General features: G+C 39.7%; 1 protein-coding gene and 1 pseudogene across 2 annotated transcripts; both read left to right on the plus strand.

Moving 5' to 3' along the window:
- The first annotated feature begins 10157 nt into the window (after positions 1 to 10157).
- On the plus strand, positions 10158 to 10681 carry LOC308616548 (large ribosomal subunit protein eL21-like; annotated as a pseudogene). The gene has a single exon. The product of its transcript is annotated as a large ribosomal subunit protein eL21-like (transcript).
- A 12566-nt stretch (positions 10682 to 23247) lies between these two features.
- Positions 23248 to 82909, plus strand: C7 (complement C7). The gene is made up of 18 exons (XM_081233000.1): positions 23248 to 23378; positions 29221 to 29276; positions 31078 to 31153; positions 34105 to 34246; positions 36133 to 36280; positions 37606 to 37744; positions 44396 to 44566; positions 45857 to 46100; positions 48383 to 48493; positions 51630 to 51796; positions 53654 to 53882; positions 56453 to 56624; positions 60568 to 60655; positions 62826 to 62958; positions 67083 to 67274; positions 71164 to 71254; positions 79599 to 79783; positions 81478 to 82909. The coding sequence occupies exons 1-18, from the start codon at positions 23373 to 23375 to the stop codon at positions 81657 to 81659; spliced, it is 2532 nt and encodes an 843-aa protein (XP_081089126.1). The 5' UTR covers positions 23248 to 23372; the 3' UTR covers positions 81660 to 82909.
- The last annotated feature ends 18024 nt before the right edge of the window (positions 82910 to 100933 follow it).

Below are 100933 nucleotides of genomic sequence, written 5' to 3' on the forward strand. Positions count from 1 at the left end.
AAGGGAGAAGACTCAAATCAATAGAATTAGAAATGAAAAAGGAGAAGTAACAACTGACACTGCAGAAATACAAAAGATTATGAGAGATTACTATAAGCAACTCTATTCCAATAAAATGGACAACCTGGAAGAAATGGACACATTCTTAGAAATGCACAACCTGCCAAGACTGACTCAGGAAGAAATAGAAAATATGAATAGACCAATCACAAGCACTGAAATTGAAACTGTGATTAAAAATCTTCCATCAAACAAAAGCCCAGGACCAGATGGCTTCACAGGTGAATTCTATCAAACATTTAGAGAAGAGCTAACACCTATCCTTCTCAAACTCTTCCAAAATATAGCAGAGGGAGGAACACTCCCAAACTCATTCTACGAGGCCGACATCACCTTGATACCAAAACCAGGCAAGGATGTCACAAAGAAAGAAAACTACAGGCCAATATCACTGATGAACATAGATGCAAAAATCCTCAACAAAATACTAGCAAACAGAATCCAACAGCACATTAAAAGGATCATACACCATGATCAAGTGGGGTTTATCCCAGGAATGCAAGGATTCTTCAATATACGCAAATCAATCAATGTAATACACCATATTAACAAGTTGAAGGAGAAAAACCATATGATCATCTCAATAGATGCAGAGAAAGCTTTCGACAAAATTCAACACCCATTTATGATAAAAACCCTGCAGAAAGTAGGTATAGAGGGATCTTTCCTCAACATAATAAAGGCCATATATGACAAACCCACAGCCAACATTGTCCTCAATGGTGAAAAACTGAAACCATTTCCACTAAGATCAGGAACAAGACAAGGCTGCCCACTCTCACCACTCTTATTCAACATAGTTTTGGAAGTTTTAGCCACAGCAATCAGAGAAGAAAAGGAAATAAAAGGAATCCAAATTGGAAAAGAAGAAGTAAAGCTGTCACTGTTTGCAGATGACATGATACTATACATAGAGAATCCTAAAGATGCTACCGAAAAACTACTAGAGCTAATCAATGAATTTGGTAAAGTAGCAGGATATAAAATTAATGTACAGAAATCTCTGGCATTCCTATACACTAATGATGAAAAATCTGAAAATGAAATCAAGAAAACACTCCCATTTACCATCGCAACAAAAAGAATAAAATATCTAGGAATAAACCTACCTAAGGAGACAAAAGACCTGTATGCAGAAAACTATAAGACACTGATGAAAGAAATTAAAGATGATACAAATAGATGGAGAGATATACCATGCTCCTGGATTGGAAGAATCAATATTGTGAAAATGACTCTACTACCGAAAGCAATCTACAGATTCAATGCAATCCCTATCAAACTACCAATGGCATTTTTCACAGAACTAGAACAAAAAATTTCAAAATTTGTTTGGAAAAACAAAAGGCCCCGAATAGCTAAAGCAATCTTGAGAACGAAAAACGGAGCTGGAGGAATCAGGCTCCCTGACTTCAGACTATACTACAAAGCTACAGTAATTAAGACAGTCTGGTACTGGCATAAAAACAGAAAGATAGATCAGTGGATCAGGATAGAAAGCCCAGAGATAAACCCACGCACATATGGCCAACTTATCTTTGATAAAGGAGGCAGGAATGTACAGTGGAGAAAGGACAGCCTCTTCAATAAGTGGTGCTGGGAAAACTGGACAGGGACATGTAAAAGTTTGAGATTAGATCATTCCCTAGCACCATACACAAAAATAAGCTCAAAATGGATTAAAGACTTAAATGTAAGGCCAGAAACTATCAAACTCTTAGAGGAAAACATAGGTAGAACACTCTATGACATAAATCACAGCAAGATCCTTTTGGACCCACCTCCTAGAGAAATGGAAATAAAAACAAAGATAAACAAATGGGACCTAATGAAACTTCAAATCTTTTGCACAGCAAAGGAAACCATAAAGAAGACCAAAAGACAACCCTCAGAATGGGAGAAAATATTTGCAAATGAAGCAACTGACAAAGGATTAATCTCCAAAATTTATAAACAGCTCATGCAGCTCAATAGCAAAAAAACAGACAACCCAATCCAAAAATGGGCAGAAGACTTAAATAGGCATTTCTCCAAAGAAGATATACAGACTGCCAACAAACACATGAAAGAATGCTCAACATCATTAATCATTAGAGAAATGCAAATCAAAACTACAATGAGATATCATCTCACACCAGTCAGAATGGCCATCATCAAGGAATCTAGAAACAATAAATGCTGGAGAGGGTGTGGAGAAAAGGGAACACTCTTGCACTGCTGGTGGGAATGTGAATTGGTACAGCCACTATGGAGAACGGTATGGAGGTTCCTTAAAAAACTACAAATAGAACTACCATATGACCCAGCAATCCCACTACTGGGCATATACCCTGAGAAAACCATAATTCCAAAAGAGACATGTACCAAAATGTTCATTGCAGCTCTATTCACAATAGCCCGGAGCTGGAAACAACCTAAGTGTCCATCATCGGATGAATGGATAAAGAAGATGTGGCACATATATACAATGGAATATTACTCAGCCATAAAAAGAAACGAAACTGAGCTATTTGTAATGAGGTGGATAGACCTAGAGTCTGTCATACAGAGTGAAGTTAGTCAGAAAGAGAAAGACAAATACCGTATGCTAACACATATATACGGAATTTAAAAAAAAAATGTCATGAAGAACCTAGGGGCAAAACGAGAATAAAGACACAGACCTACTTGAGAATGGACTTGAGGATATGGGGAGGGGGAAGGGTAAGCTGTGACAAAGCGAAAGAGAGGCATGGACATATATACACTACCAAACGTAAGGTAGATAGATAGTGGGAAGCAGCCGCAGAGCACAGGGAGATCAGCTCGGTGCTTTGTGACCGCCTGGAGGGGTGGGATGGGAAGGGTGGGAGGGAGGGAGATGCATGAGGGAAGGGATGTGGGAACAGATGTATATGTATGACTGATTCACTTTGTTATAAAGCAGAAACTAATTAAAAAAAAAAAAAAGAGAAAAAAAAAAAATATTTTGGCCTAGAACTGGAAGATACTATGCAAATTAAATACTCTTTCATATTTTTTACTAACAGATATTTATGTAGCAAAAAACTCCATTTGGATTTCTGCCTCTAAAAGACTGATAAACTCAGCTTTTAAAAAATGGAACAGGAGGCAATAAAGTCCTCAGTCTTAGCTTCATAATCAGTGGTACAATAAATAAGATAAAGATAATATGAGTGTAAGTTATATTTTGTGGTTTCTACTCAAGAAAAGTTTAAACTAACGGGGAGAAAAACTTAGTACTCCGTGAAATCCATGCCATGAAGCCGAATTTACAGTGCAATGTCTTTTTACTTACCATTATTATTTAATAATAAAAGATTGACTAGGCACAGTAATCATGACTGGTATTTGTCAAGTCTTTTCTATGTGCTAAGTGCTGTCCTAAGTGCTTAGCATGTGAGAAGTCAGTTAGTCTTCTCCATGACTTTGGAAAGACAGTATATAGATAATATTTCTATTTAATGAAATTGAGAGTGAGGAAAGTTAAGTGAGGAAAGTTAAGCACATGGTTAAATCAGGAAATGAGTCCAAATATTCTGAATTTGGATGCAGTGCTTTTTTTTTTTATTACACCCAAATGAGTCAAAAGGGGAAAACATACAGGTGTAAATGCCTATATTAGAATGCTTGGTAATACATATGAAGTACCAAGTACACTGCCTGGCATATTATATTGATAAATACTCAAAAAAGGTTGACTATAACTCTTTTTATTTTTATTATGTTGAGAGGACAATAAGGGTAGGTCTTTGACCAAGTGACAGAGGCAAGCATCCTTCCCACTCAACACTTCCACTGAAAATTCTCAATTGCATTGTAATATCTTCATACTCATATGAAGCATAAGCCCCATGAGGGCAGGAGTTTTCTCTGTTATATGTTCACTGTTATCTCCTGAGGCCTATAAGACAGCTCATATTAACTTCTCGGCAAACATTTGACACCTAGATTGAGAGACCAGAAGATTTTCTTGCTCCTTTTTTCTTCTTTTTGACTGTGCCATGTTAGCTTACTATTGTTTTGCTCTTCTGTATAATTTGTACACTTCAGAGTAGTACTTCCCAAGTTTTGGTGGTTATGAAACTTCCTGGGATCTTGCTAAACATGTAGATACCCCACAAAAAAGTAGATCCTCAGAGAGCTCCATTATGTATTTTTATACCCTCATAAATGGACCTCCACTCAAAAATTTGGTTTGGACATCAAAACTGATGATGCATTCACATATCAAGAGAGTATCAGAATACAAAATGAAGCTTTCTGGGGGAAAATGACCTGGGCAGGCTTTCCAGCTGGTCCAAAAATGGCTTGAGAGAGCAGGGAAATAGAGGCTTGGGGTTTTGTTGTGTTTAGGGAGAGGGGCTGGAATAGGTCTCTTCCAGGAAGTTGCACACACCATCTTTGCTAATATCACCTTGGCCAGAAGTTAGCAATATGGCCTCACCTAACTGCAAGGGAGATTATAACATGTAGTCTTTATTTCAAATCATAGTGTGTCCAGTTCAACATCAGAGTTCCATTGCTATATAACAAGGGGAGAACGAACATAAAGGGACCAGAAACAGTCTCTGATCCAGTTACTAAATAGACATTAGGTGGAGTAGCATCAATTATTTCAAGTCATCTGTGTATGGTTTACTACTCATAATTTCTAGTTAGTGTTCCAAAGGTTGCTATTTTTGTAACTTACTCTGGGTTTTATTATGTTCCATAGCAATGTTCGGTGAGCTGAGGAGATAAAGCTTAATGGAAAAGAGTATTTATTTCTGGCAATGTGCCAGGCACCTGATTGGATACTTTCACATATATTTTCTCATTTGGAAGAGCCAAGAGAGAAATAAGAAAGAGTTCTCTCATCCAAGGTCAACTATAGGCAAAATGGTAAGTAAAGTAGCATTTCTTTTCTTTTTTCTTTTTCTCCTTTTGCATTTAATAATATTTTATTTATTTATTGAAGTATAGTTAATTTACAATATTGTGTTAGTTTCAGGTGTACAGCAAAGTGATTCATATATATATATATACATATATATTCAGACTATTTTCCATTATAGTTATTATAAGATATTGAATATAGTTTTCTGTGTTATACAGTAAATCCTTGTAGCTTATCTATTATATGTACAGTAGTTTGTATCTGTTAATACCATACTCCTAATTCATCCCTCTTTCCTCCCCTTTGGTAACCATAAGTTTGTTTCCTATGTCTGTGAGTCTGTTTTTGTTTCGTATATAGATTCATTTGTACTATTTTTTAGATTCCACATATAAGTGATATCTGATATCATGTAATGTTCGTCTTTCTCTGTCTGACTTACTTCGCTTAGTATGATCTTCTCTAAGTCCATCCATGTTGCTGCATATGGCAATACTTCATTTTTTTTTTTTTTTTTTTGCGGTATGTGGGCCTCTCACTGCCGTGGCCTCTCCCGTTGCGGAGCACAAGCTCCGGACGCGCAGGCTCAACGGCCATGGCTCACGCGCCCAGCCGCTCCGCGGCATGTGGGATCTTCCCAGACCGGGGCACGAACCCGTGTCCCCTGCATCGGCAGGCAGACTCTCAACCACTGCGCCACCAGGGGAGCCCCCAATACTTCATTTTTTATAGTTGAGTAATATTCCATTGTATATATATATATACACACCACATCTTCTTTATCCATTCATCTGTTGGTGGGCACTTAGGTTACATGTCTTGGCTATTGCAAATACTGCTGTTATGAACACTGGGGTGAATGTACCTTTTCGAATTAGAGTTTTCATCTTTTCTGGATATATGCCTAGGAGTGGGATTTCTGGATCACAAGGTAGCTCTATTTTTAGTTTTTGAAGTAATTTTCCATACTGTTCTTCATAGTGGCTGCACCAATTTTTTCCACATCCTCACCAGCACCTGTTATTTCTTGTCTTTTTGAGAATAGCCATTCTGACCAGTGTGAGGTGATAAGTAAGGTAGCTTTTCTTTCATAACTTGTGCTTTCCTTTTCAATAGATCTTTTCTAAAATGTGTTCTGTGTATTTATTTTTCTACAACAGAATGTCCAATGTAGAGCATAACTGAAAATATTCAATTGTGCAAAATGGTATGTAGGACTTAAGTTCAAATAGAAAACATAATTTGTCAAGATAAATACTTGAACATAATTTGACATCTTACAGAATAGTATTTCAGTTAAATGATCTTTAAATCCAATTGGCTGAGCTGCCTTATCTCTAGACCCCAAATTACAATTATTCTTTCCCTGCCCAAACTGAAATAGTCAGTATGTGGAAGCATCAGAGCCAGTGGTTGGGTGTGATCATAATTGATTCTTGTTTCTAGAGCTTTCCCTAGCAACCTGCAAATATAACCTGCCTTGTATAAAAAGACACCAGAAATTTCTCAAAGGCCAGTGGTTCATATGGTAAGTATGATGAGTACTCTACATGATTCCCTTGGTTTCCATTTCTAGTTAAACAGCATCTAGATGGCTTTCTTCAATTTATCATACAGGACAAACACAGGGGCTCCATGCAGCCCCTAAGAATTTTGAATAAAGCGCCTAGAAAAAGGCTTATGTGCCTGCATTTTTTATAAAGAATTTATTATTTATTTATTGGCTGCGTTGGGTCTTCGTTGCTGCATGTGGGCTGTCTGTAGTTGCAGCAAGCAGGGGCTACTCTTCGTTGCCGTGTGTGGGCTTCTCATTACGGTGGCTTCTCTTGTTGCAGAGCACAGGCTCTAGGTGCGTGGCCGTCAGTAGTTGTGGCACACGGGCTCAGTAGTTGTGGTTCACAAGCTCTAGAGCACAGGCTCAGTAGTTGTGGCGCACGGGCTTAGTTGCTCTGTGGCATGTGGGATCTTCCCGGGCCAGGGCTTGAACCCATGTCCCCTGCATTGGCAGGCATATTCTTAACCACTGCACCACCAGGGAAGTCCCTGCCTGCATTTCTGAAAATCTTCCTCCAGCATCCAAGGACCCCAGGAGACACAACATCAACTCCTTTGTGCCCACATTACAACATCAACCATTGGCTCACAGTATCACGGGGGTAGGAAAACAACAAGGCTTTTAAATTCTGCTGCCTTGGCAGATTTTCCAACATCAGATACAAATTGGGTTCAGGGAAAATCTGATGAGGGGAAGAAGAAGAGTGAAGTGGCTACAGCTGTTGCACGAAGGACCAAAATGCTTTGGTGCTGTGTGTGCTTGTATTCCTCCTAAGAACCCCTGCTTGTAGTTATCCTTAAAGCAAAGTGAAGGGCTCAAGTAAGGAAACATCTGTTGACACTTGTCATGGTGCCCTTCCAGAAGGAACATACTCCTGCTCTTTGGGAAGGTGGAATATACAATCCACTCTGCCTTTGTAGAAGGAGTTAGCAGTAACCTCTCTGTTCCCATGCTGCAGCTTCGCCCACTTGATTGGACCACTGCAGTCTTGGAGATGGAAGCGGTGATGCTGCAGTCAAGAAACCCCTTGTAAAGTAGATGACCTTTATTTTTTTCTGGCCATGCTGTGTGGCATGCGGGATCTTAGTTCTAGGTCCAGAGATCGAACCCGTGTCCCCTGCAGTGGAAGCACGGACTCTTAACCACTGAACCGCCAGGGAAGTCCCAACTTTTAACCTTTTTTTATTCCAGTTTTATTAAGACATAATTGACATAAGGCACTGTATAAGTTTAAGGTGTACAGCATAATTATTTGACTCATATACATTATGAAAAGATTATCACAAGTTTAGCAAACATCCATCATCTCCTATAGATACAAAATAAAAGAAAAAGAAAAAAACTCTTTTTTCTTGTGATGAGAACTCTTAGAATTTACTCTTTTAATGACTTTCATATATAACATACAGCAGTGTTAATTATATTAATCACATTGTACATCACATGCCTGATACTTAATTATCTTATAACATGAAGTTTGTACCTTTTGACTGCTTTCATTCAATTCCTCCTCCCCCATCCCCTGACTCTGGTAACCATAAATCTGATCTCTTTCTCTATGAGTTCTTTTGTTTGTTTGTTCTTGAAGTATAATTGACCTATAACACTATGTTAGTTCCTGGTGTACAAAGTAGTGATTCGATATTCTATACATTTCAAAATCATCACCATGATAAGTCTAGTTACCATCTGTCACTATACAAAGACAGTAGATGACCTATTTACTCATGGCAGCAGAATGGGCTGGAGGAGGATGCAAGGCCAGAGTGGGAGCTTTGAGATCCAGGAATGTTGGTATCACTGGCTCAGCCCTGACACAGATTGAAAGGCTAATATGCTTAATTTCTTTCTTATATCTTTTCCTTACCTTTCTTTTCTCTTTCCCTCTACATAGTCAGTATTCTTTCAAGTAGGACTTTTAAGTTGGCCAGCCTGGGGGAGGATGGTTTGAAGCAAAGAATAAATTGTTAAAGTTGTAATTTCAGGTGTCATGAGAGATAAATATTGGGGTTAAGTGTATCTGGAAAATATGCCTGAAAATTGACATGGGGGAATTTTTTTTGGTTGAAAGAGAAGTGAAAAAAGAGAGGGCAGATGACAGAGGCTGGGACACATGGAAAAGTTTTTGCAATGACCTAATGTTTCCACTAATTCACGAGAAATACTGCTTTAATGTCTTGAATTTATCTTAGAAGAATTAGGCTCAATAGCTCCTTTCATTACCTGGGAGCTTAAATCATCAGTGGCATTTTTTTCCCATATATTTTTGAAAGATGCTTTCATATAGAATATAAAACGTTTTAGAAATTCAATTTTATTTATGGGCAGCATCATATTTTTTATACTCTTGCTGAAGAAACTTAGGGTTTATCTTTTCTTTTTTTTTTTTTTTTTTTTTGCAGTACGCAGGCCTCTCACTGTTGTGGCCTCTCCCTTTGCGGAGCACAGGCTCCGGACGCGCAGGCCCAGCGGCCATGGCTCACGGGCCCAGCCACTCCGCAGCATGTGGGATCCTCCTGGACCAGGGCACGAACCCGTGTCCCCTGCATCGGCAGGCGGACTCTCAACCACTGAGCCACCAGGGAAGCCCTATCTTTTCTTTTTTTAACCAAAGGGGCGTATCACTCAGCAGAGTGCTTAGTTGTTATGAGAGTGAAAAAAAGTTCCTCTGGCATAAGGTGTGGGGAACCTACTGGATTTAAAAGGATAATAAGCTTTCTTCTTGAAATAGGCCTAATCAACATACTTTATTGTACTTTATTGGGGGCATTCATCAATAATGAATCAAACACTAGGCAAAACTTTTCCTGAGAGAGTTAGAAACTCTCTGGCTGGAGTTGAACGCTGGGATCTGGGGTTGTGTCTGTGAATGTTATTCATTCTGCAAAATGCTCTGAGTACCTACCTTGGGCCCAAATGCAGAAAATCATTGGGTCTTGGAAATGTACTTGTTTGGGGAAACACTTAAATATCTCTGCTGGAACAAGGGTCAAATAATCACTCCACCATGCAATGCTTAATTGTAAAAGAGTGGGGATGTGATCTCACTGAGTGCAGGACTGTTTCTAAGCAGAGTTTTTAAGGATAATGAATGCTGGCTCTGCAGGTTCTAAATGTGAGTGAACAAGATGGAATTTGGTCAACAGTTGGAGGAGTTGGCCTCAGTAACATGCAGAGTTCACCTGTGGTAACAAAGGGTAAGGCAGAGTATTTGGGCTTAGATGCTGGTAGGTGCATTGTTGCACAGTGGGAGTGTGTGGAAGTCCTTTATATTGGATTCCATTTTTTCAATTGAAATAAGAAAGCCATTGATTAAGAACAAATGTGAGATAGTAGATCTTGAAACTATGAGGGGGAAAGTAAGTATGAAATAGTTATCAACAAGTCAGTGTAAGAATTCCTGGATTTTTTCAGTCTAAGTTATACGCACCAGCTTTCCCCATTGCACCCCCTACCTTTCCCTAGCATCCCAATTATCAATATTAAGTAAACACCAGTAAAGAAAGATTCATGACAAGACAAATAAGAGAGGAATGTCATAGGACATAGACATGCAAGATAAACACTGGTTAAGCCCAGTATTGATTCTACTAAGCCTTATGTGGCTAAGAGAGAGCTCTGTTCCTGCCACTTAAAATCTTGTTAGGCTTTTCAGCCGGAACCGCCATCTTCCCGTAATTCGCCAAAATGACCAACACAGAGGGAAAGAGTAGGGGCACCCGCTACATGTTCTCTAGGCCTTTTAGAAAACATGGAGTTGTTCCTTTGGCCACATACATGCGAATCTACAAGAAAGGTGATATTGTGGATATCAAGGGAATGGGCGGTGTTCAAAAAGGAATGCCCCACAAATGTTACCATGGCAAAACTGGGAGAGTCTACAGTGTTACCCAGCATGCTGTTGGCATCATTGTAAACAATCAGGTTAAGGGCAAGATTCTTGCCAAGAGAATTAATGTGTGTATCAAGCATATTAAGCACTCTAAGAGCTGAGATAGCTTCCTGAAATGAGTGAAGGAAAATAATCAGAAAAAGAAGGAAGCCAAAGAGAAAGGTACTTGGGTTCAACTGAAACGCCAGCCTGCTTCACCCAGAGAAGCACACTTTGTTAGAACCAATGGAAAGGAGCCTGAACTGTTGGAGCCCATTCCCTATGAATTCATGGCATAATGGGTGTAAAGAAAATAAAAGACTGTATAAATGTTTATCTTAATTGAGTAGAAGTGTGTGACCCCCTTCCCCAAACAAATATTTAAAGCACACACACACACAAAAATCTTGTTAGCATCAACTCACCCATCTTCACATCCATCCCAGTGCCCCAAAAGACACCAGTTTAGTTCCAGGGCTGAGGTTGGGGCAAGGCTCCTTTCTTGTTTAGAATGCCTGTCTGAGAGTATTCTGAACCAATGTTCTCTGATAGGCATCCCAGGGATTCTAGAGATCAAAAAAGACTCAGTATGAGTCCAAAGTTATCTTTCTTCTCTTCAGGACTCTAGTAGAGAAATGTGAGGTAGAATTTCTAGCTACTGAGTTAGGAGTATAAAGAAGCAACACGCTAACCAGAGAGAAAATACATTGGTTCAGTGAGGGTATGTGGAAGCTCTCTCTTTTGGTCCAGTTTTCTCAGGGAGGTAGAGAAGAAGGTTATTACCAGAGAGTGAATTTGTGGAAAACGGTTTAGAAAAAGAAGTGTGAAATAGTCAGGATGAACAATTGAATGGACTAGGCAAAGTAGTGTGATTACCATTTAAAGGCCCACTTGAGGTTCATAATCGTCACTTTAAAGTAAGACCAATCACAGGGTACAGGAAGAGAACAGGCAGACTGAATTTAATAAGCCTTGTGGTTTTGACATATATATTAGGGATAATTGACAGGGTGGAATGGGGAGAATTGGCAAGTGTAGTTTTGACTGTAAGAATCCAAGATTTCTTACACTGAAAGACTTGTGGATAACTGTTTCATCCTTCTTCTCTCTTTTCATCCATCCAATCATAAGAACATATATTTGTATTTCTTATATTTGCATGAAAGAAACACTGGAAAGACACCCCAAACAAACACAAATGGTTACTTATACAAATGTTTACTAATAGGAGGGTAAGGTGACAGAGATGGAGTCCTTCCAATCCTTCACAAAATTTTCCCCAAAATAGAAGAGGAGGGAACATGTTCCAACTCACTCATTACTTTGACATGAAAACCAGAGAAAGATATAACAAGAAAAGAAAGCTACAGAACAATAACCCTTATTAGTATAGACACAAAGTTCCTCAAGAAAATACTAGTAAACTGAATCTGACAACATATAAAAAGGAGTACATACCATGGCCAAATGAGGGTTTATTCCAGGAATGCAAGGTTGGTTCAACATATGAACATCAGTTAAGGTAATACATCATATTAAAGCAGTAAAGGACAGAAAGCCCACAACCATCTCTGTAGATGCAGGTGAGATGCACCATTTCATGATATAAATACTTAACAAAATAGGAGTAGAAGGGAACTTCTCCAACATGATAAAGAGAATTTATGAAAAACCACAACAAACATCACATTTAATGGTAAAGGATTTTAAAAAGTTTTCCTCCTAAGATGAGGATTTTCAACAAGGATGTTGAGACAATTCAATGGGTAAATAAAAGTCTCTTTAACAAATGGTACTAGGACAACTATATATCCATAGGCAAAAGAATGAAGTTGGACTCCTACCTCAGACCATATACAAAATTAACTCAAAATGAATGAAGACCTAAAAAGAGCTATGAAACTCTTTGATAAAATATAGGGCTAAATTTTCATGACCTTGGATTTGACAGTGGATTCTTAGCTATGACACCAAAAGCAAGGGAAGAACAAAAAAATTAGATATATTGGACTTCATCTAAACTAAAAACTTTTGTCCATGAAAGGACACTATCAAGAAAGTGAAAAGACAACCTATAGAATGGGAGAAAATATTTGTAAGTTATATATCTGATAAGGGTCTAGTAACTAAAATATGTAAAGAAGTCTTACAACTCAATAACAAAAAAACAAGAAACCAAATTAAAAAAATGTGTAAAGGACATTACTCCAAAGAAGAAATACGTATGGCCAAAAGGCACATGAAAAGATGCTCAATATTATTAGTTATTAGAGAAATAAAAATCAAAGACACACTGAGATACCATTTTGTACCCTTTCAGATGGCTGTAAGTAAAAAGTTGGACAGTAAGAAGTGTTGCTGAAGTTGTGGAGAAATTAAAACTTTCATACATTGTTGGTGGGACTGTAAAATGGTGCAGCTCTTTTTGGAGACAGTTTGGTAGTTCCCCAAAATGTTAAGCAAAGAGTTACCATATAACTCAGTAATTCTGCTCTTAGGTATAGTCTCAAAAGACATGGAGACATGTGTCCATATAAAAACTTCTATATGAATGTTCATAGCAGCATTATTTATAATAGCCCCAAAGTGAAACAACTCAAATGTCCATGAACTGATGAATGCATAAACAAAATACAGTACAGCCATAGAATATTATTCATCCATAAAAAGGAATAAAGTACTGATACATGCCACAACATGGGTGAACCTCGAAAACATTGTGCTAAGTGAAGAAGTCAGACACAAAAAGCCACTTGTTATATGATTCTATTTATATAAAGTGCCTAGAAGAGGTAAATTCATGGAGACAGAAAGTAGATTAGTTGCTTCCAGGACCTAGAAGGCTGTGGAAAATAGGGAGTGACTGCTAAGGATTACAGGATTTCTGTAGATAGTGGTGATGGCTTCACACTCGTGTGAATATTTTTTAAGTCACTGAATTATACATTTTAAAAGGGTGAGTTTTATGCTATGTGAATTATATCCCAATAAGCAAATATACCAGACAGAAGATAAGGAGTAAAAGACATGGAGGGCTTGGCTCTACACTGACAGTAGAACAGAGTAAAGGGGTGTATAACTCGAAGTATGTTCTACAGAACTTGTTGACTAATTGGGTGTGGGAGGTAGTGAGAAGGAAGAAAAAGTCAAGAATGATTCTGAGGTGCTGTATTGCACTGATTCATTTATGTATGTGCCCATCCTGTTAAAATATGTGTTTCTCAACCTGCTACCTAAAAACATAGGGTCTATTCTGGGGAAGAAGTAAGTGGCAGTTTTAGACACACTTCAGAGCAGACATTAACAAGTACGTCCATTTTCATGGGTCTGTTTTATACAATTCAAGAGTGTTGCTCAATTTCCCCTGTGAACTGAGAGGTTGCTTCCTGTGTTTGGACAGTGTTGAAAGGCTACTTCCCATTTTGAGGTTTCCCCACTTTAGTCTTGATGGGAGCAGCCACTAACCTCTACTGACTCTAAGTGCTAAATGTTCTGCCAAGTTCTTCTTGATGTTTTCACAAATGAGGTGCCCTCTTCATTTCACCCTGCATTGGACCACAGGTTTTGAAAGATTTTTTCACAATAAAAGCATTTATTAACATAACTGGTTTCACTGTTTGCCTAATCAAAGTTACAGTAATGCAACTGTCAACTGGCCTTTCCCATTGCATGAACTGTACCATCACTATCGCAATGCAAGTTGATATAATTTCAGTCTAAAGAAAGGGTCCTGATACTTTGATAAGCCTGTACATTCTCATTTTAGATCATATAAACTTAGACCAGTAAAATAGCCCTAGGTTCCCCAGTAACTATCTTCACAGACTCATAAGAATCTCATGTCAGATAGTTGGTAATCTCCTTGGTAATTATTAATCAGGTTCCTTCTGGACTGAATGTTTGTAAGTTGATTTGATTTTCTCAGGAAGTCTGACACCCAAACTGTGTATCACTGGAGGAATATCTTTGGATAAACTGCTAAAAATATTTGCTAACATTTTTCTTTGGCTCATATTTGCTTATGCATATATTTAAAAAACTCACTTATTGCCCATGGGTGGGGAGGGTGTGGAAGCCTATATGTGTTCAAGATGCTGCATTGGGTATTTTATATATCTTGATTTCATCGACCCTATAAAGAAGGTTTCATTATCCTTTCAGTAAGAAAATTGAAGCTTAAGAGGATAACTCAGATAGCAAACAGTAAAGCCTACATTTGAGACAAGATTTGTCTGATGGTCTTTCTGGCAAGCCACATTTTCTCCCAAGAAGCAGGTTCATACTAGTAGAAGCTGAAGAAGGAGAAAAAAGAGAGTGAAACTAATTTCTTTAAGAGTACAAGTAACTTATTACATCTATATGTATATTTAAATACATACCATCAGTGCACTTCAGTCATATGCTCACTTTTTTTTAACATCTTTATTGGAGTATAATTACTTTACAATGGTGTGTTAGTTTCTGCTTTATAACAAAGTGATTCAGCTATACATATACATATATCCCCATCACTGTTTTTTTTTAATAAATTTACTTATTTATTTATATTTGGCTGCATTGGGTCTTCGCTGCTGCCCGCGGGCTTTCTTTAGTTGAGGTGAGCGGGGGCTACTCTTCGTTGCCGTGTGTGGGCTTCTCGTCACGGTGGCTTCTCTTGTTGTGGAGCACAGGCTCTAGGCGTGCGGGCTTCAGTAGTTGTGGCATGCAGGCTCAGTAGTTGTGGCGCACGGGCTTTGTTGCTCCGGGGCATGTGGGATCTTCCCGGACCAGGGCTCAAACCGCTATCCCCTGCATTAGCAGGTGGATTCTCAACCACTGCACCATGAGGGAAGTCCCATATGCTCACTGTTAAAGAGCATACATTGGAAACACGGTCACATAAATATCAAGGAACTATACCAGCAGTGCATTAAAGTGAAGATCTATGAATCACCAGATCTACCTTGCATCCAGACCATCCTTTTGCCCCTGGTGCCCACGAAGCATTTCAATAAGATTCCTGTTTCTATCATGGCTCTGTGTATCATCACAATATACTCCGGTTCCTTCAAACAAAAGAACCAACAAACAAGCAGACATACAAAAGACAGAGCATCTTTAGGATGCTTATCTTATTGCAGCTAACAAAATAAAATTAAATAATTTAAAATTTCTTTTGCAAATAAGTAATGCATTCATTAACATATTAAAAATATAAGCAAGTATAAGGTGTAAAGTCTTAGTTCCATCTCTTTTTCAATCTAACCTGTTTCCATCTTTTCACCTTGTGAGTGAAAAATGTTGTTGTCAGTAAACAAAGGATGTTGCAGCCACCAAGCCAGCAGCCACTGCAGCCACTCCCAACTGTGCACCCTGAGGGGATTCAGGATGGAGAAAAGCAGGATACTAAGGTGCACGACAAAGGAATGATTTCAGTGAGCCCAGACTCTTGCATCTTCCCATACACAGAACAGTGCTAAATTCAGTAACTTGAGATGTCTGGTTTTCTTCATTAACAGTAATCTTTTGATGGTCCAGCTGTCTGGTTTCTGTTGCAAAACTCCTGTATATCCTGGCTCCCCCCTGCCTCCTTGGAGCAGTGCCTGAGGGTGCTCTGGGAGGCTGTCTTCCAGGCTTAAGCCCTTAGAAGGTCCTCTGAATAAAATGTAATTCTCCACTGCTAGGTTGTGTTTGTTTTTTTTCCAGTCGACAACCTAGTCCCCTTCTCCATGTATCCCTTGTCAGATAATAATTTTTATTAGTTTCTCATGTATCCTTTCAGAGTTTCTTTGTTTTGTTTTGTTTTGTTTTTGCGGTACGCGGGCCTCTCACTGCTGTGGCCTCTCCCATTGCGGAGCACAGGCTCTGGACGCGCAGGCTCAGCGGCCATGGCTCACGGGCCCAGCCGCTCCGCGGCATGTGGGATCTTCCCGGACTGGGGCACGGACCCGTGTCCCCTGCATCGGCAGGCGGACTCTCAACCACTGAGCCACCAGGGAAGCCCCAGAGTTTCTTCATGCAAATACAAAGAAGTATGAAAGTATTCTTTTTGAATTAATTGTTTAAACTTTCTTCTTCTGTTTTATTAAGATATAATTGATACACAGCACTGTATAGGTTTGAGGTGTACAGCATAATGATTTGACTTACGTACATGATGAAATAATTATCACAATAAGTTTAGTGAACATCCCACATCTCATATAGATACAAAATTAAAGAAACAGAAAAAAATATTTTTCCTTGTGATGAGAACTCTTAGAATGGACTTTCTTAACAACTTTCATATATAACATAGAGCAGTGCTGATGCTCAAAGGGGATAACTACCCAAGGTGGATGAAAATCATCTGGGTACATAGACCAAAGTGAAGCGCAGTCCACTTCCACAGCTGGTGCAGAGCTCTGCTCCTGACTTTCCCTGGGCACTCAGTGAGCCCCACAAACCCAGAGAAGCGCCATTGCACCTGGGGATGGTGCAGAGACCCCCTCCCCCAAATGTATTCTTATTCTCCTTCATCCTTTTTTTTTTTTTTTTCGGTACACGGGCCTCTCACTGCTGTGGCCTCTCGCGTTGCGGGGCACAGGCTCCAGACGCGCAGGCTCAGCGGCCATGGCTCACGGGTCCAGCCGCTCCGCGGCATGTGGGATCTTCCCGGACCGGGGCATGAACCCGTGTCCCCTGCATCGGCAGGCGGACTCTCAACCACTGCACCACCAGGGAAGCCCCTCCTTCATCCTTTTAACTCCAAAGTAACTTATTGGTCTGTATCTTTCTTTTTCTTCTTAACAGTGTATTTTGTAGATCTTTCCATATCAGTGCATAGAAAACTTCTTCAGTTTTTTTTAATAGCTGCAAAATATTTCTTTTAATGTGTATACTGTACAAGTTACTTAACCAATCCACTGCTGATGAATATTTGGGTTGTCTCTAATCTTTTGTATGCTAGCTCACATTTATTGGACTAAGCTTATTATATTCCAGGTGCTGTCTAATTGCTTTACTCGGGTTCATTAATATAACAACCCTTTGAGTTAGATAATATTATTTCCACTTTTCAGATAAGGAAACAAGAGGATTAAAGAGGCTAAGCAACTTGCTCAAGATTTGAACAAAAACTGTCAACCTTTAGAGCACATATTTGTACTAGTGAAACAAAACTAGTACCCTTTATTGCTCTTGGGGAAAGTCCTACTTTTAAGGAAAAGTCTCTAGTTATGTGTTTATAACTGTTTTCCATTGGTTTCTAAGATTTTGTCACAAACATTTGAAAAATTTGTACAATTCAGGATTTTACTCCTTTCCACCACTCATTCTTTACTCTTTCTTGACCTGTGGAGTATGTAATGATGAATCTGATATCAAAATATATCTGTTTAAAGACAGTTTAAGGAGGTAGTGTTTAAAATTATGGGACAGACTGACATTTTCTGAAAGTGATTGATTTTTATTTTAGGGTATAATATGCTGAAGTCTTAGTCTGAGAAAAAAAAAAAACACCTTTTTTTACTTGGGCACCACAAGGTTAAAGTGAAGAGCAAATAAATGACCTTGCCCTTTGATATTCACACTTCCTCTGCAGGATTTTACCGAATACAGTTGTAGAGCCACGGAAATCTTTCGTATCTGCTTTCTCAGAGCTGTTTGACTTCATTCAAATATAAACCAAATGAAATGTTTTTTAGACTTGCAGGCTCCTGCCACGTACTGCAAAGAACTGAAAAACCCAGATGATAGCTAGAAACCCAAACAAATCCGGGTCCTCTCCTAAAGCTAGCAAGTGCCTGCCACTATTGAAAACCATCATGACAAAATGTCTTATCGCCTCCCGATTGTCATTTGATCCTTGCCATCTGCAGCCATCAGGACCACCAGGGCAAAGATGTGTCTAGTGTTGTAAAGGGCAAGGACATCTTGCCTAAAAGGGAAGTGTGAAGCCCTGTTCATACTACTTAATCTATTTAAACCTAAAACAACATTCTTATGAAGGAATTGATGCCAGCAGAGAATACTCATCTAGTGACCTCACTTTAATGCACAAGCGTAAGTTGTGACAGAGTGAGAGAGTGGCATGGACATATATACACTACCAAACGTAAGGTAGATAGCTAGTGGGAAACAGCCACATAGCACAGGGAGATCAGCTCAGTGCTTTGTGACCACGTAGAGGGGTGGGATAGGGAGGGTGGGAGGGAGGGAGACGCAAGAGGGAAGAGATATGGGAACAAATGTATATGTATACCTGATTCACTTTGTTATAAAGCAGAAACTAACACACCATTGTCAAGCAATTATACTCCAATAAAGATGTTAAAAAATAGGAAAGTAAAAATTATACAAATAATATTGGAATAAAATGTCCTATTAGAAAAAAATTAATGCACAAATCACAGTATTTAGGTGTAATGATAAAGGTGTGATGATAAAGCATTAACAATAATTATTTTGCTGCAATCTTCCTTTAGCTAAGTCATTGCCTGCCATTTTTCTTTCTCAAACTATTCACACAGTGACATTTTAATGGAAAAAGAGATACCATCTGGAGTACTTATTAGCTTAACAAACCCTTGACTGGGAGCCTAAGAAGATTCTATGTTTCTCATTCCCTCTGAGTGGTTTAACTCCAGAGCCTAACGCTATTGTTTAACTCAAGGGACTGGAGCATGCTTGCCACTAGGGGGTGCTGTTGCTTCTTTACTCCAGCCTCTGGCGGTTTCAATTCTGACCTTATCAGACTTAACAGAAAAAAGGAGTGTGTTCCTCGTAAGCCCCCAGAGCTCCTCGTATGCCCCCAGAGTAAGTGGAATCTGTTGGAACAATTCAGAACAAAACAAAATAACTAGTAAATGAAATAGACTTGTTAAAATGTTTTCTAGTATCTCTCCGAGATGGACCAGAACAGCTTCTTGATATCATCAGTGGTCTAATAGTTTCATTAGGGTCTGGGGACAGTAACAGTTTTTGAAGTGCTACTTCAGGAAGTGGGGACTAGTGGGGAACAGGGAGTGTGTCTCTGCAGGAGAAGGGGAGAGGACTGGGTCCTTGCAGACTCTTCCACAGTCTGGCCGAAATCTGCTTCCCCTTCTACTGATTCAGTGTTGGCTCAGACACAATTTGCCAAAGCCTGTCACATGTACCAGTTTTGGGGGTTGTTAAAAATAAAAGTTCTGGGACTTCCCTGGTGGTACAGTCGTTAAGAATCTGTCTGCCAATGCAGGGGATACAGGCTTGAGCCCTGATCTGGGAAGAGCCTACGTGCCACGGAGCAACTGACCCTGTGCGCCACTACTACTGAGCCTGTGCTCTAGAGCCCGTGAGCCACAACTACTGAGCCTACGTGCCACAACTACTGAGCCCACGTGTCACAACTACTGAAACCCGTGCACCTAGAGCCCATGCTCCGCAACAAGAGAAGCCACTGCAATGAGAAGCCCGCGCACCGCAACTAAGAGTAGGCCCCCCTCCCCGCAACTAGAGAAAGCCTGCGTGTGGCAACAAAGACCCAACGCAGCCAAAAATAAAAAATTATTAAAAAAAAAAAGAAAAAAATACAAGTTCTGTGGTCACATGAATTTGGGAAATTCTGGTTTGAAAAAGTTTTGCTTGCTGTAGAACTTTCATAACATTTAATTGACATTACCCTGTACATTGCATTTTGTGAATATAAGGCTGGGCATTTGCTGGGGGTAGATACTCTAACAGTGGTTCTCAGTGGAGGGTGGTGATTTTGCCTCCAGGGGACATTTGACATTGTCTGGAGACATTTTTGATTGTCATGACCGGGGAAGGGTGTTATAGCCATCGAATGGGTAGACACCAGTGATGCTGCTGACCGTCTACGCACAGAACAGCTCCCCACCCTCCCCCCACACACCCCCCAACCCTCCCACTACTCCACCAACAAAGAATGATCAAGCCCAAAAGGTCAGCAATGCAGAGATTGAGAAACCCTGCTCTATAACATACACAGCTTGTTACACTCATTCAACCACGAAATTAATGATCTCTTCCTGAATTGTCTTGTAGGACTAGAGTGGAAAATCTGTGGGGAAACTTTGCCTTCAGTTTATCCACAATGTTTTAATTGCTGCGTGGTGTGGGCTTCCCTTAATACTTCTCTTTGACCTCCATGTGGCACTTGTCTTTGTTGACTGGCCGTTCCTTGAAATTCCCCTCAATTGGCTTGACAATGAATTGTTTTGGTTTTCCTTCTTCTGTAACCTCTCTCCCTCATGCCAAGATATTTTGTCCCAAAGAGATCTACATTTCCAGTTATGTGTTAGATATTTTCTTCAAAATAAAAATGTCCCTTTTCTAAAACTACCTCTTTCTCATCAACTTCTTATTTCCCCCTTCATTAATTTGTTCTTAAATTCTTCCAATTTTCTCAGTCAATCTGATATGTGATTATGTTTAATCACTAAGTCTGGTGAATCCTCTGGTCCATCGTCTTTCTCTTCTCAAATGAGGCCTTGATTGCCCCTTGTCTGATTACTGAAATAAATTCCAAATCACACTTCCTGTTTCCCCTCCTTGTCCTTTCCATGTAGCCTGCATGATACCAGTGTTTAAATTATCCTAAAACATCACTTTGATTCTTTCCTTAAAACTTCCAGTGAGCGAATTCCCATTGTCCTTTGAATAAAGTCTACACAACTTTTTCCCGCAGTCAAATTTCCCACAGTGTGGCTCCCACCTATATTTGAAACCTTTGTTCCAATGGCTCCTCCATTGAAATTCCAGAAAGAAAAAACTGTTCATATGAGAGCAAAGCTGTGGAGAGGGGCAAGTGCAAAGCACTTGGTGAAAGGAAGTTTTTGTAAACTTTTTAGATTTAATTTCTGGCATACAATCTCTGGAAGCCAAACAATGCAAGTTCTAAATTATCGCAGATACATCTGTATGTGTGTGACTCATCCTCTAGACTAAGGAAACTCTATAAATGGGCTACTATGATCTTTACAGCATGTAAACGATGAAAATAAAGAAGGATGTTGCTCAAGCCTCCCATCTGTCAAAGCCACTAGCCTATCATGTTATGCAACCTTTGTAAATATTTGTTGAATTTAGAATGAACAAATTAATGAGCACATGCATGAATGCATGCATGAAAAACTACTGTGGCAGGTGCTGGTGGCGTCCTGCCTATATCTTACAAATACTGAAAATACCTGCAACTTTCTACTGGAAGTCTTTTTTTCCTTTCTTTCCTGGGTACGGATGTGTTCTCAACCTATCCCCAGTTCAAGCTGGAAGTGTCAGAGAGTTGATGAGTCCAGAAGCCACCCTTAACCAATGATAAACAGGGTGTTGGTAAATATAGCCTTTACCCCCTCGTTGGAATAACTCTGAGATGTGCTCTTCAGTGTCTCCCAGGTTTCCTCATTGGGACTGAGCTATAATTGCCTCAGTATCTTGCATGTTAAAGTACCTTGTATTGACTTCCTTTCCTTCCCAGTCTCACTTTCTTAGCCCTCAGCAGTGCTTTCTAGGATCACTTCACTTCACAAAACAACCCCTAAAACACAAGAAACCCCAAACCAAAAAAACTGAAAAAAAAAAAAAAAAACTACTTGCAATTGAATTCTTGTCTCAGATCTGCTTCTGGGGGAACCCAAACTAAGACAGCCACTGAATGTGGAATTGTACATTGAGTGCTTAAGGAGAGTCCATGACATCTGGAATTCATTGAACTGGAGTTGAATTAAAAAAAAGAACTCTTTGAGGAATCAGACATCATCTTCTCTGTGGCAAATTTTTTTCCCACACAAAGCACTAACACTTTGAACAAAAGATGTGGAAGTATTTTCTCTGGAAGACCACCATTAATTTATAAATGGAGGTTGGGGGTCGTTCTTTATTATTCAAATTTTTTGGATATAAAAAGAAAAAATATCAAAACTGGAAAATATTCACGAATAGAATGTTTAGTTATAAAATTACTCTCAGTTCAAATTTCCTTTCCTCCTTCACACGTATGTCACTCCTACCCATAATGCCCTAACAGCAAGTTTCAGAATATTTGGCCAAACCATGCAAATAAAACTGTAGCTCACAAAAAACCAAAACCAAAACCAAAAACAACAACAACAACAAAAAAAAACTGTAGCTCAACTTTAATAGAAAATCTGAAACCTTGCAAAAATGCAGCCTTTAGTGAAATCTATGAAAATGATGTTGGAGAAATGCTAGAATCAATGCAAAGCCATGGAAAGTGAAGATCTGGCAGAATAAGACAAGGCAACTGAAGAAGAGAACATAGACATGGTTGATGACTGTGACAAGAACTTTCCAACAGAGTGATCTGAATATCATAGGATTAAGGGCTGTTCTTGGGGAAATTAGTGATGCCTTTAAATATGTTTGCAAAAAAAGATGCTCTTTTTGATCATTCAATGATCATTTGATCATTGAAAGTCAAGTATGAGGGATGTGCATTATATTGTGTTAGGATATATATATTTTGGGGGGATTCCACTCCAGAATGTTCCACTTACATTTTGAGTGACAGAATTGCATTTAAATTTTTTCTTCCACAAAGTGTTTAATCTCAAAGTCTGCTGTATAACACCCTTTTAGAGAATCATGAAAACATCTGCTTAGCGTGGTAGATTGAAACAGGAAGGAGGCTTATCCCTTGCCTTACACAGAGTCTCCTTTGGTTGAAAATCACTTAAACACTGAAGTGAGAACATTTGTTGCTTTTCTTGATTTACAGATGTTTTCTCAGAACTACACTTCCAAACAGTCCCAGCTGACTGTAGCTAAGGCCTGGGTAAATTGATAAGATGCATCTGGTTTCAAGACAGACTAAGTACAGGGCAGGCTCTCCGTGTCCCCAGAGAACCTGGTTGGGGTCACAGCTAAGTCTTGGAACCATTTGCTCAATATATGAGTGCCAAGTGAATCCCCAGAAGGGAGAGACAGCCGGGGAGTAGACTGCTGGGCTCTTCCTCCTGTTGAAAATTCACTGGGCACTGGAGGAGGAAATTTTCCTTCTGTCTTCTGCCCTGAATGTTTTCCCAAACATGAAGGTAAGATAACTTCATTATTTTTGTGAACGAAGCTAACTCAAAAGGGAGTAAGGCTTAACTTAAGTAACTAAAAAAAAAAAAAAAAAAAAAAAAAAAAAATACATGGGAAAATAGGAAAGAGAAGTCTCCGAGGGTGACTTTAAAAAAATCCTTAATTAAATATAGTTAACAATTCAGCCAAAGTGAATTTGTTTTTCCTTTCTTGCAGTTAATTTATTGGTTTAGAGGTCTGGGAATCAGAGATTGGAGACAATGTTTATGAAAGTCCCAAGAAAGCCATTAAGAAATAAAATACAATAATACAATTGTTATTCCTTAGGGAAAAATTCCCTCCCACGGATTTTGTTTGTTCGATTTGGAGTCACGCAATGAACCCCCGTGATCTGACTTATCTAAGAGCTTTATAGAAAAGTGAATTTGGAGACTTGCAACTTTAGAGTTTGGAATCTGGAGGAGAAGATAAGGCTTGTGAGAGTAGAAGATACAGATAAATGGAATGAAACTAAAGGTTTACCAAAAACACATATTGGTCTAATGGAAAATGGCCAAATGTTAAGGAAAAAGGAATGCAGGACTGAAGACAGAAATCACTATCATAGACTAGAATTCTGATGCAAAAATAAGTTGAACCTGCTATTACAATTTTATTATTGCAGAGGTTTGTATTTAAACTTTAAAAAATTTACATTATAATGCTGGAACAATAATTTCTCAGCCCTGTCAGCTGCTAGATTGCTTTTGTCATCACTATGCCACCGATTTGCAATACTGAATCTACGCTCACTTTCCAGGGCCTTTGGAGGCGGAGTGAGAGGTGTGTCTTGAGTAACTCATGGGTGAAATTACATTTAATTAAGTTATTGAAAATTACACACAAATCATAAAATTAATTTGTTTAATGTTATGATGCTAGAATGTCAAGTAACCATACAAAGTTAGAATTGTGATATAATCTAATCTCTATCACTCTGTCTTGTATTTTTATTTAAAAATTTAAAATGCTTGTTAGCTCAAAAAGAATAGGATGCATTTCCTAGAGTCATCTAGCTAGTATACTTTCTCCTAATATTTGTATTAACCATCAATCAATTTCCTTACTTATTTTATGATGAGACATCTTAATAATTGTTTTGTGCTTAAAGAGGGATCATTGATTATTATGACATTTTTCTGCTGGGGTAACATATTTACTTTTATCTTTCAGTTGGTTGATAAAATATCAACAAATAAAGAAATGATTTCTTTGTGAGTTGCATGCAGTGTTCTCACCTATATTTGAAAGTAGAGATTCATATTTTTACAGTAAATCTGAAGGGTATGCTTTTGTGATACATTTCAGAGAAGGTAAACTTAGGCTATGAAGACACCACGAGAAATGGTTTTCAGGTCTGGCCTTTTAAGAGGGAGTATTCTTTTTTCTCCCCCGCGCCCCCCGCCCCCCCCCGCCCCCACCATTCATGTGAACTAAATTCAGAGAGGTGGTCCCACAATTCTTTTCATTCTCTTTGTATCCCTTGGAAAGGAGATAACTGGGTCTGAAGTGTTTCAAGACTTTAGAGCAAAAAGTGTTTCCCTCTGAGCTGGCTGTGGTCCAGACCTTCACTTTCTCTTCCGTGGACTGAGATGAACCTGGGGTTTGTAAACTTAAAGCATGATTCACATGGTGCTGCGATGTGGTCAGGCACAGTGATGTCTCAGATGAGGGCTTTTCTGCTTCCTCGCTACACCCAGAGCTGATCTGATGTTATCAGATGTCTTCTGTCAGTTATACTGTGATGGTGTTTGTGCCTTTAAAAACATGTCTTTTTCCATATTATAATACTACCATCTTGGCAAAAATAAGTTCAAAGAAAAGATAATATCAATTATTTCTCCACTCAGAGATAACCACTATGAACATTTTAATCTTTCTTTTCAGACTTTTATATGAGCATGTACAAAATATATTTTATGAAATTGCTATCAATCTAGATATGAATCTTTTTAATCACTATATCATAAGCATGTTCTCCTGTCATTGTTCAATCTATAATGTGCTTCTAATGGCAACAAAGTACTCATATCATATTATTGTGCCCTTTTGCATTTCTTTATCGCTAGAAGTGTTGCAAATTGATGTCTATTTCTGATAAAGATGTAAGTAAATTGATTTTAAAATCTACCTGCTTCTTCATCTGTTTGGTGCCCTATGTTCTAAATTTATTGATCAAGATATTAGGACATGCTAAGAAATTAGATTTGATTTTTTCATACTTTTTTCTCTTGGAATTTGGATATTTGGAACCCAGTATATGCTACAGAAATTAATATTTTATTTTTTTTACCTCAAATGGGCTCATGATTCAACAGACAAATGTAAAAGACCAGATATGGAGAAATTAGAAGCATAGAGACAATGGTTGTAGCTGGAACACTTTAGAGGAAGGAGGTAGAGCTAATGCTCATTCAGTCATAAGAAAGAAGAGAAGAGAATTCTGGGAAATGTAGTCCCAGCTTAGCTACATTACACACTGCAAAGATACGATACCTTTTCAACCAAGCAATTCTTTTTTTTTTTTTTTTAAAGGAATTTTGCTTTTTTTTTTTTAATTTTTATTTATTTATTTATTTATGGCTGTGTTGGCTCCTCGTTTCTGTGCGAGGGCTTTCTCTAGCTGCGGCAAGTGGGGGCCACTCCTCATCGCGGTGCACGGGCCTCCCACTATCGCGGCCTCTCGTTGCGGAGCACAGGCTCCAGACGCACAGGCTCAGTATTTGTGGCTCACAGGGCTAGTTGCTCCGCGGCACGTGGGATCCTCCCAGACCAGGGCTCGAACCCCTGTCCCCTGCATCGGCAGGCAGACTCTCAACCACTGCGCCACCAGGGAAGCCCCCAAGCAATTCTTTTATAGAGTTAATTCAGATGTATGTCTATGTCTGTCATTAATTTGTTTATTAATTTGTAATTGTTCTATCTTGTCCATTTGATGAGATACTCTTTCCAAAGGCAAGGAATGATAACTGCTTCATTTTCAAGTACTCAGCTAGCAAATTTTCAAGACATTCTTTTGGTTAAGAGATTCAGCTTGTATAACTCATGAACTTGTGATAAGCAGATCTTCATGGGTTATAATATGTATACAAGGAAGATGGTGGCAAAGTTATCTTTTCTGATGAAAAAGTATATCCCTTAAAACTTCGTTGACATTTAAAAAAATATGTAATAGAATGTTAAAATAGATTTTTTCACGATGTCTGTTTTGCCTGAGAGTCAAAGGCCAATAATAATTAGGTGTTCAGTACCCTCACATTTTAAAGTGAGATATTGTACATTCAATGCAGTATTACTGCAATACCAAAAGAGTAGCTCTAAATTTGTTTGGTGACCCTTTGGCCATCTCCATCCTCAAAAGTATGCAATATTCTGTCCCTTGGAGCATGAGGGTGTATAGGGAATGATACCCTACTCACATTTGAGAAAATCTAAAGGCATAGGCTGGTTCACTGCCCTGTGGTTAGCAAGTAAGTCAACACAGCAGTATTGGTTACATCCTGACATCCAGAATTTGACAGGGCAAGGATGTGTGCAGGTATCCCATGGACCAGATGTGGACCTTTAGAAAGGGGCCAGACTTGGGTTGTCAGGGACTCTGCCTGGGAGGCGCCTGCAGGATGAAGCAACCCCAGCAGACAGCATCAGGAAGCAGGCACTGGTGAGACTCAAGAGAGCTGAACAAAGAGACGAATCATTTGTGCCAGAGAACAGTGGTTGTAGATTCCCAAAGGAGGGATATCCAAAGAATGACAAAAACACCATGAGAGATAAAGAATTGGCATTCAAACATCCAACACACCCTGATTTACCATCACTAGACTCCAGCTGCATCGGGCAGGCAAGATCCTTTTGGCTCTTGCCCCTCTCACTCGTGCTGCGCTGACTCTGGAGAAGACAGGCACCCTGGGGAGGTGGGGAAGAGAAGAAGGAGAATAAAGCAGAGGAATTTTGAAGTGGACCCCACCCCTCCCGCAGGACCTGGGAGTAGGATAGACATTTTAAATTGGATGATACATTGAAATCTGACTGTTAGATTGTTCCAGAATGCCTGGGAGTGACTAAAAAAGCTATGAGAAATGGAAAAAAAAAAAAAAGAAAAGAAAAGAAAAGAAAAAACAAACAAACAAACGAAAAAGCTATGAGATAGGCTGGCCCAAGGGCAGGAAAAATGAGTTGACATAGTACAAAAAAAGACATATTGTTGAAAAGAAACAACCCACTGCAGTTTATAATTAAAAAAAAAAACACCCCAACGTTTAAAAGGTGTTACTTTCCATTATGTGCTTCACGAGTTTGTTGAAAAATCAGAAAAGTATCCATAGCCTCTCCCACCATTGTTCACGTTTCCAGGGTGCCCACAGCTGTTGGTACCCCTCTGCCCTTTTGGTTATGTTAATCAGATTATAGGCTAAAAAATCTGTAAGGCTGTAAAAGGCAGAAGTAGGCAACTAGGATTTTACAACTGAAAAAAAGATACCTAATAAGAGGATGGGTGATCTAGGAAGGTGAGTAGAAGGGTCTGGAAAAAATGTTGGGAAGCCATTCCACAGCTACCCTGAGAGAAAAGAGGTTTGGGGAGATCAAGAGAAGAGAAAGAACATTGGCCTGGTAAAATGTGAGGTAAGATGATTTAAGGACTTTTTTGCTGGGTTATGACTTGAATGTGCTTGATATTTTTAAAGAGTCTCCAGTACAGATTTGAATTGCATTTCCTTTCACCTTGAGTTGTCAAAGTAGGAAAATACATAGAAATGAAAATAAAATAATAAAAGTCACCTATGATTTCACAACCGGAAATGAACTATTCTTTGTTATATTTCTTTGTAGATTTGCTTTCAATACACATTTGATTTTCAAACAAAATGTAATCACATTTTACATACAATTTCATAACCTGTCAGATGCTCAATATTTAGGCTGCTGGTATCACATGAATGGGATTATAAAAGGCCTCTGTGGTGTTTTAAAGACTGAAGGAACCACCTGCAGAACTAAGGATTGTGATGAGTATCACGGCACCTCTGGCTAGGAATGTACCTCCACTTTTGATTTTTCCATTTAGGAAGCTATTTCTCTTTTAGCTTCTCAGCCCATGGAACTGTTCTTCTTTCCAGACTTTCTCTTCTCTGGTGCCCTCATGGGTACCAAAGTTAGAGAGGAGAGTGGAGTAAGGAATTAAAAGATGATGGGACCCTAAAGAAATGTTTGTGAACATTTAACTCTGGGGAGTCTTTTCAATTTATTTGTCAATGACATCACCTAGCCCCTAGTTGTCTTTCCAGAAATGTATAATGGGAAGTGAACTCAAGAGAAATGTATTAGAGATTTCCCTGGTGGTGCAGTAGTTGAAAATCTGCCTGCCAATGCAGGGGACACGGGTTCGAGCCCTGGCCTGGGAAGATCCCACATGCCTCGGAGCAACTAAGCCCGTGCGCCACAGCTACTGAAGCTCACGTGCCTAGAGCCCATGCTCCGCAGCAAGAGAAGCCACCACAATGAGAAGTCCACACACCGCAATGAAGAGTAGCCCCTGCTCTCCACAACTAGAGAAAGCCCATGTGCAGCAATAAAAGACCCAATGTGGCCACAAAATAAATAAATAAATGAAATAATTGTATTAAATTTTTATTTAAAATGAAAACTTAAAAGTCAAGCTTTTAAGTTTTAAGTCAAGGCTTCTCCATGGTTCTTTCACTCTTTCTATTCCCAACTCACAAATCTTGACTTGTACAGATCTATTCACTTTTGACTCGTTAAAGCAATGCTAACTAAAATATTGCTTTATTGTTTTTTTTTTCCCCCTCCTAGGCAATAAGTTTATTCTTCTTGGTGGGATTTATAGGAGAGTTCCAAGTTTTTTCAAGGTGAGAATTTTTTGGATTGTGTGTGGAAACCATTAACAATTATTTCTTTTATTTTAAGGAAATTCTTAAGTATGGTCTGATTTTTACATTGTAGCCTGAGCATGTTTAACCCTTCAACACTTTTTTTCTTTCCCTTTTTTAGAAAAGGCAATTATAGAGAAAGCATGTTTTATTCTTATTCTTATTTTACTTTATTTTATTCCCTGTAAGGAAGAAACCTGAAGACTAAAAACACCTCAAGGTTTCCTGCTTCTCCCAGTACCATGGTTTTACCTGCAATTCAGGGAATGGCAGCTGACTTACACATCTTAGAGCAGAATTTGATTTTTAAATGTAATCTTTGCAAAATAGTCTTTGGGATTTTAAAAGTTGAGAGTTTTTTTTTAAGAAAATAGGTTTATCTGCTCTTGAGACCTGGAAAAAAGCCAGCATCATTTACTCACCTCCTTGCTTTGCTTTCACTGTCTGATGGGAGGGGACCAGGTCGGCTTACCTCATTGAACTGTCAGAACATGTGTCTGGAGTTGTGCCAGTGACTGGGACACAGAGAAGCCAGAAGGTACTGAGAGTAGAGGGGGTGATTGAGATCTTGAAAGAGTTGATTTCAATGCAGGTGTGATAAGGGCTCTGTGAGGGGACTGGACAGGTGCACAGAGGAGGTGAGGCCAAGCGAGCTTCCCTTCCTAAGCCTCGGTGTTTGGGGAAGGCCTCTGCCTGTCTCTGGGAGACAAAATAGACACATAGCATTAAGTTCAGATTGTTTAAAGGTCAAAAACACTAAGGCCTTTGGATCATTGATGCCATATCAAGACTACAGGTTAGCAAGATTAGCCCCATAAGGGCACCTGAGCCACAAACGGGACTCCTTATCTGCAGCACCTGGCTGTGCTATGCTTAACTAAGCAGGAATCACCTTGACCTGAGATGTCTCCCAGATTAGGAATGTACTCAAAGTCCAGAAAGCAGGAGTCCTGGTTCCTCTACGCCTTGCAAAGTGTGGTTTTAGGGAAGGCTTCCTTAATCTCTTTGGACTAAGCAACATGACCTCTTGGACACAGCCAGAGTTAAGCATTGTAAGAGAGTCAACTTGCCATTTTCCACGTGTATTTTATTTGGGTGGAATCCTTTGAGCTCAACTTGACCCTACTGTACTTGGGTGTGTGCTTGAGAAGTGACCTCAATAAACAGGGGGAGCACGTAAAACTAAATTCTCGTCCATTTAGCCTTTGCCAGATTTTGGTTTCCTACTTCTCATACGGTCGTTTTAGAGCTTGTTGTCTCTCAGTTAAATTTCTGTATAGCTCTTCAATTCATCATCCAAAATCCCATCAAAGGCCATAATACCTTCCTTCTATATGTTCTCACTTAGCCTCCCAACTTTGGACACTCTCTTATGTGTATTTCCACAACGCATTATACTGTACACATTTCTGTTAGGAAATCTATCTCATTAGCTATACTGTATAAAGGATCATGATTATATTATTGTGTTATGATTATTTGTTTACACATCTGTGTCTTCATCCTCCCCTCTACCAATTGTCAGTATCCTATCTCTTTTATGTTTATAGCTCTAGTGTCTAAACAGTGCCTGGTACATTCTAGATATTTCATAAATTATATTTAATAAATCTCTGAAAAAGTGAGTCCTTCCCACATATATTTTTTATATATTTTGGGATCCTCTTGGTGCCTCTTAGGAAAAAAATTGTAAAGCAATTTTTGACTATTCTTGCCAATTTTTTGTCTTCTCTCCTACCTTTCTGTCGGCTTTATGATGGACAATTTGACACTATGACAGTGCCTCCTCGCCAGTCAATTGCCAGTGGGCTTCCTATGCCCCTTGGTCAGAATGCAATGGTTGTACCAAGACTCAGGTAGGACCATGTGAAAACTTTGTATTTACTATTTATATGTAGAAATAGCTTAGGTGTGGACACAATGGCATTAACTTTTGAATGTTGTTTTATTTTTTGAAAATGTAATTAGTAATTTTGAAGGGAAAAAGTATGATTTATTTCATACTTAATATTGTAATAAAATATTTCTGCATTCTCATTTTTCTTGCAGGACTTTTCTAAATCTTACATCTGAGCCTAGAAATATACATAGGAGAGACACTAAAAGCAACTCACTAACTCTTTCACTATCAGAGAAATAAGAATAGCATGAAATGAAGTTAGTAGATAATTCAAAATTTCATATTTACTGGATTCAACTTTTCTTTTCATTTGAAACAAACACTAAAGAGTAGCAAAATGGCTGCTTTGTTTTATCTAACTAATAGTGAATGACCATGGAAAGTCAAACATTTTTAAAGTTTAATACAAAAGTAATATAAATAAAATACCAGACTTGACTGGGAGATTATAGAGTACTTCTAAAAATGTCTGTTTTTTTCCTTATTATAAATTAATCATTGGAGAAAATGATTTATTGTTTTATAAATGAAATAAAATGGTTTATTTCTATTAAATAAAGAAAACACTACTTATAATTCTACCATTTAGAAGAAACCGATATGTCAGCATTTTAGTATTTATTCTTTCAATTTCTTTTCTTTTCTTTTTTATTCCATGTAAGCCCAGATCTGCTTTATTCTTTTTGAATAGCTACATAGCATTTTATTGTATGAATGTACATTTAAAAAATTTAATTAGAGTTCTATTGACTGGCATTTGGGTGTTTCCTCTATTTTCTTTCTATGTGCTTATGATTTTTAAAATAGGATTATTTGATCATTATTTTGTATTCTATTTTAACTTAACATTATTCTATCAGCATGAATTTTAACAGCTGAATTATGTTCCATTATATGTATATACCAATCTTCTGTATCCACTTCCTATTGTTTGAGATTTAGGTTATTTATATATTTTGTTATTATGAATAAAACTTTAGTGAACATTTTTACACATAGATATGTCTTTTTTCTGATAATCATCTTAGGATAAATTCCAGAAATACAATGTTGGTTTCAAAGGTTCTGAACATTTGAATGGCTAAATATATATATTTTTTGTATTGAGATACAATTGACATATAACATTATATTAGTTTCAGGTGTACAACATGATTTGATATTTGTAAAGTATTTTAAAGGTAGTTCAGTTTAGATTAAAATGTGCATTTAAAATCATTTTAAAATTATTAAAATAACAGAACCATATTATAGAAGATAACTTGTGTTTTGAAGCATCATCATTATCCTCATTTTCCAGCATTTATTTAGTATCTACATGAGGGGTATTTACAAAACAAGTTACACAAGTAACTAGGATTTGGTTTCTGGCAAATATAATATTAGATGACAACTCTGATTACAGGCAAACAGGTACATGCATAACAAAACAAAAGTCAAACAAACACCAACTTCAGAAAGCATTTTTATAATTTAAAAACAAGTTAAGAAAGAACATTAGAGGTAGATGGAAGGTATTTTTCATATGAGTAATTTTTTTGAGTGGAGCTTATCATGCTTAGATTATAAAAACAGAATTTTCACCCAGAAGAAGACAAGTAAAAATGAAAAATGAGTCATAAGATCAGAATTTGACAGGTGAGAATGAGACCCTGAGAGCAGACAGCCATCAAGGTCATCCTGGTGTCTATGGAGAAGGAAAACATTACTTATACGACAACACAATCTATGTTTTTGAACTTCAGAAAAGCACAATGTTACTAAGCCACATATAAGAGGTGTCTTCATCAATTGAATACAGAAACTAAAAACTTACTAAGAAACTGTACTGAGTTCCATTCCTCACTCATACTCCTCTATGACTCCTTTGCTTAGACACAGTGAAAGCCCCAGGCTGTTGCAAACCTGCTCAGAGTTCAACTTACATATCTGTGACCCTTGGTTCCAATTTAGGATGAATGAATAGATTCAACTTTGGTTTGTATATCTAGTCTTCCCTGTTGCTCAAGGTTTAAATTCTCTGGAATCTCAGATTTTGTCCATTTTTATTAACTGGTAAGAGTTGAGTATAGGAAGAGGCTTAAAAGATACACCTTTGGTTGCCTTTGGGGAGGAAAAGGATTTTGCAGATCTTTCTTTTTGTTTAAACATTAGATACATGCCTTCATATTGAGTAAATTAATTTTAGGATGAATTAGTTTTCTCATTTGCCTTAGAGATTTCCTAAAATTTTTTTCTACCCCGTCCTACCCCACCCCTCCCTAAGATAGGCCTTTGACATCTTTCCCATTTTAGAGGTCAGTAATTTTGGTTGTCCAGTAAAGTATCATTGTAGATGTACCTTCACCTGTGGACCACTTAGGCTTCTGTTTTGTAAATTTGACTTCCACGTTAGCATATATGTCTCTCTGGATTGTTTTGCCTCACCTTGCCTTCCTGAAGAAGGCTTAAGGTTCAGCTCAAATTAATTACCACCACTTTTCTAAAGGTTTCCCTTTACTCCTGTTCATCTTAACTTCCCTTCCCAATATGCTTACTCTTTCTCCAGCAAAATTCACTTCACCTTTTCTAATTAGCTCTTGGTACATTGCTTTGGCAAAATATTAGTCATTTTGTGTTGTGATCTGGTTTATCCAGCATACTTTCTTAAAGATTCACTAAATTTTTTTTCATTCAACCCTAAGAGTAAATATATAACTGGGAGTGCTCTATAAATAATAACCCAAGTGTCACTGTACTCAAAGACAAGTGGGTTTCTGGGTGCATTGATTTTGTAGGCTTTATTTCTGTAGTACACCAGAACAATTTTACAAACATTATTTCTCCAATTGTATTAATTTATCCCAGATTTTATTTCTCAGATAAAGGAAACTGGAGATATTGAAAAGCTATTTGGCTTGTATTTAGACTCGCAGGCGGTCAATTGCTGTTTATGGGCAGTATGGCGGCCATCCCTGTGTTGGAAGTGCTTTTGAACCACAATCGTGTGAACCTACACGAGGATGTCCAACAGAAGAGGGATGTGGAGAACGTTTCAGGTGTTTTTCAGGTATTTGCTTCCCATAGGTTCGGCATGCAGAGTATAAGTTCAAATGCTATTTGTTTAATTTGCTCAGTATGTATTTGTTGAATTGTACTGCATTTATATTAGCCTATAAATTAATTTTCCCCCAATTCAGTTGGATTTTGATTGGCATATTAGTTACACACTCAACTGTCATTCTTTTAAATGCATGGGTGTTGTCTGGTAATAAAGGTGGGGATACTCTTTGCTTCTTTGAAAAAGAAATATGGCTATTGACAGACCCAAGCAGTTCTTGACATTGCATTTTTGGTGAAGATGTGGAATGAGTCTGGAATGAAGACTGAAATTGGGCAAAAACAATATTACTGCCCAAATTATTTTTATGTTTACAAGAAAAGCAACTCTAATTAGCTAATCAAGGAGCAATACGGGTCATCTCTATTCATGGGGAAATTAAACAGTTTTGGATTGAATAATATTTGACCTATTGTCTATGTTGCATTTGTGCAGAAAGGTTAATTCAACAACCTTTAGCAAACATTTATTATTCTTGTTATGTTCCAGATACAGAAATGAGGGTTGTGGATGTATGATGAAACACATAGCCTCTTCCCTCAAAATTCTTAAAGTTTTATGGGCAAAATAGTACATAAATATTTCCTGTGTTAGACGTGTTTTTCAGCAATACCTGTCAAACTCCTATTGTACTTTCAAAACCCAAATCAGATGACACTGCCTTAGGGAGACCTACCCTAAACGCCCAACTGATAGAGCTATTTAACAGATTACTTTTCTGTGTTCTCTATGTGCATTGTATCATCTGTAATCTGAAGTATTTGTTGCCCTGGATATCTTTTGGTAGACTGAACTCCTTGAAGGTGTGTATTATATTTCTTTTATTTTTGCATCTGGAGTGTGTGGTACATAGTAGAATCTCAACAAATGTTTGCTGCATTGGATCAAGTGGACAGTATAGTGGGATGTGCTATCAGGACAGTTTTGTGCCATGCATACTATAAGGGCACAAATGAAGGGCATACATTGTAGCTTGTGGGGCAAGGGTGGTTTCTGAGAGGAGGTAATGTGTGATTTGATTTTTGAAGAACTGTAGGTGCAAAGCCAGTGGAGATGGCAAAAAAGTTTGGTCTTTGATTTATGTAAATGATCCAGTATGGCTAGGGCGTAGGAAGCTAGTAAGAGAATGGTTGGATATAATGCTGAGGAGGGAGGCTGGGGCTAGTTCATCTGGTACCCTCTAGTGCTTCCTTGTGCTTCTGGTACCCTGGGCTTATATCTATCACAACAATTACATTGCTGAATTGTAATGATCTAACTTCATACTCTTTCCTATTAGATTGTAAAGTATATGAAAACCCTGGTGAATACCCTTTTTATTCATATCTGTATCCCAACACCCAAGAGTGTCCTGAACAGAGAAGGTGTTAAAGAAATGTTTAAGTTTAATCTTTTAATCCAGTTCCCATGCTCTCAAAGCATATATATCTAAATCACCAAGAAAGACAGCACTTTGGCATCTAGGTCAGTGATTACAGAAGAGAAATGGAAAGTTGAAGGGCAGGAGGTCAATCTGTCTTCCCAGTGATTGATTGGCACTGAGTGATTTTGGAGAATTCAGACAAAGTGCTTGATGACTATGGGTGAGAGCCTGGAATTTGCATTCAGGTTCTATTTTCAATTTTGTGTCCAGCCAAGGTCAGAATCAATTTGCATGTTGAAAAATGAGGACCGAAATAATCAGCAGTCCTTCCCTGGGCACTGAGGGTTTATCTCAAACCCACATTAGAGTATCAGTGTTGTGTTGAAGGTCCAGGGTGAAATCTTTTGATCTCAGGTAGCGTTTTTGCTTTTCACCTCTTTTATTTTTGTGTGGTGGCTTTTCTTGTGTTCAGGTCAGTGCATCAGCAGATCTTTGGTTTGCAATGGGGATTCTGACTGTGAAGAGGACAGTGCTGATGAAGACAGGTGTGAGGACGCAGAAAGCAGGCCTTCCTGTGACCTTGATAAACCTCCTCCCAACATAGAACTTACTGGACATGGGTAAGGTGTTGGGTGTCTTCCTGTACACATCGATGGGTTGTAATTTTTATTTTGTTGTGTTTTATTTTGTGGTTTGGTAAGTCTAATAACAAATCACCTAATAGTTAAGACTTTGCTTAGAGCTCTTTGCCATCCTGAAACTATTTAAAAATCCTATCTATATACTGTAAATATATGTGGTAAAGCATAGAGGGACCAGTTGTCCCTGGACTGTTGGGTTTAGCACTGAAAGTCCTGCATCTAAGGAAAACCCTCAGACCTGGGAAAACCTGGCCAGTCAGTCCCCATATGGGAGGGAAGGGGGGAGAACTAGTTCAATGATGTGGGGCTACTTAAGGGAATGAAGAGACAACAGAATGAGAGCAGCGGAAGAAGAGAGAAAGTGTGTTGGAACACTCAGACTGAAAAGTAATCACCTAAACTAGCTGGGAACTTTCAAGTGAAGTTGAGGCAATCCTGTTAGCTTTTTTTTTTTTTTTAAATTAATTATTTATTTATTTATGGCTGTGTTGGGTCTTCGTTTCTGTGCGAGGGCTTTCTCTAGTTGCGGCAAGTGGGGGGGCCACTCCTCATCGCAGTGCACGGGCCTCTCACTATCGTGGCCTTTCTTGTTGTGGAGCACAGGCTCCAGATGCGCAGGCTCAGTAATTGTGGCTCACAAGGCTAGTTGCTCTGCGGCATGTGGGATCTTCCCAGATCAGGGCTCGAACCCGTGTCCCCTGCATTGGCAGGCAGACTCCCAACCACTGTGCCACCAGGGAAGCCCCCTGTTAGCCTTTTTAAAAAGAATTCTGAAAAACTTTTAACGGTCAGATCCAAGTTAAAGTTTCAAGGTTTTAAGATAATCTCTTTGAGAGTGATAGTTAGATGTGATTTTTCTATACTACTATGAAATTCATTAATGGAAAATTGGTAAAGTTACTTTAAAGAGTATACCAGTTAGCATGCTAAGAGGCTGACTAGTTGTAAATCATTGTAGAGAGTTCTCTCTCTTCAAGAGTAATCTTAATTGTTTGGTTTTATCTGTAGATTCAATTCAAAACCAGCTGTTGCCATAGATACAAAAGGGCTGTGTGTTTCCTAAATAAGTTCTTAGGCTAAAAGGATGTTGGGTTACCCCAGCTATTAGTTTTAACCATTATAACAAGCAGGGGGAGTTGGGTAATGCATAGTGTGCTTTAGGAGGCTTTTTATTTGAGCTCTCGCAGAGATGTTTAACTGTAATGTATTTCAAGAATATCTAGAGTTCTCTAATGATGCCTGTTTCAGCAAGTGGTGTTTCTGGTTTTTAACAGCCTTTTCTTCTTTCATTTTTTAAAAAACAGTTACAATGCGCTCACGGGCCAGTTTAGGAACAAAGTCCTCAACACTAAAAGTTTTGGTGGTCAATGCAGAAAGGTGTTTAGCGGGGATGGGAGAGATTTCTACAGACTGAGCGGAAATATCCTCTCCTATACATTCCAGGTACTTAATTACATTGATTTGATTTCTTTCTAATCTGTGAATTGTTGCCAGAGATCATTATTTATATGATATTGATTTTTTTGGTATTTTGTTGAGAATTTACTTGTGGCCTCATATGTGGTCAGTTCTTAGAAATGTCTTATATAGGCTTAAAAAGAATACATTTTCTTTTTTGAAGAAATGTTTTATTTATTCTTAAAATTTTTTTATACAATTTTTAAAGTTTACTTTCCATTTACAGTTACTGCAAAATATTGGCTCTATTCCCTGTGTTGTACAATACATCCTTGAGCCCATCTTACACACAGTAGTGTGTACCTCCCACCCCCTCACCCCTATATTGCCCCCCCACCCCGTTCCACCAGTTTGTTCTCTATGTCTATGAGTCTTCTTCTTTTATGTTACATTTACTGTTTAGGAATATATATTCTTTAAATCTGTGTTATAGCGCAATGATACTTTTAATTTGTGTCATTCAAGCTGAAATATTCATTGTCTCATTTTGAACTCCATACTCCATGTGGGTCCAGAAACTGATGGTCTGTCCCTGTGTGGGTGTTAAAACCCAAGGCCCTGCTCATGACTGGTTGTGATAGTCTCCTAACCACTGCCACAGTGTCACCTTACTTAAAAATGCTTTTTTTTTAAATTATGAAATATTTCTATGTACAAAAGGCTGTGAATAACATATACTTGCAGTTTGGAGAAAACTAATAATACAAACAGGACTATATATGCCCACCACCCACCTTGAGAAATAGAATATTACCAGTGACTTAAAGTCTCCTATCTACCTCTTTCTGTCACATCTTCTCTACCTGTACTGCCCATGCAACCACTATCTTATATTTTGTAATAATCATTTCCTTGTTTTTCTGTATATGTTTATCCCATAAGTCTTTGTCCCTAAAGAAAAACTTGTGATTTAGTTTTGCTTGTTCTTTGCCACTTATATAGATAAATCATATAGTATATATTCTTCTATGAATCATTCTTTCACTCAAAATTAGAGTTTTAATGTTTATTCATGCTGATGTAGATGGCATTTTTACTGCTGTTTCTGTTTTTTTCTTATGAAAATGCCTTGAACATTCTTGTGCATGAGTTCCATACAAATAAGCTTCTCTAGTGCAGACACCTGGAACTCGAATTGCTGCTTTGTAGGCTATGTTTAGGTTACACTTCACTAAAGTTTCCAAAACCTATATATGACCAATCTATACCCTACCAGCAGTGTGGAAGAGTGGCCTGTGTTCCACATCCTTGCCCGCATCCATACTGCCAAACTTTAAAATTTTGTTTATGGTCTCAAGGTTTCCTCTGCAGGCTTCTGCTTCTTGCAGGCTGTTTCTGTCATACACACCTAAACTCATCCTGTTGATTGATTTCAACACAAAATCTACTCACACAAAACAGTAATGGCTTTAGGGGAAATTCCTGAAGATTTAGAGGGAACATAGAGGAGAGATTGTCTACCTCATAATGCCAATGCATCCAACGAAAACAGTTGAGATCCTCTATCTTAAATTGTCTGTCTTTCCACAACCTAAGCCAAAAGAAGTTTCTGGTCTCATCCTGTTTTAGCCTCTTTCTTGCTCATCTCTTCCAAGATCTCCTCTCTCATGCCTTTCCTCCCATCTTCCCAGAGCTCAAAACTTTCCAGTTCAGCCCTTCTTACTGATTACTCCCAAATTTGTAAACCAAAACTATTAGGATATTCAGAAGGAAGGAGCTTTAGTTTACCAACATTAGTCATCTTCAGAAAGCAGTTCTGATTATGAGGAGCAAACCCACCAACCTCCAACTTATAATGGAATTAAATTACATTTAAGAGTTATTGAATCATGAAAGTAGAAAGTGGAACTGACTTGAAAAATAATCATAGCTACCAATTTTTGAATATTTCCTGTGACATCTGCACTATTTTAGGCAATTTGTGTAATTTTAATCCTCATGACATCTGTGAAAGGTAAGTAATGTTTTACTGTTTTATATATAGAGAAATCGAGGCTCAGAGGACTTCAGCAGACTTGCTTCAAGTCACCAAATTAATAAGCAGTAGAGCTTGGATCCAGTCTGTCAGACTTCACCGCCTTTCATTTTTCTAGTATATTTTACTCTCCCAGTGTATTGTGTTAACTGCTTTTTTAACTCTAAATTCTGCTTGGTGAAAAACCTATATTGTAATTTACCCTTTGGCCAGAAGGGACAATGTGAGATAGGCATATAAAGAGAATTTTTTCTCCTCATATTACTAAGAGGATGTGTTGATAATTCTTTCATAATTATAAGGGGGAGAATTGCATATATGTATATATATGCATATATATGTGTATATGTGTGTGTGTGTGTGTGTGTGTGTATGTAGTCAAATTTAGAAAGTTACAGAACAGAGGAAGTAATAAGGGAGAGAATTTCTGACATGGTTGGAAAGGAGACATGCTGGAAACCTGCAGCTTTTGAAGAAGAAAAATAATTTAATGACAGCATAATTCTGACGTTCGTTTTCTACAGCATGGCTTGGTTTTTGGATTGACATCTGAAATGCCTTGCCAGTCACCGAATTTGAAGGTGTTTGTCAGAGGTAGAGGGAAATTATAGCCTGTCATTTAGGATCCAGCCGAAGGGAAGTGAGGTGGAAGTAATAGGCAGTGAGTCAATCACTGCAGCGGGAAACCCAGGTGCGAATATGGAGGTGGCCAATGTCCTCCTCAGTTCAAATAGATGGGGAGCCACTGGGGATTCAGGCCTCTACAGGTGGAACATGACTTTTGGCTTGTTGGAACATAAATGTTAGTAAATAAACATAAAACAGAATCAGTCAATCTCTCTTCTAATCTCTGTTTTGGAAATCAGCATGATAGTTTACCCAGGACAAACCCAGTTTCTTATTGAGTAAGCCACTTACTTTGATGCCATGCACATTCTCTGTTTGCTCATATTTTTCATACCACAAGGAAGCCTTTGAAACATAAGCACATTCCAGCTCCACGGTCACTTTGGGAAGGTGCCACCCTGCTTAGTTTAGCCTGGGAGATGCTGAAAGACTGTCTTGTTTATTCTCAGCATGTAACAAGTTGCAGATGGGAGTGAGTAAAGATTAAGGTGGAGAAAATAACTTCCTGGATTCTCCTGTTTTGATCTTGAATGTAATTCATTATATTAAAATTTTTTTTATTGAAGTATAGTTGATTTACAATGTTGTGTTAGTTTCTGATGTACAGCAAAGTGATTCAGATACGTATATATTCTTTTTCAGAGTCTTTTACATTACAATTTATTACAAGATATTGAATTTAGTTCCCTGTGCTATACAATAGGACCTTGTTGTTTATCTATTTTATACATAGTAGTTTGTATCTGCTAATCCCAAACTCCTAATTTATCCCTCCCTCTCCTTCCCCTTTGGTAACCATAAGTTTGTTTTCTATGTCTGTGATTCTGTTTCTGTTTTGTAAACAAGTTCATTTGTATCCTTTTTTTTAGATTCTGCATATAAGTGATATATGATGTTTGTCTTTCTCTGATTTAGTTCGCTTAGTATACTTCATTATATTTTTTAAAGCAAGATCCTATATGTATATCAAATGAATCACAAAAACGTATTCTAAAGGCAATTTTAACTAATGCTTAGTTATCTGATCCTCTGCTTCCTCTGTTGGTATGTGTGTAGATATCTGAGATTTCTAAATCTACTTTGCTAACAGAAATTAATTTGAATGATAATAAAAGTAGCTCACATATATTAAGAACCTTTTATATACTAAGCACCATTTCAAGTGCTTTAAATAGAACTTTTTTTTATATAATAACCTAAGTATGTAGGTACTGTCATCTACTATTTTTACAGATGAGGAAACTGAGACAAAGAATGCTGAGTAATTTACCTACAATCACAGAGGTAGTAGATGACAACTATGGGGTCTGAACCCTAGAAGTGTGGCTCAGAGCCCTTGCAGTGCACTGTACTTAGATGGGGTTAGAATATGTGTAAGCGTTGATAGGAATGAGCCAGTAGAGAAAGAAAAGTTGAAGCTGTAAGACAGGGAGTAATCAATTAATTTAATTAGTCCTTTGAAGAGGTGAGACGGAATGCAATACAGAAAAAAGACAGAGAAATTAGCCTTAGACAGGGGGAGGAACACCTGCACAGGAAAGGAAGCGAAGACATTCATAAGTCTGTAAATTTGTTAGCAAGAAGTGTAAGAAGACTGTGTCTGATAGTGGGAGTGTTTGTAAAGAAAGAGGTTAAGTTTATCTTCTGAGAGTGAAGGAAATGATTGTAAGATTGGGGGATTGAGATGGGTGCAGAACTTTTGAAATAGATACTGTAGGGAATGGGAGAAAGAATTGGCTAGAGATTTAGGGTTGCTGGAATGTATTGAGGATTCCACTGAGGTTGGAAATTATGAATGGACTTACAGTAACACCAATCGATAGTTGTGTGATTTTTCTATAGCAGTGCTAAGGTGCTTGGCTGCGAGCACTGAACAAAGGTTGAATTTTTGCCTGGCAAATATGGTGGCAGAACATACCTAGGCAAGGTTCATTGGCAGGAGTTAGGTTCATTGGCAAGAGAATAATAAGTCATGAACCATGAAGCGTAACTACAACATGAAGGAAGTGACAAAATGAAGGTGCTGATAAGGAAAGAGAAGGGAAAGTAAGTTGAAGGTCTGTCTCTATGAGGTTGAATAATAGATATGGCAAAAATAGAATGAGTGTCAAAAGAGTAAGAGATGGGCTTCCCTGGTGGTGCAGTGGTTGAGAGTCTGCCTGCCGATGCAGGGGACGTGGGTTCGTGCCCCGGTCTGGGAAGATCCCACATGCCGCGCAGCGGCTGGGCCCGTGAGCCATGGCCGCTGATCCTGCGCGTCTGGAGCCTGTGCTCCGCAATGGGAGAGGCCACAGCAGTGAGAGGCCCGCGTACCGCAAAAAAAAAAAAAAAAAAAAAAAAAAAAAAGAGTAAGAGATGTCAGAGTGTAGGATGTTTGAATTTGTGACTTCAGAGGAAGACTCAGTCTGGGGAAATTTCAGGATCTTAGCTGGAAGGAAGAGGGTATTAAAGAAAATTTAAGATCACACTACCTTGAGAAAGGATTCTTGTGGCTATGTGTAGGGTACATGGGAGTGAGGAGACGCTGAACTAAAGTTCTTAAGAGGCTTATTTGCATAAATCATGAATCAAGTATTTGAATTGTACGTCTGAAGAAGAGAAAAAATAGGCTAATTTTTTTTTTTTTTGCATTGAAAGAAAGGTAGGTAACTTTTCTTTCTCGAGAGAAAAAACTAAATTCTGTGTCTGTCCAAAACCAAATAGGACTGAGACACTATCTAGTGACTCTAGAAATCTCTAGTACATTTTAAAATAATGTCCTCTTTGTATTCAATAATAATAATAATAAAAATGTCCTCTTTGTAGTTAAGAATAATAATATATTCTTCATTTTGACTTGAGCTGAATTTTTGCGTTTGACTTTTAAACAAACCAATTTCATAATATAATGAAAATAATGTTGGAATAAAAGGTATGGTTAAATCTATTTTTTCTTCTCTTCTGTCTTGCTTCTAGCATGAATGCCTAATTTTTAACATGGGTAGTGATGAAAGTATTTTTAATATTTTCTGGCATTTTGTTGAATTTCCTCCTAGTCTTTTTTCGACTGGCATATACTATCATATTTGTGGTTAATAGGATTTGTAAATATCACATTTATACTTGCTTTTTCATTTAACATGAACAATTTGTCCTCACAATCATCCTTTATGATGGCTGCATAATATTCTATTTTCTTTTTAGCATTTAAAAAAAAATTTTTATTGAGGTGTAGTTGATTTACAATGTTGTGTTAATTTCAGGTGTACAGCAAAGTGAATCTGTTATACATATACAAATATCCACTCTTTTTTAGATTTTAGCTTTATTTTTAAAATGTATCATATTCATCATTTAAATTTTCTCTGTGTTTATTTATACTTTGATCTCAAATACAGATGTGTATGGACATATAATAAAAACACAAATACTTGTGAAAGGAGAGTTACTGATCTGAATATTTATATAGAACAGACTGAGGGTCATATTTCATGTTTTATTCTCATTGTGACTGACATTTTTAGCAAGATAGTTGCCTATGATTTTAAAAAACTAAAGATTTTTTCATGAAGATTCAGATATATCTCTTTTCTTGAAAAATCAGATATCTGTCAGTGCTAGAACCTGTAGTAATGTATAGGACTGTCGGATGGATTTGAGTGTTGGGTACCTTTTAGACTCTTTTAGACAGGGTGTGTGCTCACTTCTTCACTACCCCGCCTTCCACTGGATGCTTCCAACATTTATATTACTTGCCAGTCCTCTGTGGGCATTTCATTTTGACACTTGATCTAGGACTAAATAAAGGAAAAAGAAATAGTAGTCTTCATGTATGCTGGAGCTGTCCCTTCTCAACCACATGTGACTATCCTGTTGTCTGTTTTTAAATTTGTTTGGGATGACTTTTTCTTCTACCATCTAGCATAGGAAAAACAATTCCAATCTTAACATTTTTTCAAGTCGAACAGAATTAGAAATTTAAATCCACTACTGGATCACATAGAACATTTCAAAAATAAAGCCCCAGAGATCTAACTTTTTCATTTTCTTTATAGGTGAAAATAAATAATGATTTTAATTATGAATTTTACAATAGTACCTGGTCTTATGTAAAACATACATCAACAGAACATTCATCATCTAGTAAAGGACGCTTCCTCTTTTTTAGTTCTTCATCTTCTTCATACAGTTCCTCTTCAAATATTGAAGAAATCCATAAGGAAAAGGTTAGTATGAAATATATTAGTTAACTTTTCCATATTTTACTGGTTTAGGTATTTCTAACATTAACAGAAGTGCATTTACTAAAAGAATCAGCTTTTATTTTTTAATTAGGGCACAGTATCTTCTTCAAAGAGATAATCCAATATATTTCTTTAAAAGGTATGGTTTTTGTCTTGTTAATTCTCTTTGATAATACATTTATTTACACTTTTTATTTTCTCATTGAAGTATTTGTTCTTATTTAAAAATCTAAAAAGAACTTATTACTTTCAAATCTTTTAGTTAAAACTAGCCTAAATTTCTAATTCATGATTACTGATGTTACTATTTTAAGTATTATATACAATTTCAAAAATCCAATGAAATGTGCTTCCAAAACACTAATACTGGAGTTTTTTAAAGAAGGTGCATGAAAATAAAAGATGTTAAAATACTTTATTACTTTGGAGATACTAACATTTTCATCCGAGGAAGTTAAAAGACAACTTTAGATACTCTGTTGTATTGAGATACTAAAACTTTCATCTTGGGCAACCTGAACAGTTGAAATGAATTGTTCTAATTGATTCACACTTACTGCTGAAGAATTTTTCAGGCTGATCATCATTCATAATATACATAATTCATCTCATTCTTAAAGTCAGTAACTTGATTAATAGATCACATAAGCGAGGTATAAAGGAATATAATTTTGTTTGTTTCATGACTAAGAAGTTGATTGTGGAAATATGAGCTGTAAAAACATTTATTATACCCATATTATATTGTTCACATAAGTGAGGATTTGGTGTAAGGTAGCTCTCTGTCTTGGACATCATGAAAAGATGCTTAGGAAGGGTTTAAAAGACCTCATTATAAAGTAGCTTACACTGTAAATACTCCAGTATGGGGGATAAATTATATGGTCACCTTACCTATAAGTCATTGTTACGATGTGGACTCTAGGGATATTATATCCCTGTCTGTGAGATTATTTAGCATTTAACAGCGTTGAATCTTTTTTTCTAGTTGAGGAGGTCATAACAGCTTGGTCTTGGGGGTTTTAAAAGTCATGTATAAAACCAGTTACCATGTCATCACTCAGATGTTATTTCTGTTTGGGATTCCTAAAATTCCTTAGATTGCTTCAAGTGGGTGGGCCCAGAAGAGACCTCATTATGCATCAAAAATAAAAATTCATTTAGTCTGCATTGATGGAGGTGGCTATTGTTGGAGACATTGGACAAGGAACTATTTCCATTGCCTTTTAGTCTTCATCCTAAAACTCCTTTTACTCTTTCTTCTTCCTATAGAGTTATCAGTTGTTGGTTCTTCAGAACACTGTTGAAGTGGCTCAGTTTATCAATAACAATCCGGACTTTTTACAACTTGCTGAGTCATTCTGGAAGGAACTCTCCTACCTTCCCTCTCTGTATGACTACAGCGCCTATCGAAGACTGATCGACCAGTATGGGACACATTATCTTCAGTCTGGGTCCTTAGGAGGAGAATACAAAGTTATCTTTTATTTGGACTCAGAAAAAATCAAACAAAGCGGTAGAGTATTAAAAATATTGTTATATACAAGCATTGCAGGGATTTTAGTTAGTAGTTAAACTTTAGAGCTTTAAAATATGACAAATAGAGATTAAATTGCAAAAGAATCCCAAATTGCAAGAATCTATTATACTCTACTCAAAATCTTCCAGGGTTTAAGAAAAAGCCTGCCTACTCTTTTGGATAGTACCCTGAAGTGAGAGTTAAGCCATTATCATTATTGTTATCTCTAGAATGTGTTGATTGGATTTTTAGAATACTTTTTAATCTTCCCCGTTTCTCAGATTAAGTAATATTCCTCGAGGAAAACTAGTGAGGAGTTTACTGATATTGCAGAAATCAAAACGTTTCAATGCAGTCTTTTCTTATTTACCTCTGTTCTTTACCACTCACATTCCTTTAAAAAAATCTACTCTGGATATCATGAGTTTGCTTACTACCTAAAACTTTTAACAATAGCTTAAATTTATTGGATCCCTTCTTCTAGACAGGCAGGTTGCCTATGTTAGCAATAATCCTCACTGCTACCGAGTGAAATCCAAGGGCATACTGATTGTAAGCAGGTTTAACTGGCTCCAGCATCAACTTAGCTTTTTCCTTATGCTATGTTGCTGCTGGAATTGCCTGCTTTTTGTTAGACTCAGGGCACGCTACTGAGTTCATACTTCGTTGACTTCACAGTGAGAGGATGTTCCTCACCAGCTGCTGCCATGTTGGAGAAGAGTGTGTGTCCTAGTATCCATTCCTCCTTTCCAGAGACCTTTTGGCTTATTTACGTTCCAAGTCCAACCTGCTCCTTTCCAACTTTGTCCTGAAGCTCGTGGCCACACTTACTTCTCTATCCCAAATCATCTTGTTAGCATCTTACTCTTCAGTCAAGACTTTCTTACCACCTTGGAGGAGAGTACGACTGCTTACCTGAGATTCAGAGGAGGTCTTGTAGCCTTCTCTTGTGAGTGAACTACAATATTTTTCTGTGTTTCCATTGACTATTTTTTTTTTTCTACTGGGCTTAAGTTTTACCAATTAAGATTTAATTAGAATGTGAGCTTTTCCAACCTCAGCAGGTTGGAAATGAATGCACAAGCACAGGTTTTTGTAGCAACAACAGAGGTAATATTTCTTTGGGAAATTAATCCAGAAAGGGGCTTGATCTAAACTCAGTTTCATGACCATTTTTTTTTCTTTAACACTTAAAAAGAAACGAAGAGGATTTTTTTTTAAAGCTTTCTGAGTCGGTAAAAAAATTTTGAGTAAAAATTTTACTCTTGAGCAGTTTTTGTTCTTAAAAGTTTTAAGTGAAATTAATCAAGGATTCTGGGATATGTTATATGCCCCCAATTGTTCTTTAAGAAATACTGAGTTTGTTATAATATAGTTAGTAAAATTATATAAAAATACATTTCTACCCTTTATTATTTTCTATCCTCTTTTAAAAAAATGCATTGCAAAACTCCATTTGATAATGAGTAGAAATTGTAACCATCTAAGATTATGTGTCATAGGAAGAAAATGTAGACACCAGAGATGTTAAAGATAGAGAGACTGAGGCACTAGAACTAGGATTTTAGGAATTAATTGCTGTAGAACCAGAACCCAGCTTTTGGGGTCTCCAGTGGGTGGGCTGGAGGCCATTGCACATCTACTTTTACCTATTTGCCTTATGCCTGAGAAGCTGACTGCAGTTGGGTATAAGGTATCACTCTGTGAAGTGCTCAGTTTTTGCTCCCTCCACTGTTTCACCCACCCCCACCCTCTGGTCAAAGTTAATAGAAGCCAAGAGCGGCTGAACCATTTGAATGTAAGTTTCAGACATGTGATGCTTTACCCCTAAATATAATGCATGTATCTTATTTTGTTTATAACAAACACCAAATATCACTTTTTCTGACCCTTGACCCTTCTAGAGCACTTGAAAATGTACGTATAGTATTTTTTTTTTTTTTTTTTTTTTTGCGGTACTTGGGCCTCTCACTGCCGTGGCCTCTCCCGTTGCGGAGCACAGGCTCCGGACGCGCAGGCTCAGCGGCCATGGCTCACGGGCCCAACCGCTCCGCGGCACGTGGGATCCTCCTGTACCGGGGCACAAACCCGTGTCCCCTGCATCGGCAGGCGGAGTCTCAACCACTGTGCCACCAGGGAAGCCCGTATAGTATATTTCTGATTATATGGCCCCAGTGGTAGGAAACAACCTCTTATCCCACTCTCACACCTGGCCAGCATCTCAAAGGAGATTTTCAACAAATGTGGAAACTAAGCACCTTTAAAATTTCCCCCCCCAGGTCTTAGTTCAGAGCAGAAGAAGAAATGTGCTTCCTCACATATCAATTTTTTGTTTAAATCATCAGAGCACAAATGCAAGGAGATGGAAGAGACCTTAAAATTGGTTTCAGGTAATTTTCATTACAAACTTACCTCCATCCCTCTTTCTTGTGGTTACTTCCTGGTCTCTAAGGGCCTTTGAAATTCTAGTGGGTGTTCTACTTTGTGCTTTTGAAATACTTGGTTATTTTGACCTCTGATGTCTCTGTCGTATGTCACGGCAGTGATCCATCCTGCAGAGTGGACATTTCACTGGGTACCTCTGTGTACTGTAACTATGTCCTCAGTGATCACCATCTTTGTTTCCAGTGAGGAAGGTTGACAAACAAGCCTAGAAAAATGACAGCAAGAGGAGAAGCTTCAGTTTCATTCTGTGACATGGATGCTCAGTGCAGTTAAAAGGTTTTGGTGCATGGTGGTGGTGGTGGTGACGGTGGTGGCAGAGTGTAGGAGTTGGTGTGTTAGTCTTTGAGTGATTGAAGAAGGAATTTCCCTTTGTCCTGTAAAGGTAGTGAATTGCTTTCTCTTTTTATTTGAACAAGAAATAAACTGTGTCTAGATGCTGTGTTAGGGAGTTTGGGTTTCACCCAGATGGCAAGGGATGCCGTTAAAGGATTTAATGCAGGGAGTGATTAAATGAAAGATGACAAATATAAAGTTGTAGTGAAAGGAGAGGGACTGAAAAGGAATAATCTGATAGGATAAGAACCAGAAAAGATGAGTAACATGGAAGGTAGAGGAGAAGAAATGGACAGCGAGAAATACTACAACGAAGTGACATAAGAGGAGGTCTGAAGACTTCATTGGATTTGGTGATTAAGACTTAATTGCCTTCAAATGAAGAGATTCTGAGTGTAGTAGGGATGGAAATGAGACTGTGGTGCATTGTGTGAAGCCATGGAGCAGCATTAGAGCTCAAGTTCTCTTGGGGTGATGGCAGAAATTGGGATGAAGGAGAAGACTGACCCAGGTGCTAAAGTCCTCATCGAGGAAGTGAGGATCCTTTAGTAGATGACTGCAAGAAGGAGGGAGACAGAGTGTTAAGCCAGGCTTAATTCCTCATTCACTTACTTTATTCATCAACTATTTACGGAACCTATAGTGCATGCAGAAATTGTTCTAGGCACTGGTGATACAGCAGTGAACATGCCAGAAAAAGTGCCTGTCTTCTTGGACCTGACATGACGAAGGAGGAGGACAAGTTTTTGAACAACATGGAAATACACCGATCTGGAAATAGAAATGAAAGTGGGAGCTTTGAGAAGTTGTTGACATCAGTTATCAGTTGGGCTGGTGATTGGAAGCTGCTTACTGATTTTATTTTATTTTATTTTATTTTTGCTTTGTTTTATCTTATTTTATGTTATGTTTAACAAACATGTAGCACTTATGATGTGCCCAGCACAATTTTAAGTGATTTACAAAAATTAACCAATGTACTCCTACCTAAGAACTGGGTATTATTCATATTTCCATTTTACTGACAGGGACACTGAGGCACAGAAAGGTTGCCCAAGACCACAGTTGGGGTCAGGCACAAGATTCCAATGTCTGGCTTCACAATCTGGGCCTTTCACTGTTGCCCCAGGCTGATTGTCTAGGGGAAGAGGGCCAGCTGGAGCACAGAGCTCACTGAGGTGTAGAGAGGGAGGCTACAGGCTTAAAAATAAATATAAAAGCTGATTTCTTAGACTCTGTAGTTTGTAAACAGGCATGTCAGTTTAGGTGGTGATTCTCAAATTTTGGTATGCAAGAGGATTACCTGGGGCAGCCTGTTCAAATGCTGAGTACTTGACTTTTCTCTCAGCTACGTCCTTCTATGTCTTGGCTGGAGCTCAGAAATCTGCAGTCATTCTAGGTGATTCTGATTCCAGTAGTTCAGGGACTGAACTTGGCAATACACTGCATTAAAAGTGTGACTATTTGCATTTTGAAACGTAGCTAACAAGGAAGATGAGGAAGCACTCAGGCGTTTCTTTAAAAATATGAGACTTTAATAACTTCTGATGATAAAAGTCTAATTTTTGAATTTGCAAAATTTTATGAAAATGTTATGAAATTGCAAAATTTAATTAAAAAAAGAAATGAAAATCAACGTAAGTCTGGTCTGCAAGTTAGGAACTTCCAGTCATGACCAGTGTGGAAACCAATTAGACATGGAGATGAAAATATTTCTGCAATTATAAGGCACAGAAATGAGAAAAAGGATTTGATTAGTATTCAAACTTTTTAGAACACGTTTTATGTGTTAATATATGCCTGTTAATAACATTTTGGTTACTGTTAGTATTCCAGATGCAATGAACTTTTTCCTCCCAACATTTTCTTATGAAAATTTTCAAACATACAGAAAAGTTGAAAAAACATAGTAAAAAACGCCAACGTACCCACCTCTTACATGCAATAATTATTATTTTGATGTTTTGATATATATATCTACATATAGTATTTATAATGTTGACTGTTTAGCAATGCATAAATATATATTTAAAATATTTGTGATATTTGTTGAACCATTTGGAAGTTTCAGATGTCATGATGTTTCATCCTTAAATACATGCATGTATCTTCTAGGAAACAAGATAGTCACCTGTATAACAAATTTTCTTCTTACACTAAGAACATTAAGAATATGAATAATAATTTCTTAATAATCATCTACTGTTAGGTAATGGTTGTGTCTTTTTTCTTTTCTCTCTTAATAGATACTATTTTTTAGAGTAGTTTTAGATCCACAAAACAATTGAGCAAAAAGTACAGAGAATCCCTATATCTCCGCTGTCCCCGCGGGCACAGCCTCCTCCATTATCAGCATCCAGGCTTTAGTGGTCCATTTGTTACAACTGATGAACCTACATTGACACATAATAATCATCCAAAGTCCATAGTTTACATGAGGGTTCACTCTTGTACATTCTGTGGGTTTGGAGAAATGCATAATGACATGTATCCATTATAGTACACAGAGCAATTTCACTGCCCTAAAAGTCTTCTAAAGATCCTAAAAATCCACTAAAAATACTAAAAATACCTCCTGCCCCACTTCCTGGCAACCACAGGTATTTTTACTCTCTCCATAGTTTTGTCTTTTCCAGAATGTCATACAGTTGAATGGGTTGTGTTACTTCATTGACTTTGAATTTCATATTCTCATTCTCATTTCATTTGTGCATCCAGACTTATTTTGTTTGATTTCTCCTTGAGTAGGAACTCAGGGCAATGTGTTACGAGGGGTCCCATTTGTCAGAGGGGGACGTCCTGGCCTTGTGTCTGGCCTTAGTTACCTGGAACTGGACAATCCTGCTGGAAACAAATGGAGATATTCTCGCTGGGCAGGATCTGTGACTGAACTTCCCCAAATCATAAAACAAAAGGTATGTGACACTCTGTTGAAAGCACCAGAAAGCAGTCATATTTGTTTGCACTGGGAAAATGAGATTAAATTAAGGTGGTTAAACAGAGAAGGCTGTAATTAGCGTTTTCTGTATCCCAGTTATGTTTTGTATAGTAAAATGAATGCATACATAATAGGAAACAAGTTTCATTATCTTGTATGTCCATATTTCAGTTGTAAAGGTTAAATGTCTTGTAAATCCCAAGAGAAATTAATGCTAAAATTTCCATTTCAAGCTTTTGACCTAAATTTGATTATGTTTTCCTTGGTCCCTGATTCAGAGGATTTATAGATTCTTGCAAGAGGAAGGCATTTAGGGGCTTGTCTAGTGTTACATTTGTCAGATCACCTTTCTTCCTGTGGCCATGGCTTGTAGGCTCCTGGTCATGCAAATTAGTTCTAAAAAGATAGAATCAATTTGGCTGGCAGAATTTTAGGATGTTTTATTGGCACAGTCAGTTCTTTTATAACACAACATATGTGTTCCTAAAAATCAGAGGGCTAGGCAAAATTGCACAATAAAGATCACAGGGCTTATGGGAAGAAAGGTGTTAGGAACACAACACTAAAAAACTTTTGTGACACTCATTAAAAAAAAAAAGAGAGGCACCAATAAAAACAGTAGCAGTGTTATACATGTTAAATTGTTAAGGAATGCACGGACTACAATAAAGGTGGCACATTACCTAGAAGAGGATCTGAAGCTTGCTGGGTGATAGGAGGGTTACAGATTGTGAATTATTGTGAAGTGGCAGAAGGAGCGCTATCAGAAATGACAGTCATAACACCATTTGTGGTTGGTGTGGCTTATTATACAGGTGGTGAATTAGATGGGTGTTTGAGATGTGTGCTTGTGTGTGAGTGTTTTGTGTATTCTTATGCAGCTTGGTTCAGTTGTGTGCAGTTTTCTGTGTTCACCCCGTGTTTCTTATGGACAAAATTGTACATAAGAAAACACAAAATTTGTGATATACTCATTTTATTTTTTAATATCTCAATCTCAATGGAACAAATTCACATTTTCAAAACACATGTTATAGCAGAAGTGATTCTATAATCTATTCCCTGCCACAGGAGTCAGGCAGTGTCCCAGGTCCAACCTGACTTTTTTTTTTTTTTTGGCGGTACACGGGCCTCTCATTGTTGTGGCCTCTCCCGTTGCGGAGCACAGGCTCCGGACGCGCAGGCTCAGCAGCCATGGCTCACGGGCCCAGCCACTCCGCGGCATGTGGGATCTTCCCAGACCGGGACATGAACCTGTGTCCCCTGCATTGGCAGGCGGACTCTCAACCACTGCGCCACCAGGGAAGCCCCATCTCTGGTCTTGAAGTTGCTCTTCATTAGAACTATCCAACACAGAGTGATAATGCCTACCTGTTTTAAATTTCTTCAGGGAGAGAGAATCATAGTGTCCATTAGAGAGATATGTTAAGTATCTCAGAGTCAGGATATTTAATCTCAAATTTAATTGCATTTGCTTCTTTACTGTAATTTAAGTGCATTTCCTTTTCTTCTATCCTCTGCAGGGGTGGAAATGTGTTGTCTTTAAAATAATCTTTCAGTAATTAGAAAATGAACATCCTGTTGGTTTTAAAAAATTTTATGTATGCACACAAAATACAAAAAATATTCCCTCCCTATCTGTTTCTAATTTTCCCTAGGTTTGTCTTGTAAAGGTAGTGAATTGCTTTCTCTTTTTATTTGAACAAGAAATAGTTGGAATTAAGATAAGAGTGGCTTTTGATTTTGTTTTAGTGGAGATTGAGCCAAAATGCTGAAAGGAAAACATTCTCACCCAAAACCCTGATTACTGACCGTGATGTCTTTATCTGTGTAGCTGACACCTTTGTATGAGCTGGTAAAGGAAGTACCCTGTGCCTCTGTGAAAAGGCTATACCTGAAACGGGCCATTGAGGAATATCTCGATGAATTTGACCCCTGTCATTGCCGGCCTTGTCAAAATGGTGGCATGGCCACTGTTAAGGGGACCCAGTGTCAGTGCCATTGCAAACCATACACGTTTGGTGTGGCGTGTGAACAAGGAGCCCTCGTAGGGGATCAAGCAGGTCAGTGTGCTGCATTCTCTCAAGTTATGCTGGACACAATGAAAAGGGAATTACCCTTTCCCTCTGGCCTCTGAGATTGTGCTTCCTCATGTATGGAGAAGGGGAAGCCTCATAGGGCTTTGGATTTGTCTCTCCCTCCCTATTCCACCTCCGGGTTGTAGCTACTGAGGTCGGGCCCTGTGCTATCTCTCTATTTTCCCATCTGAACTAACAGAACTGCCTTCTACTCTCCACTCTCCATTAGAACAGATTTATGCCTGAAACACCTTCCATCCTTCCATAGTCATCTCAGTAAGGTTTTGTCATAACTTAGGTCTACAGAGCTTGTGTCTGCACTGACTAACCTTTCTGGTGGCAAGCTCTTGGAAACACCTCTATTTCTATTTTGTGTTATGTCCCACCAGTCAATCATTCACAAATATTTGTTGAACATTGGCTGTGTGCTCAACAGTGCATTTGGTGTTTAAGTATTTAGTATGTGAAATTCACTTTATGAGTAGGCAAAGTATGAGATGATTTGTGTATATTTATTTTTATAGTCATTTGTGTGTCTCTCTCCTCTAGAAAGCTTACTTCTTAAATTCGGAACTGTTTGATTCCTTTCTTTATTCCCACAGCCTGACATAGTGCTTGATTCATAAAGTCACTTAATAAATGTTTGATAAATGAATAAGTACATGACTAAACCACGGTTGCTTATAGACAAGCATCAAGAAAGCATCCTTGCCTCCAAATGTCTCCCCAAGTGGCCTGTCCTGGTAAACTAAAATGCCACCACTGCGATTCATTCCTTTGAGGCTTAGATTTACAGCTATTTGATAAAATGGTAGCTCCCCCTGCTGGTGAGGAGTGGAGTAGCAATCATAATACCTCAAGCTCTTACTACCTACTATTAACATACTCAGGGGACTATATTATTAACTCGATTTCTAATTGTGGAAGAAAGGGTAAGGAAGATCATGGGAAAAATTATACAAATTATTTTAGTTTTTTTGTGTGTGATACTGAGGAGTGGCTGTGGAGGGAGTGGAGGGAAGAGGGTTGTAGGTCACACAGTAGAAATAACTAAGGAGCAGTAAACACACCCATCTATTATCAGAAGTAATGCTTTGGGGGAATAGTTCCTGAGATCAGTTTCTAACTAGGAAAGCAAAGCTCTTAGAATATGCTTCAAATTCTCTCTAACGTCCTCCAAGGAATATGATGGGAAAAATACTAAAAACTGTGAGCTGTGAACCAGCCCTGAGGTAGAAGGTGGCCAGAGCGAGTTGAGGAGGTGCCTGTAGATTGAAGAAGGGTGCTGACAGGAGGTAGAAGCATTTTTCCTACTTACATATTTCCTCATCTTGTGCAGCACCAGCCCTGGGGTTGGCAGCCTAGAATACCCTGTAGACCAGGGGTCCCCAACCCCTGGGCCATGGACCGGTACCGGTCCATGGCCTGTTAGGAGCTGGGCTGCACAGCAGGAGGTGAGCGGTGGGTGAGTGAGCGAAGCTTCATCTGTATTTACAGCCGCTCCCCATCGCTCTCATTACCACCTGAGCTCCGCCTCCGGTCAGATCACCAGCAGCATTAGATTCTCATAGGATTGCAAACCCTCAAAGCGTGAACTGCACATGTGAGGGATCTAGGTTGTGTGCTCCTTATGAGAATCTAATGCCTGATGATCTGAGGGGGAGCTGAGGCAGTGATGCTAGTGCTGGGGAGCGGCTGCAAATACAGATTATCATTAGCAGAGAGGTTCGACTGCACAGAGACCATAATAAATCAATTACTTGTAGACTCAGATCAAAACCCTATCAGTGAGTGTCAAGTGAAAACAAACTCAGGGCTCCCACTGACTCTGCATGATGGTAAGTTGTATAATTATTTCATTATATATTACAATGTAATAATAATAGAAATAAAGTGCACAATAAATGTGATGCTCCTGAATCATCCCAAAACCGTCCCCTCCTCCCCAGTCCGTGGAAACATTGTCTTCCATGAAACCGGTCCCTGGCGCCAAAAAGGTTGGGGACCGCTGCAATAGACTATGCTCTTCTCATGCCCAATCACTGCTTTAACATTAGGAACATATTTGCCTTACTAAGAGACTGTGGGGTGATAAAAAGAGCCTAGAGCCTGCACTCAGCCATAAGACCAGGTTACAGTCCGGATGTGGCTCTTGCCCACCAGTACAGCATTGCGCGTATCATTTAACCTCTTTGTCTTGGATTCCACACCTGTCAAATGAGAATGTTAACAGACCTCTTGGCCACCTCCATTCGTTCTTGTGAGAAGTAAATGAATGGTAAAATGCATGTGAAAGTGCTTTGAAACCGTTGTAAAATAATAAATAAATTTAAGGTAGTATTGCAAGAAGTTCATTAATGCAGCCTTAATACGGACAATCCTAGTCAGTGTGCAGAGACAGTCTGGCCACTGTGGAGACCTCAGAGAATAGAGTGAAGGTAATAGACCCCAGATCGTCCCCTCCCCCAATAACCACATAGTAGGAAGCTTAGCTCACTGAACTCTGAAATCTTCCTCTCCAAGTACTCTCTGAACAATATCTCTCTTATTTACAGGAGGGGTTGATGGAGGGTGGAGCTGCTGGTCCTCTTGGGGCCTCTGTGTTCAAGGGAAGAAAACAAGGAGACGAGAATGCAATAACCCACCTCCCAGTGAGGGTGGGAAATCCTGCATTGGAGAAACGTCAGAAACCAGACAATGCGAAGACCAGGAGTTGGAGCATTTGCGGTAATAGAGCCAGACCTCCTGGCAATTATGTAAAACTCAGTGCCCTCTGCAGTAAGCACAGAATACACGATTGCTGCTATTGAAAGATTTAAACCTTAAATGGTGATTTTTATCAGGGAGTGCTTTCCTCTTAACATTGGGGTCAGTTGAAGGAGAGAGGCATATTGTGGCCAATTTACACTTGTGTGCTTCAAGTTTTCCTGACGCAGGTGTTATAAAAGGCTGGGGAACTGGAAGGCAGTCTGGCTCAGTGGATGCGGGCAGTAGCTTTGGCATCAGGCAGATCTGCCACCTACTTGTTCTGTGAACTTGGGCAAGTTAGGATAAAAATAGTAGATACAATGATAATAGGATATTGCCTGAGGTTAAGAATATAAAGTGATTTGTACTGTGCCTGGCATATAGTAGGCATTCACTAATAGTTGCATTATTTTTCAGATATACCACTCCCTCTTATTTATTTACTTTGGACTAAGCGTGAAGCATACATTTGAGACAGCTAACATCTTCACTGATTAGCCCAGGTGTCTGATACCAACTTCCTGTTTGCCAGGACCTTGAAAAAGCTATCTTCAAAAATGCTTCATTGGGGCTTCCCTGGTGGCGCAGTGGTTGAGAGTCCGCCTGCCGATGCAGGGGACGCGGGTTTGTGCCCCGGTCTGGGATGATCCCGCATGCCGCGGAGCAGCTGGGCCCGTGAGCCATCGTTGCTGGGCCTGTGCGTCCGGAGCCTGTGCTCCGCGACAGGAGAGGCCACAGCAGTGAGAGGCCCGCCCGCGTACCGCAAAAAAAAAAAAAAAAAAAAAAGCTTCATTGGGCTTCCCTGGTGGCGCAGTGGTTGAGAGTCCGCCTGCCGATGCAGGGGACGCGGGTTTGTGCCTCAGTCCGGGAAGATCCCACATGCCGTGGAGCGGCTGGGCCCGTGAGCCATGGCCGCTGAGCCTGCGCGTCCGGAGCCTGTGCTCTGCAACGGAAGAGAGAAGCCCGCGTTCCGCAAAAAAAAAAAAAAAAAAAAAAGCTTCATTGCTGGACTTCCCTGGTGGTCCAGTGGTTGAGAATCCGCCTTCCAATACAGGGGATTGCGGGTTCAATCCCTGGTCGGCAACTAAGATCCCACATGCCACAGGGCAACTAAGACCCGACGCAGCCAAAAATCAATCAATTAATCAATTAATATTAAAAAAAAAAAGCTTCGTTGCTGAATCATGCCCCTGGGTTAGAGTTGTTTATGCCACACGCCACTCTTTAATACTGTCCTTATTAACCTTTACTGATCAGGTATTGGCAAAAATTCTAGAAAGATAATTTGAAGGTCATGTGAGTTGAGGAAACGTGTAAGATACTTGGGTGTCTGGTATTAGCATAGGGAGGTGAGATGCCTTATTCCTGGGTCTTGGGTGCCTCATAATACAACAATAACCAATATCTCTTGGCTGAGGAAGCTGGAAAACATATGGGATTCTGGTAGGAGGGACCAGAGAAGCTCATCAAGATTAGGAGCCTGGGGCTTCCCTGGTGGCGCAGTGGTTGAGAGTCCACCTGCTGATGCAGGGGACACGGCTTCGTGCCCCGGTCCGGGAAGATCCCATATGCCGCGGAGTGGCTGGGCCCGTGAGCCATGGCCGCTGATCCTGCACGTCCGGAGCCTGTGCTCCACAACGGGAGAGGCCACAACAGTGAGAGGCCCGCGTACCGCAAAAAAAAAAAAAAAAAAAAGATTAGGAGCCTGACCACCAGAGACGAGTGAGGACAAGCCCTGCACACACCCTGATCTTGTCAGAAACCCCACCCTTGGACTGTTGTTATAAACCCCTCATCAAATCCTCTGGGAGGGGGGACACATAGTTTTTCAAGGCAGGAGCCCGCTGTGTCCTCCTTTGCCTGGCAAAGTAAAAAAGCTATCTTTTTCTACTTCACCCAAAACTCTATCTCTGGGATTTGGTTTGGCATTGGTGTACAGAGATGCTGAGATTTTGGCATCATAATCATGGTAACAATGACATCTATCATTAAACAATGATTTTCAGCAGTGCCTCTGAGGTCACTCTACACCAGTATTATCTCCACTCCAGAAACACGAAATTTGAGGGGAAGCCTTACAAATAGCCTGTGAATGTTGCTGCCTTCTGAGCTGAGTTCCTTACATTCTTGCCACACACTGAAGAAATTCAGAGATGTGAAGTATAAGCATAATTTTCCTTTCTGTACTAAGGAAGAAGAGGATATTTCCTCTCCTCTGAGCACCAAGAAGAGTGAGAATTCTCTCAGTGCTTCCCTTAGGAGGCTCCTGTCCATCCAGCTTTATGTCTACAGGCCGAGGAAATATGCCCACAGAGGGAGAGGTCTCCTCAGAGACCCTCATCTTCCCAGAGATCTGTGCCCTTGAAGGCAACATTCTCCTCCTACCAGAATCTCATATGTTTGCCAGCTTCCTCAGCCAAGAAGTATTGGTTATTGTTGGATTATGAGGCACCCAAGACCCAGGAATAAGGCATCTCACCTCTCTATGCTGATGCCAGACACCCAAGCATCTTACACATTTCCTCAACTCACATGACCTTCAAATTATCTTTCTAGAATTTTTGCCAATACCTGATCAGAAAAGGTTAATAAGCACAGTATTAAAGAGTGGGGTGTGGCATAAAAAACTCTAACCCAGGGGTATGATTGAGCAATGAAACATTAAAAAAATTTTTTTTAAACATTTATTTTTAATTTTTATTTATTTAATTTATCCTTGTTGCACCAGGTCTTAGTTGCAGCATGCAGGATCTAGTTCCCTGACCAGGGATCAAACCCAAGTCCCCTGCGTTGGAGGGTGAATTCTTTTTTTTTTGTGTAGTACGCGGGCCTCTCACTGTTGTGGCCTCTCCCACTGCGGAGCACAGGCTCCGGACGTGCAGGCTCAGCGGCCATGGCTCATGGGCCCAGCCGCTCCGCGGCATGTGGGATCCTCCCGGACCGGGGCACGAACCGGTGTCCCCTGCATCGCAAGAGGACTCTCAACCACTGCGCCACCAGGGAAGCCCGGAGGGTGAATTCTTAACCACTGTCCCATCAGGGAAGTCTCTCTGGTCCCTTTAATCTCGCCTCAGGTGGTTACTTGGATGCTCCTCCCTTGATTAGCAACTGTTCAAATCTGCCCTTTGGAACTCAGGGAAGGTCATGGAGGCTGGAGTCTGGCCTACAAGAAATGGGGAATGAAAAAAGGCCTCTGTGCCTTGGAGCCCCACAGGGCCCTGCTCGGTTTCAATTACTGTGAGCTCCCCTAGAGATTGCCTTGTGAGAGGTGGAAATAGCATGATTTTAGGAGCTTAACTAGACATGAATCCAGCCCTGGTATTTTTTACTCTATAACCTTGGACAAGTTATTCAAACTTCCTGAGCCTTTCTCCACATATCTCATGGGGTTACTGTGAGTGTGAATTGAGCTGAGTCACATTTGTCGAACATCTTTCAAGGTGCCTAGCACATAGTAAGCACTCAGTTAAAAATAGTTATTATTTTGTGTTACCTCTCTCACAGGATCACGAACTTGAATTACCTTGTTTTCAATACAGAATTAATTTTGTGTTAAAGGGATTTAAGAACCAAAGAGCAGGAGAAAAAGTGGGTGTGAGACAGGTGACCTCTAGGAATCACATAAAGCATATGTGTTGTCCAATGGCTTTATTTCTTTTTCTTTTCTTTGTTTGTTTTCCATACTACTGATCTGGTAGTTATCTTTTGGAAGCTTGAGTTGATATTTGTGTTTTCTATCATGGGATGTGATCAGGTATTTTATTCTGAGAATGACAAATACATCACATCACAGAGCAGTGTCCACTACTTACTTGATGGAGTCCCTTCAGATGCAAATGAAAAATTCACTGTGCTGTAAAATATTTGTTAAACTGTGGAAAATCCATCATGTTAATTATGTTTTGTTTCCTTTTCCTTTCAGATTGCTTGAACCACATTGTTTTCCTTTGTCTTTGGTTCCAACAGAATTCTGTCCATCACCTCCTGCCTTGAAAGACGGATATGTTCAAGTTGGTTATAAAAGATACTTTTTTCCTTTACATACACTGTTCATTCCAAGTTCTAGCTCTCTACTGATGTCATAATCTATTTCCTCCTTCCATGATGAAACAGTGCTAAAAACATTTTATGTGTGCGTTTTAGTTTAGCAGTGAGGGTTTTAGTTTGTGAGTTTTCTTCTTTGGCCCAAGGTGGTTAGAATTCTTCAGGAGGTAATATATCTCCTGCGGTAAAGGAAATCAATATCGCCACCCAATGAATTAGAAATGTAATCATGCCAGAGGGTAGCTAAACATTTCCATTCTGAACACGAAAGTAGGAATCTATAAGCAAGTTTTTCAGCAAAGAGAACTTACTTGGTTCTTTTCACTGCAAGGAGTCTTTTTAAATTTTTCATAAATACAAGGGTTGGGGTAAAGCATTAGGTTTATTCCAGGGGCCAGAAAGACATTTAGCCAGTGTCTGGCGAGATATGGGTCATTGTATTATACTTTGAGCAATTTTCTTGTTCAGGAAGGAACACAAGTCATCTGCCATTTGTCATTCTGGGAAATTAATATGGCTTTGGGGCCATATTAATTCGTGTGCTCTTCTCACTACTTCTTACGATGAGGTTTTGGCTCCAAACACCAGGAAGTATCTCTTCATGGTACATAGGAGCTATTGTTCATCAGGATTTTCTCAATGCCACCAGCCTTGGTTTCTCTGTAAAGAATTTGCCTCTCAAATGCCAGGCCCTTGAACATATACTCACTGAGTGTTTGCTGAAATTTCCCCAAATGTAGGTACTGTTGGGAAATGTGTATGTGTGTGTGTATGGAGAGAGAGAGAAAGTGAACCTAGACTCTCTAACACTCCTATTGTCCCACCACAATCCATGAAGTTCCTGAAGGAAATATGCTTATAGAATGAGGCCAGGCAGACTCATATACTTCAGCAAACCACGAAGCTGCTGTCTTCAACTGTAGTGCATGTGGTGTCCTGTAAGGAGCCAAGGGTTCCAAACGCTGTCCCGTGGATTGGCTACATCATAGGCACCCAGGAAACTTAACAATAGATAGCTGCTTGCCCCTTGTTCTCCTGTTTTTTTTTTCCTCATTTTGTAAGTTTAGTGTAGAGCCTGAGAGGTTTTTTTTTTTAATTGTTACTAATGGTTTTGACAGAGATGGCCAGGTTTAGACACTGTTGAGTTAGACTTTCTCATATAGAAGTCCCATCTGCAAGGCAGTGGAAGGTCTAGGGGCTAGAACCAAGGCAGATCAAATATCTTTCCCCATTTTCTTCAAATCACAAAGCCAATCTGGGTGCTCTTTTTCCTACCAACTCTCATGATGGAGCCAGACTGGGCCAGGAGGAGCAAGACTGTGAGAAGAAGGCACCACAGAATTTTGCTCTATTGCCTACAGCAGAGCTGGTCCAGCTCTACGCCCTCTCCCAGGCCAGTTTTCTTCCCCATCTTCTTGAGTAGCCGAGAACTAGATGGATAAGGAAAGGAACCAAGAGAGACACCAAACAAGAATGATGACTCCCTCAAGGCTCAGACTTCAGATTCTTCCTTGATTCAGAGTGAAATCTCACCTCCTGGCGTTATAGGCTAATGGCATGTCCTTGAATCTGACTCAGCCTCAGCATCTCTTCCCTTACAGGATGGGGCTGGGGAGGGTAGTGGGTGAAGATCAACATCATGCTTCCCCTGAAAGTCATCAGTGGGAACCTCAAACTTTCATGAACATGTTAATAGGACATTTGAACATTTCTGCCTGTTCATAATGACATTTATTGGGCAGTATTGCCAATGGACAGCCCATAACACCTCACTAGGAAGAGTTGACTGACAAAGACATTTCCAAAATCTGATGCTTTCCTGAAAGTATAATAAAAGTTACTTGAGCAGTGTCCACTAAAGTAATTTTAGTATAATGCTTGGTTTTGGGGAGCTTTCAATAAATTACAGTACAGTGGCATTAATAGCTTTATTTCAATTAATGGTGGTACCAGTGTTGTTGGCAAGGACTCTACAGGAAAAAATAATTTTACAGACAATTTTCAAAATGAGTTATTTGAATGTAGATTGCCTGATGATTAAAGAAGTCATGATTTATAGGCTGAATATATCTAAAGAAACATTTTGTTAATGCAAAAGAGATATTCTTCCTTTCTCCATCTTTTATTTCTGTTTAGGATGAAGGTGCCATGTTTCCTGTTGGGAAAAACATAGTGTATACTTGCAATGAAGGATACTCTCTTGTTGGAGACCCTGTTGCCAGATGTGGAGAAAATTTACAGTGGCTTGTTGGGAAAATGCATTGTCAGAGTGAGTGGCCTTGATTATAGTATATAATTTAAGATGAAAGAATAGTGTGGAAAGGAATAAATCAGGATAAATAACCGCTTACCATATGCCCATGTCTTGATCTCCTTTTCCTGAAAGGCTTATATAATCCTGTCCAAATTTCAGGAATATCTTGAAAAACCCCTCAGCTTTCTCTAGTTGCTAGTGCTCCTGTTAGGTGAGGCACATTTTATTGCAATTTTAAAGTTTCTGGTGCAAATTAGAATAGGTCAGGGAGCTCAGTTCTGGTAAAGACCATCAGGATATTCTTAAGAGTTTAACTACCAGGAATTTACCACCATCTACTTCCTTAAATGCTTTTGATCCTATTTTGTTTAGATGTAGGCATCTGAGTAAGTGCTTCTGCATGTTGTATCACCCTAACACTATTTTCTGGTTTCTATCTCAGCTGTATTACAATATAAGATTCTTCAGCAAATGGATAGACAGAGCTACAGGGATGTATTTGTCCTATATCAGTTGGTCTAGGCTATGTAAGGAAAGTCCTAGTGCACACAAGTACATTTTATTCTCTTGAGTACATACATATTAGTAAAAGTTCTGAGTTGTCAGGTATACATACATTTAGAGTTAGTAGATGCTATCAGTCTTCCAAGTGGTTGTACCAATATACATCCCAGACAGAATCTGAGAAGTCAAGATTGCTCTGTATCCTCACCTACACTTGATATTGTCTATCTTAAATTTTTTTTTTAGCTATACTGGTGAGTGTGTAGCAATATCTTATTTTTTAATTTGTATTTTTAAATTTGTATTTCTTCAGATGACTAATGATGTTAAGCCTGTTTTCATATATTTATTGGGTATTTGGATACATTTTTAGTGAAGTGGCTGTCTAATCTTTTGGGCATTTTTTCTGTTGATTTGTTAGTCTTTTTCTTACTGATTTGTAAGGTCTCCTCTTGTTCTCTCTGTTTCTGTCTGTCTTTCTGTCTCTCTGCCCTAGAGTCCTTGGGAAGAAATAAACTATCAATATTGCTGAAATAGAATATAAATATTCCCTAGCTAAGTGTATTAAAGCCAAAATTTAGTTCTTTGAAAAGATTAATAAGATACTTCTGCTTGAAGAGCTTCTTTTTCTTTATTGTGTATCTACTGGTGAAAAGTTGTCCCAGTATTTGTTCATCTAAAACGTTTTTATTTTATCTTTACTTTTGAAGGATAGTTTTACTGGATAAGGAATTCTAAGTTAGCAGTTCTTTTCTTTAAAACCTTTAAAGATTTTATTACATTGCCTTCTGACTTCATTGTTTTTTAGTGAGAAGTCAACTTTCAAGTTTATTGTTTTTCCTTTGGAAATCGTATTTTTTTGGTCTGGCTGCTTTTAAGACTTTTTTTTTTTTTTTTCTTTTTCAGAAGCAACTCTACTCTGATGTGCCTAGGTGTGATTTTCTTTGTCTTTGTCCTGGTTGATCTTCAAAGCACTCTTGAACCTATGCTTTAATGTCTTTTGTCAGTTTTAGAAAATTCTTCACCTTTGTCCTCAAATATTGCTCTGTCTCATTCTTGCTCACTTCTCCTCATGAGACACAAATTATACATTTTTTAGAATGTATATACATATACATACGTGTGTGTGTATATATATATATATATACACATATATACATACATATATATATATATATATATATATATATATATATATATATATATATATATTTCTTTGTTTTGTTTTGGTTTTTTTGCCCTGCCCTGTGTCTTGCAGAATCTTAGTTCCCCAACCAGGGATCAAACCCAGGCCCAAGACAGTGAAAGTGCCGAGTCCTAACCACTGGATTGCCAGGGAATTCCCTACATTTCTTCGTTTTACATCAATTTTTCTCTCTCTGTTTCATTTTAAATATTTTCTATTGATCTATATTCCAGTTTATTAATTCTCTGTACAGTTGTGACAATCTGCTTTCAAGAACTCTACTGAGTTCCTTTTTTTTTTTTAATTTACTTATTTTATTTGTTTCTCTTTGGCTGAGTTGGGTCTTCGTTGTTGTGTGCGGGCTTTCTCTAGCTGCAGCAAGCAGGGGCTACTCTTCCTTGAGCGGGCTTCTCATTGTGGTGGCTTCTCTTGTTGCGGAGCATGGGCTCTAGGCATGTGGGTTTCAGTAGTGTGGCACATGGGCTCAGTAGTTGTGGCTCGCAGGCTCTAGAGCGCAGGCTCAGTAGTTGTGGTGCACGGGTTTAGTTGCTCCATGGCATGTGGGATCTTCCTGGACCACGGTTCGAGTCCGTGTCCCCTGCATTGGCAGGCGGATTCTTAACCACTGTGCCACCAGGGAAGCCCATCTACTGAGTTCTTAATTTCATTTTCCAATTCTAGATATTCCATTTGTCTACTTTTCTATACTTTCTAATTCTCTGTTGATATTCTCCATCTTCTAATTTCATTTTTCCAACATATTAATCATAGTTATTTCATGGTCCATGTCTGTTAACTCCATCATCTGGATCTGCTGTAGATGTTTCTACTTTATTTTTAATTTTTTTTATTTTTCGGTATGCGGGCCTCTCACTGTTGTGGCCTCTCCCATTGCGGAGCACAGGCTCTGGACGCGCAGGCTCAGCAGCCATGGCTCACGGGCCCAGCCGCTCCGCGGCATGTGGGATCTTCCCAGACCGGGGCACGAAGCCGTGTCCCCTGCATCGGCAGGTGGACTCTCAACCACTGTGCCACCAGGGAAGCCCCCCTCTACTGTATTTTTGAATGTTAGATTAGTTTTGGTTGAATGCCAGATTTATATGTAAAAAAAAAAAATACATATGGATGATGTTATCTTCCTCTAGAAAAGACTTAGGTTTGTTTCTGGCAAGGACAAGGCTTGTTTATGTCTGGTTTACCTTTATCTTAGGTTGTATCCATTAAGGGATCATAAGGGAAAGTATGGGATTTCTACTGAACCTCCTCCTTTGTAACAGGACTGGACTCTAATTTTTGGTCTCCTAGCCCTGTGAGACTGCTAAAAATTATGCAGCTATTCAGCCTCTGAGTTGCAGCTTTCTCCTTAGTTTAGCAGCCCTTCAGCACATTAAAAAAAATCCTTTTTTTTTCAAATTTACAAATAACCTCAAGGACAAAAGCATTACCAAACGTTGTAATCACTACTTTAGACTTCCCTTTTTCTAGAGTCTTGGGCCTTCAAATTTCCATTAGTCTTATTGTTGTCTGTTGCTCTCAGAAATACTTTTTCTTTTAACTTTGTACAGCCTTTCTATTTGTCTTAGTGGGAGCATTAGTGTGAAACCAGCAAATGTGTCATGGCCAGAAATAAACAAATCTGATGCTAAATTATTAGCTTTTTGAAGGCAGATTATGTGACTAGTGTTTTGTGTCCCTAGTAGCACACAGCATATTTGGCAAAATATAGACAATAAATGCTGATTTTGAATGAATGAATGGATTTTGTGATTAAAATGGTGCAGAAATAAAACAGTACTTTGCAGAATATTGTCCAAAGTCCACTAGAGAGATTGGCAAGATTTTTTTTTTAAATTATGAATTCTGACTCGCTTTCCATGACTATGCATGTTTCTCACTTTTCTCCTTGTTTTTTCAAGCAGAAGATTTGAGCTAATGAATGTAATGGAATAAGAAAAGATAGAACTGGGAAACCAAAAATGATTTAACACTTTTATGGTTGCAAGGTTAAAGGTGGTTCTTTAAAGATTTAAGATAGCAAAATATCTAATTGGGTACATGCTAATGATATGCAAATGAACACAGCTCTTGGGAAATTTTTGGTGGGACTTCACCAGACAAGAAGTGGCAGCTGTAAAAATCTGGTTTTAACAGCAGGCTGGACTTCAGGACTCCAAAAGGCTTATTCATTTTAAGTTGTCACATGGCTTTGAGGGCAGGGGTGAGAGAGTGGGAACTGTTTTGGCCTTCAGTCATTCATGTCATTAACATGCCAGGCATGTTGGGATATGTCTTTCAGGGCATCCTAAGAGTGAACTCACCTCTTCCTCCTTGTCCTCTAATTAGAAAAAGCAGAACAAGTGTATCAGCACCATTCAAGGCTGTCACTTTTTTTTTAAAAGATGGTTTAGGAAAGCAGTGACCCTTGTATTCTTCTCTCTTTTCTCTTTAGAAATTGCCTGCGTTCTACCTGCACTGATGGATGGCATACAGAGTCATCCCCACAAACCTTTCTACACCATTGGTGAGAAGGTGACCTTTTCCTGTTCAGGTGGCAGGTCATTAGAAGGTCCTTCGACATTTCTCTGCGGATCCAGCCTTAAGTGGAGCCCTGAGATGAAGAACGCCCAGTGTGTGCAAAAAGGTGAGTGGCTCTTGGGTCTGTCCAAGGACACATACACTCAGGGAATGAGAGTCCTTGCGGCAGTTCCTCAAGGCACTGAACCTCCATAATGGAGTCATTCCCTCCATCCCTGCCCTTCTACAAGAAGGAGGTCAGCTCATAGAGTGGGTAACAGACTTTTTTGCACATGGCACAGATAGACTCACAGAATTCAAGGAAAGGCAAGAATAGCCCTGGTGATTCTGAAATTTTAACTTAAATCCTTCATATCAAAGATTAGCTTTATATTTGTTAAGGTGCCAAGAAAATGAAGAATTTCTAAAAGCTGATTACTGGTTTCCTCCTGATTTTTAAGAATGTACTTTTATGAAGTACAGAGTTGAGATCATAATTTATATAAAATTCTGTATGTTTCATTTTTGGGCTCTTAGAGTTTATTAGCGCTATTGAAATTGAAAATTTAAAAGCACTTACATATAACCCTGCAAAGCAGAGTTATTGAAGGAAAGGTATTGTGGTTTGTGAAGTTGTTCTTATCGGTAGAAATCCAAATATCCAGTATTTTGAACACATGGCAAATTAAAATAGTTTTTTAAAAATTTTTATTATAGTTGATTTACAATGTTGTGTTAGTTTCAGGTGTACAGAAAAGTGAATCAGTTATACATATACATATATCCACTCTTTTTTGGATTCTTTTCCCATATAAGCCATTACAGAGTATTGAATAGAGTTCCCGGGGCTGTACAGTAGGTCCTTATTAGTTATCTATCTTATACATAGTAGTGTGTATATGTCAATCCCAATCTCCCAATTTATTCCTCTCCCTCCTTTCCCCCTGATAACCATAAGTTTGTTTTCTACATCTGTGACTCTATTTCTGTTTTGTAAATAAGTCCATTGGTATAAAATGGTCTTTTAAGAAGCTAAGGCAGGAAAATATTTAGAAAGCCAAACTATTTCTTTTAGAGATACTTAAAATGGGATAGATTTGTTTTCAAAATAACCTCCTCTTTCTTTACATTTTTTTAAATAAATGGAAAATATTATGTTTGTAACAACTAAAAACAAGAAAGAAGAAAATCGCACTTGCATTCTATTTTATATGATATTCTTATTTCTTGAGTATATAATTTTTAATTCGATGCTGAAATTTGTCTTCTATGGTGAAGATGAAGTAGTTGATTCCATGAGTAGTAATATTAGGTGAATTAGATCTTCACAATTGAAAAGAGAGCAGGCTGTGACTGATTGTGTTAAATAGATCACAGAAGACAGAATGGGAGGGCTGCGTGTCCAGTGGAATGGCTGTCCTGCCTGTTCTCACACGTTCTGTAGCTGTCAGAGCAGAGACAGCTGCTTTGTTTTCTACATGCACTGAAGTATAACTATGAGTTTATTTGGGATAAAGTAATGGACCTGTACCAATAATGCTAAAATTAAGGAGAACAATGTACAGTTGATGAGGTTGCTCTTTTCTTCCAGATTATATACTTTATATACTTGTTTTTTTCTGAAATGTCTTTTTCAGTCACTTTATAACACATTTGGTATGAATTTTCTCCCACTCGGTAGCAAATCCTATTAAGGTTTTAATTAAGGATGTTTTTCAGACCTGTGTGTTTTTCCAGAAGACTTAGATAACAATAATAACTATCCCTAAAATAAGCCTATAACAAACCAAAAGTTCCAGGTTTGTCAGCCTCCAGAGTTTTAAAATACCTGATGTACAAGTATTTAGTCTTTTTTATATTGTGGTAAAATATACACAACATACAATTTACCATTTTAACCATTAAAAAATGTGCAATTCAGTAGCATTATTCTCATTATTGTTCAACCATCACTGTCATCCGTCTCCAGAGCTCTTCCATCTCCCCAAACTGAAGCTCTGTATCCGTTAAACACTAGCCCATTATTTATCCATACCCACATCAGTACTTAGTCTTGATGTGAAGATATTTGATTTTAAAATAGTAAACGTACATACTGTAGGTGGGTTCTAAGAGTTTGTTTACTTGGTTAGTCAAGCCATGAAGATAACAAAGCTATATTCTTTTTAAATGCAAAAGTCTTTGGTCTAGGTAATTCTACAAGTTATTTTCCACAAAGAAATTATAATAACTTTTAAAAAATATTTAAATTCTGAAATTCTATCCTTATGAACGGTTAGCAAATAAACTGCTAATAATAATGCAGAAATAATGTACATGGCTTAATCAATGAGCTTCAGTTTTCGTCTATTTAGATCAGACTTTCCCAACCCCAGCACTACTGGAATTTGAGCCCTGATGATTCTTTGTTGTGGGAGCCTGTCCTGTGCCTTATCAGATGTTTGGTGGAATCCCTGGTCTCTGCTCGCTAGATGCCAGTAGCGTCTCACAGGGGTGACAACCAAAAATGTCTGTAGACATTGCCAAATGTCCCCTGGGGAGCAAACATTTGCCCCTGGTTGAGCAGCATTGATCTAGATAATACCATTAAAATATTTTATTTTGGAATTACTTAGGATTTCAGAAAATTTGCAAGTATAGTTTCCATATACCCTTTACCCATCTTCCCATACCTTACATACCTTGACAAAATTTAGTTGGTCAAAACCAAGACATTAATATTAAATAGTATCATACTATTGACTACCCTACAGACTGTATTCATACGTCACCAGTTTTTCCACCGATATCCTTTTCATGGTCTAGGATCCAATTCAGGATACTACGTTGCATTTAAGATAATACCATTTCAAATTGGGCGATTGGAATTGACATGTATACACTGATGTGTATAAAATTGATGACTAACAAGAACCTGCTGTATAAAGAAAAAAGACAATACCATTTCAAAGAAAAATGTTTAAAGAATAGTACTTGCTAGAGACCTTGCTGGACACGGCAGGCATACTTCACCTTGCTACCATTTTTACAAGTTTATGCCTTCCTTGTTCATGAGATTTTCCCGTCATGTCTAAAGCTCTTATGTTTTCCGAAATAAGGAAGTATTCCATAGTTTGTGCACCCATAAAAACACATCCTTCAGACAAATGGCCTTTATAGATATATTCAACAGGTAGCTAGTTTTATGATGCAAAAGTATATGCCACTGAATTCCATTGTAATGAAGCTGGCAGGAGGTGGAAATTGCAGGGTGGTGTAGACTGTTCACGTTGTAGGCAAGCATAGCCTAGGCTGTGGCAAATTATGCTCTTGTAAGTTGGACCAAAGTGTTTTCCTGTCAAAACTGGAATGATGATTGGCTTTCTATCAGTTTGTAGGAAACATAAAATAAAGGAAAGGATTTTATTAATGTAAGTACCTCCAGACATTTAGTCACTGTTGAGGGGGGAGACCACTTGGACATTTACATGTAAGAGGTTATTATAGTTGTCCTTGAGATACTGAGAGTTCTTCTTGTATTGGTCAAGTGATGGTATGCTTTCTGTCTCATTATAGGCACAGTGGGCAAAATGTGTCCACATAACAAACAACTTTTAACCCCCCATGTACTTGATGAAAGGGAGCCTACTCTATGGGCCTTCAATTCAGACAAACATGGACTTCAATCCTGTCTTGGCCAATTTGTTAACTAGCATGAATTTCCTAACTTTTCTATCTCTTAGTTTCCTCATCTCTTAAACGGGCATTTATTAAGGGGATTAAATATCACAGTATATAAAAAGGCCAGGGCCAAGAGTAAATGGTCAAGAAATGGTAGCTATTATGACCAATAAAATTGGGTGGCCCTAGGAATGCTGAAGCTCTTGTAAAATGCTCTATAGCTTTATTTTTTACTGTACAAACTTGTTGCAGTTGAGAATATTACAGAGTCTGGTTCAACAATTAAAATAATACCTTGTTTGCTATGAAGAAGCTTTTCACCTAATGATCGCCTCTCCATTATTGTCTTCTTTTAGATGCCCCTTTGGCACCGGAAGTGCCTGAATGTCAGCGCTGGGAGAAACTGCAGAATTCAAGATGTATTTGTAAAATGCCTTATGAATGTGGGTAAGCTCTGTCTTCTTCTCTGTTTTATTTTATTTAAAATAGATGGGATGATTTCTTAATGCCATTTGAAGCAACATGGATGGACCTAGAGATTGTCATACTAACTGAAGTCAGTCAGACAGAGAAAGACAAATATCGTATGATATCTCTTATATGCAGAATCTAAAAAAAAATTGATACAAATGAACTTATTTACAAAATAGAAACAGCCTCACCGACTTAGAGAACGAACTTATGGTTACGGGGGGGAAGGGTGCAGAGGAAGGGTAGTGAGGGAGTTTGGGATTGACATGTACACACTGCTATATTTAAAATAGGTAACCAACAAGGACGTTCTGTATAGCACAGGGAACTCTGCTCAGTATTATGTAACAACCTAAATGGGAAAAGAATTTGAAGAAGAATAAATACATGTATATGTATAACTGAATCACTTTGCTGTACACCTGAAACTAACACAACATTGTTAATAAACTATATTCCAATATAAAATAAAAAGTTAAAAAATAATATTTAAAAAAATAGATGGGATGATTTCTTAGATGCTAGTCTCTGTTAGCTCAAAGGTGTTACTTACCATGGGTTAAGGGTCTTTGCATTTCAATGCAGTCCATTTGCTGCTTGTTATTTGCCTGGGTCACCAGGGCTGACCATTGGTGGCATTAGGCAGTGTTCTAATCTGGCTGGTAAGAAAGGCTGAAGGACTGCTTGAGATTGCTTGTTGTTCTCTACATAAAATGGGGCAAAATGACAAAACCCTCACCTGAGGATTTAGAGCTTGAGGAGATTAGGGCTGAAATTCCCATGAGACATAAACTCTTAAAGATACCAAGAGAAACAAAAACAGCTGCTTTTCTGATTCTTGTAATCTGTTTATTTCTAGATTTGCATTCTAAGAACACCACCACACTTGAAATCACTCCATTGTAGAAAGATATCTGAAGTAATTACTGGATGTTGGATACAGATGGCATGATTAAATTGGGACAAGAGGAGGTTACTGGTGGGACTATTTACAGAAATGTGGGCAGAGTAAAGAAAACTGCAAGCCACAGGGCAGTACTCCTGGACTGGTAGCAGTTCAGGTTTATAGTATCTCCATGCCCAAGCCAGAAGGTGGGAGAGAGGAGCACTTATGAAAACCTGATGACAGAGCGCTAGTCGAGGAAGAGTTGAGTCCCTCATTTGGGGACCTCAGAGGTCCCCAGCAGTAAGCCAGGGGAATAAAACCCCCATTGTACCCTCCCTCCAATCTCTTGCCAGACTCCCCCATTGATCAAACACCCCTGAAGCTAGAGGACAAGGAAGTCTATTGATGTGGTCTATAAGTGTCAGCTTCCCAGGCAGGGTGGAGAAGAGTGGAGGGTAAATCTGGAGAAGCAAACGGAAGATATCCAGTCCCCAGGACTTCCTGATCATCTTTAAGATTAAGAATCAAAACACAAGTTATTAGCAAATTACTTGGCTTTCAATTAATATGATCACCAAAACACATCTCCTTGAACACCTATATTGGGTAATGATGACTATGGTGGTATCTTATAAGAAGTAACTTCTGGAGAAAGGGAAATCTCTCCCAGCAGCCTCAGAAGCAGCGGATTAAAGCTCCACAATCAACTTGATGTACCCTGCATCTGTGGAATACACGAATAGACAACAAATCATCCCAAATTGAGGAGCCAGGAGTCAGTGCTGTGCCTCTGAGGTGGGAGAGCCAACTTCAGGACACTGGTCCACAAGAGACCTCCCAGCTCCACATAATATCAAACGGCAAAAATCTTCCAGAGATCTCCATCTCAACACCAGCACCCAGCTTCACTCAACGACCACCAAGCTACAGTGCTGGACACCCTATGCCAAACAACTAGTAAGACAGGAACACAATGCCACCCATTAGCAGAGAGGCTGCCTCATAAAAATTCCGCAGACACCCCAAAACACACCACCAGACGTGGACCTGCCCACCAGAAAGACAAGATCCAGCCTCATCTGCCAGAACACAGGCACTAGTCCCCTCGACCAGGAAGCCTACACAACCCACTAAACCAACGTTAGCCACTGGGGACGGACACCAAAAACAACGGGAACTACGAACCTGCAGCCTGCAAAAAGGAGACCCCAAACACAGTAAGATAAGCAAAATGAGAAGACAGAAAAACAAACAGCAGGTGAAGGAGCAAGATTAAAAACCCACCAGACCTAACAAATGAAGAGGTAATAGGCAGTCTACCTGAAAAAGAATTCAGAATGATGATAGTAAAGATGATCCAAGATTCTATTTCCAAGATCCAAAATCTTGGAAATAGAATAGACAAAATGCAAGAAACAGTTAACAAGGACCTAGAAGAACTAAAGATGAATCAAGCATCGATTAAAAACACAATAAATGAAATGAAAAATACTCTAGATGGGATCAATAGCAGAATAACTGAGGCAGAAGAACGGATAAGTGAGGTGGAAGATAAAATAGTGGAAATAACTGATGCAGAGCAAAATAAAGAAAAAAGAATGAAAAAAACAGAGGACAGTCTCAGAGACGTCTGGGACAATATTAAACTCACCAACATTCGAATTATAGGGGTTCCAGAAGAAGAAGAGAAAAAGAAAGGGACTAAGAAAATATTCGAAGAGATTATAGTTGAAAACTTCCCTAATATGGGAAAGGAAATAGTTAATCAAGTCCAGGAGGCACAGAGAGTCCCATACAGAATAAATCCAAGGAGAAGTACGCCAAGACGCATATTAATCAAACTATCAAAAATTAAACACAAAGAAATCATATTAAAAGTAGCAAGGCAAAAACAACAAATAACACACAAGGGAATCCCCATCAGGTTAACTGCTGATCTCTCAGCAGAAACTCTACAAGCCAGAAGGGAGTGGCAGGCCATAATTAAAGTGATGAAAGGGAAAAACCTGCAACCAAGATTGCTCTACCCAGCAAGGATCTCATTCAGATTTGATGGAGAAATTAAAACGTTTACAGACAAGCAAAAGCTGAGAGACTTCAGCACCACCAAACCAGCTTTACAACAAATGCTAAAGGAACTTCTCTAGGCAAGAAACACAACGAAGGAAAAGACCTACAATAACGAACCCAAAACAATTAAGAAAATGGGAATAGGAACATACATATCGATAATTACCTTAAATGTAAATGGACTAAATGCTCCCACCAAAAGACACAGATTGGCTGAATGGATACAAAAACAAGACCCATATATATGCTGTCTACAAGAGACCCACTTAAGACCTAGAGACACATACAGACTGAAAGTAAGGGGATGGAAAAAGATATTCCATGCAAATGGAAACCAAAAGAAAGCTGGAGTAGCAATTCTCATATCAGACAAAATAGACTTTAAAATAAAGACTATTAGAAGAGACAAAGAAGGACACTACATAATTATCAAGGGATTGATCCAAGAAGAAGATATAACAATTGTAAATATTTATTCACCAAACATAGGAGCACCTCAATACATAAGGTGAATACTAACAGCCATAAAAGGAGAAATCGACAGTAACACACTCATAGTAGGGGACTTTAACACCCCACTTTCACCAATGAACAGATCATCCAAAATGAAAATAAATAAGGAAACACAAGCTTTAAATGATACATTAAACAAGATGGACTTAATTGATATTTATAGGACATTCCATCCAAAAACAACAGAATACACTTTTTTCTCAAGTGCTCATGGAACAGTCTCCAGGATAGATCATATGTTGGGTCACAAATCAAGCCTTGGTAAATTTAATAAAATTGAAATTGTATCAAGTATCTTGTATGACCACAATGATATGAGACTAGATATCAATTACAGGAAAAGATCTGTAAAAAATACAAACACATGGAGGCTAAAGAATACACTACTTAAAAATGAAGTGATCACTGAAGAAATCAAAAGAAATTAAAAAATACCTAGAAACAAATGACAATGGAGACACGATGACCCAAAACCTATGGGATGCAGCAAAAGCAGTTCTAAGAGGGAAGTTTATAGCAATACAATCCTACCTTAAGAAACAGGAAACATCTCGAATAAACAACCTAACCTTGCACCTAAAGCAATTAGAGAAAGAAGAACAAAAACATCCCAAAGTTAGCAGAAGGAAAGAAATCATAAAAATCAGATCGGAAATAAATGAAAAAGAAATGAAGGATATGATAGCAAAGATCAATAAAACTAAAAGCTGGTTCTTTGAGAAGATAAACAAAATTGACAAACCATTAGCCAGACTCATCAAGAAAAAAAGGGAGAAGACTCAAATCAATAGAATTAGAAATGAAAAAGAAGAAGTAACAACTGACACTGCAGAAATACAAAAGATCATGAGAGATTACTACAAGCAACTCTATGCCAATAAAATGGACAACCTGGAAGAAATGGACAAATTCTTAGAAATGCACAACCTGCCAAGACTGAATCAGGAAGAAATAGAAAATATGAATAGACCAATCACAGGCACTGAAATTGAAACTGTGATAAAAAATCTTCCAACAAACAAAAGCCCAGGACCAGATGGCTTCACAGGCGAATTCTATCAAGCATTTAGAGAAGAGCAAACACCTATCCTTCTCAAACTCTTCCAAAATAGAGCAGAGGGAGGAACACTCCCAAACTCATTCTACAAGGCCACCATCACCTTGATACCAAAACCAGACAAGGATGTCACAAAGAAAGGAAACTACAGGCCAATATCACTGATGAACATAGATGCAAAAATCCTCAACAAAATACTAGCAAACAGAATCCAACAGCACATTAAAAGGATCATACACCATGATCAAGTGGGGTTTATTCCAGGAATGCAAGGATTCTTCAATATACGCAAATCAATCAACGTGATACACCATATTAACAAATTGAAGGAGAAAAACCATATGATCATCTCAATAGATGCAGAGAAAGCTTTTGACAAAATTCAACACCCATTTATGATAAAATCCCTGCAGAAAGTAGGCATAGAGGGAAATTTCCTCAACATAATAAAGGCCATATAGGACAAACCCACAGCCAGCATCGTCCTCAATGGTGAAAAACTGAAACCATTTCCACTAAGATCAGGAACAAGACAAGGTTGCCCACTCTCACCACTCTTATTCAACCTAGTTTTGGAAGTTTTAGCCACAGCAATCAGAGAAGAAAAGGAAATAAAAGGAATCCAAATCGGCAAAGAAGAAGTAAAGCTGTCACTGTTTGCAGATGACATGATACTATACATAGAGAATCCTAAAGATGCTACCAGAAAACTACTAGAGCTAATCAATGAATTTGGTAAAGTTGCAGGATACAAAATTAATGCACAGAAATCTCTGGCATTCCTATATACTAATGATGAAAAATCTGAAAGTGAAATCAAGGAAACACTCCCATTTACCATTGCAACAAAAAGAATAAAATATCTAGGAATAAACCTACCTAAGGAGACAAAAGACCTGTATGCAGAAAATTATAAGACACTGATGAAAGAAATTAAAGATGATACAAATAGATGGAGAGATGTACCATGTTCTTGGATTGGAAGAATCAATATTGTGAAAATGACTCTACTACCCAAAGCAATCTACAGATTCAATGCAATCCCTATCAAACTACCACTGGCATTTTTCACAGAACTAGAACAAAAAATTTCACAATTTGTATGGAAACACAAAAGACCCTGAATAGCCAAAGCAATCTTGAGAACGAAAACTGGAGCTGGAGGAATCAGGCTCCCTGACTTCAGACTATACTACAAAGCCACAGTAATCAAGACAGTGTGGTACTGGCACAAAAACAGAAAGATAGATCAATGGAACAGGATAGAAAGCCCAGAGATAAACCCACGCACATATGGTCACCTTATCTTTGATAAAGGAGGCAGGAATGTACAGTGGAGAAAGGACAGTCTCTTCAATAAGTGGTGCTGGGAAAACTGGACAGGGAGATGTAAAAGTATGAGATTCGATCACTCCCTAACACCATACACAAAAATAAGCTCAAAATGGATTAAAGACCTAAATGTAAGGCCAGACACTATCAAACTCTTAGAGGAAAACAGGCAGAACACTCTATGACATAAATCACAGCAAGATCCTTTTTGACCCAACTCCTAGAGTAATGGAAATAAAGACAAAAATAAACACATGGGACCTAATGAAACTTAAAAGCTTTTGCACAGCAAAGGAAACCATAAGACAAAAAGACAACCCTCAGAATGGGAGAAAATATTTGCAAATGAAGCAACTGACAAAGGATTAATCTCCAAAATTTATAAGCAGCTCATGCAGCTCAATAACAAAAAAACAAACAACCCAATCCAAAAATGGGCAGAAGACCTAAATAGACATTTCTCCACAGAAGATATACAGACTGCCAACAAACACATGAAAGGATGCTCAACATCTTTACTCATTAGAGAAATGCAAATCAAAACTACAATGAGATATCATCTCACCCCAGTCAGAATGGCCATCATCATAAAATCTAGAAACAATAAATGCTGGAGAGGGTGTGGAGAAAAGGGAACACTCTTGCACTGCTGGTGGGAATGTGAATTGGTACAGCCGCTATGGAGAACGGTATGGAGGTTCCTTAAAAAACTACAAATAGAACTACCATATGACCCAGCAATCCCACTACTGGGCATATACCCTGAGAAAACCATAATTCAGAAAGAGTCATGTACCAAAATGTTCATAGCAGCCCTATTTACAATAGCCCAGAGATGGAATCAACCTAAATGTCCATCATCGGATGAATGGATAAAGAAGATGTGGCACATATATACAATGGAATATTACTCAGCCATAAAAAGAAATCGAAACTGAGCTATTTGTAATGAGGTGGATGGACCTAGAGTCTGTCATACAGAGTGAAGTCAGTCAGAAAGAGAAAAACAAATACTGTATGCTGACACATATATATGGAATTTAAGAAAAAAAAATGTCATGAAGAACATAGGGGTAAGACAGGAATAAAGACAGAGGTCTACTAGAGAATGGACTTGAGGATATGGGGAGGGGGAAAGGTAAGCTGTGACAAAGTGAAAGAACGGCATGGACATATATACACTACCAAACGTAAGGTAGATAGCTAGTGGGAAGCAACCGCATAGCACAGGGAGATCAGCTCGGTGCTTTGTGACCGCCTGGAGGGGTGGGATAGGGAGGGCGAGAGGGAGACGCAAAAGGGAGGGGTTATGGGAACATATGTATATGTATAACTGATTAAATTTGTTATAATAAAAAAGAAGTAACTTCTCATGTGAAGGAGAACATATAACTGAATAGCATAAATGGAAATGGTCAGCCCAGAATCTTCTGACTGTGCTTTTATTCTCTATTAATCATTGTTTACTTTGACTCACTTTCATCCTCTTTCTAACTTCTCTGATTCAATGAGTTTATCTGCAGCCTTTTTATAAATATGGTAAGAGTTTTAACATCAGACACTGATAACAAGATAGATGGCCTTGTAAGTTCTTTGCCCTTTAAGCTGTTCTGAGTACTTCTATTTAAAGTTTAAATAAACAGATAAAAAAGAAATACTAGGATTTGTTTCTGTTATGTAAATGTCCAAATAAATTTAACTCTTGGTCGGAGAAGTAAACATTAGAGCTAAATATATATAAGTAAATATAGATTCTGTGTACTCTTCAAAAATGCCTTGTTGTCTAGGGTTTCACTACAGTAATTGCTTCCTTACCCATCAGCATTCAGAAATGTGGTTGTTTTTATTAGTGACATTTCAAGTAGCTGGCACTATTTTAACACCAATGCATATGAAAAAAAGTAACCCATTTTATGGAGATATTTCTAAACTATTTTGTAAACGTAGATACTCTAAAAATAGCATTGAAAAATAGAGTTCATTTTCCCTTGAGGATTCAGTCATCAGCTGTGGATAATGCTATAATATGGACCTGAACTCTCAGGGCTGCTGGCCTGGGAGGAGGTACTTTCTTCTGCAGTCAGTGGTCCCATTTGACTACCATTCCTCTGAGTGTTTTGATCTTTGCTAATTTTCTGTCTCCTTCTTTGTCATCTGTGGCTAGCAGACATTGCCTTCTCTTCTAATTTGCTGTATCTGATCTGTTCTAGATGAAACTACATTGACACTAGATATCTAAGCTTGTAAAACTTGTGAGTAAATAAAGAGCAAAATATGTTCATTTTGAAGATTGGAGGGGGTTGGGCCCTAGTAATGAGGGGCATTTGCATTTCTGTTCCATCTTTTTGCTGTAGGTGACAACATCTGAGGCACTGAACCCAGAGCCTCACCTTTCACTTCTCATTCTCAGCTTTGAAGAAAGAAAATCTTGTAAATAAAGTAACTTAAAAATTTTGTTTCAGATCCTCCTTGGATGTGTGTGCTCGAGATGAGAGAAGCAAAAGGATACTGCCTCTGACAGTCTGCAAGATGCATGTTCTCCAATGTCAGGGTAGAAATTACACTGTTGCTGGTAGGGAGAGCTGTACTCTACCTGCCTCAGCTGAGAAAGCTTGCGGTGTGTGTCCACTATGGGGAAAATGTGATGGTAAGGGGCATTTCATATTTGTAACTATAAAAATGCTCAAGTAATAGGAGTGAAGCTTTCTAGTTTAGCGGCAGATCAAAGCACATCCCTGAGGATGTCAAAGACTCCGACTGGCCTGAGAATGAACTATCCTCCCTGACTGCCTTCCCCGGGGAGGGGGTGGATCAAGAACTCTCCCCGACGGTGTGAATGTCCTCCCAAACATCATGTTCCACCTTCATGATTTTTGCTCTGTCCTTGTATTATCCATATTATGTACTCATTGAAAAAGAAACACACTCCCATAAAAATAACAATTTTTATTTTTTTTATTTTTTAATTTTAAAAAATTTATTTATTTATTTTTTGCGGTACGCGGGCCTCTCACTGTTGTGGCCTCTCCCGTTGCGGAGCACAGGCTCCGGAAGCGCAGGCTCAGCGGCCATGGTTCACGGGCTTAGTTGCTCCACGGCATGTGGGATTTTCCTAGACCGGGGCACGAACCCGTGTCCCCTGCATCGGCAGGCGGACTCTCAACCACTGCGCCACCAGGGAAGCCCCAAAATAACAATTTTTAAAAGAAGAAACTTTATATCACATCTTTAATAGGAAATGTCCCTAGCCATAAATATTAGGTGACCATGAAAATACATACAAGGAAACACAACAAGGTAGGAGATTCTAGCCAGATGCTGCTCAAAGCTTGGAGGATGATGCTTCCTTGTGATAAAGGGTGTCTAGCAAGTGTCAGGGGCGTGTTGAAAGCACACCCGTGCCAAGCTGACACTTTCTCCTAGAAGCAATCAGAAGGATGTGAAGAGCATAGAAAAGGAGGTACTGCATTCTCAAGCTGGTGCTGTGTCCAGGTGGCACTTAACAGTGATCTTGACAACCAGCACTGGCCAGCCCTCCTCCGCGGGGGGAAGAGTTGGGTCGCCAGAGCCAAGTCACCGTTCTCAGTTTCCCCATCTGTCAAGTTGGGAGCCGGACAGTGCGATCTTGATCTGTAAGGTCTCTGCTAGATCCTCAGGCCCACCTTTTCCTGGCCGGTACCCGCTGGGCACCTTTCCCCTCACTCCCGTCGCATTTGCAGCAGAGACGATGACACATATAGCCACGTCTGGGTCACTTTCGGTTTGGCAGTCACCACAGCGGTCTGGCAGACCTGGTTACCCTCCTTCTGGGGACGCCTGGCTGGTGTGTTCCAGCCTCGCACCTTCAGCGCACACACTGCTTTCCTCCCCAACTCGTTTCTGATGGGTCTTTATGGGGCATGAGGCCTTTTGCATCTCATGCCCTCTCTCTCTCAAAGCAAGTTAATTCTTCGTCTCCCTCTGTTTGAGCCTTGCCGCCCGGCGTTTTGCTGAGTTCTCTGCATTTGGTCTGGGCGTTGAGGGATCACACCAGGGGGTTTGCCCCCCCCACCACTGTGCAGCACGTGGAGGAGAGAACCGCTCCGCGGGGGTCCCAATAAGAAGCCTGGCAGCAGCCTCAAAACCTGCTTATTCTGTCAGAGTGGAGCGAAATGCCTCCCTTGCCCAATCCTGCGGCTTTTCCTGGGGGTCCGGGAGAGGGGAGGGTAGTTGATTGCATCACGCGAGGCAGGAGCGTCTAGAGCTGTCCAATCACCAAACATCACGACTTTGGACGTGATGCGCCTTGTCTTCCCCACCTCCACCACGGGCCACCAAGCCTCTCTCGCTTCTTTTTTCCAGCCCAGAGCAGCAAATGTGTCTGCAGAGCCGCCTCGGAGTGCGAAGAAACAGGGTTCAGCGTCTGCGTGGAGGCGAATGGCAGCGAGCGGACGATGACAGAGTGTGAGGCCGGCGTCCTGAGATGCCGAGGGCAGAGCATCTCCGTCACCAGCATCCGGCCCTGCGCCGCCGAAGCCCCGTAGCTCCCGGCGCCGGTGGGCCTGCTCGCGATCCTGCAGGCGCGTGGCTGAGTTAAAACCTCTGCACGCCCGGCCCTGTAGGCAGCTTCTCAGCTCGCGGGCCCATTCTTTCTCCTTCCACTCCGGGTCCACTTCTCCCAATCCCCAGGCCCTGCATAATTACACAACCCTTTGTTCTCCCAAAACTGCATCCAGAGCCTCTTTTTCTTCTTCTTTTTTTTTTCCGTACTCGGGCCTCTCACTGTTGTGGCCTCTCCCGTTGCGGAGCACAGGCTCCGGACGCGCAGGCTCAGCAGCCATGGCCCACAGGCCCAGCCGCTCCGCAGCATGTGGGATCTTCCAGGACCGGGGCACGAACCTGTGTCCCCTGCATCGGCAGGCGGACTCTCAACCACTGCGCCACAAGGGAAGCCCTCTTCTCTTTTTAAATGTCAGTCAGGCTGAAGGATATTGATGAACCTTTGAAGGAGCTGTTATGTTCTTGGAAAAATTGCTGACTTCTCTGGACCTTGACTTTTTTTAATCTGAAAATTAGAGGGTTGGACTAGAGAAATTTGAATGCTCTATGTTTCTTTTTAGTATGATTAAAAGAACCGACCAGAACACACTCTACAAATTGATTATGAAAACAGAAAGGTTAGAGAGGCGGGCTTTGCTCACTGAAACCAAATATAAAGGGGACCTTGAATGGAAAAAGGCAGATACAATTATTCCATGCCAAGCACCACACCTAGAGATCCCTAATCTTGTCAGGAGGTTGAATCACTTCTATCAGAGTGGAATCCATCATGTTACGGTCACAGGGGCACCTTCTACTTTCTTGTCTGAGAACAAGTATTTACAATTGAGGCTTCTCTCTGGAGCTTTTCTTGTGTTTTCCAAACACAAGACCTGCAATTTGTCCCCCTCCTCCCCTTTCCTTTTGTAGGAAGCATCATTCATGCCTGAGCTATTGAGTGACTGCGTATTTGGGAGAAGTGTTCTCTAATGTAGATACATACTTAGATTTTTCAGGGGGCTCTACAGGTAGATCCATTTGAGGCATTAGCCTTCTATTTATTCCCTATTCATCTTTCATCAAAACAAAATAACAGCTGTAGTTGATGAAATGAGTGGGCTTCAATGGAATTTAAAATATGCTTTTATATACAAATAATATCTCTGTATTTTTCTGATACATTTCAATGAAACTTTAGTTTAAATGACAATGATTAAAAAACACATTAAAGATACTATACTTTGGAATTTTAAAATCTGTGTTATGTTTACTTTTAAAGACTTTCCATGAAGGATGGCTAATGTGCTCTTTTTTTTTTGAAGGGCAAAAGGGCTCTGTTTTGTTGTTCTTTTTTTTTTTTTTATTAGTTTCTGCTTTATAACAAAGTGAATCAGTCATACATATACATCTGTTCCCACATCCCTTCCCTCATGCATCTCCCTCCCTCCCACCCTCCCCATCCCACCCCTCCAGGCGGTCACAAAGCACCGAGCTGATCTCCCTGTGCTCTGCGGCTGCTTCCCACTATCTATCTACCTTACGTTTGGTAGTGTATATATGTCCATGCCTCTCTTTCGCTTTGTCACAGCTTACCCTTCCCCCTCCCCATATCCTCAAGTCCATTCTCAAGTAGGTCTGTGTCTTTATTCCCGTTTTGCCCCTAGGTTCTTCATTACATTTTTTTTTTTAAATTCCGTATATATGTGTTAGCATACGGTATTTGTCTTTCTCTTTCTGACTTACTTCACTCTGTATGACAGACTCTAGGTCTATCCACCTCATTACAAATAGCTCAGTTTCGTTTCTTTTTATGGCTGAGTAATATTCCATTGTATATAGGTGCCACATCTTCTTTACCCATTCATCCGATGATGGACACTTAGGTTGTTTCCAGCTCCGGGCTATTGTGAATAGAGCTGCAATGAACATTTTGGTACATGTCTCTTTTTGAATTATGGTTTTCTCAGGGTATATGCCTAGTAGTGGGATTGCTGGGTCATATGGTAGTTCTATTTTTAGTTTTTTAAGGAACCTCCGTACTGTTCTCCATAGTGGCTGTACCAATTTACATTCCCACCAGCAGTGCAAGAGTGTTCCCTTTTCTCCACACCCTCTCCAGCATTTATTGTTTCTAGATTTCTTGATGATGGCCATTCTGACTGGTGTGAGATGATATCTCATTGTAGTTTTGGTTTGCATTTCTCTAATGATTAATGATGTTGAGCATTCTTTCATGTGTTTGTTGGCAGTCTGTATATCTACTTTGGAGAAATGCCTATTTAAGTCTTCTGCCCATTTTTGGATTGGGTTGTTTGTTTTTTTGCTATTGAGCTGCATGAGCTGTTTATAAATTTTGGAGATTAATCCTTTGTCAGTTGCTTCATTTGCAAATATTTTCTCCCATTCTGAGGGTTGTCTTTTGGTCTTGTTTATGGTTTCCTTTGCTGTGCAAAAGCTTTGAAGTTTCATTAGGTCCCATTTGTTTATCTTTGTTTTTATTTCCATTTCTCTAGGAGTTGGGTCAAAAAGGATCTTGCTGTGATTTATGTCATAGAGTGTTCTACCTATGTTTTCCTCTAAGAGTTTGATAGTGTCTGGCCTTACATTTAAGTCTTTAATCCATTTTGAGCTTATTTTTGTGTATGGTGCTAGGGAATGATCTAATCTCAAACTTTTACATGTCCCTGTCCAGTTTTCCCAGCACCACTTATTGAAGAGGCTGTCCTTTCTCCACTGTACATTCCTGCCTCCTTTATCAAAGATAAGTTGGCCATATGTGCGTGGGTTTATCTCTGGGCTTTCTATCCTGATCCACTGATCTGTCTTTCTGTTTTTATGCCAGTACCAGACTGTCTTAATTACTGTAGCTTTGTAGTATAGTCTGAAGTCAGGGAGCCTGATTCCTCCAGCTCCGTTTTTCGTTCTCAAGATTGCTTTGGCTATTCGGGGCCTTTTGTTTTTCCAAACAAATTTTGAAATTTTTTGTTCTAGTTCTGTGAAAAATGCCAGTGGTAGTTTGATAGGGATTGCATTGAATCTGTAGATTGCTTTGGGTAGTAGAGTCATTTTCACAATATTGATTCTTCCAATCCAGGAGCATGGTATATCTCTCCATCTCTTTGTATCATCTTTAATTTCTTTCATCAGTGTCTTATAATTTTCTGCATACAGGTCTTTTGTCTCCTTAGGTAGGTTTATTCCTAGATATTTTATTCTTTTTGTTGCAGTGGTAAATGGGAGTGTTTTCTTGATTTCATTTTCAGATTTTTCATCATTAGTGTACAGGAATGCCAGAGATTTCTGTACATTAATTTTGTATCCTGCAACTTTACCAAATTCATTGATTAGCTCTAGTAGTTTTTCGGTAGCATCTTTAGGATTCTCTATGTATAGTATCATGTCATCTGCAAACAGTGACAGCTTTACTTCTTCTTTTCCAATTTGGATTCCTTTTATTTCCTTTTCTTCTCTGATTGCTGTGGCTAAAACTTCCAAAACTAGGTTGAATAAGAGTGGTGAGAGTGGGCAGCCTTGTCTTGTTCCTGATCTTAGTGGAAATGGTTTCAGTTTTTCACCATTGAGGACAATGTTGGCTTTGGGTTTGTCATATATGGCCTTTATTATGTTGAGGAAAGATCCCTCTATGCCTACTTTCTGCAGGGTTTTTATCATAAATGGATGTTGAATTTTGTCGAAAGCTTTCTCTGCATCTATTGAGATGATCATATGGTTTTTCTCCTTCAACTTGTTAATATGGTGTATCACATTGATTGATTTGCGTATATTGAAGAATCCTTGCATTCCTGGAATAAACCCCACTTGATCATGGTGTATGATCCTTTTAATGTGCTGTTGGATTCTGTTTGCTAGTATTTTGTTGAGGATTTTTGCATCTATGTTCATCAGTGATATTGGCCTGTAGTTTTCTTTCTTTGTGACATCCTTGCCTGGTTTTGGTATCAAGGTGATGTCGGCCTCGTAGAATGAGTTTGGGAGTGTTCCTCCCTCTGCTATATTTTGGAAGAGTTTCAGAAGGATAGGTGTTAGTTCTTCTCTAAATGTTTGATAGAATTCACCTGTGAAGCCATCTGGTCCTGGGCTTTTGTTTGATGGAAGATTTTTAATCACAGTTTCAATTTCAGTGCTTGTGATTGGTCTATTCATATTTTCTATTTCTTCCTGATTCAGTCTTGGCAGGTTGTGCATTTCTAAGAATTTGTCCATTTCTTCCAGGTTGTCCATTTTATTGGCATAGAGTTGCTTATAGTAATCTCTCATGATCTTTTGTATTTCTGCAGTGTCAGTTGTTACTTCTCCTTTTTCATTTCTAATTCTATTGATTTGAGTCTTCTCCCTTCTTTTCTTGATGAGTCTGGCTAATGGTTTGTCAATTTTGTTTATCTTCTCAAAGAACCAGCTTTTAGTTTGGTTGATCTTTGCTATCGTTTCCTTCATTTCTTTTTCATTTATTTCTGATCTGATCTTTATGATTTCTTTCCTTCTGCTAGCTTTGGGGTTTTTTTTGTTCTTCTTTCTCTAATTGCTTTAGGTGCAGGGTCAGGTTGTTTACTCGAAATGCTTCCTGTTTCTTAAGGTGGGATTGTATTGCTATAAACTTCCCCCTTAGAACTGCTTTTGCTGCGTCCCATAGGTTTTGGGTCCTCGTGTCTCCATTGTCATTTGTTTCTAGGTATTTTTTAATTTCCTCTTTGATTTCTTCAGTGATCACTTCGTTATTGAGTAGTGTATTGTTTAGCCTCCATATGTTTGTGTTTTTTACAGATCTTTTCCTGTAATTGATGTCTAGTCTCATAGCATTGTGGTCGGAAAAGATACTTGATACAATTTCAATTTTCTTAAATTTATCGAGGCTTGATTTGTTCCCCAAGATATGATCTATCCTGGAGAATGTTCCATGAGCACTTGAGAAAAATGTGTATTCTGTTGTTTTTGGATGGAATGTCCTATAAATATCAATTAAGTCCATCTCGTTTAATGTATCATTTAAAGCTTGTGTTTCCTTATTTATTTTCATTTTGGATGATCTGTCCATTGGTGAAAGTGGGGTGTTAAAGTCCCCTACTATGATTGTGTTACTGTCGATTTCCCCTTTTATGGCTGTTAGTATTTGCCTTATGTATTGAGGTGCTCCTATGTTGGGTGCATAAATATTTACAATTGTTATATCTTCTTCTTGGATTGATCCCTTTATCGTTATGTAGTGTCCTTCTTTGTCTCTTCTAATAGTCTTTATTTTAAAGTCTATTTTGTCTGATATGAGAATTGCTACTCCAGCTTTCTTTTGATTTCCATTTGCATGGAATATCTTTTTCCATCCCCTTACTTTCAATCTGTATGTGTCTCTAGGTCTGAAGTGGGTCTCTTGTAGACAGCATATATATGGGTCTTGTTTTTGTATCCATTCAGCCAATCTGTGTCTTTTGGTGGGAGCATTTAGTCCATTTACATTTAAGGTAATTATTGATATGTATGTTCCTATTCCCATTTCCTTAATTGCTTTGGGTTCGTTATTGTAGGTATATTCCATCTGTTGTGTTTCTTGCCTAGAGAAGTTCCTTTAGCATTTGTTGTAAAGCTGGTTTGGTGGTGCTGAATTCTCTCAGCTTTTGCTTGTCTGTAAAGATTTTAATTTCTCCATCAAATCTGAATGAGATCCTTGCTGGGTAGAGTAATCTTGGTTGCAGTTTCCTCTCCTTCATCACTTTAATTATGTCCTGCCACTCCCTTCTGGCTTGTAGAGTTTCTGCTGAGACATCAGCTGTTAACCTGATGGGGATTCCCTTGTGTGTTATTTGTTGTTTTTCCCTTGCTGCTTTTAATATGATTTCTTTGTGTTTAATTTTTGACAGTTTGATTAATATGTGTCTTGGTGTATTTCTCCTTGGATTTATTCTGTATGGGACTCCCTGTGCCTCCTGGACTTGATTAATTATTTCTTTTCCCATGTTGGGGAAGTTTTCAACTATAATCTCTTCAAATATTTTCTCAGTTCCTTTCTTTTTCTCTTCTTCTTCTGGAACCCCTATAATTCGAATGTTGGTGCGTTTAATGTTGTCCCAGAGGTCTCTGAGACTGTCCTCTGTTCTTTTCATTCTTTTTTCTTTATTTTGCTCTGCATCAGTTATTTCCACTATTTTATCTTCCACCTCACTTATCCGTTCTTCTGCCTCAGTTATTCTGCTATTGATCCCATCTAGAGTATTTTTCATTTCATTTATTGTGTTTTTAATCGATGCTTGATTCATCTTTAGTTCTTCTAGGTCCTTGTTAACTGTTTCTTGCATTTTGTCTATTCTATTTCCAAGATTATGGATCTTGGAAATAGAATCTTGGATCAGCTTTACTATCATTATTCTGAATTCTTTTTCAGGTAGACTGCCTATTACCTCTTCATTTGTTAGGTCTGGTAGGTGTTTATCTTGCTCCTTCACCTGCTGTGTGTTTTTCTGTCTTCTCATTTTGCTTATGTTACTGTGTTTGGGGTCTCCTTTTTGCAGGCTGCAGATTCGTAGTTCCCGTTGTTTTTGGTGTCTGTCCCCAGTGGCTAAGGTTGTTTCAGTAGGTTGTGTAGGCTTCCTGGTGGGGGGGACTAATGCCTGTGCTCTGGTGGTTGAGGCTCGATCTTGTCTTTCTGGTGGACAGGTCCACGTCTGGTGGTGTGTTTTGGGGTGCCTATGGCCTTATTATGTTTTTAGGTAGCCTCTCTGCTAATGGGTGGGGTTGTGTTCCTGCCTTGCTAGTTGCTTGGCATAGGGTGACCCGCACTGTAGCTTGCTGGTCGTTGACTGAAGCTGGGTGCTGGTGTTGGGATGGAGATCTCTGGGAGATTTTCGCTGCTTGATATTATGTGGAGCTGGGAGGTCTCTTGTGGACCCGTGTCCTGAAGTTGGCTCTCCCTCTTCAGAGGCACAGCACTGGCTCCTGGCTGCAGCACCAAGAGCCTTTCATCCACCCGGCTCAGAATAACAGGGAGAAAAAGTAGAAAGAAAGAATTAGTAGAAGAAAGAAAAAGAGAGGGAAAGAAAGGAAGAAGGAAAGAAAAGAAGGAAGGAAGGAAGGAAGGAAGAAAAAGAAAGGAGGGAGGGAGGGAGGAAGGATGGAAAGAAAGAAGGAAAGAAAGGAGGGAGGGAGGGAGGAAGGAAAGGAAGAAAGACAGGAGGGAGGGAGGGAGGAAGGAAAGAAAAGGAAAGTGGAAAGAAGAAGGGTGGGAGGGAGGGAGGGAGGAAAGAAAAAGAAGGAAAGGAGGAGCGGAGGGAGGGAGGGAGGAAGGGAGAGTAGGAAAAAAAGAAAGAGCAGGTAAAGTAAAATAGAATAAAGTATGAAATATAGTAGCGTTATTAAAATTAGAAAGTAATTATTGAAAAAAAAAAAAAAACCGGACCGATGGAACCCTGGGACATATGGTGGAAGCAAAGCTATACAGAGAGAATCTTACACAGAAGAATACACATACACATTCACAAAAAGAGAGCAGGGGGAAAAATCAAAAATCTTCCTCTCCAAGTCCACCTCCTCAATTTGGGATAATTCGTTGTAAAAAGAGGAAAAGGGCGAGAAGCCTGAAATCTTGCTAAGTCCACCTCCTTAATTTGGAATAATTCGTTGTAAAAAGAGGAAAAAGGGGGAAAGTCTTAAATCTTGGCCTCAGAGTCCACTTCCTCAATTTGGGATGATTCGCTGTCCATTCATGCACTCCACAGACGCAGGGCACATCAAATGGACCGTGGAGCTTTAGTCCGCTGCCTCCGAGGCTGCACAGAGAGATTTCCCTGTCTCTGCTCTCACAGCTCCCGGGTCTCAGCCTTGGACCTGGCCCCGCCTCTGCGCGTAGGTCGCCGGAGGGCGTCCGTTCTTCGCTCAGACAGGACGGGTTTAAAGGAGCCGCTGATTCGGGGGCTCTGGCTCACTCAGGCAGAGGGGAGGGAGGGGCGCGCAGTGTGGGGCGGGCCTGCGGCGGCAGAGGCCGGCGTGACGTTGCAGCAGCCCGTGGCGCTCTGTGCGCTTTCCCGGGAAAGCCGTCCCCGGGTCTCGGGACCCCGGCAGTGGCGGGGTGCACAGGCCCCCCGGAAGGCGGGGCGGACAGTGACCCGCGCTCGCACACAGGCCCCGCGGCGGCGGCGGTGGGCTGCGGCGGCGGCGGCGGGCCGCGGCGGCGGGCGGCGGCGGCGGCGGCGGCGGCGGCGGCCCACGCCCGTCTCCGAGGTCCGTGCCTTACCCGCGGCTCGCGCCTGACTCCGGCGCTTCCCCAAGCAGCCCTCTTAAAGCCCTCTCCTCGCGCACCAGGAAACAAAAGGGGAAAATAGTCTCTTGCCTCTTCAGCAGCTCCAGACCCTTTCCCCGGACTCCCTCCGGGCTAGCCGTGGTGCACTAACCCCTTCAGGCTCTCTTCCTGCCGCCAGCCCCAGTCTTTTCCCTGCGCTCCGACTGAAAGCCGATACCCGAGCCTCAGCTCCCAGCCCCGCCCGCCACGGCGGCCGAGCAGACAAGCCTCTCGGGCTGGTGTGTGCCTGAGGGCACCGGTCCTCTGTGCCAGAATCTCTCCGCTTTGCCCTCCGCACCCCTGTTGCTGTGCTCTCCTCCGCTACTCCGAAGCTTTCCCCCTCCGCCACCTGCAGTCTCCGCCCGCGAAGGGGCTTGTAGTGTGTAGAAACCTTCCCTCCTTCACGGCTCCCTCCCACTGGTGCAGGTCCTGTCCCTATCCTATTGTCTCTGTTTATTCTTTTTTTCTTTTGCCCTACCCAGGTATGTGGGGAGTTTCTTGCCTTTTTGGGGGTCTGAGGTCTTCTGTCAGCGTTCAGTAGGTGTTCTGTAGGAGTTGTTCCACGTGTAGATGAACTTCTGATGTATCTGTGGGGAGGAAGGTGATCTCCGCGTCTTACTCTTCCGCCATCTTCCTCCGGGGCCTGTGCTCTTTTTTATATTTTAAAAATTTTCAAACTACTTTATTGAGGTCTGATTGACATGTAAAGAGCTATACATGAGTTTGGGGATAAGTATACATCTGTGAAACCATCACCACCATCCAGACCATAAACATATCCAACATCTCCCAAAGTTTCCTCCCACCCTCCTTATTATTATTATTATGGTAAGAACACTTAATGTAAGATCTTCCCTGTTAGAAAATTTTAAGTGTACATTATAGCATTGAGAGCTACAGGCACCGTGCTATATAGTAGATCTCTAGAATTCATTTACCTTGCATAACTGAAACTTGATATCTTTTGACCATCACTTCCCCATTTTTCCCTGCCCCTAGCCCCTTGGCAACCACCATTCTACTCTCTGCTCCATGAGTTTGGCTGTTTTACATACGTCCTAAAAGTGAGATTATACAGTATTTATCTTTTTGTATTTGGCTTATTTTATTCAGCTTCATGTCCTCCAGGTCTATCCAAGGGATGAGTGAATAGTGGGTGGAGAAAGAGGGGACCAGTGAATGAGGTTGCAGAGAGTTGCTGTCTTGAAATACGAAATTTCATGCCTTTTAAGTTTTCCGAACATCCTTATACTTGACCTTTCCTCTAGTTGGACAGAGACCTTCACAATTGTCTATGCGCGAATTAGGATCGTGGCAGCAGGGCTGCAAGAAGAAAGTAATTTTCAACATTAAGGCTTCAAGCATGTTTTGAAACTTCCAAAATAAGTTCTTGAACATCTGAAGAGAAGGCTTTGAGGAAAGCTGGGAGGACTATGCCATGAAAATTGACTGCAGTGAGAGCAGAGGGAGTGTGAGAATGTCCCCATCTGCCCTTCCCTCTGCCTCAGACCAGGTGAGGGACACCTGGGCTGGGATGGGATCTAGCCTTGGAAGAGAAGGCAGAAAGTGCTGAAGTTAAAGTCATCTGGACCTAGCAGGGGACAGAGGGAGAGGAGGGAATCAGCTGGTGCCTCGACCAGTTTCAGGGAGCTACATGGGAGCCCAGTCACATCCTACTGGCCATCACTCACATTTTTTTTTTTTTTTTTTTTTTTTTTTTGCGGTACACGGGTTTCTCACTGTTGTGGCCTCTCCCGTTGCGGAGCACAGGCTCCGGACGTGCAGGGTCAGTGGCCATGGCTCACGGGCCCAGCCGCTCCGCGGCATGTGGGATCCTCCCAGACTGGGGCACGAAGCCGTGTCCCCTGCATCAGCAGGCGGACTCTCAACCACTGCGCCACCAGGGAAGCCCCATCACTCACATTTTAAGTGGATGCTGTAAGTCACCTGGGCAGAGACGCTGCTTTGGAAGATCTCCTAATTGCGTTGGAGTGTGTCTGCTTGTGACACTCCACACATTTCCTAATAATTGACCAACAGAAGCGCTGCTTATCAAGGCCCTGAGATTTACTGAGCCCCGTCCTAACTGCTCTGTATGGAACCTCCCTCCCAACAGCAACAGTCCAGGGTGCTTGTAAGTCCCTTGAAACAGAGGGAATATTCTTGGTATTCAGGTGGGGTACGGTGGGGACACAGAGTGGCAAGAGGGAATATCTCACAAATGACCCCTGGAACTCTTGAGTTGCCTAGCAACAAGCCAGGTAACTGGCTCATTTGATTGAGAGCTCCCCTTCTCAGGTAGGCAGGTCATTGCTAATCTCAGCTTCCTTTGGGACTTGTGAGTCCATCCTGTTGTTAAGTAGCTACTCAGAGCTTCAGGTGCTGGGCGGCTGGCTTAGTCAACATTCCCGGAAACACCTGCACATAAATTATTAATCACTTTTCCTTTCGGTTAAGATATGTGGATTCATCAATATGTTTGGACCGACCCCACAGTTTATCATTTGTTCTATATTTTTTTCTATACCTACCAACATTTCTTTTTTTTTTTTTTTTTTGTGGTACGTGGACCTCTCACTGCTGTGGCCTCTCCCGTTGTGGAGCACAGGCTCTGGACGCGCAGGCTCAACGGCCATGGCTCACGGGCCCAGCCGCTCCGCGGCATGTGGGATCTTCCCGGACTGGGGCACGAACCCGTGTCCCCAGCATCGGCAGGTGGACTCTCAACCACTGCGCCACCAGGGAAGCCCCCTACCAACATTTCTTACATGCTCATACTCACACACATACTGACCCACCACAGGCGTTTGGATTATTTGTAAGATGAGCATAATAGCTAGTGAAGGTGGTCATCGTAAATTTGAAGATAAAGGAAGATGTTACATACTTAGGGTGTTCAGGTGTATCTACGACTCTTTCTTTCTCTGAGGTAGGAGAGGAGGAGGAGACACAAGAGGAGAGAAGAGAAATGAAAAGAGGTGGGGGGGGGAAGATTGAAGCATCCTTAGTACAGGAGTGGCAGAATTGAGCCACTGCATTAGTCCTGCTACCTACCAGTCCACTGAGACTTTTCTTCCTTGATGGACTAGTTAAAGTGTATTCAATACTTTAGCTAGAAATGGAATGACCTGTTCTTCTTCAGAACACTGAGCCAGAAAGCAACTGCAATAGGAGGCAATTTCCGTTGATATCTGAGAAACCCGAGGTATAAGCATGCTTTTCAATTACCTTGGTCTTTCAGGCAGTTCACACATTTGGGGACAAGAAAGCTGATGGCATGATAGGAGTCCCTGCTGTGCCCACCAAAGCACCTACAATTTGTCTTTTTATTTATTCCTGTCAGGCAAAGCTCCAGCTTTATCCTCAAAACATCAATCATGTAAAAACATTTGCTTTTTTCATCCAAGGATTAACAGGACTAGATGGGAAGACTGTCGTTTCAGAAGGGGTGGGCTGAGGGTGAAAAGGTGGGCACAAGAAAGAACAATAAAATCTTCTTTTTGATTCACAGGCTGAGGACAATTTCCTGTGAAAGAACAAATATTAAGAACTACTCTGTTATCACTGTTATTTCCGTGCATCCCTATGAGAGGGGGCTGGTACTGAATCCCAGGGGAGGGGCCTCAAGTACATAACAGATCAATGATGCTCAAGACAGAGAAGCATTGATTGAAAGAATAAAGCAGATGTGCTGCTGGATGAGGGCCTGTTACACAATCATCAGCTGACCAAGTGGGCTGGGAACACAGACAGGTCAAAGGAATTTTCTGTAATAGTGAAGTGGAATTTTCTCATCAAAGGAAAGTTTTACCAGACACCCTCAGGAGAAACTGATTAACATGAAAGTCTCAGGATTGGTGTATTATTAGATCATATGCATCCCCAGTGTGTACCATAACAGTAGTTCATAAGGGTCCGCACTGAACTCTAAGTCCGGAAACTCTTCTCTGCATAGACACTGAGCACCGGGGTGTTGAGGGGGGAATTGCTGAAGTCAGGTGTGATGTAAACCTGGACAAGCTCTCTAATGGGATGATTGTGGCCCCATAGGATTAAATACTTTGGTAGGATGATGAGGAGATTTCCTAAGTGTCTGGAGTCTCTTAAAAATACAGTGATTGGCTGTTTCTCACGGACGTGGTGCACAGATTCATTAAATGTGAGAGAAAGCCACCTTTGAGGAGATCTGGTCCCCAAGCCTCCTCTGGACTGGTGAAGGTAGGGACTTGATGATATGGTTCTGTGCCCCCTGTGACTCAGGACACTGGCTGTATATACTCAATAAAATGGCCATTTTACAGTTATTATCCATTGTGACATAGCTGGTTTACTCTAGAAATGGCTCTTCTGCCTCCCAGGGTGGTACTCATCTCGTTTCACTATAGTGCTGGCCCCTTTACTGTCCTGTGGAAACGTGGCTGTTATGTTTGAGTTGTGTCTTGCCAGGCAGGGGCAGGTTCATGTTCAGTGTGGGAGTGTTCTCTTGAGACACCCACAGGGCAGGTATTCTGAAATACTAATCTTTTGTGCCATGGAAGTGTGGGCCTCTTAATTCTTTCCCTTTTTTCTTTTGAATACAGTTAGGAGATTTTGTCTCATGTCCCCTGTGGAAGATTGATGGAGGGTGAGGATGCTCGCTCTTGAGAATTGCAGTAGAGAATGAGGCCGAGGACTTAAGGAAGAAACAGAAATTCCTGAGATCCAAACGATATTGACAAGCAAGGCTAAGTTCTGGAAAAGTTGATCTTGGGATGCTGGCTTATTAAGAGATTGTTTTTCCTGCTTCTAACAGTGGGGGTGGCTGCAGCTGACAGTTCCCTGGAACGCAGACTGGGAATTCTAATCTGTGATGAACAGTCTTTCCCATGTTGGTGGGAAAGAGAACAAGAATGTCTTAGTTCTGGCTGCTATAACAAAACACCACGGACTGGATGGTTTAAACAACATTTATTTCTCACAGTCCTGGAGGCTGGGAAGTCCAAGATCAAGGTCCCAGTAAATTGGGTGTCTGGTGAGGGCCTTCTTCCTGGTTTTCAGACAGCTGCTTTCTTGCTGTATCTTCACATGGTGGAAAGAGAGGGAGCTCTGGTCTCTTCCTCTTATAAGAGCACTAATCCTATCATGGGGGCGCTACCCTTATGACCTCTGACCTCATCTAAACCTAATTACCTCCCAAAGGTTCCATCTCCAAATACCATCACCTTGGGGATTAAGGCTTCAACATATGAATTTTGAGGGGATGCTTTTAGCCCATAGAAGGGACCATAAGTTACTGTAATTTATTGGTCAAACCTGTTGCTTCATCCAGTGGGCTGGTGAGGAATCTTATCTCACGAGCTTGCCCTTTGGCAATCTTGGCAAATAACGTAAAGAGAGCAAAGTAAATTTATGGAACGTGATATATTCTCCCTACATATTCTAGGAGACATTTTTCTCTCACATTGTAATGACAGTGTTTTAAATGCCTAATACAAGTCCCAAGCAACTTAGGCTAGGATATACCATCTCTTCTGAGCAGGAACATTGGAACTTAGTCTTGGGCTGTGGATTGCATAGATACAAATGCAGGAAAAGAGCAACATTAATATTTAAACCTAAACCTGCTGGGAGCACTTTACCTATATTAACTCATTCAATCAGCTCAAGGACACTAGGAATAAGTACTATTATTAGCCTCGTTTTACAAATGAGGAAATGGAGGCATAGAGAAGCTAAGTAAGTGATTTACCCAACTTCACACAGATAACAAATGGAGGAAACAGGATTCAAATCCAAGCCCTTTGGTTCAGTAGATCATACTCTTAACTACTATTCTGATATGTTGAAGATGGTAATAGAACTTCTCGTTGATACAGGACGTTAACAGGTTCTAAATTTTTTGCAATACTTGGTCCTATTCAAAAATAAGCCAACATTCAAGATAAGATTTGGTTACTGAAATAAAAACACAGTAGTTAATTTCCATAACTTTTCAGAAAGATTCAGCTGTATAAATATGATGAATTTCTCAAACTGATATTTTAAAATGGATTGAAATAAATTTTTAAAGCTCTAATGCTCCATGAATCTACTGTGTGTGTATGTGTGTGTGTGTGTGTGTGTGTGTGTGTGTTTGAATGGGTCTAGGGGTATACTCACCTAGGAATGGGACTGCCAAGATTTTGATCTTGAGGATATGGAGCTTTAATAAACACTGGCTTGTTCTTTATTGAATAACATTTAATTCTCTAAATATTTTGGAGATTTCAAGATATCTTCCTGTTATTGATTTCTAGTTCAATTCCACTATGATTAGAGAACATACTTGGTATGATTTCAATCCTTTTAAATTAGTACAGATTTGTTTCATGGCCCAGAATATGGTCTATTTTGGTGAATGTTCCATGTGCACTTGCAAAGTAGTTGCTTTCTGTTGTTCAGTGGGGTGTTCCACACATGTCAATAAGTTCAACTTGGTAGTGTTGTTTAAGTCTTCTGTATCCTTATTGATCTTCAGACTGCTTGTTCTATCAGTTACTGAGAGTATTGAAATCTCTAACCTTTGTGTAGACTTAGGTGAATAAACTTTTAGGATTATTATATCTTCTTGATAAATTGACCCATTTGTTGCCAGTCAAATGTCTCTTTGATATATTCTTTGTTTTGAAGTCTACTTTGTCTGGTACTAATATAGCTACTTCAGTTTTCATTTGATTTTAGAAGTAGTGTATATAAATATTGTACATATAAGTAGAGTGTATTAGTTAGGGTTCTTCAGAGAACCCTATAATTATATATATATATATAATTTATTATAAGGAATTGGCTCATGTGATTATGAAAGCTAAGAAGTCCTATGATCTACCATTGCAAACTACAGACCCAGAAAACCCCTGGTGTAAATTCCAGTTCAACTCTGAAGGCCTGAGAACCAGGAGTGCCAATGGTTTAAGCCTCATTCCAAGGTCAGGAGGAGACCAGTCTCAGCTCAAGCAATTAGGTAGAGAGAAAGAGAATTCAAACGTCCTCTGCTTTTTGTTCTATTTGGGTCCTCGATGGATTGACTGATCCTCACCTACATTGGGGATGGCAATCTGCTTTACTCAGTCCACCAATTCAAATGTCAATCTCTTCTGGAAACACTGCCACAGACACACTCAGAAAAAATGTTTAACTAGATACCTGGGCATCCTATAGCCCAGTCAAGTTGACACAGAAAATTAATCATCTCAAGTCCACCCCTTATTAACTTGGCTTAACTTATTAACCCCCATACACATCTCTATAAACCATACTTAATCTCCAAATAAAGATAATAATAAGGTCAGAATTCCATCTCACATGATACAACTATCTTACATACAACTGAAAACATACTAACCCTTTCCCCAGAAGAGGAGGTAGAGAACTTGAGGGATGTTTACACTTCCCCTTGATATCCTGTAACTTAAATACTATGATGTAAAATGAACAATACTTAAATACTATGATATAAAGTAAGTAATCTTATGTTGCATGATAAGGAAATAAGAGAGGAAAGAAAAAAATGATATTTGCTTAATATACACACACAAATTCATAACAAAATAAAGAGGAAATATTCAGGACAATTACAGTCCTCGTTTCTACAACTGGTCATGTGGTTGTAGCTGGTATTTTAACTCTCTTCTTCAGCTACCAGATCTGTATTCCCTTTGCCTTCAGCAAGCACCTCAGCTACTTGTGGTTCTTTACATGATGCAGTGACCCACACCTTCATTCCTGAATGGTCTGGGCCATTAGTAGTCCTGCCTGGATTGGGATGTTGTTGTTTTCCATTGACCTTAATCACAGGGCATGGTATCACTAAGAGAGGCCCTAAAGGATCTCCTGTATCCCAGACATACTCTTCCTTACCTCCACTATGGAGTAGTAGTCCAATTTCTCCTCGGTAGTCAGGATCAGTCACTCCAGTCAGCCCAGTTACTTCCTTCCTTGCCTGTTGATTCAGAGGCCTGAAGAGCCCATAGCAGCCAGGTGGCAGTCTTAACTTCCCATTCAATGGAATCATTTTTGTGTCTCCTGGTGGAAGCATTTACCCTCTGGAACTAAGACTTCTAGGCCAGCAGAGCATAAGATCATGGGAGGAGAAAGCAAAAATTTTGCTAATGGATTACGAGGGATAATAACAGTGAGTGATGCCAGTGGGTGAGTGATGTCACTCGCATTTCCATCCCTTGGTTCTTGGATTTCTGAATAGTGGATGGGAGAAAGAGCACCATACATTGAGTGCTGATTCAGAGCATATACAATCTTCTGCAGATTCTTGCCCCAGCCCTGCAAGGTATTGCCACCTAGCTGGAACTGTAACTAAATCTTCAAAAGGCCATTCCACTATCCTGTCAAACCAGCTGTCTCAGGATGGTGAGGAACATGGTAACACCAGTGAATTCCATGAGCATGTGCCCATTGCAGCACTTGCTGTGAAGTGAGTTCCTAGATTGGAAGCAATGATGTGTGGAATACCACGACAGTGGATAAGACATTCTGTGTCCACAGATGGTAGTCTTAGCAGAAGCATTGGATGCAGAGAAGGTAAATCCATATGCACGCTTAGTGTCAATTTCAGTGAGAACAAAACACTACCCCTTACATAATAGATGCTTTGTTCAATGTAATCAATGTGCCATCAGGTAGCTAGCTGATCACCCTGGGGAATGGTGTGTATTGAGGACTCAGTGTTAGTCTCTGCTGCTGGCAGACTGGTCACTCAGTGGTGACCGTGGCCAGGTCAGCCTTAGTGAATGAAACTCCATGTTGCTGAGTCTAAGCACGACCTCTATCCCTGCCACGTTGGCCACTTTATTCATGAGCCCACTGGGTTATGATGGGAATGGCTGGGGAAAGAGGCTGACCAGTTCCACAGAGCAAGTCATTCTCTCTACTTGATTATGAAAGCCCTCTGCTGCTGGGGTCACATTTTGGTGAATATTTACATGGGACACAAATATCTTCATATTTTTTGAAAATTCAGAGAGGTCTATCCATGTTCCTCTTCCCTATATTTTCTTGGCACCAATTTTCCAATCAAGTCTTTCCAAGTCTCTGACCATCTAGCCAAATCATGGGACACAGCCCAGGAATCTGTATATAGTCACACGTCTGACCACTGCTCCTTCCAAGCAAAGTGGACAATGAGGGGCCCTGCTCAAAGTTCTGTCCACTGGGAGGATTTCCCTTCACTGCTGTTTTCAGAGAAGGGGCTGTAGTGTCACCGTGGTCTGCTCATGGGTCGTGGCTGCATATTGTGCAGACCCATGTGTAAACCAGGCATGAGTTCTCTCTTCCTCTGTAAGCTAATCATGGTGCTCGTCGTGTATCATGGAGCCATAGGTGAACATGGGTGAGAGAAGGCAGTGTAGCAGGAGTAAGGATTGTAGGCATTTGCATCACTTCTTCACATAACTTACTTATGCCGTTTGGCCTGCTCAGGCCAATCACATATACATCACTTCTATTCGATGATGGAGTACCGCTGTGCATGCCCAAATTTCTGGCATGGTGGGTCAGATAACACCCTGTTCATGATGGACAGCTCAGCTCACATGGTAAGTTGGTGGCCCACAAATAAGTGTTCAGTCTCTACTAAAGCCTAGTAGCAAGCCAAGAGTTGTTTCTTGAAAGAAGAGTATTTATTTGCAGAGGATGGCAGGGCTTGGCTCCAAAATACTAAGGCCTGTTGCAGCACATTTTTTTTTTTTTTTGCTGTGAAGTGAGAGGCCCACTAGACGTTGTGTTTTTCTTGTCTGTAGGAGTGGCAGGATGCAACATCTTATCCTTCACTGTAGATGGGATGTCTCCACATTGCCCCACACCATTGGACCCCTAGAAATTTCACTGAGATACTCTCAGTTTAGTCAGATTTATTTCCCAACCTCTAACATACAAATATCTTACCAATAAGTCTAGAGTAGTTGCTATTTCTTGTTCACTAGGTCCAATCAGCATGTCATCAATGCAGTTGGTTGACATAATATTTCATAGAAGAGAAAGTTGATCTAGATTCCTATGAACTAAGTTATGCCATAAATCTCACTCAAGCATATCATGATATATGATCCTTTTAATATAATGTTGAACTTGATTTGCTAATATTTTGCTGAGGACTTTTGCATCTATATTCATCAGGGATATTGGTCTGTAACTTTCCTCTCCTGTAGCATCCTTGTCTGCTTTTGGTATTGGGTTAATGCAGGCCTCATAAAATGAGTTTGGAAGTGTTCTATTTTTTGGAAGCTTTTGAGAAAGATTTGTATTGACTCTCCTTTAAATGTTTGGTAGCATTCACTGGAGAAGGCATCTGGCCCTAGACTTTTATTTGTTGGGAGGTTTTTGATTACTAATTCAATCTCCTTACTAGTAATTTACCACCCTGTCATTTCTTTTTATAATATTTCCTGAGTCCAAAAGTCTATCACCTACTGTCTGACTTACCAGTTTATCTACTCTGGTAATTACATGCTAAAATACTAAGTTATTATTTTATTACCTTGTTCAAGAACTTCTTCTGGCTACCCAGTGTCTTCCAGATATAGTGGAACCTGATTTGTCATTCAATATTTGGCCCTTTGCTATTTAGCCATCTTCATCTCTTAGTAACACCTTTCTGCTATTGTCACGGGGCTCCATTCCATCCTCTATGGAAGTTACAGACTGGATAATGGCCCTACAGGCCTGTCTACCTCCATCCACAGGTCTGGCACATTCTCACCATCCTGGCCCTAAGCAGAGTCACTGAGGGTTGGATGTGGGATAATTAATGACTTTCTTATAATTCCACTGGACTCAAGGTAAAGATAAATTTCAACTCCCCCATCTTTCCCAGAAAAATTTTAAAAGTCCTGGTTAAACTCTCCTGCAGACTAATAAGCAATTCTCCAGGTTTCCCATTTTTAAGATTCAGCTTCTTTTTGACCAATGTTCAATTGAGGTTTTAGGGCATTGGTCAATTTAATCCTCAAGATTTACCTCAGAATATTT

This window comes from Mesoplodon bidens, assembly GCF_964165515.1.
Source record: "Mesoplodon bidens genome assembly, chromosome: 4".
NCBI classification, from domain to species: domain Eukaryota; kingdom Metazoa; phylum Chordata; class Mammalia; order Artiodactyla; family Ziphiidae; genus Mesoplodon; species Mesoplodon bidens.

Excerpts from the sequence above, each read along its gene's own strand:
- C7 (XM_081233000.1), top strand. Across the intron at positions 48,494-51,629 it reads GACCTTAAAATTGGTTTCAG|GAACTCAGGGCAATGTGTTA; the intron begins GTAATTTTCATT and ends CTCCTTGAGTAG. Across the intron at positions 53,883-56,452 it reads CCTCGTAGGGGATCAAGCAG|GAGGGGTTGATGGAGGGTGG; the intron begins GTCAGTGTGCTG and ends TCTTATTTACAG.